The 144179-nt window shown below is 39.7% G+C and overlaps 1 protein-coding gene across 6 annotated transcripts; it reads right to left on the bottom strand.

Moving 5' to 3' along the window:
- Positions 1-63884: 63884 nt before the first annotated feature.
- MACC1 (MET transcriptional regulator MACC1) lies at positions 63885-123153 on the bottom strand. 6 transcript variants are annotated; one of them, XM_036010533.1, is made up of 6 exons: positions 123030-123148; positions 90733-90855; positions 87025-89063; positions 84759-84947; positions 70154-70375; positions 63885-64224 (listed from the first exon to the last, which is right to left on the bottom strand). In XM_036010533.1, exons 2-5 carry the CDS (start codon positions 90845-90847, stop codon positions 70163-70165), a joined length of 2556 nt encoding a protein of 851 aa, XP_035866426.1. In that variant the 5' UTR covers positions 90848-90855; positions 123030-123148; the 3' UTR covers positions 63885-64224; positions 70154-70162. The 6 variants fall into 6 exon arrangements, with proteins under 6 accessions (XP_035866426.1, XP_035866425.1, XP_035866424.1 ...); XM_036010532.1 differs by lacking the exon at positions 63885-64224 and adding an exon at positions 65312-65565; XM_036010531.1 differs by lacking the exons at positions 63885-64224; positions 123030-123148 and adding exons at positions 66528-69956; positions 98996-99071.
- Positions 123154-144179: the final 21026 nt, after the last annotated feature.

Genomic DNA, 144179 nt, shown 5'->3' with positions numbered 1-144179 from the left:
CTGATCAATAAAAAGAAGGCAAAGAGAAATAAGAGGACGAAGAATAGGTTATTAGAGCACAAATAGCAAAGTGACTTATTTAAGCCCAACTATATTAATAATAAATATTAAATATAAATTGACTAATTGAATTAAAAGACGAAAATAATTTGACTAATAAATCCAATTCTCTTACATTTACTGGAGACACATGTTAGTAGTATGTCCATCCCCTAATACTGTATTAGTTTCCTATTGGTGCTATAACACATTACTATAAATTTAGTGGCATATAACAATACAAATTTATTATTTCACAATTTTCAAGCTCAGAAGCCAAAACTGGTTTTCCAAGGCTAAAATCAAGGTGCCAGCAGTACTATATTCCTTCTGGGACTCTAGGTGACAATTCATTTCTTTGTCTTTTACAGCTTCCAAAGGCTATCTGGATTCCTTGTGACCTACAGTGCTTAGAAATTTATATACCTCACAAAGTGATCACCCCAATAAGTCTAGTACCCATCTAGCACCATACATAGTTGTTATAATATTATCGACTATGTTCATTGCAGCACTATTTACAAGAGCCAAGATATGGAAGCAAACTAAGTGCCCTTTGATGGATGTTAGGATAAAGAAGTTGGTGCATATATACAATGGAATATTATTTGGTCATTAAAAAGTATGAAATCTTACCACTTGTGAGAGCATGGATGGACCCAGAGGATATTATGCTATGTGAAATAAGTCAGACAGAGACCAATACCATACAATTTCACTTCTATGTGGAATCCAAAATGCAAAGTCATATGTCTTTCTAATTCTGACTCCCCTGCCTCCCTCTTTCACTTATAAGGAGCTGGTGTGATTATACTGTGTACAGCCAAATAATCCAGGATGCTTGTCCCCCATCAAGCTCCTTAATTAGACACCTCTGAAAAGCCCCTTTTGCCATGTACAGTAACATACTCATAAGTTCCCAGTTTTGCTGGAGTATAGCTGCCCTGAAAATTAATTTAAATCAACAAAATACTACATGAATAATAAATACTTTTTACTGTGTTAACTGACTGAGGTTTCAAGGATGTTTACCAGAGCATCGTCTAGTTCTCCTAATTCACCTAGAACAGCGGTATAAGGCCCAGGAATTCCATTACTTGTCAATATACCATAGATTTCTATGTACCAGCAAAAATAGACAGCAAAAACATCAGGTCCTTATAATGTCATATGCTGGAGTCATAAGCATATATTTTAAAACTATATTTAATGCTAAAACACCAATTCAAAAGAACCTATGCATCCCAATGTTCATAGCAGCACAATTTACAATAGCTAGGTGCTGGAAGCAACCTAGATGCCCATCAGCAAATGAATGGATCAAAAAACTATGGTACATTTACACAATGGAATTCTATGCAGCAGAAAGAAAGAAGGAGCTCCTACCCTTTGCAACAGCATGGATGGAGCTGGAAAGCATTATGCTAAGCGAAACAAGCCAGGCAGTGAAAGACAAATACCACATGAAATCACCTTTAACAGGAATCTAAACAACAAAACAGACAAAAAAAAACTAACAAAATATAACCAAAGACACTGAAATAGGGTTTCTGACAGTGACCAGAGGGGAGAGAAGAGGGAATTTCAGGGGAGAATGGGTAGGGTTTACAGGAACAAATTCGGAGGACACATGGACAAAAACTAGGGGTGGGGAGTAATGGGGGGGAAGGAGGGACGGTTGGGTGAGTGGGCTGGAATGGGAGTAGGGGGGAGAAAATTGTACTTGAACAATGATTAAAATTAAAAAAAAAACTATATTGAATGCATTTAATGATATAAGTGTTAGCATTTAAGCATGTATTTTAAAACTATATTTAACACATTTAATGATATAATTGTTAGCATTTAAGCACACATTTTAAAACTATATTTAACACATCTAATGATATAATTGTTAGCATTTAATCATATATTTTAAAACTATATTTAACACATTTAATGATATAAATGTTACCTTTATATCATTAAGTGTGAACTCTGTTGACTTGAAAATATCTGCAGGGATCAAGAAATTATAAAACAGCCCTGGCTGGCGTAGCTTAGTGGATTGAACGTGGGCTGTGAACCAAAGTGTCACAGGTTCGATTCCCAGCCAGGGTACATGCCTGGGTTGTAGGCCACAACCCCCAGCAACTGCACATTGATGTTTCTCTCTCTCTCTCTCTCTCCCTCCCTCCCTCCCTGTCTTCTCTCTCTAAAAATAAATAAATAAAATCTTAAAAAAAAGAAATTATAAAACATGACATAGCAGATTTAAAGAACTATCAAGCAGATGTTCTAGAAATAAATATGCAACAACCAAAATAACGATGATTATAGAGATATTTAACAGCAGTGTGGAAACAAAAGAAAGAAATTTATGACCTGGCAGATAGAAAAGCAGAAATGACTCATAACAAACAAAAGAACAGTAGGATGGAAGGAGAATGAGTGAAAGACATGCAGAACAACCACAGATAGAAATGTTACAATGAAACTTCCAAATACCAAGAGAGAGGGAAAATATTAAATATCTAGAAAATGACACATTACCTTCAAAACAGCACCATATCCAATCTCTTACAAGCACAACAGGAGCCAGGGTCAAATAAATTATATCTTCAATAGGTTGAAATAAAATAATACTCAACCTAGATTTCTACTAAAGATTCTTTCAAGAATATGGCAAAATTAAGATTTTTCAGATGCTAAATGTCAGAGTGCCCATCAGCAGTCCTTACTGATGAAAATTCTAAAGGGTATGCTCTAAATAGAAAAGAAATGATTCCAAATAAAAATCTCCCAACTGCAAGCAGCAATTAAGAGCAAGAAAAGTAGTTTAAAATGTGTGGAAAGTAAGAAAATAGTAATTATATTAAACAAAAATAATAATGGGGAGGGTTAGTAAAGGGTAAAAGGGGTTAAATATGTGGTAACTAAAGGAGATTTGACTTTGGGTGGTAAGCACACAATGTAATATACAGAGGATGTATTACAGAACTATACATTTGAAACTTCCATACTTTAATTAACCCATGTCACCCCAATAAATTTAATTTAAAAAGAATGGCTATTAAAAAATAATGGCCCCTGCTGGTGTGGCTCATTTGGATCATCATGCCATACACCCAAAGGTTGGAGGTGCTGGTCAGGGCACACACCTGGGTTGTAGGTTCAATCCCTGGTTGGGGAGTGTATGGGAGGCAGCAAATTGATGCTTCTCTCTAACATAGATGGAAGCTTCTCTCTCACATATGTTTACCCTAATAAACATATTTTTAAATTAAAATAAATAAGTAATGTAAAGTGGAGTCTCAACATTGTTATAGCTATTTAAATCTTACAGAACACATTTTGTACCACAATGGAATTACACTGAATGCATATTCAAGGCATTAAAACTAAGTTGAAAATTGTAAAATACACTTCTAAATGACACATTAGGCACAGAAGAAATTATAATGGAAACCAGGAGGTAGAATGTCCCAAACTCAATAACAATGAAAATCTACAGCATGAAAAATTGCTAGAGGTGATTGAATACTTAGAAGTAAAGTCATAGCTATAATGCATATTTTTTAAAACTAAGAAAGATTGATATTTTAAAAACTGAGTACTTATTGAAAGATATTAGTGAAATGACAGTAGAAAAGCCCAAAATGATCATAGAAATGGCAAGGCCATTAATAAAAGCAGCAAAGAAATAAGTGAAAAATAATGTAATGAATATAGAGGTCAATCAAACTAAAAGTTGCTGCTATGAGAAGATTAAAAATTGGCAAAACTGCAATGAGAGTAAGTCAAGGAAAGAGAAAGGCACAAATAGCCAATATCAGGATGGGGTGGTTAGTAAATAGATAAAAAGGAGTTATTAACTATATATATATAATTTTTCAAATTTCTAGAAAAATAAGATATAATAAATTTGCATATCTCTACTAGCTCTAAAGGAAAAGAATGAATAATTTAACATCTTTCCACAAGAAAGAACTCACTGACAAGTTCTAACATCACAGAATAATTCCAACCCTGCATAAACCCTTTTAGAGAAGAAAAAAATAAATGACACATTCCAATTCATTTTATGAGGCTAGCAGAACCTTGACATTATAGAAGAAAAACAGAGTAAAAAAAAAAAAGACAGAAAAAAGAAAATGAGAGGCTAACATCACCTTTGAATATAGTTGTAAAACTCATAAGCCAAGGATTCAGTAATATTGTAGAAAGGATAATATGTCACAAAAAAAGTTTGGTTTAACCCAACCGAGTATTACTTGAACATTAGAAAGGATGAGATCAATATTAGACTAGACTCCACTATAAAATGTATCTTGCCACAAAAACAAGTTAAGAGTAAAAAAATCATAGGGTTGTCTTGATAGATGCTGAAAAATCCTTCGATAACGTTGACCTTCGAGTTAACAATTCTTAGAAACTAACGGAGGGGAGGAAATTTTCCTTATCTGATAAAGAATATCTACCCTATGATTTACAGCAGCCCTTACACTTGTTGAGACATGGGAGGGGAGGCCTTCCCTGTACGGCATAGATCCAGACAAGAATGTCCACTGTTTCCTGTGCGACATCACACTGGAGGTGCTAGGCAAAGGAGGCAATAGCTCAAATACACAATGAAAAACATAAAAATTGGAAACAAAATAAAACCGTCATTATTTGTAGGTAACAATGTTGGAGTCAAAAATGAAAGGAAATCAACTAACATACAAATACCAGTAACAAAAAATTAGAAAATAAATTTTGAAAATATAACATTTGCAATAGTATCAAAAATATACTAAGAAAATAGGTGAGATCTCATTTGAGAAAAATTATAAAACATTAAGAAAAGTTACAGAAAATTTACATAAATGGAAAATCTATAAATTGATAGACTGGAAAATATATTACTGTAAAAATGGCAGTTTTTCTTAGGTTGTTTTTTAGACTTAATTCTCTCAAAATTTCAATTGGAATTTTTATGAAACTTGATGAACTAATTACAAAAGGTATATTGGAATGCAAAGGGTCAATTTTATACATGACCCTATTGAAGAAGAATAATTATAGCCCTGGCTGGCGTAGCTCAGTGGATTGAACGCAGGCTGCGAACCAAAGTATCATAGGTTCGATTCCCAGCCAGGGTACATGCCTGGGTTGCAGGCCATGGCCCCCAGCAACTGCACATTGATGTTTCTCTCTCTCTCTTTCTCCCTCTCTTCCCTCTCTAAGAAAAATAAATAAATAAATCTTAAAAATAAAGAAGAATTATGTATGAAGACAGGCTTTAGTAGATAAATCTTTAAGGCTATTAAAAAATAAATTCATCATGCTATTGCTTCATATAGACAGGAACACCTGGGAAAAAGGAAATTAATTAAGATAAAGTTTAATTTAATTTTAAAAGGCTAGAAACAAAGCCACTGCTTAAATACAGACAATTGACTTATGAGAATAACATGAAAAATACAAATTTTCAGAAAATGATGTTGGGTTATGAATAAATATTATTTAAATATATAAATGTAGTTGTATATACATTTATATGTTATACACAAATAGATAAATATTTTAATATATAAATATGACTCATGTCACACTTTGCACAGAATTAATTAAGTCTAGGTAGATTAAAACTTAAAGGTGAAAAGTAAGCTTAATAGCTTTAGAAAAGTATATAAGCACATAACTTCATGATCTTATTAAGAGGAATATTTCTTTAAAAGTGCACAAAAACTTGGCTGGTGTGACTCAGTGGACTGAGTGCCAACCTGAGCTAAAGTGTCACTGATTCAATTCCCAGTCATGGCACATGCCTGGGTTGTGGACCAGGTCCCCAGTAGGGGGCACATGAGAGGCAACCACACACTGATGTTTCTTCCCTTCTCTTCCTCCCTCCCTCCCCCTCTCTCTAAAAATGAATACATAAAATACAAATGTTATCTTTAATAAAAACTGTAAAACATCTTTAAAAGTGCACAAAAAATGTTAATTAAAAGAGGCAAATGAACACATTTGACAATACTAAAACTAAGAATTTCTATTCCTTAAAACAATACCCTAAGAATTAGAAGACAAGTTATAAAATCAAAGACATAAAACTCATATCAAACAAGCATTAATATCAAAAGCACTATATGTAAAAACACAAATCAATTTGAAAAACAGTGTAATTCAATTGTAAAAAAGAGTATACTTCAAATATAAAAAGAAGATTTAAGCAGGTACTTCAACATAGAATTGATGTGTTATTGCCCAGGACAATCCTAATGTACACCACTTATCATAGTTAATAGTTAATAAGGTACCCTTTACTCTCACAAGTGTCCTAATACGTTCCACAAATAACACGTTCATCATATCTTTTAATCTTCCTTTTCTGAAACCTATCCTTGACCTTTAACTTCTGAGACACCTGAAGCATTTATTCTGAGAGCCCACTGCAGTGATGAGGAATGAATCTTCTTGCTTCTACTAGGCTATTCCATCTGCACATTTCAGCTTTCTGTTATTGAGTTTTCCATTCTACAAAATGTTATCATCTGTTTCCTTTTCTCTTGGCCTTTGTGAGATTATAAATACTTTATTCCTTTACTGTCTTCTCAAGAAGGATGGAGAAGAATCCAACATGATGATACCACAGTGCCATACTTTACCCAAAGTGCTCCTCCGCTGCTACCAGTTCATCATTGAAATGCCTGATTGATTCGCGTCCACTTTAGAAATCGTTCACAACGTAATAGGAGATGGTGACATCTTGAGAAACAAGTGTTTGTTCTTCACCTTGATAAATGCACTTTTCTTTTTGCATATTTCATCCCATGTATCACTTGACTTTACTGCGTTACTGTTTTTGAATATTTTTTCAGAATTATATTAATCCATTGAGTCTACGTGTGACATTTACACACTGAATGGGAGTGAGTGCCCGTAAAATAGAAACCTGTACGGCATTAACAAAACTGTTGGGGTTTTGTTTAGGAGCCTGGCCTATAAACTGAGGTCTCCTCCTTTTGTTGCAGTCTCTATAGTCAGATAGGTCTGAGGCTCACAAAAATACGCTGCTTACAGTCATTCCTTTCTCCTCCTGATTTCTATTCACAATAGCATTAAAGACAGAAACCTAATTAATATCTTAAAAGCTACTTCTTTAAGGACATCAGTCCAGATGCCAGGGATACAATATAATAAATAGTGGAAATTACTTTGAATGTTAACTGACAGGACAGGAACCATGTTTTACTCTTTGTCCATACCTCTGGCACCAAAGGAGGGCTCCATAGATACATGTGTTTGAATACTTAAAGTGACTCTTTTCAGTTCTCACATTGAGTAGAAATAAAATGCCATTTCAACTGACAGTGATGTAAAAACACTACTCTATTTTCCTCACTTTAAGTTTTTATCACCTTGGTAATAAATGCAAGCACATATGATGACTTCCCTGAAGAAAAAGGGTGTGGTACCAACGTCTCACTGAAGTTTGAGCAGTGTACCTGAGTCCCGGGAAAAAATTTTTTGTGAGCTCAAAGCTTCTTTAGAAGATGAGACTTTCAAAATAGATTCTTTCGCTTGAGGAAAAAAAGGTAGAAACAATTTCTGGACAGTTCATTTCTATTTTTACTTCCATAGTAAAAGGACTACTGGAAAGTGTCAACATGAGGAAAATGGTTAATTGCTTTGTATACCCCTAGATTGCGTGCTGAGGTTCCAGTACAGTCCGGAACCTTAAACTGCAGTACCTGGGTCTACAAGATGAAACTAAATCTGTCTCTAAGAGTTTCACAGCAGTCTGTGTCCATGAGAAAATTTTCTCACAGAAAATGAGAGGCCAGAAGAGCATCTTTACTTGAAATTGCTGAAACTGAGCACGTGAAATAACACGACTGAAACGGTTTCACCCTTCGTGGGTCTGAAATTAGAACATAGATCTATTTCAATGTTGGACTACCCCCACAGGGCCTGGGAGGAATCCAAGTGCAGTGACTGAAAATAGCTCTTGTCAAGTTCACAGTACCTCCAGCTTCCAGGTGTGCAAAGGACCCAGCCCTTCACTATGCTCCCTGGCGAGGATGCAGGAGTTGGAGAGCACAATTGCCACTTTTCCTTTGGTAATTTCTACCCCTAAAAAGTCAATGAATGACAGTGACCAATACGGACCCAAGTGGTGAGGGAAAAGGAACAGAAGATGAGAACACTGGGTTAGCCTGTATCCAAACGGAAGTGATGAGAGATGTACAGAAGAGGAATCTAGCCAAACACCCCAAATCTTATACTGCCCACAAACATTTAAAATAAAATAGTAAGGGACATTCATTACACTTGAAAGTTTACAAATTACTTTTTACATTTGGATTTACAAATGAATGACATCCATTTGATATAATCTTCAAAGCATTCCTATGTGGCAAGTATTGACATTTCTAATTCTATAAATGAATAAACGGACTCAGAGAAGTCATGTTGCTCATGATCATCCAGCCACTGGGTAGTAAAGAAAGTAGGAGGAATAGTCTCAGCAGAGGCCTTAGGTTTGCACCTCCCTTTTCTTTCTGCAACAGGGAAGGGCGATAGGAGAGTACTGGTGGTCACTGCGGTTTACAGCAATGTGGGTAACTTCAAACAAAACATGGTAGTCCCAATACATTGTCAGTGCTAAGAAGGAACTGTGCTTAGTATCATGATAAGTTAGGAGTCACCATTTAAAACAATGTAATAGAAAATATAACCCCTCCTTTGGATGATTTGTAGTCAAATAAGAGAGTCTAGAAAACTCAGTGTCCTGCAGACCCACGCAGACAGACGCTAGATTCTTCCAGGATGTGCATGCAGCTAATCCTTGAACAACGAGGGTTTGAACTGCATGGGTTCACTTATACATGGATTTCCTTCAAAAAATACCATTGGCCTTCTGTATCTCCGGACTTCACATATGCAGATTCAACCAACTATGGATCCAAAACAGTGTCTTTCACCCTTATTCGGGAACCCCAATATGAAGGGCTGCTTGCTTGCGTTGTTCTACACCATTTTACATAGGGGACCCAGCACCTGCTGATTTCAGTGTACTCAGGGAACCTGGGCCAATGCCCCACAGATCCCAAGGGGTGATTGTACTTGGAAACATTTTCATTACCGATTCCTCCAATGACTTCCAAGTGTGGGAGCTTCATCTAAAACTTTCTTAGTAATTACTTCATCTTTGAGACTTCACACTCCTTAATTCTGTGATGTGCTTTTGTGTGTGCCAATTAATTTATTTTTAATTGAATGTATTGGGGTGCCATTGTTTAATAAAATTATACGGGATTCAGATAGACAATTGTATAACACATCATCTGTATATTGTATTGTATGTTCGTCATTCCAAGTCAAGTCTCCATCAGTAGGTGAGTGAATTAAAAAGCTGTGGTACATTTACACAATGTGACGTGCTGTTTAAATGATGAAGATAAAGACTTCAAAGGAGAGAAACTCGTGTGAGCACGTGAGAGAACAGGGTTGTCGTAAATGCAGCACAGCCTTCTGGGTAAACACCAAAGCCTCCTACACAGGCATAGAAATCACTCCAGCAAGCAGAGAACCGTCCAAACTGCCAAGGAAGCAACTGAAATAAATCCTACAAGTGGCTCTTTGATGAACACTGACCTACCAATAAATAAATATTTACCTCACAGAGGCATCATATCTGTGAGCTAAAGTTTGAGGATTAATTCTTGAATTACTATCTGCCATTTTTGTAGGGCAAAATCTGTTGACTAAACAAATCTGGGTCATATAGATTTTTTTCCAGAAAAGATAACATTCATTTATATAGCAATTTTCTTCTGAAGTTAAGACATTTAACATATGTTGCTTTATAGATTTTCCAGGGCAGCCATACAGCATTCTTATAATTGATCACATTTTACAAATGTTAAAATTACTCTTTCATCTTTTTTTATGTCAGGAAAACAACCTGCCTCCTATGGCATATCAGAGCAACAGCGATGCCTCCCTTACACATAGATTTCACACAGAGATCTTAAAGTATTGAAGGGTTTTTTTTGCAATTTCTAACTCCTATTCTCAAACTTTGTGAATGTCTGCTGTTTCTAACCCTTGTGACATAGTAATTTTTCTCTAGTGTTTGTTCTGTCATAATAATGATAACTATTGCAATTTTAAGCTCTGGTGATTTTACTGGGTAGTTTTAGACAATTTTTCACTTAATTATCACACTAATCTGGCAAGTTATTATTCTCATTTCACAGAAAAGAACTCTGAATCTCAAAAAGTTTAATTAACTTGCTCCATGTAACAGAGCGGTGAAAAGTAGATCTAGGATTTCAATCCAGAATCGCAGTCTTTGAAGGTGAGGCAGACAGCACCTTTCGGGTGTGTTCCATATGAGTAGTTCCGACGTCAGTATGTGTACTGAAATCACCTGAAAATCTGAGAAACACAGTTCCCACTTTTTACCCTCTGGAGATTCTAATTCAGTTGTCCAGGATGGAACATCAATCTCCATTTCTAACAAATCTCTTCATTTGATTCTTTTATTTTATTTTATTTATTTTTAGACAGAGAGGATGGGAGGGAGAAAGAGAGGGAGACAAACATCAATGTGTGGTTGCCTCTTACATACCCCCAAATGGGGATTTGGCCTGTAACCCAGGCATGTGCTCTGACTGGGAACTGAACCAGTGACCCCTTGGTTTGCAGGACGGCACTCAATCCACTGAGCCACACCAGCCAGGGCTCCTTCCCTTGATTCTTATACAGCCAGTTGAAAGATGTGCTATTCATATAGTAGGGAATAAGTTTTTACTTTTAAATTTTGAAAGTAATTTCCAGATAGCAAGCTGATGCTTCTTTGTGTTTTATAAAATGTAAAGAGTGTTTCCCACCCCCCTGGAATTTTTTTATTGTTGTTCACATATAGTTTTCTGCCTATTTCCCCCTACTCCCCCCACTACCCCAGCCCTCCCCACTTCCTTCCCATCTCCACTCCCCCTCGTTATTATCCATGTGTCCTTTATAATTGTTCCTATAAACCCTTCACCCTTTCCCGCCATTATCCCCTCACCTCTCCCCTCTGGTCACTGTCAGCCTTTCTCAATTTGAGATGCAACAGGCTGGCACAAGGACAGATAAAAGGGAGAACTCTTTGTTGCCCCAGAAGAGAGAGAAGGCCACACCAGGGGTTGTACGAGAAAGGATAAGAGCAAACTGGAACTATAGGGGCAGCTTCCATGTGACAAGTGGGGTAGGTGGACTTGCTAGGTTTCCAGGGCTCCCTGCGGATTGGTTATTTGAATAACTGTACAGAGCCTGGGGCATAGGGGCTGTGCCCAGTTGTGTGGCAGCTGACCACTGGGTGATTAGGGAGAGGGCACAGTAACCTGGAATGTGAGAACCTGCCAAGGAAAGTGGTTGGAAAGTGTTGGGGGGCACAGGCTGAATGGGCTGCTCAGAAAGGGGAACAGACCTGCCTGTGGCTAGGGCCTCAAAACTGGGTTAAGACAGCACAATAAACACACACAGAACAACTACAACAACTATTCCATACTTTGTGCTTTAGGTTCAAAGCTCCAGTTCACAATGTACAGCTAGTTTAATCCTCACCAATATACCTCTGGTTTTCAAATACAAGGGATTAAGGAGGCGAATTATGCCTGGCCATTCCTGGCTCCCAATTTTTCCTCCCCATGCTAACTTTTGAATCTATTATCATCTGTTTTGGAGTTAACTGCAGCACTGTGCCTTGTTTTGCACAGTTAAGAAAAATCACAAACACATCCAGACATAACATACAAAAGCACGATTGTGTGTCTAGCACACTTTAACGAAGGCTTAGAGTTTAAAGTGAAAACAAAAAGTTTGAATCACTGCAGTAATAACATTTTAATGAATAATCATTCGACATTACCGCTTTCAAATCTCTTGGGCAACATCACACTGTTCCTTGGGCTTTGGTTCTTTTTTCCCGAGTTCGTGCATTTTTAAATATCTCTTTTCGTTTCCTGCTTTCCTCCTAACCTTCTTCTCATGGTCTCGTATTCCATTCTGTGCAACTTATCCGGGTATTTCCCTCAAGAGAAAATGCCTCCCCTGGTGCCAGCTATTAATATTAATATTTATGTTCACTCTGCTACTGAAGACACTTGCCTTCCCATGGGAAATCTTCATTTCATTAAAAAATGTCATGTAAGGTCTTTTCCTTAAGTGATCCCCCTAAGTAGGTTTTAATTATATTGTTTTCCATAATTATAACATAATTACCTTGATTTCGACTCAATACCCTCTGGGAATCAAATGGGCTGGTCAGAGTATGACCGTTGTCCTACTACTTACACCAGCATAGTCCTGTACGCCGGAGAATATACTGGCCTAAAATGGATTTCACTGAATCCTATTTCACAATTACAGAGCCAGAAGTACATCATGACTCAACAAAATCAAAGTATATAATTAGAAGTTCTAGTTCGAATGAAATAACTGGTGAAGTAGGGCTGCGGGGAAAAAAAATTAAGCAACACACGATGCTGTTTCATTTTCCTAGAAGAAGAAGAAAACCAGAATTTCTTCCTTAAGCTTCTCTTCTTCGGAACCTCATATTGTTGAAATATGTTAGACACAACCCATTAGGTCACTGTGCTTTATTCTCTCTATACTGCCTCCCAAGATGACCTCATCTCAACCTCCAGGCTGATGTTTCCTGAAGAATCTCAGCCCCATTCCTCCCCTGAACTCTCTTCACCCCATCTCTGCCCGCGGGCGCCTAAGAAGCACTTCCAGCAAACAAGGCCAGGGCAGACTCTAGGTTTTCCCTTCCAGCTCTCCAGCCTCCCCCAAATCAGTGTGCTGCTGCTGTTTGCTAGACCAGCAGTTTTCAACCTTCTTCATCTCATGGCACACATACACTAAGTACTAACATTCCACAACACACCAAAAATACATTATAATTTTTGCTGATTTGACAAAAAAAAGGGGTATAATTTTAATTCATTCACATCGGACAGCTGTTGTTGTGTTGGTTGTTGTCATTTCTTTTTTATTTGACAGTCTAAGAAAAAAGAGGTAGCACCCCTGACGAGATAGGTATTGAATGTTTTAAAAAATTCTGGTGGCACCCCGGTTGAAAACTGCCACCCTAGGGAATCTAGTTCCTTGCTTTTGCTTCATTCTTCCAACCCATCTGCAATTGTATCGGCTCTGCTTTCACCCTGAATTCTGTCATGTCTCACTCTACCTGCCGCTAGCCCAGGTTGCCAACACCTCTTGCCTCAGCTATTGCAGTGAATGATGGTCTATAGGCCTTTTCCTTTCCTGCCCCTCCACTGTCTTTCACTCAGCTGGCAGAGTGAGTGTTTTTAAAATGTCAGATCAAGACATTTCCCTGTTCAGAACCCTCTACTACCTTCCTTTTCACATTTTGAATAATGCAGAAGTGTTTTATCAGGGCCCATAGCTCTATATAATCTAGCCCTTGATTCCCTTTTTGACCTCACCTTTGACCTTTCATCTGCCTTGCTTAGCTCCAGCTTCACTGTCTTTTAATTCATTGAATATTCTAACTTTGTCCTACTTGAGAGTTTATGATCTTGAACCCTTGACCTACCATAAACTTCCCAAGTCCTTCCTTCCTTCCTTCCTTCCTTCCTTCCTTCCTTCCTTCCTTCCTTCCTTCCTTCCCTTTCCAGTCTTCCTCTCCCTCTCCCTCCCTTCATCCCTCCATCCTTCAATGAAATTTACTGTATTTATTCCACTGAGCTGCACACATCAGGATGATATGGACTTTGTGTATATTCTGACATTAGAAACCCAGTGTCCAGAAAAATTCCTAGCACATATTAAATGTTGAATAAATAATTGTTAAGTGAACACATGGACAAATAAGTCCATTTTTACAAATCTGAAATTGTAGAGAAAATTAAATATGTCAAGGAATAATTGTATAGATAATTAATCCCTAAGCAGCAATTCTATGCTGAAAGTTGCTATAATGTAACCACAACATGCAATATTTACTGAGTATTTAATATACCTTGGGGCATGGAACTGAGTATTTCATGGACATTATCTCATTTGTTTCTCAAGACAACCCTATGATGAAGTACTCTGAGGTTTTCTGTGTTATAAATGAGCACCCTAAGGTTCATGGAGGTTCAGTGACTCATTTCCCAGTCATACAACTTTTAAGTGATGAACTTGGGTCTTGAACTGATTCATACTCCATAGACCATGCTTGTAATAATTGTATCATACAAAAACTAATGTGGTAATGTTGTAAACTAGACTATCTGAACTCATACCTATGTCAACTTGAAGGTACGGAAAACACATAATTCTGCAAAAGCACCTACAGAATGATGTGTAAATGTACTGTGAACAGTATAAGGAAAGGCAATGCGGTAGTGAGATTACTGGGTTACAGGTCAGAATAACGGGGTTCCAGTTTTATGCAGGCCACTAGACAGTTTTATTAACTGGACCTCAGTCTTTTTTGTAAAAGAGGGAAATTGGACTAAAATTAAAAGTTTGAAACTAATTAGTTTTTAAACAAATTCAGTTCCCAGAAATGTTTTCTTAAGTTCTCACTAACTTTTAAAAAATCTCCTATGGTAGGAAATTTAGGGATTTTGCTTACTCCCAGACTGTCCCAAGGAGTTCCTTCTGTCTCTCATCCACCCACTTAACTCATTTATTCCTCCCCTGGTCCTCAAGGATGTTTGGTTTTGAGACCTCTGAGCTAGAATTCACGGGTTGCATCACTGTTCAAGCCAAAGCATACAGTCAAGGGGGGTTACCCATGGAACAAATACTCAAAGGTATTTAATTGTCAATCCAGGCATAATCTAATGCTGTTCATATCATGCACAGCTGTGAAAGCACAAATGCATACTGGCCGCCCTGGCCAGGTGATCAGAGCGTTGCCCTGTACAGCACTAAGATTTGCGGGTTTGATCTCCAGTCGGGGCAAGTACAGAAGGCAGCCCACCAACTGATGTTTCTCTCTCTCTCCTTATCCCTTCCTCTCTCTTTAAAACCAATAAATACATCCTCAGATAGGGATTTTTAAAAAGCATACTAAATATACACTTATAATGCAGCTCTTCAAATATATACTTTCAAACATTGTTTGATCTGTGGCTTGACAGATACATGGAAGATATATCATTAGTTTCATTGCTGTCATTTTAAAATGGACTCTATTTTAAAGAATCATGACAAGAAATGAACATTTCATATAAACAGCCAAGAGAATATGTCTGTGGTGGTAATACATCCAGATGTGAAGTGAAAGATTCAGTCCTGTGACAGTTTCTTCACAGAATGCCAAACAGCTGGAGGCTTCAGAGAACTTCACAGTTACCTAAATATTTCATTTCTATCAGAATGTTTATTTTCTTGCAGCTTCGGTCTAATGTGGCACATTGTGAATAAGGGCCAGAGCAGGGTGAGCGTTATATTCTAAAAAAAAAAAAAAGAAAGTATTTTCCCAAAGAACTATTTAAGACATTTTTATTTCTTTAAAGAAATTTGGTCTGATCAAAAAAAAAATTTCTTGTTTGTATTTCACATAGGAAATTCCTAAATTATGAACCTTCAGTTTTGCCTTTAAATGTATATTTACTTTTACATTTCCATTTATACATTTATATACAATTAAGAAAGTGCAAATACAACTACATAGCTGTAATTGCATAATGAATCTTTTCTTGTTAAACTTGCATTAATTCATCATTACTCCAGTTACAATGGTGTATGCAGAATATGTACATTAAAAATACTGGGAGGAAATAAACTAAATGTAACTTGTTATTAGAATATTTAGGACTTGGGAGGTTTTCTTTATTATTATCCCAATTTTCTATAATAGATTAATTTTTAAGAAGTTAATTTTGTCTGCTAGCTGACTGCAAACATTTATTAATTTATTTCCTACTAAAAAAGCCCTCATCTTTTCAACATCACAGTCCTGCTAGGATACCTTAACAATGTGGTTTCTGCTAAGAATATCCATGCGTCTGGGAGTCTGGGCAAGTGGGAGCCACTTAATACTTAGAGTGCACTGATTGATATTTTACCAGGTAAACAGCATATAGTTATTTACATCTTTGGGAGCATCAGATGCTCAAAATACTACATGGACAAGTTACCCACAGCTTTTATGGTAGAAGACATCTTTAAGAAAACTAAAGAATTGCCATGAGTATCTCCAGTGGTGCAATCAGCACGTGATCCTTAAGAGAACTTTCATGAGACCAGCCTTGATTGTTATCTCTCTCATAAAAATGAATTGTGGCCCTGGACAGTGTGTCTCCATTGGTTGGAGTGTTGTCCTGTAAACCGGAAGGTCACGAGTTCAATTCCCAGTCAAGGAACATGCCTAGGATGGAGGTTCCATCTCTGGTTGGGGTGGGGACAAGAGGCAACCAATTGATATTTCTCTCCCTCTCTCTCTCCCTCTCTTCCTCTCTTTCTAAAATTAATTAAGTATGTCCTTGGGTGAGGATAAAGAATGAATTGTGGTTCTAAATGAGAAATTTAAAAAATGGAAAAATATTAGAGACATCTGAAGAAGGCCTGCCAGAAATTCAGATACCTAAGTACTCAATCAAACCATGTTAATAAACATTGAAGGAATTTTCTATCTTCCTTTACCAAGTTCTTTGTAAGCCAAAAGCTATTAACCATACATTATACAAAGTAATTTCTTAGCAAAATAATGTCTAACTTCATAAGGGGGTTAATATTTTCATACTCTAAGATGTCATTTAATAACTGCTTAATATGTTGGAGCTTGATGATTCTGTGGTAATCATAGTAATACATCCACTAATAAACCAATGAGAAAACACCAGGATTGCAGTGAGAACAGGTTACCTACCAATAAATTCTAAATCAGCTAGAGTAATAAGCAAATTCACTGCAGCAAATTAAGCAACTATACAACAAAGGAAGCCATTTGAAATATTATTATATTTGACTTGCATATTGGTATACTCAGGTTTCCCTATCAAAAGACTTAAAAACAGATGGCTTAAAAAACAAAAACTTATTTTCTCACAATTCTGGAGGCAGGAAGACTGAGATCTTGCCTCCAGCAGGGTTGGGTCCTGGTGAGGGCTCTCTTCTTGGCTTGCAGGCAACCACCTTCTAGCTGTGTGCTCACACACATTTACTCAGTGTGTGTACTTGAAAGAGAGAGAGAGAGAGAGATATCTTCCTTTTTCTATAAGGCCACATCTGTCTTATTGGATTAGGGCCTACCCTTATGGCCTCATTTAATCTTCATTATCTCCAAAGGCCTCTATCTCCAAATATAGACATATTGGGAACTAAATCTTCAATATATGAATGGATATGTCATAATTTAGTCTATGAAATCTTGTTTGGAGTGTGTTTGTGTGTGTGTGTTGGGGAAAGTAGTTTTGACATAGTATTTAAAGGCCCAATATTGCTAAAATGTTTATAGTATGGCAATCTGGAATAGGTGAAAATGCTAAGATTTTACTAGGATGTTTACAATAATAGATGGTAACGTTTTCCATCAGTTAGTGGACTCATGAACCCCATTACTCAGTGTATAAATAGTATGGTTTGAGCCATCTGTGTGTCAGTAGCAATCTTAGGTCTAAAGCCAAAGCATGAGTCGTTTTGTAAAAGCTTTCTTTCTTTTCACAGAAATTCCCTTCACCCCTGACCTTAGGTTTTCTAAAAAACACTTAAGAACATTTAAAACATTTCCTTCACCATCAACTTCAATGAGTAAAAATATAAATGAATAAATTCAACAATGATTCATGGATTGTCTCAAAGACAGTGGGACTCTTTTGTATTTTTCCTTTGCAATGTATATTTTTAAAATATTAGGACATTACAAATGACAACCCAGACACTGTCATCAGGTTCTCCAGTGCTTCAGAAAAAGAATGTGCTTTGTCAAGCAGGTAGAACTTACATTAGACCAGCAATGAACAATAAGAAGTAGAAACTTTAAAATACCACTTACAAAAGTATCAAAAATATAAAGTAATTAGGAATGCTCTTATAAAAGATGTATAAAACGGAAACACTGAAAACTATAAAAATTTGCTGAAATTAATTAAAGATTTAAACAAATGGATAAACGTACTGAATATATAGATCAGAAGACTCGATATTTTTAAGATGTGTATTTTCCCCAGAATTGATCTACATATTGATTGTATTCCAAATCAAAATCCCAAGAGGCATTTTTTTTAGAAATTAAAAAGCTGATGCTAAAATTTACATGTATTAATAAGTCAAAGGGACCTCAAACAGTCAAAACAACATTGTTGAAGGAGGTACACTTACCTGATTTCAAGAATTATTATAAAACTATAGTAACTATGACAATGTTGTGTTAGTGTAAAGTTTGACAAATAGATCAATGGAATGAAATAGAAAGTCCAGAAATAAACCCACACACATGTGATCATTTGATTTTTGACCCAGACGCCAAGGCATTTCAATGAGAGAAACAAGTTTTTTCAACAAATTCTAGTAGCACAATTGGATAGATTCATAGCAAAAATAAATAAACAAAACAACTGAACTCTACCTGACCATAAACAAAAATTAGTCAAAATCTTATCATAAACCCTAAATAATACATTGAAGTTAAAACCATTTGTTCTTCAGAAGACAATGTTAAGAAGTGAAAAGTCTATCCATAGATTGGGAGAAAGTATTTGCAAAACTTATTTCCAACGAAGAGCTTATATCCAAAATACAAAAAGAACTTTTAAGTCACAATACTAAAATGAACAACCCAATTAAAAAGGGAAAAATGTTTGAACAGACATTTCACCAAAGATGTAGGGATGGCAAATAAAGATACGAATAAGATGTTGTTAAGGGAATGCAAATTAAAATCCCCTATAGAGTATCACTACATACTCCCCAAAATGGCAAAAATTATAAATTGATCATATAAAGCGTTGATGAGGGTATGGAACAACTAACTGGAAGTCTACATATTACTGGTGGAAATATAAACTGTTACATTCACTTTAAAAATATGTTGGCAGTTTCCTAAAAAGTTTAACATACATTGACCATGTGACCCAGCTGTGTTACTCCTAGGTATTTATAAAAGAGTAATGAAAATATATGTCTGTACAAAAACTTGTTTATAAATGTTCATAGAAGCTTTACTTGTAAGGCCTCCAAACTAAAAACAATCTAAATGCCCATCAATAGGTGAATGGATAACCAAATTATGATGCAACCATACAATGGAATACTACTCAGCAATAAATAAGGAACAAACCACTAATGCACAAAACAAAATGAAAGGGTTTCAAAACAGTTATGGTGAGTGATATAAGCCAGACAACCTCAAGAAGAACAGACATACATGTATGATTCCATTTATATGAAATTTCAGAAGATGCAAACTAATCTATCGTGACAGAAAGCAGACCAGTAGTTGCTTGGGGATGGAGAGTTGCAAAGGTCGGAAGACAAATTTTAGAAATGGTGGGTGTACTCATTATCTTGACTGTAACATATGTCAAAACTCATCAAAAATACACTTGAAATGTGTGCAGTTTAATTGATGTCAATTATATTACAAGAAACTGTAAAGAAAAAAACATGGAGAGAGGTCGGGGTGAGCGGGTCCCCAGGGTGGGCGAGGGTCGTCACTGGAAGGGGAGAGGCTCCCAGCTTCCAGCAACGCTCCACGTTTTGATCCGGACGTGATGGCGGGTGTTTGCTTGCAGAAATTAATTCTGCTGACACGTGGGATATGTCTATTTTTCTAGATGTATGTTTTTCGTCTTTAAACATTTTACATTAAAGTAAATATATAAACTTAAATGTATAAAACTTTGCCTTCTTGGTGTAGACAGGACTGAAACATGCCAAGTAAACATTTAAAAACACAAGATGAATTACAGATGGAAACAGAGGTAGAGAGAAATAAAAAAGCAAAGTCAGCCAATATTTAAATCATGCTTTTCTGAAATGTAACACCAAAACTTTTCTCAAATCCATGACTTTATAGGAACCTTTAACTCATTTTATCACAAGAATCTTTTTCAGGAACATCATTTTTTTGTTATAATGTTTCAGTTTAAGACGTTACTTCTCAGAGTGGATTTTTCAGAAGTCGTTTTTTAAGCAGCATGTTAAGGAATTATGCAGTGAAAAGTATTCTTTACAAGGGCAGAACATTCGGGAAAGTTGTGTTTTACCAAATTAAATTGTTTTCCTTCCTGGTAACAACCATGTGGTTGTTGTGGAAATAAAGTGACTGAACACGTGTAAAGTGTTTATTAGAACAGGGCCTCGTAATAGCAAGTGTTGAAAGAGTTAACTAGCAATAATATTTTTCAAGGTTGAATGAGCAAGAACCACAAGGTAGAGATCATGTTCCATCCCTGCTCTGACTAAAACTTCAAGTTCATCTTCCTGCTCATCGGTCCACCAAAAATCAGGCAATAGAATTACGTGAGATATAAATATTCTCTCAATAACAACAAAAACGAAATGGATAACATGTGTGGTGAATGACATGCTAACTAACCTTATGATAGTAATTATTTCTCAATATATGTGTGCATCAAATCATTATACCCTATACTTTAAACTTATGTACTGTTACGTGTGAATTATATCTCAATGAAGCTGGAGGGGAGAAACAGTTCCCATCTTATACACTCATCATGAACACTGAATGGCTGAGTATAAATACAGTGTCTAGTGTCAGACCTCTTTTTAAACAAGAATAACATGAGATGCTGTGCTTGTAACCACAGCCAGCATGCATGGCCAGATGATAAATTCCTAGAGGGCAGAGACCACATCTGTCCGTCATCCTTCCTGGTGAGGGGTAGAGTTGAGTGCAGTCAGGCTAAGCATCCTACATTGGAGCTGTGGGATACACGGTGGTCTAATCAGCATGAGGGGGTCTGGGCACTTGGGAGTAATTATGTAGGGAACCTGAGCCAAGATGATCAGCTCCCTGGATCAACAAGACAACTATGTGTCTGCAAAAGATGTCTGAAAACTGTTTTCAACAGGACTTGACTTGGATGTGCTTAAATTGGAATTTCACTCTGGACCTTCACATTAGACGACAGTTAAAAAATACTAAACAGGCTAAGGAGACCAGAGATATTAAAATCACAGTAAAACCAAGGACTGGAGTCAAATGCTTCTCTAGATGCAGTTTTAATGCCTGATTTTCCTGAGGCCTATGTGATAAGCAACTAAGAATGACATGATTATCCCCCATAAGGCCTAGTGCACATTTGCACATAGTAGGTATTACTGAATGTTTTGTTTTCAGCACAGGATGTGATGACAAGTGTAGTGACCCTTGTAGAACTGCCACTCCCATTCTCCCATTCCAGCTGAGGGAGAAGGAGAAAACAGACAAGTAAATAAGAAACAGTAAATAAATAAAAACAGAGAAAGGAAGAATTTTCCATTAGGCAAAAACAGAGTTTATTCACAGGAAATGTGCTCCCTGACGGACGGACTGAGCCACGAGAAAGAAGAAGGTAGCATGTGGCTCCCAGGACTTCTTTAAGAGTTCATTCGCGTGGGGGAAGTGCTCTGAAACCAAGGGTATGAAAACCGCTTAAATGTTAAGTCTCACCCTGGCTGCAGGCGGTATTCATTGTGTAGCTGCTATTTTTAGCCACATTCATGCTGCCTGGGGTCAGGGTTGGGAGGGGAAGGGCATCTGTGGAGAGATTGGAATGAATTCCTTGCAGCAATACAAGTTTTGATGAATAATTATTTGTGTTGTAATGTGAAGTCCGGGCCAGCTCCAACCCAGAGACTGAAAACTAAGACTTCCAGGAAGTAATCATGGGCAGGCCCAGGGTGGCTGCTTACTGCTTCCAGCACTAATGGTACTTGGCAGCGAGGCCTGTGTGACCAGGAACAAATTGATTTGTAGTGAACTCCTTAAAGGTTAGCAACGAGGCTGATGTTTTACAATGCAGCTACATTTGCAAAGCACTTCACCATCATTCATTATTTTTTGTCCCAGTGTTCTAGGGAAATGTCAGAAGTCCTTTTTCTTGTAATTCTGTTATATTTTCTATTTTTAATTTCTAAACCCTAGACTTTCTACTAAGTACAAAGGCTCTTTCACAAATTTGATGTTTCCAGAGTAAAGTAAAAAATTCCCCTGTTTTTATTTACTTATAACTGTTCTTGAAAGCAGATACCAGGTTTCTTTCTTTTCCTAACTTTCCTCTAACCCAGCATGGCCCTGCCCAGCCCAGCCCTAACCATTGTCTATCGGAATGTCCTAACATTAGGTTAAGTCATTAGACACTTAACCTCTGAATCAGGGTCCAGTTTCAGGGAAGTCAGAGTCACAATTTCTATTTTTTTAATATGATTTATTAATTCAGTGATTTTCCACTGGTGTGCCAGAAGAATGTTCAAAACACACAATAGCTGACTATTTAGTCAGGTCACTGACCTTTCTCTTAGGTGGTCAGATTAAAAAAATGACAACAGCCAATTCAACAACAACTGTCCAGTGTGTATAGATCAGAGTTATGCCCGTTTTTTTTTTTTTTTTTTTGTCAGATTGGCAAAAAATACATTTTCGGTGTGTTGCAGAATTTCAGTAGCTTATGTGTTCCATGAGGTAAAAAAGGTTGAACATCACTGCATTAAATAAATACATTAAATGAGGTTCCAACAAATGCTAGAAATTATATATAATATTTGTTGACTTTTTCATTGTAAATTATGTATTTCTTGCAAAACAGAAAAAATATAGCCATTCAACATTTGGATATATACCCTTCCTCTTTTTCAGTGCATATCTATTTATATCATGCCAGATCTCCTGAACCTGATTTCTTATTAGACACTTTGTGAGCTTTTCTACATATATTCAAACATTGTCAGAAAACACGATTTTAATGCCTCTTAATTATTTCAACTACAGATAATTGAGATTTACTTAACTGATCTCTTATTGTTGAACATCTAGATTTCTTATTTTTCTTTCTAATCTGTTTAGTATGCATTCATATCCCCACAGAAATACATTTAATATATTTCTGACCTTTCCTTAACATGCATTTCAAAGAGTGAAGTTCTTGTGGCAAAGTTATAGCCTTTTTTATCTCTGATACATACTGTTGAATTTGTTAAGATCATTTCCCACTTTTATTTAAATCTAATTATATTCTCATATATGGTTCAAATGATTTCAGTTTCTTACTTGTCTTTAGCTTTATTTATGGTGAGAGGGGTTGATAAAATGAGGCTCTAAATATTTTGTATAGTGAAGCCTACAAGTGTTTTTCATAGTAATTTCTTTTGTGCTTCCATACTTCTATTCTTCTCTCTCTACTTTGGGCCTGGAAGCTGGGTGCTACACAGCCAAAACTTAAAATGCATACCATTGATTCTGGGACCAGACATGGTAGAGGCTGTTAGTGAAAGCTTGAAGTGCAATGAATAAATTATTATTAGAGGCTGGAGAAAGGGAGACCTAAGTTACTCAGGCAGAACAATTAGTGAGTGTCACGTGCAATACCGTGGAAGATAGAAAGTTCCCTTAATAAACTAATAATTTCAGCTAAAATGTTTGCAGTCAGAGAGTTAAAAGGGCTTCTTCTAGATGCTTATGATAAAATAGGGGAGGGACAAAATAAGTTTTACAACAGCGGGAAGGGACCATACAACATTCCAGAAGAATCTAGAGAAAATACCAAGTATCTAGGACTAGCCGTGTTCATAAACAAAACTGTTTTTAAGACAGCTCAGAGTAAGAGATGCCTTCATGGCCAAGGTCAAGCAAGAACATGTCATTCGAACCAGGCCTCAGTATGAAGTTCATATTGGGAGACTCTGTTGAGACCTCAGGAATACTTATGGTGCCTCATAAACCTTCACAACTAGTCAATAGAGCTTCTAAAAATCTTGAGGGTGCTCTTCCACAATACCTTTAGTTTTAGCCAAAGGTAGAGGAGGTCTCTGTCAAAGAATTTGGTGTGTCTTTGGTCTTATGGATTTAAAACCCCAGTGAGATTCATAGGAAACACACAAACTTTAGACAAGTGATAACATGACTAGAAGCAGTCTGGCTGTGGACCAAAAGGAATAGACACAGTTCAAAATGAAAGCATGTCCACTCAACCTTATGGGGTAGGACACAGCTGCCCTATGTCACTGCAAGTAGGTACCATTTATGTGGAAAAGGGAGAACGACTCAGAGAGTGTTACCTTGACAGCATAGTTAGTAGCTGCAGAGAGTCATTACCAAGGAGGAGGACTGGATCTTAAAAAAGAGCCTGGCAACTGGGGCCAACCTGTACCTCAGAAGTTCTGTGGAACACTGACTGCTGTGTATGCAGATATCTATAAAGATCTCTAGATGATAGCTGGGTGCATGCATACATATATACATGCATGCATGCATACATAAGATATATAATATCTGAATCATCAGCAAATCAAGTTATCAGCATTGGCAAATTAATTAACCTCTCAATTTCACTTACTGATCTGTAAAGTGAGAAATTTCTCTGCCTTCATGAAAAGCAAGCGCAAGTCCATTACACACAGGTTACATATGCATTACTCAGCAATATGACCTTGAATCTCATTTCGGGATGAAAGATTAGAAAGCTAACTCCATGTTGCCACTTCTCAAAAGTGTCTAGAAATTAACATTTTACTGACTAAGACATGACAAGTCTGCACAGGCTGTACTTCTATAAATTAATTCTATAAATTAAATAGTGTAAGAAAATAAAGCCTTCATAACCATCTCCCTGCTACCATGGAACTCAATCAAACAGTTTTCATTTGGGAAACCTCACATAATTAAAAAATTAAAACCTACTCATTTAATTCATGATGATCTGACCAGTTTCAACTTGCCTTCGTTCTGCTACAGGAATGGCGATTCACAACACCCCTGTGACCCCCTTTTCTCTCCCGTATCTATGGCAGATTTCAGCAACTGACTAAGAGTCCAAATCTGGTCTCATGATCCTTTTCAACACAGTTTCGGTCAGTTTTTTGCCTGCCAGACTGAGTTATCACACAGATTGACCTTCACTTATTATTGTTTGTCTGCGATGGGTGTGTTCTCTGATGTCTGTGATTTGCAGGTAGAGGATGAGCTATGAACAAACTCTGAAACCTCAGCTCCAGTGTCAAGAGAGATAGCAAGGCAGAGCTTCTGTGCTCATGGTCCCTAGGGCAGACGGGTTGGGTTTTTGTCATAATTCTGCCACTTAGTAGCTGTGTGACCTTGGGCAGTTCCTCAGCCTCTTCCTACTTCAGGTTCCTCATCTATAAAACAGGATATTAACATTTTCCATCTCAGAGATTATTTATAATTATTCAGAAAAATATGTGATGAACATCAATAAAATATATAAAGTACCTTAAAATTGTGACTGGTACCAAGTCATGCTCAAATATGTTAGTGATTATTCTGTCCTCATTATTTTCACTATTGTTATTATGACTCCTATCTCCGTAAGTCTGGCAAATCACATAACCTTGTTCTATGTTCGTGGGTTAGAAAGTATTAGCCTAGCATATATGTGAACATTTAACTAACTAGAAACGTGCAATTTAACACTCAACATGCTAGAGTTTCAAAGTAATTTATTGAACTAGAATGTCTAGGTAAATCTAAGTATGATTCATATTTCCTTGTCTTGTGAACAGTGTACGCCCAGCATTATTTCAACCTTTCTTCACATGTCAAGGTTAGCTATTATTGTGCTATACCCTGTGTTCCTCTCAAGGGCGGGCAAGGTGTACAGAACCATTCATTCCGTTCTACAGCCCAGTGCTGCGCGTTCCTTATCTCCCTCTTCCAAGCAGCTTTCTTCTCACCGGTACCAGTTTTCTCACTGAGTTTAATCTCCCACGTTTTTCCTCCTGGGGATCCTCCCAGGATCCTCCCAGGATCCCCACGTTTTTCCTCTATTTAACTTCCTGAACTCCCTCGCTCCACCTCTTCCACGCGTTGCCATCCAGCTCAGCGTCGCTCCTTCCCATCAGGTCAGATTCTCTAATCAGGCAGAGGGAAGAGTGCGGTTTGTCTATTTTCCACACCCCTCACCCACTGCCCACTCTGCACTTGTGTGCCCCTCTTGATTCATTCCCAATCGTTGATCTTGCCAAAAATGTCATCTCCCAACAAAGTGGTCATGTGATTTACAACACAGAACGTATGTTACAACTAAAGAAAAAACTTAGGTGAAGCTTTTTTTAAAAAGATGTAATGCTGTTTACTACCAAGAGAAACTCATACAAGGAATTTCCACGTTAGACTCTATTCAAAAGTGCTTATTATGGAGATGTTGATGTAAGTCCCTCTTTCTTGTACTAAATAAATGGCAAATTATTAATTGAAAATAAAAGGGATTTCTATTTTTGATCACGACAGTATTCAAGTCTGCTTTTCAAAGCGCTCTCTCTGTGGCAGCAGATCTCTTAGAAAGCAAAATAGTGACAAAAAGCCCCTGTGTCTTCTTCCATAGATGAAATGATTCTTTCTTCCTTTAATTTTTAATTTTGGGGACATTTTAGATTTTACAAAAGTAGCAATAATAGTAAAGGAATTATTATATACCCTTCACCCCAATTCCCCGAATGTCAGGTGGCAAATAATTAACCCAGTGAAACCACAACATAAGCAAAGTGAACAGCGTTGAACAAGCACTGCGAAGCATTAAGTGCTGCCCCCTAAAGGCGTGAACCACTATTACTTTGTACCGTATACCACGTAATCTCCAGCAGCGGCCTCCTGGATCCGGGGCATTTTCTTCTCCCCAAAGGCAGCACAGCACAGAGCGCGACATAGAATATACTTCCGCTGGCAACACACAGGTACAGGCGGTAACCACCTACTCTCACTCTTCTCTGTGCATTTCTATTAAATATTAATTGGGATTGCATCTATGTTTTATTTCACAATCACAAACACCTATAGGAGTAGAATAACCACTCTGAGTTCAGAACCCGAAGCATGTTAAAATAGAAGCGTTCTCCCCAAGAGTCTTTCATGAGATGTGCGATAGTAGCAATAATTTAGGCTTAGAGTCAGATAGACCAGATTATTGCAGGCCCACCGACCAGCAGGGAGACTTTGAAGACTTTTCTAACTTTAGAAACTTGGCTGAAAAGTGGGTATCATTCATGCATCACTGATGTGCTGAGACAATCTGTGTACGGCACCTAATAAAATGTGCAGGATATTGTGGAAGTTATTGTAATATGGAACGTTATTGTTTTATTATTTTATTATTATTGTATCTCAGGATATTGAGGCAAATATTAAACCAATAAAAATATTTATATCGCTAAAATAGTCACCTATACTTAGTGCTATAAAACTCTTGCTTTGAAGTATGGACAAAAGGAGCACCATTTTAGGATTAGAATACCTAAGAAAAAGATTTTATGGATTTGATCATCCTGAAGTAGTTCATGTAAATAGAACGGATTTTCAAAAGACTACCATTCTTTAGAAGTTAAAAGTTAAGGAGAATCGAGCATGATGTAATAAGGTTAAGGGGCTTAAATTCTGGCTGTAGGTCCATCCATTTTTGTCTAGCAAAAGCCTGGAATCACTAGTCAGCTTTCAGAAATGGGTTTTGAATTTCTCTTATTTTACATAGTTCATGAAGCCAAGGCATTAGTTATGGGTCTTATGTCTTAACTCTTCTTACCTGCTGAATAATTCTGAGACATTAGTAAGGGTACTGAATCTTTGTGGGCCTTATTCCCTCACTTCTGCCAAGAAACGAGTAACGGTAACTACTTGTCTAACGGTTGTGACGGAGAAACGGAGTAACGTCTGTCCAGCGCCAGCTCACAGTGGAGGCTGAGAAATGTGAGTGTGGGCCCCTTCGGCTCAGTGCAGAGAAATCGAATGTTTGTGAGCTCAGGAGGCCAGGAAAGCCTGACTTTTGAATTCTGAGAATCAATGAGTATCTTGTTTTTACCAAAACAGTCCCATATGATTGTGTAGAAGGGATAGGAAAGGAAGTATTTGTTATAATCATTAAATACTATTTCTTAAGTAGAATTTTGGATGGGAATGGGGATAGGGCTATAAACTAACGTATACAACTCATGGTCCAACATTCACACAAAACTATGAAAAGACAACGTGCTTCCTTTTAGCAATTTTCAGCAGTCTTATGAAGGACACATAGTTGAAACTTATAAACAAACAATCTGCCCTTTTTTAAATTATGGATAATGATATCTGTTTTTAAGAGCCATCCCTCGCATTAGAGAAGTCCTTCATTTCTGACTCTGTGTTGGATGAAGCTATTAACAGCAAAAGAGGGAGATGTCCCCGGCTGGCGTAGCTCAGTGGATGGAGCTCGGGCTGGGAACCAAAGTGTCCCAGGTTCGATTCCCAGCCAGGGTACATGCCGGGGTTGCAGGCTATAACCCCCAGCAACCGCACATTGAAGCTTCTCTGTCTCTCTCTCTCTCTATCTCCCTCCCTTCTCTTTCTAAAAATAAATAAATAAAATCTTTAAAAAAAAAAAGTCCATCTTCTTAAAAAAAAAAAAAAGAGAGAGAGAGGGAGATGTCTTCCCTTGCCTGCAGTTCTACTGCAGACTTCTGATGCCACTAAGTGTTCATTTTCATTTTGCCCTCCGTTTTCAGGGGTACGTTAGCATGCCTAGGACTCGGCTAACCGACAAAGGCAACCTGACATTGGTCCAAGCGCCTGAGGACTAACACGCATTTTCCAGTGTTTCGGGGTGTGGGGAAAAGGGGTTCTCCTGAGTACTCTGTCTGATATGTGGACATCACAAAGCTGTTTATGAATTTTGGCAACATGTTTTAATCTGGCAGGAAATGAACCCTATCTAACTAAAAACACTTGAAATGCTGGACAACAAATACCAATAATAAAGTTAAATGACTATCTGAACTGGAAAGCAGAGAAAAAGATACACCTGTGTGCCGGGAGTGTGTTGGGCACTGACGTGAGAGAGGCGGGTGGAATTTGGCATCACAACATCCCTTCAATGAGCTCAACTGTGTGGGCGCATCTTACAGAGGTGGGGGCCATGGTTGTAAGCCCCTGAAGGTGAAACGGGACTCAGGTGATACCGAGTGCTAGCAACCTTACCAAGTCTTCCAGCAAAGAGAAAGATTATATACTCTTTTCTATCACATGTGGAATATTTATAAAAGCTTGCCTGGTACTGGGGCACAAAGCAATTCTGGCCAAGTGGCAACAATGTATCTCCCACTCAATATGAAACAGCAACATGGACGCCCACTGAAACCTGAAAATTACAAAAGCAACAAAATTTCCGTCATAAAACAAATGTCTTCTCTCTGTCCCAACACAGTCTATTGTAAATCTAGCTTCCAAAAAATATCCAAAACACTCAATATATCACTCATTCAGGGAAGAATTATTCATTATTCAGTAGGTACTATTTGCCAGGTTCCTGGCTCAGAGCTGGAGAGATTGAATTAAAAAAGAAAAAAAGAATTTTCCTAAACTAACAAAAATTGAGTAAGAGAAAGTATGTAAATGTATGCCCCATAAGATCAAACTTAATGCCATCAAGTCTGTAAAGTTTGGTGAAGTGACTCTTGAGCTGGGACTTCGGGGTGGATAAAATTTAACACATACAGATGGGCAGAGTATCCGGATGGAGGGATTGGTAAGGGCGAACGTACGGAATCAGGGAACTGTACATTTCTAGAGAAACAGCAAGTCATGAACACAGACCTTAGTGGACGGGTATAAGGAACTGCAAAGGGTCTTAACAAAATCGATGCAAATCTCAACCGTACTTCAGAAAATTGTATTTGGGCGAAGATGTCCCTGCGCTCAGAGCAGGCCACGGAGTCCGTGAGACACAGATGGGCCCCCGAGCACTCAGGGGGGCCAGGCAGGATGTCTGCCTGGTTTGTGCGGGTTGTGCGAGGGAGCGGGTCGCTGCAGAGAGGGGCACGCCTAGTGTCACTCATGGGGTATGGGCACAGGCAGTGGTCCCCAGACACCAAATCATTCTTTAGCTTCCAAAATAAAAAAGAACTGTGCTAGCCCTGGCTGGCGTAGCTCAGTGGATTGAGCGTGGGCTGGGAACCAAAGTGTCCCAGGTTCGATTCCCAGCCAGGGTACATTCCTGGGTTGCAGGCCATAACCCCCAGCAACTGCACATTGATGCCTCTCTCTCTCCCTCTCTCTCTCTCCCTCCCTCCCTCTCTCTCTCTCTCTCTCTCCCTCTCTCCCTCTCTCTCTCTCTCTTCCCTCCCTAAAAATAAATAAAATCTTTAAAAAAATTTAAAAAAAAGAACTGTGCTTTGTATAGGTCTAATGTCTAAAACACATTCTTAGATTCTGTAAAAAAAAAAAAAAATCCGTGTTATGCATTCCTGCCCTCAGCTCTGTGGCAAAGAGAAGAAAACTGCAGAGTCCCTTGTGACTTTGCTAATTTCCAACCCATTAGCAAAGCGAGAGTGTGAGAACTCTTAGCTTTAGAGCAAATAGCTCCTGGCTTCCATCACTGAGAATAAAGAAATCTCTGTTTTCACCTCTGAGCGGGAGGTCACTCCGTGAGAGGAATAATGTTCTGCAATTACTGAGCCATGCAGGATATGCTGAGTAATATATTTGTGGACAACTTGCATAACTTCTTAATTAGTTTTAAATCTCAAACTCATCCTCGCTGACGTCTAAGCTTTAATATTATCCAGCTCAAGCCAAGTGTGTGGTTTTGAGTTTGCTCTGCAAATGGTATGTTCTTCAGTGTTGCTTATGCAGCAGTATCCTGGTCTCCGATGCCACACGGTCTGCCTTCAGGATGTTGACGAGACAACTCTATGTAGCCGCAAAGGTAGAATACAAATCCCTGAACAGAGCTGGTGAGATAATGATTCCAGAACAGGACACTTATCTACCTATAAAAGTTGCTAACTATCTTTCCCAGGTTAGGATAAAAGATCAAATAAATATATGTAACTTCGCTTTTTCCAGAAAAATAAAACCACTCATTTAAAGCTTTTGCCAAGGGAATTTTTTTTTTAATAAAAAATGAAAGCCCACAAAGGTGAGGTGAACAGCAGATGGGCCTGCGGTGAGCACCACCGCTGTGCATGGTGGAGGCTGGGAGGAGGGTCAGGGGGTAGGCCGTCCAGCTCTTCACCTTGCGGTCACCCAGGTCACCCAGCAAGACCCGTGTCTAGTCAGGAGGGAACGCTTTTCCTTAATTCACATGGGTAACCGGCTCAGCACGCCCGCCCGAGGAGGCCCAAGTGAACACTGGCGGCAGGGAAACAAAGAACCGACACAGCCTGTATTTCAAGGAGCTCAGGACCCACGGCACTAAGTGGGAAAGTGGGTGCTGAGTCCAGAGACCAGCAGGAACGCAATTTGAGAAGCTGACTTTCTCTCGCACACTGGGCCTCAGGGGAACTGACCCCACCCCCAGCAGAATCTGCAGGCTTAGCCTTTGAGCAGGTGCAAAGAATGTGTCTCTGCTCTCTGCTCGGGGCGGCCCACAGCAGCCTCAGAGGCACGTTTCTGAAACTGGGGGTTAAGTGACCGCTGCCCGTTCCCCAGCCCAGCTCCTCCAGCGGCCTCCTGGAGCTCAGGAGCTGAGCACCCTAAACAACAGCCCTGTTTCGAGAGGCTGACCCTCGAGTGTCCTCAGAAACAGCCCACTCGGATAAACCTAGAGGTCAACTTAAACCACAGGCACAGGGGTTCCAGGCCGCCTCTTGTGTCCGCGCTGAGGCAGAAGCGCAGGGCCGAGTCACAACCGACCCTGCAGAGAAGGCGAGTCTTGAACGTGGAATACTCAGTCAGGTATAAAGATTCTTTGCCTACTGAAACCTCGAAATTACAAAGGCAACAAAATTTCCCTTACAAAACAAATGCCTTCTCTCTGTCCAAACACAATCTATTATAAATCGAGCTTCCAAAAAATATCCTAAACACTCAGGATATCGCTCATTCAGGGAAGAATTATTCATTGTTTAGTAGGTACTATTTGCCAGGTTCCTGGCTCAGAGCTGGAGAGATTTTTTTTTTTAAAAAGAATTTTTCTAAATAAGCAAAAATTAAGAGAAATTACATAAATACCACACACGATCAACTTTAATGCTGTAAAGTTTGGTAAGAAGTGACTCTTGAGTTGGGACTTTAGGGGTGGGTAAAATTTAGCACACACAGATGGGGAAGAAGAAGGGAGAGTGTCCAGATGGAGAGATTGGTAAGGGCAACTGTATGGAATCAGGGCACTGTACGTTTCTAGAGAAACAGCAAGTCGTGAAACAGACCTTAGTGGACCGGAACAAGGACTGAATACTCCGTGGTGGCTCCATAAGATAATCATGGAGCTGAAAAATTCCTGTCATCCTGTGAAAAATTCCTATGAAGACATAGCTGACATAATGTCATAGCACTGCTGGCAGGGACCTGTAGTGTGGCTGCCAGGCACCCAGCGCCTCCTGCCTGGCTGCCATTAAGACTCACCTCTCCCTCCTTTCTTCTCTCCCTCCTCCTCCTCCCTACATTCCTTCTCCAGCTGTTCTCGCTGCACCAGGGCTCACTCCAGGAGGAGCCTGGAGCCCAAAGGCTGGAAGGCACGCCCCAGGGCCTCGGACACCTTTTTGGAACCCTGTCACAGTAGTGCAATGCAGTCATTACTCACGCGTTTGTGGTGATGCCGGAGTAAACCAACCAACTGCACTGCCAGTGGTACACAGGTATTATATACTTAGAGTGGTGTTACAATTGCCTGCAGTATTCAATGCAGTAACACGCTATAGAGGCTTGTAGCCCAGGAGCAACAGGCTGTACCATATAGCACGGGTGTGCAGTGGGCTATGCCATCTAGGCTTGTGTAAGTGCACTCTGTGATGTCCCCACCCTGACGAATTGCCTAAGGATACACTTCTCAGTACACATCCCTGTCATTAAACCAGGCATGCCTGCAGTGATGTAAGCCATCAAAAAGGGGTCAAAAACAAATGGAAAGAAACAGAGGCTATGAGGGACAGGGAAGCATTGCTATCATGCATATATGCAGAGCTAGGAGAGGATATTGCTCACATTACTCTAGGTCGATCAGACAAGACATGCAAATAAGTATTCTAAGGAATTAAAACATAATAAAAATGAAAAATTTAAAGGAAGGTGGAGAGTTGGAAGAGGTCATTGAGGAAATGATCCCAAAAAGCACAGCGAAAAGACAAAGAAATGATAAATAAGAAAAAAATAAGAAATTAGATGAGCAGACCAGGCAATCCAACAACTGACAACCTCTTTATATCCTCTTTCCTGTCTCTGTAACTCTTTTACTGCTAACATGAAATATTCTTTTCTGAAGAATCTTTGAATGGCATATGTTATTTTGTGTAGCAATAACCCAAGTTTGGAAGATCGTCAGCCTAATGAGTTACTCGTTAGGGCCAATGCTGTTCTTCTCTATAACCCTAAGTTGTTACACACGGCACATCTACTTACAGATGCAACACCATCCATACAGCAAACCACCACCTAAGTCACATCCAATGAAGCTCTCTCCTTCATACCCGGCTAATCTGAGAGCCCAAAGAGCAGGGGCCTTACCTCTCTGATCCACTGCCGTCCCCGTGTATAAGCTAGTATCTATTGGCATATAGTGAATAACTACTAAATTCTGAGTAAACATTGAGTGAATTTCCATAAACCTCTGTCTAGTAAAGGGATTTGTTTTTCTCTGATGTATGTATAGAAATTGAAGGTGACTCAACTTCAGCAGCTGCAGTTAATTCAATAATTACTGTTCCCTTCACTGAATGCCTCTGGTGAGGTCATGGTAATTTAGTCACAAAAATAAACAAATAAACACTAATCAGCTCTGCAGAATTTTATGCTACCAGTTCTGTAGCTGTCCAGATGGTCTACAATGAATGCATTCAGTGTCGAAGAACATGGAAATGCCAGACTGGCCAGAGACTGGCCAGGGCGCTGATGAGGCCGGGAAGTCCTTTGGGTTACTCAGTCACCACGTATTAAAATGATCAAAGGAATCCTGTGGTCCTCCAAGACCTCTTACATTGACACCAAGGATAAACTATTATTGCAACATGGTAGCCAAAAAGGAACAGTAGTTAATTCCTCCTCAATGGAGATGACATTTGCTCTAGATGTAACTTTTCTTTCCCCGCTTCTGCCTGCCACCGTCCACATGAGAAGCTGGCAGAACACTCTATTCACTAGTATGGCTTCCCACATGTCGCTGCCTCAGACAAAGGCACCCATTTATAGTAAAGATGTTGCAAACCTGGGCACATGACCAAAGATTCCATTAGTGTTTTATTCCACCAATTTCTAAATAGTCAACTCCAAGCAAGTGCAACTTGATGGCATCTCACCTCAGCTGCCCACAGGTGGCTCACTTTCTGCCCCCCTGCTGGTCGGCTACCTCCATGCAGGGTGCACTCAGGGACTTGCTCCACCATTCTGACACATCTGTAAGTCAGAAAAGGCAAGGTACCTTGTCGGGTACCTTGTTGATACCCGACAAGGTAACACTTGACTGATAGTGGGTGGAAGCTGGTGGATAAATAGTTGTTTAGGCAGGCAACTTTCAAGTGCATTAAATACAGGTCCGTAAAAGGCCTACAGCGTGATGGAGTTTGTCCACAGTTGTGATCAGCCCAGTAGCATGCTCTTGGAATGGCTTTTCCTTCTTCCCTTTTTCACTCTTTCCAGTCACCCTCTCCAGTTCCTTGGACTCTTTTAGCAAAACAGTCTCCACTTATGCAAGCCTTTTTCTCCCGCTGTGCTTTTTTCGGGGACATAAAGTAAGACATGGGACTCCTCGACATCAGTAACACCTAAAACCTCCATATCTCCAGAGAATCCTAAAACCTCCATATCTCCAGAGAATCATAGTGCTTTAAAAAGAAAATAAATATTCTCTGTAGAAATAATAAACTTAAAATAAACAGAGGTTATTACCTGATTTTTTAAATTAATGGTACTACAGATGAATTTTTAGAAAAGCAATGAATTGATATATTTTGAAGGTAAATTATTAACAGATGATGGCTTCTAGCATTTCTTGGGATGATTTGCTATATTAATAATATACATTTCTAACCTATTTTAACCACTTTTTATTTCAATACTAATTCCATCCATTTCTCTGATAGTATTATAAATGCTAATTCTAGAAAAGCATTATTGTTAAAAGAAGTACCTAAAATTTAACAAGTAATCTACTCTAAACAGAAATTAAAAAAACAGTGTTGCAATAATTGAGAATGCTAAAAATAAAAATAATTAAAATATACACTAGTCATCCAATAGAAGAGTGTCTTTGTTTTTCTAGGAGTCTAAATATACAATTTTAAACTTTTACATCATACATGCAGAGGCCCTTTTTACATTCAAAAAATAAATGGCAATAATTTTGCTGCTCTTAAATATCTACAATGAAGACAACTAATAATTAATAATAGTAATAACCTTTGATAAAATTTTTCCATCTAAATTGTATATGGACTAGGCTTTAAAACTGTGTCTTTGTACATGGTATAAGAAAAGGAAAAATCTATTTTCAATTGTGAATGGTTAAAATGATAGGTGAAAAAAGTACAGCGTCATTACATCATGCATCTTCAATTTCATCTTTCCCTATGATATGACTGTCACTTGCCACAAAAACAATAGGAATATGATGTTTCATCTAAATCTGTTTGTGGTAGGCAGAGTTCTGAGATGACACCCAACACCACCGCCCCCTGGTGTACACTCTCTGTATAACCTCTCCTTCCCTTGAGCGAGGCAGGCACTGGGAAGACAATCGAACCCACGTCCATGCTTGTCAGTTTATATAACAAATGGATCATGCTACACGATAAAGATGAAGGGATTTTTTTAGACCAAGTAAGACCCCAAATCAGTTAAGTGAGGTAAGCAAAAGGGAGACTACCTTAGGTGGGCCTGGCCTAATCAGATAAGCCTTTATAAGAGAGCCGGTCCTTTCTGAAGGAAGGGATTCAAAGGGTGAGGCAGTTGTGCTCGTTGGCCTCAAAGAAGCCACCTTTCCTGCGGAGAGAGGATGAGACCATGCGGCAGGACCTGACGGCGATCGCCGGTTGCTGAGGCCTGTCAATATCTAGCAAGAAAGAGCGGATTCCAACATATATGTGCAAGGCAATGAAACCTGCCAGTAATAGGAATGAGCTTGGACTAGCACTCAAAGCTCCAGGTGAGAAGGCAGCCTGGAGCTGATGATGCCGCGATTGTGATTTTCTGAGACTGTAGCAGAGAACTCAGCTACTTTGTGCCCAGACTTGATATTCCAAACCCGGCATGATAAGTGGATGCTGTTTTTAAGCCACTAAATCTCTAGTACTTTGCTACATAGCAATAAAAACTAATATATTGATAAATTGAAATGGAATATACCCATTTATTTGCAGTTAAATTTCAGCAATGTAGGCTCCAAGTATAATAAGCACACTGTCTCAAGAGTCTAAAAAACCCTAAACTTCTATTTTCACAGTCTCTGTCAAGTATTCTCCTGAAACCAAACAATCTAAAATAAGTCCATATAAATTATTTTATGGATGTGGGAGGCAAGATGAAAAATGTTGCAATGTCAGTTTTAAAATTTGCTTAAAATTAAATATATGGTATGATGTGGGATAACGAGTTTATTTTCCTTATTTCAGGGATAACTTCTGTTGTGCATGATTTTGATTTTGAAAACGCTACCACTGTGTTAGCCTTGGGTGTTAGGCATTACTGCTAAGGGAAAGATGAGTATGCTAAGTATTTAATGCAATTGGTTAAAGAATAGTAATTCTGAATATAACCAAGCAGAAATAGAAAACTAACAACTTTAAGGCCTCAATATATGTTTGCCACTGTGCCACTTGCTTTATATATGTTATGTACTGCGTTGCCTATAAAAATTCTGAAAATAGATATTTTAGAGATTCAAGACCTTGAAACTCAACGATTCAAGTAATTTGTCTCATCATACAGCTAGCAAGAGTCAGAGCTAAAATTCTAACAGTTGTCAATCTGAAGAGAAAGGATCCTCTCACACTTAGTTTAAATTCAAGGGTTTTTTTTTATGCATTCACAAAGTTCAAGTCATCACATACGGACTGTAGCATACAGATATACAGTGTGATATGGGACAACTAGCGGGCAAAGGCAACATTTTGAAAGTTACAGAAGCAAAGAACATGGAGGCAGAGAGATGCTCACTGACCTGAGAGCCCTTTGTGGAGTGCAGATAGTGCAGAAATCTCTGAAGCGACCCATTGCCCTGACTCATTAGTAAGTACCTGAGAGAATTCTCAAAATATGTTGAAGTTTGAAGATAGTCTCAGAGCTTGAGAAATATGCTGTCTAATAAACACAATACACATCCCATCTGTAAATCGTCATTGCTTTTTACAAAACAAAAGTCAGCACAAACCACGCTCTCTGTGTTGGGTTGCTGCGTCCCAAGTGTACTCTGCAAGCTGGGACCTCCGTGGGCTCCTTCCCAGAAGGTGAAGTCTCTTCTGACTCCCGTGTCACTGACCCTACTCAGTGATCTTTTCCCCCACGAAGACCTCATTCGATGTTAGTGTACACAGGGACAATCAGAGGGTGAAAAGGGACCTCATTAGTAATTATACTAGGATTAGCTCAGGCAATCTGTGTAAAATAAGTCTTTCATTGTATGCTCTCGGCCTGATTGAATGTTCTCCATCACCCTTGAGTGCTCCAGCTCCTTGTCTTTTTCTACCTTCCTAGCTCTTCATTTCTTGTCTGTTTTGCCTGCACCCCCATGACCAAAGACATCAACTATTATTTTATCAATACCCTATGACCTTTTAGCTTCTTTACCCACCCACCCTGCCAATTCCAAACCTGAGATAACCTACAATTTGTCGTTTCGTATTATGTTCAAAATTCTTAGTCCAAAGTTACTGCTTACTAATGAACAAAAGACATTCATATGAGACTTATTAAAAGTGCATCCTGTTTCTTTTTGCCTTAGTCCTTGCCCCTTGAAAATCAGTTTAGTAATTTTAGTTAATTCCATACTGGAAATCCCACAGCTGCTATTCCAGAGTTTCCCCATTCTGCTCGCACTCAGAATCCCACCTCTTCACCTTCATATTCAGCAGCGGTCCTTCTGCCTCCTTGGAGGAGAAGGTGGGTAACAGGTGATTTCCCTCAACTACTCCCCCAGAGTTTGTGGAAATGCGGTACTGTACTGATTTTTTAGAAGTTATTCATAAGGATATAAGACATGCTATTTGTATCAAAATAAAACTTCTCAGATGCAGCCTCTTGTTTACTGTACTATAATGTCTTTCCGTTCTGGAGTGTAGGGAGCTCACTCTGGCTTGAATTAGCAAGGAGAAACCTTTCGTGTTGTGGCCTGTGGTCTCACAGTTTACGCATCTCATCAGCTCACAGTCCCGTTCTAGCCATGTGATTTAACTGGCATTCACCAGCACAGCTGCAGTTCATAAATCCCCAACTTACAGATGGATTTACAAGAAACAGCCCAGACAGATCGGGTATGTTTGTTAAAAGCATTGCTACATCAGTGAAGAGGAGCTACTAAATTTCACCAGTCAATATTTGCAAGAAGGTGTGTGGCTGGCTTTCAAAGAAAAACTGTCTCCAGCGTTGCCAAGGTGGAAAGAATGTTACGGGCCCACCGTTCACATCTTCCTTCGCCGCACCTGGTCAAACAGAGAAAGTAAACCTACCCCAGTGGTGAGGGCCCCAGAGGGAAGGGGCATCCTGCAATGAAGGGGAGAACTGGCAAGTCAAGGAAGTCAGGGGTTTGTGTGAAAAGGTGGTGTTTGAACTGAGACTTGGAGGTGACCCGGGGAGAGAGAGAATTCTCCAGGCAAAGGAAATAGCGTGAGGGCTGAAACTGGACTGTTGAGAAGCAACACAGACAATGGGGCAAACGCTGTTTCTGAGAGATCTTCAGGGCACAATCCAGGGGCCCAGCACAAGCAAACAGAAACATTGCACTTGTTTTTATATAAATAGGTGGTTCCTTGAGAAATTAATCACAAAGAAAGGAATCGCTACGAGCGTAGGAAAGAGTAGGAGTGTTTTCCCAAACACTTGTCAAAGCCGTGCTGTTCCTCAGTTCTCCATCCTTAGCCGGCGTGTGATAGCTGTGTGATCTTGGGCACGCTGCTACTCAACATGCGCTTGCTTATTCGGTAAACTTTCATCTATTCGTCTTTAAAATATAATTAATAATAGCTGCCCTATCCACATTAAATAAAACAGTGTGTAAAGGTACTTGGAAAACTGTAGTTTTATATTTATGTATGGTAATTATATATAAATAATTATAAAGTGATATTATACCTCTACCATTAAATAGAAGTATTAAATCCCAGCCATGGCCCAGAAGAAGCTGAAGGAATGAGCAACACGTGGGCCTGCAGGACACACAGAGAAGGGTAAATTCGCAGCGGGAAATCTGCATGAGGCTAAGTTAGGTGAAGTTAAGGCTGTTTATGTTTTGGGAGGTTTTACTGGAAGTTCACACGCAGGAACACTCAGCTTTCAAGCACATAACAATCATCATGGGATTATCTTGCCAAGAATAATGTCGTAGTGGAGGGGACTTCCAAGCTTTTCTTACTTTCCCAATTGTAGCCTTCTTCTTCTTCTTGTTTTTCTTGAAGGTGTGAGGTCTGGAACGGTACACGGTTTCCTGTAAACTGTGCAGAGCAAGTGTGGGATCACCATTTTTCCCTCCAATTCTAATCTCCTGGATATTCCCATTGAGGCTGCAGGATTAAAGACATCAACAGCTAATCCTGGGAGCCTTTGAGGATGTGAGGGAAAGAAAGGTGGGTGTGTCATGAATGTGCGATGTGGTCATCGAGAAAGAGTGCGGGAAGGGGGCTTAAGGCATGTCCATTCAATCATTTCTGAAATGCATTACTTTTCAGTTCTAATATTTATGAACTTGGGATGTAGCTTACGAGTATATTTAGTGCAGTATTTGTTGTACTTACACACACCCCCACCAATAAAACCTTCAGTTGTTAAATTGTCTTCATTTGGTATTAAAAACATATATATATATTTAATATGTTAAATATTAAATCATATACATATTTAATATATTGAATATATTAACTTAGAGTGACCACAATATTTACTGATCTTGCCAATAACAGACAAAACAACAAATGATTCTTTTGCAAAATTTATATGCTTTGAGTGGATTATCCATCTTCTCTCATTCATTCAAAACACTTCATTAAATTCCTACTGTTAGAAACATGCAAGAGAGAGGCGGGAGGAGCCAGGTGATCTGATCCAAGTGCCTTTATTCCATACTCACTCACAGGCAGGCTGAGTCTGGACTGACTGTAGCCCTGGCGCGGAGGAAAGAAGGCAGTTTTTAAAAGAAAAAGCACAGGGTCTGTGGTGGGGTAGGGGAGGGGTTAGTCTCCTGTTCTTCCAGGTGGTGCCTCAGGGTTTCAGGATGCGAGCTGAGACAATGGGTTAGGTAAAGGGCTGGGCTGTTCCCAGGTACAGGAGGGGCAGTCTGACCACCGGCCATTATGGCTGGTGTCAGATGTCTATCGTGAGAGATGGGAGAGAGTTTTGATTAGGCTGTGGGCTACCAAGCGAGTTGCAATAACTGAATCATAAGCAGTCCAGCAGGTGGGAAAACTGGCCTGACCCTTTCACCTGTTATGTGCTGGCCATATTGAAGAAAATAAATTCTGTCGGCTCTTAGAGGAGGAGGTGAGGAAGACATGTTATGCAGAAAGGCCGATGCCCCCAGGCAGCCCTGGATCACCTCTGCTGTATACCAAGGAGCTCACCCACGCAGCACTTCTTTGCATTGCCTCTCACTTTCTGCTCCAGGCCTTTGAATCTCCATGTGCGGTTTATTCTAAAACCATGGAATCTCTTGGGGGATGCTCTTGACCCCTTTTTGCCTAGGTTAAGGTGGAGGTCATTGATTCTGACCCTCTACTCAGGAATCATGACTTACTGGCTTCTTTAGGAATAACAATATGCTTTCCAGAAGATCCCCAAACAATTTTTCTAGTTATTGGTTCACCCCAATGTGGTTCAGTATGAAATGTTCAAGAATGGAATACCCAAAAGTTACCTCAGATGTGAGGAATAAATGTGGTTCCCTTCTGTAGAGAAGACTCTAAGAACTTAGTGTGAGGCAACAATCTCAACTCTTCCTCCTACTTATTTACTATATAAATCCATCCACTCCAGTCAAACTCATTTAATGTCTCGTTATTTGCTTGTTACTGCCTAAGGCCTTTAATCATTATATCCTTCTATTTTAAAAACAGAGGAATAAGGTAAATATTTTTCAATGTACAAACCACTCATTTTTTGCCTAATATATGTAAATGCATATACTCACTGCCCATACCAAGGTAAAAGGTATTTTTAACACCTTATAAGACTATTTCATCTGCCTTTCCAGTTATCAGCATCCTGAGAAATAATTATTTTCTTCTGCGTATTACCATAGATTAGTTTTCTATAACATACATAGTTTGACTTAATTATCTAACAAGAATGGAGCAATGAAAAAGAAGGGTACATGGAAAGAAAGATACATATTAGTTCTTTATGATGGGTTTGCTCTTTCACTAGCCATTCTACTACATATCAAGAACCATGAGTTGAACCTGGATTACCATGTAGCTATAGAAATATCCCAAATTGATACATACAAATCCACAGTTTTGCTGTTACCTCCGTCTCTTCAATTATTTTCTCAATCATGTCTGTGAAACAGGCTAAACAACAGGTGACCCAGGAGAAGGAAGAAGTTCACTCTGACTTAAAGAAAAAGTGTCTTATACAATGATTCCTTTTTTTTCCACATGAAATTAGGAAGATATAAAAGTGTGTTTGTGGTGATAATTTGTGTTTTTTTATTTTAATGGTGTATTACTGAGTGCTTTTAAATGATGATACAAACAAGCCTCTAGAATACTGTTCTAATTTGTGTAACTCCAATAGAGAAGTCCCAGAAGGGCCTTCCAACATGCTCCCTCACAGAACAGCCTCCACTGAGCCATTAATCAAGAGCTAAAGAGAGGATGTGGAGAAAAGGGAACCCTAGTAGACTGTTGGTAGAAATGCAAACTGGTGCAGTCACTGTGGAACATAGTACAGAGATTCCTCAGAAAGCTATCAACGGAACTGCCTTATGACATAGTGATTCCACTTCTGAGAATAAGAGATCTGTCCAGAAATAGTTCGGCCATTGTTACTATAAGTAGAACAGTTTGTGCAACATCGTTGTAAACTGGCAGCCAAGGAGGGTGGACTGGAATGCACATGGGTGAACAATGATGACTTCACCGTACTACTCAAGTGGGGGCAGTAACACTGTTGAGTGAGCATATAATGTGTGGCTTTTGCATTCAAAATGACTGAGCAAGTAGAGCAATGAATCTGCATCAAATGTTGTGGTAAGATTGAACATTCTTCCATGGAAACTATTTGGATAATTCATAAGGCTGCAGTTCTGGGCAACTGGTGATTGGAAGCTCCATTACAACATGCCTGCTCACATATCATGTCTTGTGTAGGAGTTTTTTGGTGAAACATCAAATCACCCAGGTGACTCAGCCCCACAATAGCCCAGATTTGGTGCCCTGCAACTTCTGGCTTTTCCCAAAACTAAAATCATTTTTGAAAGGGAAGAGATTTCAGACCATCAATGAGATGCAAGAAAATATGATGGGGCAGCTGATGGTGACTGGGAGAACTGTGTAAGGTCCCAAGGTGCCTAGTTTGAAGGGGACTGAGGCATCCTATGTACAATATTCCTTGTATCTTGTATGTTCTTCAATAAATGTCTCTATTTTCTAACCCTAACCCTTCTGAACAGACCTTGTATATCCTAAGAATCCTGGCACACCAATACAAAAAAAAATGTATGCACCCCTATGTTCATAACAGCACTGTTTACAATAGCCAAGATTTGGAAATAGCCTAAATGCCCATCAGTAGATGAGTAGATAAAAAAGCTTTAGTATATTTACACAAAGGAATATTATTTCACCATAAAAATAAATGAACTCTTACCTGTTGCAACAGCATGGATGGGCCTGGAGAATATGGTAAATGAAATAAGCCAGGCAGTGAAAGACAAATATCCCATGATCTCACTTATATGTGGAATCTAATAAACATAATAAACCAAGAAAAAATAGAGAAAACAAAAGCATAAATGCATAAAACAGTCTGACAGCTGCCAGACGGGAGGCGGGGGTGGGGGGCTGGATGAAAAATCATGAAGGGATTAAACAAAGAACATTTCTGTGTGACTCATGGACACAGACAATGATATGGGGATTGATGGAGGGAGCAGCAGAGGGTGGGGCTGGGCGGAGGCAGGAAGGGAGAATAAAAGCAGAAATGACTGTAATAGCATAGACAATAAACAATAAAAAAGAATCTACAAAAACCCCACAAAGTCAATTATATTCCTCCGTAGGGAAGATAAAAGTATGAAAATGTCTAGTGCCTAGAGTCATATCAGGATGGAGACCCGTGTCTCCGCCAAGAAAGACTGCAAGTGCAGGGGGTGGGAGTTCAGGGCAATCCTGCCGGCAGCTGGCACCGCAGAAAAGATGATTTAAGGTTGTAAGCGGGAACATGAGAGGTAGAACAGGGCCACTTCAGCAAAGGGAACAGGGGCCTACAGGGACCCCTCAAAACCAAATACCTAGAACTGAAAGGTGCCCAAACCCATCGAGCCCCTTCTGCCTCTCCCGCCAATGCTATTATTGCTGAAGCCCAGAAAAAAACAAAACAAAAAACAAAACCCAAGAGGAGACAACAGCCACACAAATGCTGTCAGAGCCCTGCATGGAAATACAAGGAGTCTGATCCCTATGGCCGCCAGGCACCGCCGGAAATAATTGTCCAAACGACACAAATCCCCCTTTCCCTTTGGTTGACAGGAAGAAACTCAGAAGTCATCCAATGTCAGTTATGTCAAATCGATCACTATTAATAGAAAAGTGCAACTCAGCACTGTGTTTCATTGGCCTGAAAAATGATGCTTGGAACAATTGGCTGGTCGTAGAGTTCCGCTTCTTTGCTTGTCTCTAACTCAAACAACCGTCTTGTGATATCAAGCAAAATTATGATTAAAGCACTGAAGAGCCTAACCCATATCCACTTCTGATATTTTAAATGCTCGTTTAAATGCTCATTTAAAATGTACTTTATAAGTATTTTTCAAAGAAACCTGTATACACATCTAGTTCCTTACACATTTCCTTTCATCTATTGCATGATAGAACATTTGATATCTGTTCAGGCATTTTGCTGTACAGATAATTTTTTAAAATTATTTTATTGTTGTTCAAGTACAGTTGTCTGCATTTGCACCCCTTCACTGTCCCCCTACCCCAGCCATCCACACCCCCCTCCCCTGGTTTTACCCATGTGTCCTTAACTCATAATGGAAAGGAGAAAAAAAGACTTGTTAGTTTTCTTTGCAACCTCTCTTTTTATATATCTTGCAGAGTTAATATATACACATTCCCAAATGGTTCAGCAAAAGAAAGTGTTATTTGCTCTTTTTTTCTGTCAGCTGCTCGTGTGTTTTTCATGTCTGAGCCAGTGATTTCAGTCTCACTCAATGGAGTGGGTCTCTCTCGCCTTCACTGTTGAGTCCATGCAGCAGTGCTTCTTGAGGAAATGTTTATGTTTGCCCATGACCCCTGAGCCTAACTGTATTTAAAAGGGTGATCTTCCTTCCATATAAAAACTGATAGTTTGCTATTTCCCAAAAGCATTCTGTATGCATTTTGAGCCACTCTTAGTGCTAGAAGGTTGCCTTTATGAAGCTCAAACCATTGATCCTAGTGTGCATCTGAAAAAAAAAAATTGTTGGTCCTGGTCAGAAATCTGGAACGAAGCAGAATCAGTCTCAGGCCCGTTCCTTCGGTAAATATATAATCCCTCAAGGGCTCTAAGTAAGATGCTTACTTTGTTTGTTGTTGGTCTTTGTTTTGTTTTGATAATGGAAATGTTTTATCTTTGTAGAGACAGAGTGCTGATTCTCTTCTGGCTTTCCATCGAATTATTGTTTTTGACTCTCATTTCCCATGTGAGAAATGAGGATATCTACTTCCTCCCCACTCTAGTCTTCACAAATGAATACAAGGTAAGATTTTAAAAGATCAATTTAGTTCACCAATTCTTTAACACTAACCGTAGTTTTTATAAAGGATATTGGAAATATCTGCCAATCAGGAAGTAAGGATGAGTGGTTACACAGGATTCTTGAACATTTTGTAAGAATGAAGGGAAAAGACACTTTTTCTTAAATACCTTGAACTCCACCTCCTCTGTGAAGTGTCCCCTCCCCTGGCTCCCTTCGACCTTCACAAATTCGGGCTATGACTATTAACCATGAAAAGTATGAAAGGTCATAGCCCAAATTTCTATTTTGGTTTGATGTATACAAGTCTGTCTCCTAGCTAGACAGTGAGCTACTGAGGGACAAGAAAGGTAAACATTTATTGTATCCCTAGAGCCAGGAACATTGTGAGAGATCCGCAGATATTAATTGACTTGAATTAAAAGTAGAATTAACTCCATTCCCCAAAGATAAGCTGAATAGAGTCTATCGATTTGCTCCAAGGTCACAATGTTGATGGTTTAGAATAAAGCTGATTCAGCTTTCCTAAGTCTCAACTAGACAAGTGACTCAATACACACCATTCATGCATTTGATGAAACTATATTCTTAAGAAAATCTACTAAGCCTTTATATTTACAATAAGCATATTGGTATGTTATAACTCATAAGATGGATCACACTGCATCTTGGATAAGGGAATTATTTTCTATCAAAACAGTTCCCAGATGCATACCATGGATGGCCACACATTTTCTCTAGTCATTTTCAGCAGAATCCTATAAACACCTACCCGTTTATACAATTTTTAGAAAAGTCATACTTTTTAATTATCAGAACATTTTCTTGGAATTTTTCCTGGTTAAGCATAGACACTATAAGCTCACTGAAAAAAAGCAAGCTAATTCTATTGTACTAGAATAGTTTAAGAGTGAGTCAAAAAGAGAGCTCTCATTCTGGTTTGAAAATATGCAAACTAATCAAAAATACATCCAAAGGGCAAAAACAGGTATTTCTGTGTCAGATTACTGACGTCAACCTCACAAAATCTAAGCCTAAGACATGGCCACAAGACACTAGCCCTTTGGCACGGGGTGATCAAACTTGCATGGCACTTGGCTGGATTTAATGATACCCAGCAAAATGCTGAAGTCACCTAAAGAAATGTGAGCAAGGAGATACAAGAAACAAACCTGCAGGCCCTGGGTGTTGTCCCTTAGCCTTTCCGCCCCTCTGGGGAGTTGGTTAGCGGAAGTGTACGTTGTCTGCCTTGCTGAGAAGACGTGACGTGTGCTTACCTCGGGGTGTCCACATGCTGCCGAATAGAACCTGGGCACCAGCCAACCCAGGAACAGACTTCAGGGGTGTTAAACCCCTTCTGTCTTATTCCCCTTCACTATCCCTAGTGATTTAGGGATGGAGCCCCAAAGGGCCAGTTGGTTTAAGGGACATTCTATGCATGAAAAACATGTACTGGATTCTGAAGTGTGCGAAGAAAAATGCTTTGAAACTGTATCCAACTAAGTGGCCTTTTACCTCTTTCAGTTGTTTCCTAATCAGTAAATTAAAGATTTTATCTAGCTCCTTAAATAGTAAGTAGATTAGAATCAACTTTATATATTTAGCTCCTCCTATGCTTTATTTTTAAAGGATTTTTCCACATAGGAAAACAAAGAGACACAACTACTGGTCAGAAAACTAGATAATCATCATTCTTATCATCACGATCATCACCACCACCACTGTCATCATCTTCATCACCATCATCACATTGTCACTGTGATAATGTAATTGTTATTGTCATGTTCATGACAACGCAGCAAGAAAAATATTTCTCAGAGTTCCATTCTCAGTTTCCTACAGCAGGCAATGTGGTACACCTGGGTGTTATGGTCTCTGAGCAGCACGAAAGAAAAAAAACTCCCCATTTAAGTGAAAATGCTTTGTGTATTTATTCTTGCTGTGTATTTCGTAAGCAAGCCACCGACCTTCTCGACACCTCTTTTATCACTAAAGTTTAAGGGAATGGTTAATATGAGGGGAGACCCCCCAGAAAAATGAAATTATCTTCTGGTAGCTGGACCCCTTGCAGTACAGGCTTCCCCCACTAGGTGAGTGTTCTAGGGACCCATCTGTGTCAGTGTACCAGCTGGTGTTGTTGTGAGAGGCTGTGTTCAGCTTCAGTGAATTTTTTTGCAGACTCTTTCAACTTGTTTGCCCATTTCCTGATGGGTCATTTACGAGTGCACCTGCCCATTCCATGCCCAGCATTCAGCACTTTATAACCAAAAAATGACATCACCCCATGCCTGACCCCACCCCATTCACCCGGTTCACCCTGAGTGACATTGTTCCCCAGGATGAAAAAGTCGTCAAAGGGAAACGTTTTGCTGATGTGGAGGAGGTGAAACAAAAAACATCAGAACTGAAAGGCTTCAAAATCAATGAGTTCAAAAACTGTTTTGAGCAGTGGGAAAGAAGTCTCAGTAGGTGGATTGCATCAAATGGGGAGGATTCTGAAGGTGACTGAAGCTTAAACATGTAAGAATACACAATTTTTATAAGCAAATTCTGTGGGTGTTGGGCCCCCCCCCCATGTATGTATGTTGATAGTGATAAATGAAAACTTAACAATTGATGATTGGCATTTCTTGACATTTTAACTCAACCTTCTAAATACACCGTCTCTCACGTTTGCCTTCTTTCTCAACAGGAATGTTTTCAGGGGTTCTGACCCACATGTGGCCCAGGATGGCTGGGACTGTGGCCCCACACAGAATCGTAAGTTTACGTAAAACATTATGAGTTTTTTTGTGATTACATTGTGCAATGCACTTAATGTGTGTCTCAAGACAACTCTTCCTCTGCCAGGGTGGCCCAGGGACACCGAGGGCCGGACAGCCCTGCGACAGGAAGGAGAGCACCTGGACCCGGGTCCAGGCTTCACCGGGGTCCGAGCACACCGCAGAGGCTTCCGGGACGCTCGGACGTGGTTCCTTTCTCCCTGTTCCCTGTGGCCGGAGTCCACCTGTTATTGTCACACTTGAGCCTTAGCTCCAGTTTGTATGGCTCTTTGTAAGGTTTGAGGTGTGAATAAGGGCAGTCATACTATAAAGAAGGGTCAAAAACAACCCCCGTCCATACTCCAGTTACCGAATCAAATGCCGTTACTAAGGGAATACATGCCATCAACATGACGTCGTCGGTCATTTACAGCACCACTGTCACAATGACATGAAAGTTACATTTCTGAAGTGCGAATCGTTTCAGTCCCAGGGTGTGACGTACTTTTCAGTATGACTTATTTATCGTGACTTATTTTTCAGTGCGACTTATTGATCACGACGTATTTTCCAGTCCCGGGGCATGACATTTTTCAGTGCAACTTGTTTTTCAATGTGACTTGCTTCCCACCACTTATTTTCCAGTGTTATTTTTCAGCCCCGTGTCGAGAGCTCGGGGCTCGGAGAGCTCGGGGCTGTGCGGCATCAGGGGCTCCGTGTCTGGGTCTAAACTTCTAAGTGACAACCGCCGTCCACACGGACACAAAGTGTCTGCCTTTTCATTTTTAGCATAAGGTTCTTCTGTCACAAGGACTTCACAAGAATGATCTTTTTCTTTTTTCTTTTTTTTTAAAGATTTTATTTATTTATTTTTAGAGAGGGGAGGGAGGGAGGGAGAGAGAGATAGATAGAGAGAGAGAAACATCAATGTGCGGTTGCTGGGAGCCGTGGTCTGCAACCCAGGCATGTACACTGACTGGGAATTGAACCTGGGACACTTTGGTTCCCAGCCCACGCTCAATCCACTGAGCTATGCCAGCCAGGGCTAAGAATGATCTTTTTCTAAATAAATACTAATAATCTTTCTTGTGAAATAATGACGACTAAAAGGCAAATCAGATCACAGTGCTCTCATCTAAAACACCTCCGTGGCATCTTGGAGATCTTGTCTTGCTGTTGAAGATAAAACCCCTTGGCATGAACTACAAGAGCCTTCATCGCTTTGCCTCTGCTCACTGCTCCCTTCTGTGCCCCTTATTCTCGCAACCCACACCCCTTCTCCATATCTTACAGTTGAGGCTGCAGCCTTGGTCAGCACCTGCAGGTCCCAAAGACACCACACTCGCAACACCCACAGGCGGGCGGGCTGGCTGCCTGGGGACCACCCTCCACCTCTCCTCCCCCCGCCCCCCCAAGTCACGGGTCTGGACGGGTCAGTCATCCGGGCACTGGCCAATCTGAGATGAGATTAGCACAGGCTCCCAAATAAGATGAAATTGATGGTACAAAGACCAAAGAGTGACTAATTCAGGGCCTGTTAACTCTAACTTTAGACAAGAACTATTATCTAGTTCTATTTTTATGACAGATTAAAAATAGCTGGTTTGAACAAAGACATGGGCTGAGAGAAAGGCCTGGTTATCGGCAAGAGCTGAAATGGGAAAAGATGGAAAACATCCAAGGAAGAGGTCAGAGAAATTTAAAAACTTTTATTAAAAAGTTGCAATACAGGGCAACCTGCATTATTCAGAAATAGCTAAATCATGTTTAGAGTATACTTTATTTATATTATTATGCATTGGTAGAAACTTTTATAAGACATTTTACAAAGACTGTGATAAAATGTTTACTAACATGAAAGGGAGGGAAATAAAGAATAGGACTTTATTATCTAAAGAGATTAAACTTGTGTGGAATAATTACACAGTTCTTGATAAGTGTAATACCATTTTGTTTGGAAGTTTTGACACATAAGAATAAAGTTGTTCTATATTAGGAAAGATTCTAAACAAACAATGACCATGTGTTTCTTTCTTAATTGTATTGACTCTTGACAATACTTTTTCAAAGCAAAAAGAAATATTTATGTGTCATTCAGAGGTTTTTATCCTCAGTTACACCAGTTCTTGATATTTGTATTTAAAGGGAGTTGTAAGCACTGCTTTCCATGTGGGATAGCAGTTTCAGTTCGAGGTATAATTCCAATGTCTTAGCATTGAGGTTTGATGGTATAAATGCCTACAGGGCCATGGAGATAAGAAAGTCGAGAAAAAGGGGCTTCCTGGGTGACCTGGTAGATGCTGGAGGCCATGCAGTTATAAGGATAAATGATAACCTGGTAAAGGGAATGTTAAACCAGAAGAACATTCTCTGCCCCAGCATAGTTCCCACACAAAATTTGGGAAAAGGGACATTTATTTTCATTAATGCACATTTCTGTAAAAAAAAAAACCCACATGGTATTTTAGATTGTGTCACAAGAAAAGGAGAAAATAATCTCAATGAGGTAGGGTAATGAGGTATTTCCTTATGGGCTGAATGGTATCACTACTCATTTCCTTCTGGGCTGTAACTAGAAAAAAACTTTCATTTCACTGCCTATTACTAAGCAGAAGTGAAAAATGAGATTCCTCTAAGCATTTCTGATTCACATTCCCCTTTGCCATTTCTCCACTGTGACCTGCTTAGTGCATTCCACATTTCTGTGATTTAAGGTTCTTCTTGTAGTTCTTTTTTTAGCATCCCCCCAATACCATTGTTTCTGACTTTTTGTAAGTGCATGATGTAATATGTGCACTGAAAAAGAGTGAAAATACTTGCTACTTCTCTTCCTAAAAGAATAAATCTTTTAAAAAATTGGGCATTCAGATAGCAAATATATCTAGTACATGCCTGGGAAATTTATAATAAATTCAGAAAATAATCTTCTTATAGCAGGCCCTCAGTGCATAGCATGACATCTCACACCTTTACTAATGAACCACAGAGCCATCTGGTGTGGAAAGACAATGACTTGGGAGACATACTGCGTGGGAGAAACACCGAGGTAACTGTCGCCAAGGCAAGGCCATTCAAAACGAACCCTGAATCTGGACTGGCAGTTGCCTTTTGAAAACTATCTTATTCACACAATCCGAATGGCATCTGAGAGCAATAGCATCCTAGAGCAAATTACAGCCTTTTTTTTTTTTTTGAACACCCCCCAAATATGGTTCTGCTGGAGTCAGAGTCCAAAGACTCAAGTTTGATTCTAGGGACTATCGCTTAACCTTACAAGCTGTGTGACCATGAGCTATTTCCTCAACATCCCTGTGTTTCAGCGTCCTCATCAGGAAAGCCACATATAACAGCACCTACCACTCATAGGTAGTTCCTAGGCACATTAAGGCACTTAAATGCCCAGCATACAGCTAATGCTTGGTAAACTTCCGTTATTTCTCTCACAAAGGTAAGTAATTATGTAGAAAAAAAAGGCACTTGATAAAATTAAAAAGCCCTTGTGGAATCCCTTTCCAGTACCTTTAGCTGATGACATCAGAGAGGGCACTGTTATTTCCTTGCTTTCCCGAGCCATATATGGTTTCATCAGGGTCACTGCAGGAAGTGGTCCAGAAATCTGGGGTTGTTTTAAGCCAAGTAAGGATAATGAAAGAAAATACCTCAGCTCCAGTCATGCTCTCATGAGAGGAAGGTGCCGGGGGCCACTCACTGAGGAGCTGCTCTGTGGCCATTGCTCCTGAGACCGGGGCCTCATTAAGGAAACACAGAGACCGCGGTGTCAAAGCAGCAGTCAGTGACCCTTCTGTGCAGCTCCCGTCCCAACACACAGGGCCCTCTGCCTGTCCTCCCTTGCGGCGGGCAGCGCCAAAACGGGGGTGGGAGGGTTTCAAAGAGTTGATTAGCTTTGTGAGCTAACGAACCAACTGAAGTGAATAAAATGATTAATATGGGACACAGAAGAACACATTCACTCAGGTTGCATCCTAAATCAGCTCTCTGATCATCTTACTCAGTGCAGTGAAAAACCTCTTTGTTCAGAAAGCTTGACATCAAATAACATGAGAAATTCAAATAACTCCAAACAAAGCAAAACAAAAACTTAGATGTTTCATGGTCACGGCTACACACAAAGGAAAGCTGTAATCCTCGGAGAAACAGACCATCAGTAGCCGTGCCCCACAGAGCATGCACTGGGGAGACCGCACCGTCCTCCTCTACGTGCTGGGATGGTGTAAGCAAAGTGCCTGGCTCTATTCTGTTCACATCTGCCTTCTCTCTTTTAACTAACTGAAGTCTTGCGTTCTTATTTCAATTACTTGAGGTTCAAATTTCCTCTTAACATTTTTCTAGAAAATAAAAAGAAATCATTAAATATCATTATTCTAAAATGCTGTGGCTTACTTTACTGAAAGAGAGAGAAGGGAAAGGGGAGGGGAATCATTATGGGTATTTTAAATTGTGTGTGCCATGCAAATAGAGAACTTCAATTAGTTCATTTTTCTAAGTATTTTACATGAATTATCCTGTTCCTTCTCACAATAATCCAATTTTTTCCTGTCTTACAAATAAGGAAACAGCCTCAGAGAAGCTGAGTAATTTGCCAAAATAATCGCAGTAGGTTGTAGAAAGTAAAAGCCAACCCAGTTCCATCTGCCTCTGGACCTTTGCGTACTGCCGTTCGCCACGCTGTAGTCAGCCCCAGAGAAAATCTCCCAGAGCCTGATTCCTACAAGGAACTGATAGCGGGGAGGAAAGGCATTGCCCGTTCTAGAAAACAGTGGTGGGCAGTAAGTCTCTGCTCAAGGCTTACTTCCCTCTTTTGTGGTGGCTGAGTTATTCTCTGGGTTCAACCTAAGAAGCATAAAACCAAACACATTGCCTCACTGAGCAGGATATCAGTAATGAGCATGCAGACGAATTCCTGGCAGAGAGGACTGAAAAAGTAAATAGCTTGCTTGGAAAGAGTATTTGAGCTTTAGAATGGAATGGAATTAATTCTTTTAAGTGGAGGAAAGTAAATGTTGGCACATAGTTTCTTGCTTAAGAAAGAAAGAAGTTATCAATCCATGCCCTGAGTTGTAAATAATTAAGCCAGCTTCTTCCCAGAACCCACAGCCCTCCTTGCCAGTGATGAGAGCACTCAGGACTTTGTTATTCCATTTTATTAATCAGCACTGACAGTGGTTGGGAAGAGACTAAGATAACAAAGGACCCTGGGACTTAGCTGGGTTCCCATGTAATTCAATGAATTATTCTTTTGTTCCAGTTCAGGCTCCAGCACTGGTGTGTCTTATCCCGTATCTCCTCCTCTAGATGGGCTGTAACCCTCACTACCCAGCTCTTCACCTCCAGAGCCTTATATGGGTTTGCAATTCTCTCATATGCTTTACTTGTTATATCTCAACGGCATCGTTAACTCCTCAAGGCCCAGGACAGGCCATATATGTCACTGCAATCCCAGGATGCAACAAATAGTGTGAATATATATATTTTACTTGCAATCAACCAAGATAAAACATTCAGCATCATAAACTTCCACAGGCCTAGCATGGTTCTCCATGTAGAGAATCACAGCAGTAAAAAGAGGTGAGTCCTTTTATATTTGCTGGAAACTGCACACGTACACTAGTTATGTCAAACAGCAAGTCTGATATGGTGCTAACAGCCATGCTGGTGTGATTTTTATTTAATCCCTACAAGCAGCCTGTCAGGAAGGGGTGACAGTCCTCCCCAGGCTCCCCTTTGAACCCATGTCCTTAACACTCTGCTACTTTGCCACCTCCTGAGAGGACCCACAGTCAGAAGGAATTTCAGATCTTGAGTTTACAGCGCAAGAACGAAAGACAGAGAGGGTGACTGGCCCCCCTGTGGCTAAACTACTGTTAATGGCAGAACTGAGCTGGACCCCAGTGTCTGGTCCTGAGCTCGGGGTTCCTTCACTGCAGCATGCCTCCGTGTTTGGGAGACAGTCCATATATGTCATTCATGTGTGGCTTTAATGTTTTAGAGGAAAACTGGAGTAATATAAAGGTTCTCAGTCCTCTGCCTACTCAGTTCATGGCACCGAGTGATCCTTACAACACGGTCAGACATAATAACTGGTTGTTCTAAAGGTAGCATCCTGAACCACTTAGTGTTGGATGAAAGTATATTTCTTTACTACAAAGTGGGGAGGTTGGCTAAGAGTCCTCAGCAATTTGAGATTTGGCTTGATGAAAATTTTCAGGCAAAATTATGCTTGATGAGTAATTCTGCTAGGATTTTTCCTAGTAGAAAAACATGGGCTTAGGCTTTTGTTTGTTTATCTTTTTAATTTATTTTTGGCTACCAAGTATTTCCAACATGAAAGGAGAGACTATACTGTTCATACAAGTATCTATAGGTAAGAGGAGCTAGGGTAAATGTATGCTAATATTTTGCTGCATATAGGTCCAAACTCCAATTAGAAGAAAACAAAAATGTAATTAAAACAGCTAATGACCCACTGCTTAATTGCTTCTTTCTCTTTAAATATGATCACTTTACTTGCCATGCATCTCCCCATGCATGTCTTTTATACGTTTAGTACACATAAGTGCATGTGATCCCAGATAACACAGAACTGATATACCTAAAACGTATACAAAAGGTCCATTTCTCCATCAGGGAGGATGTTAGTGTTGAGGGCACTATAACTGCCATGTTTCCAGTGCTTTGACAAAACCTCACGTGCGTGGCTTTCTGGCCATGCATCTGTGATTTTATATTGTTGGAGACAACCTCATATCCCTGGAGGTGCAGCTTTCTGTGAGTTTGCTGGGGCCGAACCAAGAAAGAAGGCTTAAGCAGACTTCTAAAGAAATGACTCATTAAAACATGCTGTAGAGATGAGGAAGGCTGTTATCTTTCAGAGTGCAAAATGACCTTGGAGTGTCAAGAACTACACGCACAGCCCATGGACATGAACTAAGGTGGGAGAAATTGCTGAAGGCTAGGGCGGGGGTGGGGGGGACTTGGTGGACAGGGGAAAAGGAGGATAATATTGGGACAACTGTAATAGCATAATTAATAAACATACTAAAAAAAAACACAACCCAACAACAACAACAAAAGGAATTTCTTTGGGTTGAATTCCATGAAAGTTTGCCACTGACCTGTGTTCATGAACCATGCAACAAGAATATGACTTCAGGAATAGCTTCTCTTGATAAATAAACAATTAAGAAATACTGTGGACAGGATTTGCTCAGTTATTCTTAATTATATAATCCTGAACATTTACAGAATTGTTTAGGAATTTTAACTGTTTATGAACCTTACAAAGATGACTTAATTCCAGTATTAAAAGTGTTATTATTTCAGAAAAAATGTATATGAAGTGTTACATAGTACATGGATCCTTTTTCTCCTTACTTTCTTTACTCAGCATTATGTTTTTGTTTTAAATTTCAGTTAGAAAGTGTTGTCATTAGGTATATAAATTACAATTAGGTGTTAAGGTATATGACAAGTATGAGCATAAGATATGATTGTGAAGAAGAAACATGTTTAAATAGCAGATCTCATTAAGGCAAGGGATATTGTTTATCTTAAATTATGCATCTTGTAGTCTTTAATGTAGGTAGTATGTACTTCTTAAAGCTGAAAAACTGACATAATAAAGTGTGGAGCTATAACAATACCAAGGATCACACGCAGAGAACCAAGCTGTCAAACATCATAAGAAAATCCAGGATGAGGGAGACCCATCGGAGAAGGGTGGAGGATTCCAAACGCTCTCGTATCCCAGGCTGCTCAGCCCATTCACGGCCTTCCCAATGCTCTGTCCCCACCGCTGTCATCTCCTGGGCTTACAAAGACTCCCTGTCCTCTGTCCACCCAGTTCTGAGTTTTATAGCCCTGGCGGGAAATGCCAGTGGAAACTCATCTTCTTCCTTTCCCTTGAAAATGTGCCACCCAGCAAAATCCTCCAGCAAGCAACCCACCTGCCCTGGAGCTCTCCTGCAAATGTCCTCCCTTCGACAAATTGTTTTGCATTTCTTACTTGCTGCATTATTCATGCTTTTAGTCTGAGAAAACTCCTCAAGGCATTTTATTCCTTTTGACACAAATTTTTCATTCCTCACATCTGTTATTGTGTGAGTAAAGCATGCACATTTGTAAGTAACTTTAATAACTCAGTGCCTTCTCGGGTGATATTTCTCCAGGACTCTCCTGTCATAGCACATGAAGTGGATGGTCCTGACTTTGTAAATGGCTAAAGAGATGAATGAGACTGGTCTCTAACTGACCTCCAAATTAGATAAATGCCAGAATCACCAGCACAGGGACCAAATAACCTAGATCATTAGATTTGCTTGTGTAGAAGTCACTTAATAGTTTTACAAATCACTCGCATTTGTACTACCTTATTTGATGTTCACAACAGTGAGATCTTAAAAAAAAAGTGTCATTTAAAGCTGCAGACTACTGTCCCTTCTAATTTGCCTCTGTCTTCACATACGTATCATACACTACAGAGTACAGAGACAAGGAAAGTTGGATATGGGCTTGTCTTTTGGAATCCAAATCAAAGAGGTAAACACATAAAACACCTGAGAAAAATGAGCATTTTGAAGACAGCATTCTCCAGAGGCAGGGGCCTGCTCACCCTCTGACGAGGCCCACTTGGCTGTGGACATTTTCATGAAGAACTGAGATCAGGGCTAACTAACCTATGTTTCTGGGATCGTGTCTGGAAAGGGGTGCCCTTCTGAATTGCATTAAGATGATAAAAGATTAGGTGAGAGCGCTGTAATCTGCACTCGGGACTGGCAGGTCTGTGTGGGTGCTGTAACCCCAGCCCCACATCCCCAGGAGAGGAGTGCAGCACGGTGCGGCCCACAATCAAGGTCGTGTCTTAGCCACATGCACGCTGCCACCAGCGAGTGTTCTCTCCCTCCACACAAAGTCTGGCGGTGCCTGCAATGTGAATATGTCTTCTCTAGTCTGTTTAACCTGTCTCTTGAAGACTGTACACATTGCAATGTTATAGGCTGAATTGTGCCCCCCCCAAATTTACATGTTAAAGGTCCCCCGTCCATACTTTACAATGTAACTGTATTTAGAAATTGGGTTTTAAAGAGGTAATTAAGTTAAAATGAGTTAGGGTGGTGTCCTTAAAGAAGAGGAACAAGGGGTATCAGAGGAATGGCCACGTAAAGAGGCAACCAGAGGGCGTCCAGCCACCAGCTAAGGAGACAGACTTCAGGAGAAACCAGCCCTGCTGGCGCATGCACTTGGATTTCCAGAGCTATGAAAAAATAAACTCCTGTTGTTTAAGCCATCAAGTCTACGGTATTTTCTTACGGTAGTCCCAGCTAACTAATGTAATAATTAGTTCCAAACACATCACCTGCACAAAACAGACTACTCTGCAATTTAAAAACGGCATCACTTGGGGTTTTGAGCTCTCAGACACATTCATCCACAGACCCTCAGTCTTACAACACCCTGCCCCTTCTTTCCTCTGGCTTTGAACGTGGCTCGTTAGTCATCCTTTATACCAGCGATTTTCAACCCATGTGCCACAAGAATTTTTAAAACATGCAATATTTGACTATTTAATTGGGGGCACTGACCTCTTTTCCTTTAGATTGTCAAATATGTAAATGACGAAAACCCAACAATAGCTGTCCAGTATGAATGAATCAAAATTATACCTATTTTTTGACAGACTGGCAAAAGATGTATATATTTTTTGGTGTGCCACAGAATTTTAGTACTTAGTTATGTGTGCCATGAGAAAAAAGGTTGAAAATTGTTTTAAAATAAAAAAAATAAATAAAAAAATAAAAAGGAGAAAACTGTATTTGAACAATGATTAAAATTTAAAAAAAAAGAAAAAAAAAAAGAAAATCGCTGCCTTATACCATGGGTTCTTGTGATTGGTAGGCACCCAGCAGCTTTAGACCCTGAGTTTTCCCACGAAAAGCCACACTCTGTCATCAGATCTTCTACGTGTCACAGAGCAGAACATGCCTATCAACTTCTTCACTGTGGTTTCCACTGATAAAACCACCCCTCTTCGTTATTTAAACTTTGATATACAGCACATTCCCAGAAGTTCCTTGAACTGGTTTTGGAGAGCTTTAGGAAATTCGTCTTACCCCACTCGCAGTACTATATGGTTAAACTGGGCATTTAAATCTACCCTTGCGACTGCTTAGATCTGGTTTCTGAAATTACTTTGTAGTTTCCAGTTTCTTTTTCTTGAGGCAGTAGTGATAACCAGCCACCGAGGTAAGTCTCTATTGTCATCCTACCTGAATCCCTCTTCATCTACTTCTGTTTTCCACGCTGCTCTCCTGTTTTCTCCTTGAGAACTGTCACTTGTTTGTATCTGGATCCTTACTTCTCAGTCTCTGCATATACAGTTCCCAGAAAAGAATGCAAGAACGACACTTTGCAAAATATGTTGATAATAGCTTTGATTATGTAAAACCTTGGTGGGCTATGTATTCATTGCCCTGGAAGGGCTACCTGCCTGTTTTCTCGGCTCAGTCACACCGCTCCCCGACCTGAGCACCTACCTGTGCCTTTCTCTCCACCATGCTGGGAGGACTGGAGGCTCACTGTAAACCTCTCATGGGAAGAGCCCTTTCCAAGTGGTGCCTGAGCTGAACTCACAGCAGCAGGGTGCTATTGACAATATGTAATAACAAGTAAGGCACAGGCAGAGAGGAATCAATATGGATGTCTAATGTTATGTAGCAATAATGAGTCATCTTCAAAACGTCTGTAAGAAAGGCCCAAAGGAACATTGAAGTGCATCAGTGATCTTCTGTAGGACCAGGCTTTGCTAGGGGCAGAATGCCGTGACACTTGCTTGTCACTTAAGAGGCACAGACTCACATGAGGGGAATGACAGCTTCCCTGTCCCTCACTGGACTGCCACCCTTTGTGGTCATCCTGACGCTGTGGCCATCATTTGTCCATCACAGACATACAGCTTCCTGAGGCTGCAAGAAACCCGGGTCTTGTTCCTCCCTGTTTATGCAAATGAACCTGAAGGTACTGAGACGCAGGGTTAGTTAACTAGGTCCCCACCTCATTCAGTCACTCATTCCACTAAAGTTAGTGGAATTCCAAATACAGAGCCGGCACTGAATTCATTGAAAAATTTAGTAAATGAATAAAATGAATAGGTATGTGGATGAATGACTAAAGCCACTTTGTTCACAAATTCTCCTTGTAGTGCAAGTCCCAGGTATACTCAAAATACAAAGCCTTAACACCAAGCACAGAGTGGGCAGGAAACCTTTCTTTTGCGGGGAAGTAGGAGACCAAAGCAGAGACACTTACACTCAAGGTATCACTAATAAGACTGTCACTACTTGGGAGGAAGGAAAGGAAACAAAAACATGTTACTAATTCAAAGTGGTGGCAACATGTAAGGCTACCTATAGCTCTATCATAAATATTTCTACATACTCCTGTTTTCAAATCAATAATGGTTAGAAATCTACAGGTTTGTTATGACTTACCACAACCTTAGAGAGGCTTATGTCACAAAGATTCCATTTTACATATTAAAATTTGATCACTTCATAATTTATGTTATTTCTCAGGTCTTCAGTTGCAGCCAGGGTGAAATATCAAATTATTTTTTAAAATAGATAAATAAGCCCTGGCTGGTATAGCTGAGTGGATTAAGTGCCAGCCTGCGAACCAAAGGATGGCCGGTTTGATTCCCAGTAAGGGCACATGCCTGGGTTACAGGCCAGGTCCGCAGTGTGGGCCATGTGAGAAGAAACCACACATTGATGTTTCTCTCCCTCTCTCTCTTCCCCTCTCTCTCAAAATGAATAAATAAAATCTTGGAAAAAATTTAAATTAAAATAGATAAATAAAAACATCAAAAATCTATTGCATTATATATTTTGTATTTAAAAATTGCTGCAGTATGTTTACTGATTGGAATGGGCCATATACATAATCCTATATAATATATAATTTTAGATAATCCTTTTATGCATGGCTCTGATAGTCTACAACTTTATTTGTTAGAGTGTTTTAGGAGATATATCAATTCCCTTGCTCCAGGGGTTCCAATTACCTTATTCAATATCCAGAAAGTATTTAATCTTTGTATCCCAATCATTAAAATGTTTACCTTTCCCCCCCAAAAAAGAGAAACAACTGTCAAAGTCACATCTTCACAGTTAATTATAACGGGGCCTCTCTCAAAGTCTTTTCCTGTATGAAGGACTTAGTCAAACAGAATTATTTCTTCTTCAGCATTGTTTAGTCAGGGTTGTAGTTTTTCTAAGACTTTTTTAAACACTGGAATGTTTTGGAAATACAATCTCCTTTATTAATGTAAGAGCCTTGCCCGTAAACTTGAGTTAATTCTGTTGAGTCAGGACTTACTGATAGATTCCTGAATTTACTCAGAGCTTTAAATGTTTTGTTCCAAGTGCCCTTTGCCCCCAAGGAATCAAGGAGTGCATTTAATGGAGTTGTCACTGTAATATTTAATAAGGAACCTTGTGTAAGTTTTTAGAAACTTTCCATTTGAAGGTGTTTTTTTGCTCCTAAATAATACAGAGCCTATCAATATACAAACGGGCTGAGAAGGCAGGATGGCGGTTTGATTATGCTTACCCTGCATCCCCGGGACATGGGCAAATGGAATTTGAGAAGCTGGTAGTTCAGAGAGAAGAGAAGTCTTCGAGTCCACTGCTTTTACTATGTGCACAGTTGAAATGAACTGTTAAATGAGCTTTGAGTGTAGCTAAATGTGAATTTAAAAAATTAGACTCTTGGTTAACACAAGCGTGTCCGTTGTTTTGCCACAAAACCACAGGGGCAGCATCGGGGAGGAGTCGCAGTGATGGTGACAACCGCTCTCACGATTTTTCATGTTTAATAGGTTTTGTAAATCCTTCCAGACAGTGAGCTTTCATTCAAGGCCTGTCTACATGTAAACTGAACTTTTGATGGGTTATTTTTGTCTGCCTTCTCTGTAATTATATATTTGCATGCCTAGCTCCTCCAATTAGAAAGGAAATGAAGTAAGAATGGAAAGACTTTTTTATTTATGTCTCATGCTGTGCATAGTGCTTTAGATGTAATGGACAATGAACAGTTTTCTCAGAAGCAGTTACTTCATATATTGTTCTGAATATAATAGATCTACGTCTATTCTTCTTGCCAATGCATAAAAAGAAGACGAGGAAACAGAGGACGGGGGAGACCAGGTGAGGAGGAAGAGGAAGGGGAAAAAAGAAGAGACTAACAGTGACTGGACTATCATAATTAAAACAATGACTTTCCATTGAAATTTATTTGGATCATTGCTCACACATCATAGGGTGCTTGACTTGGCATAATTTCGTGTTCCTTAAATACTAGTAGTTAAGTCACTATCATGTTCTAGGGAATCCTGAGGATTTTTCCAAGGATGCTTTTCAAAGATCACAAAGTTAGACACTGCAAATATTTTCACACCTTCTCCACGTTTTAAATTGAATGTGCAGGTGAATATTTGTAACACTGTTCTTTGTAAACCAAATTAATATTTGACAAATATTTTTTCCGTAAGTGGCCAGTAAAGTTGCAAATTGATTTGACAACTGGGTTATTTTTTTTTTTACTGAATTAAGTTAATAATTCAGTGTTTTGTAATTGAGTAACAAACTCACAAATATCTGTGCAAAGACTGTCCAAAGAGCAGTGTGAGCTTTATCAGGTTTGGTCCTCGGCCAAAATTTTAATTAGTGAGGTTTGTTCTTAGTATCTCTCCCTATCAATTGTTGCACTTTGTATTCACTTTAAGTTTTGCCCTTTTCTCAAAACACTCTGTCTCCAAGTCAGTGACACATTCTTGGTACTTTTCAGGACTCCCTTCACCTATAAAAATATCCCATGTCCCTTTGCTAACACTGGTTTAACGAATGTGATTATTTGGGCTCCGGGGCAGAAAGCCTGTTGACGATTTACAGTGTGATCCTTCCCAGAGGCCACTTTTATTGTTAACAGTGGCTTTCAGTGTTTGGTACCTGGGATGACTGACTGTCTCAGTGTGCCTGGGACTTTCCTGGTTTCAGCAATGAAATTTCCAAGTCTCAGGAAACCCCTAAGTCCAGGCAAATTGGGAAATGTTGCTTACCCTAATTGCACTGAAGAAACTCTAAAAAATGACAGTCTGGGAAGGCTTGTTCAGCTTCCCTCTCAAATTGCAGTTCCCAGTTGGAGATTTTTCTGCCTCTCCTCTCACATCCCTGTTCTGGATAACTTGCGCCACCCTCCGAGTCCAGGGCGCCCTGTTTGTGTTCCCCACCCACCACAGCCTGCAGGGCAAATTCCCTAGATTTGCTCCGTGTGCCTGCTGGGTGATCTAGGCCGCCCATTATTTAGGTTTTCTCAGCAGCAGACGATAATCCCGGTCATCTCATTGTTCACTAAAACATAAACAAATGAATAAAGGGATTCGGATTTATGTCATAGCCCTCACCCAGGGCACCCAGGCTGTTCTTAGACTGTCTTTATTGGCAGCACTGAGATTCCATAGTGACAACAAAGAAAACCCTAGGGAAATTATCTACAAGCATGTATTATCCACACCAATAGTTTTCATTAGTTCCAGGAAGCAAAGTTTGATGACATACGTTGCCTGAGGTAAAAGGACAGCGATGCGAAAGAGTCGCAGCTCTCTAGGTGTGCCACCCCCCACAGCTCTGCTCATTCTGTGGGGCTGGAAGGCCTATCCCTTCTCAGGCATCTGTGATTTGCCTGTGATAGAAAAGGAAGGCAAACTTAAAAAGGCTCATTGCAGGATTGCCCAAAAGGCATCTAAACAAAGTAGTTGGTTTGAGTAAATAAAAGGAAACAAAACTTGACCAAATCGTTTTTGTTAGGGGCTGAATTATGCTCTCCTCGCCCTGGCTGGCACATTTTAGTCTTGGCCCCAGGTACTAGGAATGCCACTGTCTTTGGAGACAGCGTCTTTCAAGAGGTAACGGAGCTCAAATGAGGTCAGGAGGATGGGCCTCAATCCAGTCACTGGTGTCCTTCAGGGGAGACGAAACTGGGACAGAGATTCACACACAGGGGCAAAACCATGTGAAGACACAGGAGACAATAACAAGCTACAAGCCAGGAGTGAGGCCTGGGACAGATCCTTCCTTTGTGGCCCTCCGGAGAAACCAACCATGACAAGACTTTGACCTTGGGCTTGCATGAAAATGAATTTCTGCTGGTTAAGCCACCCAGTCTATGGTGCTCTGCTGTGGCAGCCCTAGCAAACGAATGCACTTTTCTAGTAGATAAACACAGAATGCACCAAGTGGTTAACATAGAGCTCCCTTTAAGGACAGAGTTGCAACCTTGCTCAGAGGGGGAACCCAAAACTGGTGGCGTCACTCCTCGCAGCTGGGTTGCCGCACTCACATCAGAATTTGGACTCTTTTTCCCTAAGCACACAGTCATCTCCTCAGCAACCAAAATGGGGAAAAACAATACAAATCCAAAGGTTCTCTGAGAGTGTGAAAGGAGGAATTACGATTTTTTTTTTCCTGAACTATCAGTCAAACCTCTCGAAAATAGCTTTAGGAATGTAACATCAAGTGCTCTCTCCTCATCTTCTCGCGAATACCCTTGATCACTAATCTTTCGTTTTGCGGCAACCCCCAGCATTCCCCACAACCCTGAGCATGTAACAATATGATATTCTCTCCGGAGTGGCATTTCTCCAGAGTAAATGGTAAATGTGACTGAACATACAATAAACACGAATTGTGTTTTCAGAAAGAAAGTTAATGTGTTCTTTTAAAAAATGGGCAGGGTGACTTGCACATGTGAATTATTTCTCAATAAAGCATATGTATACAAAGCAAACACACACGCCATCTTTCTAGGTCCCTTTCATTTTGCCGTACTTTTCCCTTAGAATCATCTAAAGGACCACTGATTAGAATCATCTAATTCACTTAGCTCACATTGCTGTTTCACTTTCCCCTTGGACAGTATTTAGAGGTTATTACTAATTCAAAAGGGGAGATAAAAGTCTCCAATGAAAAGTCGCATAGCTGAGAAAGATGGAAATACCACTGACCTTAGACTTGCTTTTGTCATTTCATTCAGAGAAGGTCCATAGAGTGTCCCGGGCTGTTTTTCACTGGCAGGTCAGCCATGGGAGCCTAACTACAGTTTTCTCAGCCAGTCACTCTGGAGCCTCCTTCTCTAGACCCGTCTCCCAGCTTCTCCCTGGCAGCAGGTGGGGTACAACTATCAGGTTATAGGTCCTGCTGCAGAGGGAGCAGTTAAAGGGGATCTGACCCTGGGCCTCCGCACCAGGTGAACCTGTAGTCTTGATGGGGTTTTAAATGGTTCTGTCATGTCATCAGCAATTTATTGATGGTCTGTGGAGGGTAGATACTGCTGGTGAAGTCTCATTTACTTAGCATTTGATTTACTGCCGAAGTTTACAGAAGCAGGCCCATTGCCCAGTCTCACAAGGACTTATATGACTAGCTTCTTCAATTACACTTGAAGGATAGAGGTTTCCTGATACAGAAAATAGAGCTGAGGTTAATCTCACTCACATTTTTAGTGGAAAATTGCTTTTGGCTTCTCCAACAACCACCTCTTCCCAATTGCCAGGAACGGATTTTTATTTCCCCAGGCGTAATCAATGACTCTCGAACCTGGTGGCCTGGATGGAGTGGCACAGACAGAGCACGTGACCCAGGCCTGCCCAATCAAAGGACCACTGATTACAGTCCTCAGTGATTGGCTGAGGGATAAGCACAAACCCTAAATTGGTCCAATCAGAGGGGCTCTTTTTGTGGCATTATCAAGAACTATTCTCTTGCCCTACCTGTCAATCAGGATTCACTCAGAAAAGCTGCACCACCAGCATGAGATACCACAAGGACTTATTACAGTGGCTTGATGAGACACCTTTGTGAGAGCTGGTCCGAGTCCTACCTTTTTTTGTTTCATCTCTGGCGCTAAGGCAAAAGTTGTAGGTCAGGTTGAGTGAAAGAAAAGGGGGACATGGCCTGGGGGAGAGGAGGGACAGCTAGACTCTGCATTTGTCTCAGGTCCCTCCCTGGCCAAGCCTGCAGCCCTGTTGCTGTGGAGAGCCCTCAGGAGAAGTGGCACCCTCACTGCAGACCCACACGCACACCTGGCCAGGATTTGGGGGAGAGAAGGGTGGGGGCTGGAGGGAGACTGCCCTGCAGACCAGCAGCGGCCTCCCCCACTAACGAGCAGAGTCAGGGGCGGTGTCCGGGCCTGGCCTACGTCTACCTTCCAAAAGTCCCAGCGGCCACTGGGCGGCTTTGAGGAGCCCAAAGAAGAGAACGGAAGAGGGGAAAAAAAACACACACACACACACACACACACACAAGCAATTTGATCACACCTTCAAGGCCTGAATCCTGGAATGTCTGAATGTATCCCTGGAGTTTTCAGTTGTGAGGGACAATAAATTCTTTGTGCTTAAGCCAGTTTGAGACTGGTTTCCTGACACCAGCTCCTGAAGACTGCCAAAGGACAGTTGGACTCAGGGCTGGGAGTTCGCTCTAGCTGAAGTTTCTCAGGAGCCCTAAAGAGCAGCCTTAGATTGCGTTAAATCAGTCCTGGGGAAAACAAAGCAACGGTTAATTTGTATCTTATTATTGATTAAATAAGGAGAAAGAATAAAATACATATTCCATTTTGAAGAAGACCAGCACAAGGAGGAGAAGACAATGTTCCCATTGTCCCTGCATAGTCTTCTGTCATTAGACCGCCACAGATTCTTTCCCGGGGCCTCCCTCACCTTACCCTTACTTTTCACCAGGATGTGAGGGGACTCCCTGAGCACTGAGCACATATTTCCCGGGAGTCAAATCCCACAGAATGGGTTTGTCTGCTGTGCCAAGGTGTATAGTAGTAATGGTAATTGTATTACCATTAAACCTTACATGTATAAGCTCAAGGTTACACCAAACTTGCCAATTCCAAATGCTTTTAGAAGACTGTCCTAGGTAGAATCAGTTTAAGTAAAACCAGTAGCTTCATCATGACTACGTTTTGATTTTCAACTTAGCCATATATATATGATTATAAATGTCTCAGTTAAATCTGCTTCTTCGGAATAAAAGCGCAGTCTCGCATATCTCTAAGAACAGAAAGAATGAAGTCACAGATCCTCCTACTCACCCACCGAGGAATGACTAAAAGGAGAACTATAGCAGAAAATGAGATGTGACACATGAATGTCAAAGTGAGGTCATTCTGCTGATCGCCTCTTCTCAGAGTCACCGTCCCTTTAAATGCAGAACTGCTCACGGAAGGGAGAACACCTGGCGATCTCTTCCACAAGTACCTATAATCACTGCGTGCACTTTCTACAATGAAAGTAAGGCATGTAGATAGTTTAACTGATCATGTTGGCTATAAACATATTTTTCAGTGGGGAAAAATTAATTCAACCAGACGTTTAACAAGTGTCAAATCAATAAAAACAAGACTTTCGCCAAAGATGTTTTAGAGTGACAAGAGCATCATCGCATATACTTGTAAAAGCTCAACACATTGCACAGGTGTCTCAAATTCCTAATCTATTTTCATTCAAACATCATTACATTTGGAAAGAGAGGCAGATCCTAGTTATTTTAACTAGTTTTATAATCAAAATTACTATTTTTCAGGGTCTTACTTCATTTTGAAAAAGTTCCCTTTATATAAATAAATGTGATTTGGGTTTGTTTGTTTTCTTTTACAATTTAAAAATTATTTCTCTAATGAAATGACAGAATTTTATGTATCTAAAAGTTAGTTTTTGTAGTTTATCAGAGATTCTTCTGTTTCCATAGGAATGAAGGAAATTAATGCAGTGCTTCTCAAGTTGGGGTCCCTGGACCAGCAGCATCTGCACCACCTGGGGACTTGTCAGAAATGCAAATGCTCAGGCACCGCTTGAGACCCGCTGAGTCAGAAATTCTGGGGTGGGTCCCAGCAGTCTGAGTTCCAGCAAACTCTCCAGGTGACTATTTTATTCTTAAAAATGTCTTCAGATTAACCCCACCTAGTGTAATGGCAACATATGACTCCTGGATCGTCGCTCACTCAGCTATATAGCAACACATGGAGGAGACACTTCATAGAGAAGAACAGGGAAGAGTTTCTATGTATAAGAAGAAAAAAGATCTATTTTAATTAGAAAAGCCTCCAACAGCATAATTTTTCATTATTCTCTTTTTCTTTTGAATCGTTTCAAATATTCCTTAGGCGTTACAAAAATTACAGAAAGTATAAGTTACAGTAGCACAGTATGAAAACTCAACTTTTGGAATTTCTAGTTATAGTATTGTATGATTTCCAGCATATTTTCTCTCTTGTACTTGCATATCACATATTCAAAGCTGTTTACTAGCCACGATATTTCTTAGACCAACACCATCCATTAATGTAGTGCATTCTGCTCCTTCCAAAAAACTAGTCGTCCCCAAGTTCAAAACTTCCTGTACTATTTTCTGCATTGCCGGACATGCGATGTGCTGCATCCATTACTGATACCCACTACTGCACGCACCTCCTTCACTGGCCTTCCTACTAAGACCTGAACAGGAGGAGGTAGAGGGGTGAGGCTCACTCGGGAAAGCTGGCACGCTGCAAGCTGAACACTGAACTGAAATCTCATCCCAAGGCATCATTACAAACAAAGCCTGAGGAAATGAGAGAACTCTCTATGCTTTTTCACTTCCAAAATGCTTAAAGACGTTTTAGATTAATCATTTTTGATGTTTTTAATGATGTCAAGGATGGGATTTAAGTGCCTTATTAATTCCCTTGATTTGCTGCCAAAAATGAAAGGCAATTCATGATTACTGAGTTAATCTTCCCTGATTGTGAAAATCCATTATGGAAAAAAAACTATAAAACTCAGAAAACTAGAAATGATTTATAAAATAGTAGAATATATAAGAAGAGTATGTTCGGTCATGGGTTTAAAATTTGTCTGAAATGATTTATTACAAGATTATAAAATATCTTTGTGTATATTAACATATAAACCATTGCTTCTTTCTTACATTGCAAAGATCACATTTTTCATTTTTAAACTCTTTTTAAACTTCCCAGCCACATTCACAACATAGGATACAATGTACATCTGAAGTGATTTGTTTAATCTTACTATCCTAATCAGCTAACGAGATCTCTGTCTTCTCAGATCTCAGAGCCTGGGGAAACCCAGTTATTAATTCCTTACTGTTCCTTCCCCATGTTCTCTGGTTTGCTGACATCTTAATAAGATTCCAAGAATGTTCTAAAGAAAACAAAATACTACTAAAATACTGGTGCCCTGAACTTCAAGTCATTTTTTATTTTCCTCTCCTAGAATTTATTTTAAACTAAAATGAATTCCGTCCTTGAATGCATGTCTATAACTCCTTGGGAAGGCTTTGTTCTCTTATCATCACATATAAATATTGAAAGCCACAAAGATAGTTCTTAAACCCTAATTCAGGTTTCTTTTGCCATCATACCAAATACCCTAGGGTGGATGTATTAAAAGCTCTAAAATGATTCTGCTTTTCACTTTTCAGCCAAATGGGCATGTTTTATTCAGGATCCCAAAACAAAATCCTTACTTGGCTTGTGCTCAAAACCTCTGAAGGTGTGTCCTTCCTTCTTTCTCTGTTTCACCCTTTGCCCCACCCAGCCCCTGCCTGCCGGAGCTCCCCTCCTGCCTGCGGGCTTCAGTGCACTGAGGAGCTCCAGCTCCCTCCATCCCCAGACTGGAAGCAAAGCCTGATCCTCCTCTTTCAGGCTCATCATTTCTTTCCCAGGGAAAACTTACATGATCCCTCCAATTCAGGACGTGGCCCCATCTTACACCTCTTGGCATCCCAGCCTCTCCACTGTAGCTGTTATTACAGATGCCATTTACATTGAACTGTATAAGTGTTCATTATTATCCGTATCCATCACTCAGCAATACTGAAGTCGAGGATGGTGCTGGTTTTATTTTCCCGTCACTGACCTAAGCATCTACGTGCCTGCCACAAGTAGGAACACTCATTCCCTCCATCGATTGAATGACAATAAATGAATGATTGGCCAAAGCACATGAATGCTGGCAGGTAGCCAGAGGACTGACATATGCATAAGCACAAACCATATCTTTGTGAACTCTCTGCCAGGAGATACTCTGTATCCTGGCCCAAATTCCTATTTTATCTTTGCCTTCCAAAACCATTATGAAACGCGCTGGTGCACACCCACATTCACGTGAGCATGTGCACATCCACATATACAGATATCAGTGTTTTTGCTGGTTAAGACTATGGTATTCAAGAGTGATAAGTCAAATTTATTTTTTTATATCACCCTTAGTACTAAAAATCCCTGAGAGTTGACGAACTATATTCTACATTATAATCCTGAAGAAAGTCCCAGGGTTAGCTAGGCCCTGAGATGCCAGAGGAGGGTGGTGAAAACTCCAGTTCATATTTGAAGCAACAGATTTCCGATAAGTCACATATTCCATCTGGCTGTCTTTCAAGAGATGGTGGACAAGAGCAGTGAGTTTCAGTTAAGTTTTAATATGCATTTTTTATTTTTTTTTACTATTTTACTATGCACTCTGGATTTTAAAAAAAATAGAACCAGGTTTTGCAGAGAAAAAACCTACTTCACACTAGCTATTATAACCCTGAGCATCATCTCCAATTCTTAGTTTCTTCACACGGAAAATGGGAATAATGGCCGCACTCGCCACAGAGAGAGAAGAGAGGAGAGGCAGGAGCCCTGCAGACTGGTGCCGGTTGGTCCACAAAGCTTGCGTTGGCTTCTCCTCTGTCCCTGCCTGCCTCCTGGTAAAACTTCATTGTTCACGTCGCCAGCTTCTAGTTTATCTGGGTATCTGCATGATGTAATTATGCTAACGGCCCTTTGTTTTTGCTTAAGTTAAAAGTAGCTTTGAAAGGGAGAGAAGGTTTTTCTTTCCTTCCTCAACAACAAAGCGGCCTGACGTTTGCATCTGAAATAAACACAAAAATACACGTTTGATGATAAAACCCACTCCTGGATTTTGTGTGCTGCTGTGCTTTCACATGGAGACTATTTTTCAAACATAAATAAAAAATAAGTAATATGTTTCTGAGCACTTTCTCTTTTGCACGCACGCACGCACACACACGTTTCCCTCTACCCTTCTCTGCCTCCAAAAAAACATACCCTTCATTTCTATACTTCCTCAGAAGTGGAGAATGCAGTTGCTCTTAAAAGCTCTAAAGAATGCACTAGTATTAAAGCTCCGGTTAAGTCTCGCCATTGTTTGGTCACAGGGTTTTTCATTCTGTCCAACGCCGACTGAAGGTCTTGTAACACGTCCCTGCAGCTGATTCCGCAGTGAGCTCCCCAAGCGTAGAGAAAATCGTAGGCCGGCTTCCACATCATCTACAAGGAAAAAAAAAATTAAGCTGGAGTAGTGTGGAAGTAAAACAGAGAGAAAACCAGATGCTTAAAAAAAGGTTTAAAAGCCTCTGAAGACATAAAAAATAAGAAATATTAATTATACATGGACTTATTTAATATGATAGAAAACATTTTAATAACTCATTGAGAGACTTTTAATGTTAAAGTAATAATGCTATTATTGTTATACGCATCTGTGTCGAGCTGTAAGATACCACATATCATAATGGGATGTATAGTATGTTGAACACATTAGTCATTTCATTCAAGCAAGTCTATAAACAAGGAAAAACATAGCTTCATAATCAAGTCATAGGGAAAGCAAAAATGTAGTCCTCTAATTTAAAAAGTAATTTAATGATACATTTTATAGCCAAAAGATCAATATTCAACCTTTCATTATGCTATCCCTAAGCACCCACCCATACCAATGGAGTCATTGTTTCCATAGAAATAAATGTACGTCAAAGAAAATTCTCATGTACAAGAAGAGTGTATGTGATGGTAACCAAGGCAACCAGGCTGGGAGAGAATAGAGACAAAGGCCAACCAAATAAGACAAATTGAATAATACACACACACAGCTTAAAATGAATTTTCTCTAGGAAAACAACAAAAGGAACCATGAAGTTATTATTGGAATATTTTGGAATATAAACTTTATTACTTGCTACTCGGGCTCACTAAACTAATTCACTTGTAATTTTATCACTTGCAAAATGCAGGAACACAGACTGAGCTAAATGTTATGCAGAGTTGCCTTCTTAAAACAGGGCTTCCATTAACAGTAATATCAGATGAAGTAGGGCATTGGGATACAATTTTACAATTTTCACTCTCTTCTGATATTCCCAATATATGCTATAGTTTAAGTTAAAAGAATGAAAGACCTGAATAAAGAGTATCATTATGTTTCAATTCAATCTACATAAAAGGCTAGACATCAGGCTCAAAAGATAATTTGGTGTTATTTGTCCAAAATGGCCTTCCTTGAGGACTATGGATGCCTGTATCTTTCTACCTCTCTGACAAAGTTTGATTCTGCAAGCGAGAGAAGGGAAGACAATTATGCAAATTATAGCGTATCAGTGTGGCCTTGATAGAACAACAGAAATCACCCCAAATTTTTGTATTCTCTGAGTTTCACCCTCACCAACCTACTACTCTGATAGAATGTAAATGAGGTCTTTCATCTATTTTTCTATTTTTCTGAGTAGTCATTGAAATCAAACCTCCTAAAAGTGCAGGTCACCACTAATAGCTCAGTAGTAGGAAATGAATTGGACATATTAATAGAGCCTTTTCACCCGATTCAATCTTACTTGTCCCTCCTCAGATACAAAGCAGCACTAAGAAAGTAGATTATTCTTTAGTTGATAACCCTCTGTAAAAGCTTTGAGAACTGAATTCTATGTTGCATTCACTTAATTGTCCCTGATGCTCAACTAATGGGTATATTATTTTTCAATTTGCCATATATTGTTTAACAGAATGGTGTTTTCAGGCAAAGGCATCTAAAAATTTAATCTAAGTCCTTTAGTGATCGAGCCTGATGAAAGATGTATTCGAGGATATTTTATGACAAACAGCAACTGAGAGCATTTCAGTACCGAGGTACTGATAGCATAGTATCGCAGAAAACGAAAGTTTCTTAAGAATCACAAGCAGGTCTTTTTGGCTTGTTCACTATAGAGTCAAAGTCACTTCATAGACAGAGGCAGCGCAAACAGCCCCACTGATTTCTTGGGTAGAAAAGCTCTGCATCACATAGCTTGCTGCAGCACATGATTACTGTGTGTGGAAGAGCCTGGGGCATAATCATGAGGCAGCCCCTCAGTGCCGTCGGCAGTAGGAGATACACCAAGTGATGCAGGAGTTGGAAACTTCAAATTCAGAAGCCCAGTGATACGTCCACTTAAGCAGACAGAGGGCAAGCTAACCCTTTCGCATTTGGCAATTGGTACCCAGAGCAGAACAGCGTGGCTGGTTCTTGAATTCAGAGAAATCTGGATAGATTGCTGAGTCCTGGACCCCAGTTAAGACTTCTGAAAGTATAAAAAGACTTCCCAGAAGACCTCAATTACTCTGAAATGCAATGAGGGATATAGCTCTAAACTTATTCCTTAGAGTCTAAGCCATAAGCTGCCTAGAAATGGATGCTATAGCAATGGGCTGAAAACACTAGGATAATGGTAACCATCATGATTTGTACTAAACTATGAGCATCTTTCATGTCCTGTTTTTCTCCTGGGTATTTCTTCAGTGCAAAATTTGATTTTCTGTATATCACAACATCGGTTGCTCACAACACAGATGACAGAAAAGCATGATTGTAGCACAAATGTAATAGAAATATTTGAAATATATCACTGTTCATTAAATAATTATTTCACTTATTAAACCAAGAGAGTACCTACAACTATAAGGAACTTTGTCACATAAAGGGATAAAATTATCACTAGAGCATGGCTCTTAATTTTAGAAGTTTATAACATACGAGGGAGATACACTTGCACAAGTGGCCCAGAGTATGAATACACAGGACTTGGTAATAATAACAACCAATAAATATGCAAAACTTACTTGCATATTTTAACTCAGTGTAAGTAAAAAGGATAGTTCTACTATCTAGAAGCACTACAGGGTAATAGAAAGAAAGATGGGTTTTGGTATCATAGTACCAAAACCTGTCTTCACAACAGCATTCTCTTGCCTATTGAATGGGTCAATTTGGGTAAGTTAATCAAATAATCTTAACTTTGGATTTCTTTAGTCTATAAAATATGGGTACTAACTTCCAAGTCTTGTGTCCAAGGCACCTCAATGAGGTGTTTGGCGTATAGTAGGAAATGAGTCCTTTGGGGGCAAGATCAGAAGTCTGGTTTTAGCTCCATGAGTGTGAGGTAAAGGAGGGGCTGTCTGATATGAAATTGAATGGGGAGCATGCAAGGGTTAGCATCACTTATACTAAATAAAGTAATGATGAAAAGCATGTGAGTAGAAGAAAATGCCAAGGAAAAGAATGAAGAGATAAAAAATTTAACTCTCAACTAAGTCTGTAGTTAGGGGCGACAGTAAGAAATAAAAGCAAAAAAGACATGGAGGGACACTGGAGTCAGGGTGACAGAAAATGAAACGGGGTGCTTCGTATTGCAAAAGCCAAGGGTCACTAGCACTCCAGAAAAGACCTGCAGGGGTTTGCTGGAGCCACTTCACCAGAGCTCCCCCGAGCGTGCTGTTCACACGGCCCCGCAACTCCACGTTCAGTGACATCACTTTGGGGGCTTTAAAGCATCCTTGTTGGGAGTACTTACACCATGGAATTTGGCAAAAGCTATTATTGAAGAGCTGGTTGTTAAACACCTACCAATACGCCACTCACTGAGGACATCCCGTTTTTGTTACCTTCTCTACTTCCTCTAACATCAAGTAACGTGGAAACATGAAGGAAAGGTGGAAAAAGCAAGGATTCTGGCGATCAGTAGGCCTTTGGAAACCTTGGAGAAGGCAGTTTAAAGAGAGTGGTGGAGGGCAATCTGCAGGAGTGAGCAGGTGTCAAGGAAATTCAAGCCACAGAACAAATGGGTCACATTTGGAATTTGAAAGTTAAAGAAAGAGACAAAGCTAGAAGGAGCAGCAGTGGAAAAGAAAAGTATTTTTAAAATAAAAAATATGTAAAAAGTAATATTCTACAATGGAGAGTTTGTTTTGAATCCTAATTTCACTAGATGGAGAATTTAGGGTTATTGAGAAGTAAAGAGGTAGCATATATAAAATACTCAAGAAAAAGAGTTGGATTCCCCTAGGTAGAAAACATAAACCACAGGCAGATATTAAAATTATTATGGAGTAGGGCTATGTAGTTAGGGGGCAAGTATCAAGAAAAAATTGAAAAACAATGGGATCAAAAGTAAATGTTATAGTTTTGTACCTTGATATGATGAAGAAAAATACTAATTTGGGGCAACTATGTTTTCCTTTAGTAAGCAAACCTCTGCCAGATACGATAAATAGAACTTTTTCTTTATTGAGATTTGCTGTAACAACACCTGACAAAAATCCAGTGTTCATCAGCGCAATAAATAGTCTCATCAGTTGTTTGCTGTCCCTTGTGTACAGCTATATGGCGTCTGAACTCCAATCCTTCAATTTTACACTTTCACTTCTTTGGGCGTTTCTTATTATCTTATGTCATTCTAGTTTTCTTACTCAGCAAGTGAACATATATTATTAAAGGCAGAGACACCAGAGGCAACACTAACTAACTACAGACTTTATAAAATTATGTTACAAACTACATACATTAAGCCACAAAGGATTCTAAACTGCATGGTAAATTAATAAGAAAATTAAGTCGTGTTCTCTGGAAACGTTTGAATAAAATGAGTAGAGTAAACAAGATCCTTTCCAAGATAACCTAAGTTAAGTGCTCCAAAAGCTGGAAATGAGTGGTGAACTGCCAAGATCTCTCCCAGGTTTATGTTGTATCTATTCAGTGGTTTTAAAATAGTTCTTCCACTGTTGCTCAATGTTATGATTTAAGAGTAAAATATGCAGAAACTCTGCCCTAATGCTTTGACAAATCAAAAGGAAAGCATGCTCCCAAGGGTTTGTTTTTGTTTAATTATCCCTAACCACAGAATAATTCTCTCAGCCTTCTCATCTCTATTGCAAATGTTGGACGCATAGGCATCATTCTTATCCCTCTACTCTTAGATATGTTTTAATGGTAACTTCACGGTGTTACCAATTTATCTTTGAATGGGCAGCATGATGCTGATCAAAATGTGGAGCTGTTTATTTCTCTTCTATATGCTTTGATCTCTTTATAGAAAGGGTGGCAGCCTCAGTAAGCATTTAATCTATCAGAGTTGAGTGGTTTTCCAAAGTCCTAGCATTTGCGTGGAAGGAATATGTCTTGTTTTAGTTTACCTTCTAGGTACCAGAGAACAAAACATAGGAGCAAAGAAAAAGAAATCAGTGAAATGCTAAAATAAAAGAAACAGGGGTAGAGATTAAAAAAAATAAAGTTTTGCAAGTTTAGAGTACTTATTCCCAGAAGCCAATAAGATGTTAGATAATAGACTTGATAATGAAATTCAACATGAATAAAAGCAATTCAGATTGGACCATAGTAGCTCTGTCTTTTTTTTTAGCTTGTAAAATATGAATAGCATAAAGAATACCATTGGTTTTAACTACCTTTAAATAATTACACTTTGCCACATTAAAAGACTAATCATCCGCCTACTTCCTCATAAAACCATAGAAGCAAGGTTTCATTTTAAGTACAATTAGTTGCAGAAATATTAAGACAAATTTGCCTTAGGAATGATTATTACATATATTTATCATTTACAATTTTCAGGAGGGCCTTCCATCACCTGTAATTGGTAAGGACATAAATATTGTTGAAGAGGAAGTTGCTGTTATGTTTAGAAGAGAACATACTAAGCTCCCGTTTCCTCAGAAGGGAGGTGATACTTGGTTAAAACTTGACATAAGATTCTCTTGGAAAAGACTCTAAGACAGCCAAGCTTTGCTTGTTCGAGGAATAAACAACCACTTGGAATGTCAGGGGTTCAGAATGAGCCAGAGGAATATAGAGGACTCATTCCTTATTAGTACATCTGTGCAAAACAGTCTAATATCAGAAGAAAACCTGCTCGTCAAACCATTCTCACAAATTTCTAACTAGGAAGGTTCCGGGCTGCCCCCTTGCCATCCATCCCTCAAACCCACCGCAAGTGTGTATCAGCAGAAACATCTGAACATCAGAGTTTAAAGACACTGGGCTTTTCCAATCCAGTCTTTCCATATGGAAGTAAATGAGGAAATATACAGGGTGTGGCAAAAACAAGTTGACAGTTACAAGAAGGGGACACAGTTTATTCTTGTATTGTTATTTATTAATTATTGTGTTGTTTTCCATATGAACGACTCTAAACCTACTTTTGCCCCAGTCTGGATAGCGGTAGGAGCTCTGCATTTAGAGAACCGCACTGTGGGTTTGAATCTAGACTCCTGACTTAGTAGCTACAGGGTCTTAGGTAAGTTACACAACTTCTCTGCACCGTGTTTTCTCCTGTAAAATAGGGGGCGGATGGGAAGTGTACCCAATGCCATAGAAGCATTGCCAAGTATACAAGGTAAACAGGTATGAAAGGTTCTGGCGCATGCTAGCTGCTTGATTAATGCTAATTAGAGCTTGTACTTGAAAAGAACAGAATCCAGGAAAAGAATCCAGGTCACCTAACCATAAATATAAGGCCATTTCACTAAGTTATTCCCACAAATCTATCACAATGTTAAACAGTTTCAGTAAGTGCTGATTTATGTCTTATACTTAGGTAGACTTTGGTTTTCTAAAACTCCTTCTTGGTTTGTGATCCTTAATAATAAACCTTGATAAAGAAAATCTAAATCAAATATTAGTGTCTTAAAATCCATTTTAAAGTATTTTTATAATATTTAACCTAATATAATTATTATTTCTATTTTATTTTCAGAGTGGTGATGAGACATACAGAATTAAATCAAAGATCATAGGAATACAATGCACTACCCCTTACTGTGATGTCTTTTTTCTTTATCCCATCATTTCAAAAAAAGGGAGCACTTTTGGAACTGAGGACTATAGCAACAAGCCCTAAACTATTGCAAAAACTAGACAATGGTGATCTAATACTATATCACTATGCCAACTCTTTAGTGCAAACAACAAAGATTTGAGAAATTATTATATACACCTTACCACTGTTAGGTACATTTCCATATAATCCTGTTCCCTTTTCAAAGACGCCACAAATGTATTTCTTACTGAAAAAGAACAGCGACCTACAGATGTAAGAACCGAGGCTAGAACCGAGTGCGTTCCAGGGACAGCAGCAGACATGCTCGTCTCTGTGAGCAGAATTCAGGAGGGGCCTCGTGAGCCAGAAAACAGTGGGAACCCAGGACATCCTTTTTACCTTTTGCAAGAGACATTTTCCAAGGAAAATGAAATGCTGTTAAGCCAGGAAGAACAAGCTGATCAGCCAAGACGTTTTCTCATTTTTTCCCATGTTTTACCGTCCTGCCAGTTTCTCGGGAGAAGCCTTGAAATCACTGCTGACTCTTCCCTTACCAGCATTGTTTCTAGTGTTACTCTCAGCCGTTTTACTAAAAATTACTCTATGGTACACTACCCTCTTTCCAAAATCGCTCACTGACACACAGTTGCCAAACTCTCCTCTCTTAGTCAAAATAACAGATAATATGTATTAAGTTATTACAATGTGCAAAGCTTCATCCTAAATATTTCACATGTATTATGTCTTTTAACTCTCCAAACATTCAATGAGTAGGAGAGGATAATTCACCTCAATTAAAAAAAATTGATTCCTAGAAAAGTCAAGTACATTTCCCAAGGTTCTAGAGCTAATAAATGGCAGAGCTGGAACTTGAATCCAGACAAGATATCCTAACCTCTGTGATCTGGCAATCATTAGAGTTCCTCCATCTATCTGTCTATCTATCTATCTATCTATCTACCTATCTATCTATCCAGAAAAAGTCCAGCCATTTTTAATATAATGAAAATGGTTTACGTGACATCAGTGTAACCTGGTAGCCAAGGAGAGTGGACTGGAATGTGCATGCGTGAACAATGACAACTTCACTGTACTAGTCAGTGGGGGCGGTAGACACCATTGAGTGAGCATGTGTGCTGTGTGGCCCTCACATTCAAAATGACTGAGCGAGTAGAGCAACGAATCTGCATCCATTTTGCATTAAGCTTGAACATTCCTCCACAGGAACTATTCAGATGATTCAGAAGGCTGCAACTATGGGCAACTGGTGATTGGCAGTTTCATCAAGACAAAGTGCCCGCTCATGCATCACATCTTGTGCAAAGTTTTTGGCAAAATATCAAATCACCTAGGTGACTCAGCCCCACTACAGCCCAGATTTGGTGCCCTGCAACTCCTGGTTTTTCCCAAAACTAAAATCACCTTTGAAAGGGAAGAGACTTCAGACCATTAGTGAGATTCAGAAAAATACTACAGGGCAGCTGATGGCAATTGGGAAAACTGTGTGAGGCCCCCAGGTGCCTATTTTGAAGGAGATTGAGGTGTCATTGTCCTATGTACAATGTTTCTTGTATTTTCTTCAATAAATGTCTTTACTTTTTTATATTACATGGCTGGATATGTTCTGGACAGACTACAGACACACACACCCACAAACACACACAAACATATCCATGTACACCAATAATTATTAAGATAAACTCTACCCTCAGGTCCACACGTCCTCCTCAGTGGTTTCTAGCAGTCACTGGTGTCCAAAAGCACTGAAATCCCCTTCTAGTCTTCTCCAGTTATTCAAAGGTTTCCCACCCTTCAGGGCTGGGCTCTGTCCCCCGAATGGTTCCTCCCAACTTTTTCAATTCAGTTAATTTTACAAGGACTTATCACCAGTAGAGCACAGTGGTTAGGACTGTGAATGAAATACCCGAATTTGAATCCTAATTCTGTCACTTCATAGCCATGTTACTCTGAATAATTCATACAAATTAATTCACTTTTAGTTTGCATTCCTATAAAAAGCAGATGGTATAATGTCTTCCTTACAAGGTTTATTGAAATAAATGAGATATGTGAAGAAAATGTTGATATCATTAGCTGACAACTCAGTTTGCTCACAATACATTACACAACTATTACATTCTCATTTTTAGTTATTTTCATGTTTTTAGCATCTAATCACATACTTCTTTAAAATATAACAATTCAAATATTGAGTTTATCCCAATTCTAAGAGCAAATAAAATTTGGCTTTAGGGAGGAAAAAAAAAATTCATTCTGTCTGTTTTTTTGTAGCCCCTAAAGCTCCAGTGCTGAGAATGAAATCCCTGAAAATGTGTTAAGTACGAATGAATTAATTACTGAGAGCAAATATACAGAGGAAAAAAGTACTAAACAAGCAGGAAAATTCCATACAGAAGTTTCATTTCCTTATGAAACAAAAAAGTAGTTGTGTGAGGATCACCTACTCTGCCATTTTTTTACCCAGACTTCAAATAAAGTGCTCTGAACACTACAGCAGCCAGTCAAAAATGAGGAAGGCCAGAAGATGACACAGAGAGGTAGATCCTCACTATTTAAGCGTTGACTACAAAAAGACACAAACATACCTTGCCAGTTCTAACTCTCTATAGGTGAGTGGTTTCTGAGAAAGAAAAAGAAGTTACAATGAGAAATATTGACTTTGTTGGGCTTCCGTAGGAAGGGTGGCAGGTCAATAAGAAATCAGCCTCAACAGGCCTACTCACTGAGCCTAGGGGTGAGGAGAGCTTTGGTAAAAGGTATTTTAAAGGGGGAAGTGAACCTTGAGTGTCCTTGGTGAATGTGTCCATACTGAATAAGATGGAAAAACCATGATCTTTATTGTTAGGTAGGGGGCCAATGGGAGACTGTTGCTAGGGAATTTATTGCCATAAAAGGTCATCATCCCCAGAGGGCTAAGTGAAGAGCTCCTAATTTAGGTCTGTGTCTCTTATCCCCAAAACCCCCAGCATAGCCCCTTTCGAAGCCCAACTGTTATAAAAATGGGCTATTTTCTAATATTTTATTGATTCCTATTTTATTTAAAGATATAAATATCCTCAGAAAAAGTCCAATTTTTACTAACTTTCACAGGAAGACCCTAACAACAATTAAACATCTGTATAGCATAACTGTTTTTTTTTTTGAAAGAAATACTCTGAGAAACAGAAGGACATAATCATATTTCAAGTTTTATAGTTTTGTTTTTATGTAGGAATTGCAATGTCATTAGAAAAATTGAGTAACATTTCTTAAAATTTAATTTAGGGAGATGGTTAATTTAAAAAGTAATGTTCTCAGAAGTCTCCAGAGAGAGGCTTTTATTCATCTTATAAAAGAATAAGAAATGGCTAAAGTACTCAATGAAAATCTGACAGACACACTATTAATAATCTCCATTATTTAATTGGCTTGAGTCTTAATGAATATGTTGAGGCCAATTTTAGTAGTATCATCACTTTAAAAAGGCGGGTGGAGGGAAGATGCAATGCTTAAACCCCCATCCTAACCACATCTACCAGCTCTTCCCCTGAGCCACCACATTGGACTTGGGGTGGGTGGGCAGAGTATAAAGCACAAGGACCCCAAAGTCAAAGCCTGTGCTCCTCACCTGGTTCCACGCCTTTGTAGCGATGCGTGTTTAAGCAAGTAGCATAGCCTCCTTCCATTTTAGATAATATTAGTGCCTGACCCACAAGCTTTTTTGTTGAAAGGATTAAGTCAATTTTTGAAACATTACCAGAACAGTGCCTGCCACAGAGTAAGTGCCAGACAAATGTGAGCTACAATAAAAAGAGGACAAAGGGAACGAGAGAGGTTGAAAAGAAAGAGGGAGAAAGGGCCTGTCGGCACTGGCAGACAGAGAAGGACATTTTGGGAGTGTGGACCCTCTGAGGCAGTGAGATAACGAAATAAAAGCAGCCTGGGGTGCAGCAGGCCTGGTTACCTTCCTGCCACAACCGCGGTTCCTTTCCTCTGCATCCCCTACCCCGAACCAGTATCAGTGTGTTTTGAAATCGACTACTTGACTTGCAAATTGGTCATATTTAAGAATCATCTCCTTCCTGAGAGAATAAATTATACAGCTACTTTTTTTTTTCAGGGGGATGGAAATCAAGATACTTTGTAGTTTAAGTGGCCTAACGGGTAGTAGTTCCCACAGACTGTCTGGGATGGCTTAGGCCAATACCGTGGATTATTTTTAAGAATTTAGCAACAGGGATCGGGGTGATGACTGTGAGCATGAATCACAATAAGTTAAACATTAGGCCCTAGAAAGACACCTAGGGACTTTCCTTTCCTGCTTCTGAGTATTTATTAGCCTCTGGCACGGACTCAGTCATTTGTGATCTGGACAGTACAAAAGTAAATAATGGAAAAGTAGGCTGCTTGGCCTCCACCAAGATTTGGGAGAAGACAAACTGTAAACAACCATAATTAGAGAGAAGTCAGATACTTAACAATGCTGAGAGAATAAATAATTCTTTGATAAATCACTTTCAACAAAGCCTTTTTGAAAACAGAGACTTACTATGAAAAAAAAAGCCCTGCTTTCAATTATACAAATTTAAAAAGATTGTTTAAAGAGACATTTGAGGTCCACAGAACAGTTGAGAGGAAGGTATAGAGATTTTTCCGTGTACCTCCTACCCCCTCATATGCATAGCATCCCTATTATCAACTGCTCCAACCAGAGTGCTCTATTTGTTACAATTGGTGTACCTTTTCTACAATGTCATATTATTTGAAATCATACAGTATGGAGCATTTTCTGACTGACATATTTTGCTTAGTAATATGCATTTAAGGCTCCTCCATGTCTCTTCATGAATTAATAACTTGTTTCTTTTTAGCACTAAGTAATATTCCATCGTCTAGATGCACATAAGTTCATTTATCCATTCACCTACTGAAGGCATCTTGGTTGCTTCCAAGTTTTGGTCATTATAAATAAACTTCCTATAAATATCCATGTGCCATTTTTGTGTAGACATATGTTTTCAGTTCCTTTGGGTAAATACCAAGGAGCACAACTGATGGAGTATATGCCAAGTATGGAGTATGTTTCATTTGTAGGAAACAGCCGAAGTCCCTTCCCAAGTGACTATACCATTTTGCATTCCCACCAGCAATGAGTGAGGATTCCTGTTGCTCCACATCCTGACCAGCATTTGGTGTTAGCAGTGTTCTGGATTTGCCAGTCTGAGTAGGTGTGTAGTGGTGTCTCAGTTAGACAACTTTTTAATCTGTTAACTGAAATATCAGAGCAGCATATCCCCCACAGTATTGTTGCTGTCTTCTTTCTTATAAATTTCTCATCCTTTAGCCCATTTGGTAGAAAGCGATTTGTAGGTGGTGGTGCACTGCTTAGGGTACGGAGATAAATGCAGTCCATGGGGAGAAAACCTGTCCTCAGCCTCTGGCTGCTCTGGGCTGGAAAGTCTGTGTGAAGTAGTCTTGCTGGAGAGCGGGGCTCTAGGTACCCAGCAGTGGGTCTGCTGTGACTTCCACTGCACCTGCTGGGATTCAACGGACTTGGTTTGACTCTTGTCCCTTCATGAAAATTTGTTTTGTCCTGCACACCCAACTGGCATAGTAAGAAAACCTTCTTCATGGCTAAAGAAAACATCAGCAAAATGAAAAGGTAAGCAATTATATAGGAAAATGTATTTGCCAATGATACCTCAGACAAGGGTCTGGTCTCCAAAATATGTAAAGAACTCAAATGACTCCACACCAGGAAAACAAATAATTCAATTGAAAAATGGGCAGAGGACCTGAACAGACACTTCTCCAGGGAGGACATATGCAGGGCCCAGAGACATATAAAAGGATGTTCAGCATCGCTAGCCATCAGAGAGATGAAAGTTAAAACCAAAATGAGATACCACTTCACACCAGTCAGAATGGCCATCATTTACAAATTACCAAATAAGTGTTGGAGAGGATGTGGAGAAAACCAAACCCTTGTACATTGCTGGTGAGAATGCAGACTGTTGCAGCCACTGTGGAAAACAGTATGGAATTTCCTCAAAAAAACTAAAAATGAAGCTGCCTTTTGACCTGGGAATTCCACTACTTGGAGTATACCCTAAGAATCCTGAAAAACCAATTCAAAAGAACTTATGCACGCCAATGTTCATAGCAGAACAATTTATAATGGCCAAGTGCTGGAAGCAGCCTAAGTGCCCATCAGTAAATGAGTGGATCAAAAAACTGTGGTACATTTACACAATGAAATACTACACAGCAGAAAGAAAGAAGGAGCTCCATCCTTTGCAACAGCATGGATGGAACTGGAGAGCATTATGCTAAGTGAAATAAGCCAGGAGATGAAAGACAAATACCATATGATCTCACCTATAAGTGGACCCTAATCAACAAAATAAACAAGCAAGCAAAATATAACCAGAGACATTGAAATAAAGAACAACCTGACCCTGGCTGGCGTAGCTCAGTGGATTGAGTGCGGGCTGCGAACCAAAGTGTCACAGGTTCGATTCCCAGTCAGGGTACATGCCTGGGTTGCAGGCTATGACCCCCAGCAAGCACACATTGATGTTTCTCTCTTTCTCTCTTTCTCCCTCCCTTCCCTTTCTAAAAATAAATAAATAAAATCTTTTAAAAAATTATATTAAAAAAAAAGAACAATCTGACAGTAACCAGAGTGGGAAGGGGGGTAAGGGGGAAAGAAGGGGAAGGGTCATCAAGAAACATGTATAAAGCACCCATGGACAAAGCCAATGGGGCATAGGATTGAGTATGAGAAGTGGGGGTGGGTAGAGCGGGGGAGAGTGGTGGGAGGAAATGGGGACAACTGTAGTTGAACAACAATTTTTTTAAAAAGAAGTATCAGTAAAAAAGGGAAAAAAAGGGAAAAAAAAGGAAAAAAAGGGCAGCTCTATGCCCCCAAAGGAAGTGGATGACATAGCTTCTGCCTCCCACCAAGTCACCACCTAATCAGAGAGATAATCTTTCCTCAACTGAAATGGCTCAAAAATGCTTACACTCATGCGAGAGAAAGATACAGAACATTTTCTATGTGCTCATCACTGGAATATTTTAATTTAACTCATAAAAATTGACTCACATTTTATGGTGAATAGAGAAAATATGTATCTAACTTATACTTAACAGTATACGTTTGTTTAAATATTAATAAAAATTAAATTTTATTTAATTTAATATTTGCAATGTGAATATTTACTTTGCTCTATGTGCTGCCACTCTGTATTTGATGCCTATAGTTCTTACTGCACACAAACTTGTCAAAGAAACAGTGAAGCTCTAGAAATCTTTTCTCATTACCATCCACACTCTTAATGCTATTATCACCAAATATTATTTATTACAAATGACTAAGTCTATGCCTCAGACTGGTAAATATTATTATTATGTTTAAAATTTCCCCATGCCCTTGGCTGGGCCCCATCACATTTATGTGTTATCTGCCTCAAGATTTTCTAGCCCTGCCTACTAACTGGTTAGCTATCCAGTTTGGTCAATTTATTTGATCAAAAGCCATATTAACATGCAATCCAATAGGAGAAACATCAATATATTTTAAAGACTCTTGATACATATTTTAAAGGCCTTTAAAAAGTGGTATGTGTATATTTCAGATACCATTGATGATTATAGAGGCAATGACTTCAGTTAGTAGATCTTTGAGAACTCTCCCTAAATTAACCCATGTAAGTGCTTCAGGCTTGATTACATTTGACTTACTTGGTCTGCATTTTTTCACTGTTGAATTAAACAAACAGAAATATTACCTCAACAGCGACATGCCCAGCTTTTCCTCGGTGAGGAACTTCATATGCTTCCATTTGTTTCTTTGTGAGTCGTGCTAATTTTGGAGCTAGTTCCCTCCAGCCCTTGCCCAGCTTGACAGCTGAAGTCAGGATAGTGGCCTCTTGGATGATGTGAGCCACCAACCCCTGGCGATCCATCTTCAGCAGAGCCTGCAGCAATGATTATATGTCATAATCAAAAGCCAGTAATTTGGGTTTTTTCCTAGAAATTTAATTTTTCATTACATATTTTAGAAACTGGCATCCCATTTCTCACCACACATATATATGAATTTCTTAAAATGGAAAAAGTTGATTTACTCTCAAGCACATCCAGTTAGCAAAGTACAGCAGACACAACTGGACCAAAATTAGAGGAGATGGAAGGCTAACTCCATGGCTAATTATAGGGCCTTGGGTTAACCACTCATCTGCTTCTTAATATCTTTAATTGCAAAAGAGGATGTTGAACTAGACACTTCTAAAGACACCCTAAAGTTCTAGCAGCCTATAATTTATCAACCCAGGATGATAATTTACTCTTCGAAAACTAATTTCTTTCCTTACCAGGCGACTGGCTACAGGATTTCTCTAAGGAGTGAGCATACTAGTGCTGGTAAATATGGTAAACACTATTCTACTTTTCATCAAAATGTGATTAAAACTTTCCAGAATCATGCCATTGCATGACAATGAGATGCTCCTACAACTTTAAACAATGCTATTGATAATTATGAGTTTTGAAAAATTAACTCTCTCTTCTTCACCAATGGAATTGTGCCTAATATATATGAGGGCTTTCAAAATTGAACCTCTCTCAGTATCACTATAGAACCATAAAAATAATTGAAGGAGAAGAAATATTTTATATATACTTATTTATTATATAAATTATTGTTAATGTCATTGAATAAATTTACCTCCACATTTTGCACTTTGATTAACACTCTGATCCTATTACTTTGGCTGGTGTAGCTCAGTGGATTGAGTGTCGGCCTGTGAACCAAAGGGTCGCAGGTTTGATTCCCAGTCAGGGCACATGCCTGGGTTGCTAGCCAGATCCCCAACAAGGGGCATATGAGAGGCAACCACATATGGATGTCTCTCTCCCTCTCTTTCTCCCTCCCTTCCCCTCTGTCTAAAAATAAATAGATAAAATCTTTTAAAAAAACACTCTGCTCCTCTAACATGAACCTGCCTCATCTACATGGACCACGCCTCTCCTAAGGGCACCAGCCTTGCACAATTATAATGGCATTTACTAAACATGCCAACACACACACTTAAATGTTTCTACACACAGACAACTTTGTTTCAGAAAGGTGTAGTGGTTTTAGACCTGACTTTGGAACCAAAAGCTTTCAAATCTCATCTTCAATACTAACAACTGTGGAACCCAACCTCCTAAGACTCAGTTTCCTCTATTTGTAAGATGAAGACTGGCTATACTTCCCCCATGGAGTTGTTTATAATGGTTAAATTACACAGTGTGGATAGAGTGTTCAGCATAGTGCCAAACACATAAAGAACTTCAGAGGAGTGCTAGCTATCATTATTACTTACAAATTTTAGAAAATTTTAAAAATATGCTCTTGAATTTTTTACTTTTATAAAATCCTGAATTTCCACTTTAAAAGCAAAATTATTCTTCATCTTTTTAATAATTCTCCATGGAGTCTTACAGTGGGGTGAATGTTATCTTTTAAAAAATGATCCTTGGAGTACTGTTAAAACATGAGGCTTAAGAAAAGATTAAATAATATTATTTTAAGGTTTTGATGAATTACATACAGAAGAAGAATAAATTTCTAAAGTAAAAGACATTGATTGTATGTTTTTAAAAAACACAAAAATGTGGACCTATTGCAAAGGCCAAGTTAATTAGTTCTATTTCAGTTTTCTCTTACTCACGTTACTGGAGTTTGTCTGATATTTTAAGAGCTATCTAAATATTTGAGAGAGGAAGAGAATCTCTTAACTGTTACACTCTAGCACAAACAGAAACTTTAATCTTCCTTCAAAAGATGATCCTTGTGGGCCTAGTTTCTGGGAAAACCGCAACTGAATCTAAGAAACCATTTATATGACCTTGTAGGAAAAGCTACATGTTTGCTGTAAAGTGACTTCCACTTAATTCAAGACTGCTGAGAATGTTTTAGCTTCTTCTCTCACATGTTCGGTTATAAATATTACCAAGTTAATAACATGTTCTGTAGTAAATAAATTACCGTGATCAAGCAATACTCACCACAACAAGCTCATAAAGAAACCTTCTGGCATTCCTGTCTGCATGGCAATCTTCCTTCAACTTCTTTAAAATGTAAGACACTTTTTCTGATTCTTTGTCTGCTTGTGTTCGATCAAAATCTTCCAGTGCCATATGTGAGTAACCCAGGACATCAGCTAAAGCTTTCCAATCATTAACTTTTTCTGACACCAAGGTCAATACAACTGAGTAGATATAAGTCAGTTTCTTAAAGGGCAGGACAATTTGTTCAAGGAGGCTCTTTGTAGTGAAGACACTATCTGTCACTGGCATTACTTGTTCCTTTGCAATCACCTTGACATTTCTGCAATGTACAAGTCCAATCTTACCTCTCAAGACTGCCACATACCATTCTTTCACTTTGGACTGTCCAATGGCTTTGACCTTGCCTTCTCCAAGGAGAGCTATTGTGTCTCCTTTGAAATATTCAAGTAAATAGTCAATCTTCTTTTTTCTTAGCACCGTCTTCAGAGTTACTCCATAATTGGTAAAGTTCAACTTTTTGTCTTGAAAGGTGGGATATTTAACATGCAGTGTTGGTAATGAAGGAGCAGACCTGATTTCCTTCCCCTTCTGCAAACCACCTGGCAGATTTGAGCGTCTCTTTAGGTTTGGAGCTGGGTCAGGCGTAGTGACACAGAACTGTGCAACCGGCCTGCCATCGGCAGGCTCCAGCTGAACACGGAAAACAAACAAGTGCATTTCCCTGGAGTCAACCAAAGAAAATAAAAATTGGTGATGAACTACTTGACTTGCTTGCAACTGCTTTTGTTTAATTCCTTTTTCTCCACCTGCCTTTACTTCAAAATCAGGATCACATGAAAAAACAGAAATATTTAAATCTTGTGGCTTGTCAAGTAAGAATGAATGCTTCCCCCAGAGCTGAAACACAACTGGAGATGTGTTTTTTCTACCCTTCCTAATATCAGAGATTGTCAGCTTTCCTGGCAAATAACTGTGTCCGCAAACTGTGAAAACAGTAGTGAAACGGGGATGGATATGTTTGGGCCCATAAATTCCAACCGAGGTGGTTTTGTGGATATAATCCCAAATGGTGACAGCTGGTGACTGAGTAGCTTTAGCTTGTGCAGCAACCACCAGATACATCACCTGACTCAAATCTATTAGCTTGACTTGGATGGTGTCTTTATAAATGTAGCAGCTGTTCAGCACTTTGAAAGGGCCTTCTTTACTCAGGCTGTGTAAACACACCATTTCTGTCATGACTTGGCTGAAAGGATCCTTTCTCACTTCAGCGCCGATTTTCATCTCCAGCAAAATGGCTTCCATTGTGTTAAGGTTGCCTAACATGATTTCCAACAGTGGGCTTACAGTGCATGAGTGATCATGATTAAGCATTTGTGGAGGATCAAGAAAAACCCTTAGGGATACTTCCTGGAATTCTCCCACAGCTACATGACCGTGGGGCACGTGAACAGTGATATCTGATTCAGGTAACTGTACTGACCCTCCCTGGTGGTTTAATTGACAAACGATGACAGTCTCTGCCACTTGCGTTTGTGCCCATCCGGGGCTCTGACTGATTGTGTTCAAATCCAGGCAGGAGCGGGCCAGCTGGCGTTGACTTAACCAAGCCATTTTATAAGCCTCTCGATCATTCTGAAGCCATTCCAAATCTTGTTCTAGGATCTGGTCAGAGTTCTGTATATTCCGACGGGAGTGCACTGTGTCATCTAAAATGTCCAAAAGTTCTGAAACACTTTTAGATCTCGCTGACTTCCTCGAGGAAGACTGCCTAAGCAATCGGTGCACATCAAGTTCATTGCCAGAGGAATCTACAGAATTTCCAGATTCTATTTCTCTAAAAAAAAGAAAAGGATCTTCCTTCAAGATGGAAACTTTACCTTTCTTCTGGTTATTTCTTAGCTGAGTTATATCATCCAAAAATGGGTTAGAGGCAGACAGTTCATTCCAGAATGGATTTGTAGCTTTGGAAACATTATTGCCATGAAGTGTGAAAGCATCTGGCCAGCTGAGAAGCAAGCTTGGGTCTGGACATTCTTGTTGTTTAAACAAAAACAAAGCAAAACAAAGGTGAGTGTCATTCTATGATACAACCAAGATTCATTTTCATTATAGCTTAAAAATTCAAGACTTTTTATTTTGCTTTTTGATCTCCAGGCTAATAGGTGACTATTTGGTCAAATTTGGTCAAATTTTCATGCTGTGAGAAAAAGAACTTACTCTACCAGTTTACTGTGACCATATATGATAAGACAATGATTTAAAAATAAGTGAATGGTTAATAATTTAGATAATAGTCAACATAATACATTTCCTTCAAAATGACCCACACTATATGATCTTATACCTTATAGTTTTGTGTTTTATTTTCACAAAAGAAAATCTCTGAACAAATAGACTAATTCAGCCAATTATCCAGATTTTTTCTAAACATTGAATAGTTGGTCTCAATATATCTATATTATTCATCATTTTTATTTTCTAATAATATATAATACATAAAAAATATCAAATACATCTGTTAGTAGGCAAAATAATTGTTTAAAAAAACAGGCCACCCAGCTGGTGTGGCTCAGTTGGTTGGAGCATTGTTCCACAAACTAAAAGGTTGCCAGTTCGATTCCTGATCAGGGCAGATGCCAGAATTACAGGTTTGGTCCCCAGTTGGGGTGAACATGGAAGGCAGGCAATCAATGTATCTCAGTCACATCGATGTTTGTCTCCCTCTTTCTCCCTCCCTTCCCCTCTTTCTAAAATAAAAAAATAAAAGTAAATAAATTAATAAATGCAATAGGCCAAATAGACAATGCATTTTTCAGATTATTTTTTGATGACTTTGTATTGATAAATTTTAACATTATAATTTTTTCATATACAATAAACATCAGATTTACTACTTGCAAGAATTCATTGGGTTTTTTCAATTCAAAGTGTCAAGAAAACAGGTTTTCCACTATGAAATGAAAACATGTTATTACTTTGAAACATGAATAATTTAAGAATCAGCAACGCATTAAAATATTAACATATCAGCTCTAAGGAATTTCGCATATGTCAAAGTACTGAAGTCTTTTTTTGCATTCAGAGCTACTCATACTTGGTCATTTCTCAATAATATTGGTCATGACTCTGTGGACTTCATGAAGCTGGTTCTACTTCAGAGAAAAATGAAAGCCAAGAGGCCAGCCAAAAGAGAAAGATGAATTTGAGTAAACTGTCGGAATTTTTTTTGTTTGATGTGTACAGAACTATTATCTTGACTGAAGTACATTTTCAGTGGCAGATATTAAAAATAGAAGACGCATTTTGGAAAAGAAAAGTTGTGTTTCTCCCAGTTCCAGACTTTCATCAAACAAGTTCTATCTAACTCTCAAAACTACTTTTCCTCTAAGATTCAATTTAATTCTTTTATGCTCCATACATATTTCGTAGCCCACTCCAACCTCTAGAGATGTCTTTAACCCCGGAATTCATTATATATGTACTGCATATACCACTCATTTAATGAGTTTTTGCCTTCTTTTAGTATTATAATCTGTTGCATCTGCTATTTTATTCCTCTTTTTAATGATAGTGTATGTGTGTCCATGATACTATTGGGATTTTTATAATTCTTTTAATCTTTTGTAAGACTTTTCAGAGCTAGACCTTCAATAGTTGCTGGTGACAGATGAAAGAAGTTACAACAGTTTTACCTTCCCATACCTGCGATATTGCACTTTTTGGAGGGTTTTGGGGCTTCCATGTCAATCAAATTTCCTGCAGACCTACTTCGTGGAGCACCTCCTGACCAAAAATGGGCTCTTTCACTGGTTAACATTTTTCCACCTACAAAGGGAAAAATACAACTACATGTATGTAAGCATATTTAAGTTGGCAGAGAAACCAAATTCAAGGTAATCGCTCCCATTTAAATAGAAAAATGCATATAAAAATATTCTTCATAAATCCTCGCCTTCTGGTAGGATGCTGGGTTAAATGTGTGTTAGCACTCCATAAGGAAAAAAAAAAATCAGAGCCTGGATTAATATAAACAAGAAAACCTAAGAAGAGGGGGAAATGGGACAACTGTAATAGCATAATCAATAAAATATATTAAAATAAATAAATAAATACGCCTTGAAAAAAAAGAAAACCTATAAATGCATTTGTAATCCTACAAAAAAGTAATAATGAGAATCTCAAGTATAATAAAAAGAATATTAAGTTGAAACTTCAATAAATAGACATTGTCTGTTTGGTGACTAGAAGACTAAAATCACAAAACTGGAATTCTTGCCCAAATCCTTCTATACATTCAATTCACTTCAGAGAAAAATCACGTTATGTATATATAACATATGCCATATATATCCATGTTTGTAAGTCCTTAAGCTATTTTAAAACATATATATATATATATTATACATTGAGAATACTATGCTAAGTGGAATAAGTCAGTCAGAAAAAGCTGAGAACCATGTAATTTCACTCAGATGTGGGACATAAAACTGAAACTCATAGACACAGACAATAGTATGGTGGTTATTAGAGAGAAGGGGTGGGGGAATAGTAAAGGGTAAAGGGGACCAAATATATGGTGATGGAAGATGATTTGACTTTGGATGATGGTAACACAATACAATACATAGATGATACCAGCATATCATACAAATGTACGCTTGAAACCTATATGATCTTATTGCCCAATACATGCAATAAAAATAAAAATTTAAAAATAATCACAAAAAAAGAAAAAGGAAAACTAAAGGTTAATATTCAAGATAACCCAGTAAAAGATCATGAAAGTAATCTGCATCAGCAGACACCGATAATTATTATAAGTAAGTGCTGAGGAGACGACGTGAACTTGGAACAGAAATAGACTAAGGACACAGAACACCCCTAGAAGCAGACCCACCCCACAAGGCAAACACTGGGAGAAGACATATCTATTACATACGACTAAAAGAGAAAAAAGGAGTGAATTCCAAAATATATAAAAGATTTCTACACATCACTAAGCAAAATAAAAACATTATAGAAAATTTGAGGGAAAAGATCTGAACAAGTATTTCTCACAAAAAAAGTAATAAATACAAATGACCTCTAATATATTAAAATACGTTCTATTTATTGGTTATAACAGAAATGCTAAATGAAACCATGAGATACAATTACTACCCATCAAATGTGCAAAATTTTCAAAACTAGCAGCACCAATTACTGGCAAACACATTTGGGGAAGGGCAATCCTATGCGCTCCTAGCAGAAGCATCAGCAGGTACAACCACCTGGAAATCAATCTGGCATCATCTAGGAAAGATAATTACAACCTAATACCCAGCAAGTCCCATCCCAGTTATTTGTTCCAGCAAAACCATGCATATGTTCATCAGAAGAGACATACATAAATGTTCATTATATTAACAAAAATGTGAAATCAACCAAAATATCCTTTGCCATATGAATAGATAAATAAATTGTGTTTTAATACAATGCGGAACCATGTAACTATGAACACAGGTGAATTACAACTAAAAGTATCAAAATGTACTAGATTAGGTACCCCATTGCTGAAACTTAGCTGAGGTATTTTATTCTTTTTAATGCAAAAAAAATGGGATTATTTTCTTAATTTCTCTTTCTGGTTGTTCAGTATTAGTGTATAGGAATGCAACAAATTTCTGTATATTAATTTTGTATCCAGCTAAAAAGCCATTTTAAATCAGACTTTACAGAGTACAAAAATGAATAGCAGCAATGAGACGTAAGCAACCTACAAGGTCAAACAGCTGGTGAGTGATTTACTCAGAAATAATTATTCATATACATTACTGCCACCCCATAGAGCCATAACTCAGGGTACTGTAAACCCCTTCTCAGGCTCAAGGTTCCTAACAGAATATTCTGAAACATCCCACCTTCCAGTTCAAATTTCCAGCATGCTAATCCCTACTTCTTGTTCTTTTTGTGTTAATACAAGTCCTTGAACTTTGACTCTTCTGTTTTGTCATATTACTCCTCCAAGGTCTTGACATTTTATTTCAGAGAAGTTTATTTCATTTTTAAAAGAAACCAAAAAACTTTTCTGGTATAAAGAACAAATTAAATGAAGAAGGAAAAAGAAGGAAAGGACGGAGACCAGCATATTTTCCAAGCATGATGAATAAACAAATGCAAAAATTATCTCATAAGGTGCCATACTTCAAAACATCAAATGGTGCAATAGCAGTTTTTTCCTCTGACAGTTGAAACTACATGGAAAGATCGGACGAAAAGCTGAATTATGCAATATGCAATTCGTGCTGAAACCTCAAGTTTCCTGGCAGATCTTTAAAATTCTGTGGTTGATTTTACCAAATACCATGTCCAAAACTAAAAGTCCTTAGCACACCATAGGTAGCTAAAGCTTTGAGATAGGAAAACTAAGTTCATTTCTCTCAACAAAATTAAGAAAATCAAAATAAAATAAGATAAAAAATTTTAGACGAAAAAGTGTTTTTCAAAAAGATAAAGCACATTTTAAATTGGAAACCAGTTTAGACAGATCTACCTAAACTCTAATTTCTTATGGAGAAAAAAGCAGTAAGAAACAATTTATACCCAGGATTCCTTTGAAGCAAACACTTGATGGAAAAAGTAGTTATAACCCCGTCAAATACAGTTAGAAGTTCTCACCCACATAAGAACCAAGAATGGTGCCTATGCAGCTCTGATCCTGGAGAACCATAATATATCTCAGAAACAGAGGCACAAGTTGGTGATTAGCTAAAATTCTTTCTGGAGTAGCCCTCTTCTGGTCACCAAGCAGACCTTCACTGTCCTTTAAGCCAGTAGTTCTAAATCTCAGCTGTACCAAAATCACCTGGAGGGTCTGATCAAATGCTATTGGCTGGATCCACTCCAGTGTTTCCAAGCTGGCACCCAAGAACTTGCATTTGTAACAAAGTGACCAAGTGATGTGAGGCTGCAGTCCTGTGGTCCTGGGACAGTGTGTTCTGAGAACCACATTCTCAAAACCACCATGTTAATTTCTTCCCCTGGCCAAACGATTTCTCCCTGTTCTGTGGTTGCTCCCATAAACCCCCAACAAATCCTCCTTCTTCTCCCAATCTTTTTTATGTGTGCATGCACACACACACACACACACACACATCACAGGACTTCATCCTAAATCTGGATTTTTTCTCCTTATGAATACAGGGAAAGGCTGTATCAGAGCAAAGGCTTGCTGGAAGGCCGGTGATGCTGACCTGTGGAGGGCAGTGCTTGTTTACACAGGTGCAAGGAGCCAGCCACATTTGTCATTACCCTGCCCTTTCTTCCAGTCCAACTTCACACTCAGTGCAAGTGCTATCCTAAATAGGAATTTTTAAAACTTTGTCTAAAGAAGCGTGAGTCAGTCTTTATTGGAATGAGTAAGTGGGAAAAGAGCAGTTTACCACCCAGTTAATTGGGGACACATTGTTGTCACTATGCCTTTAACAACACACTTATCTGAATCCACATGATTCATTATGTTTTTCCTTAAAAAGTCAATGAATAATGTTTTGCTCTTAGTTTACTGTTTAACCGAGGCGTTAAGTAGCTGGGAACATTTACTAACTGTACAACTTAGCAAAAGACTTCAGATTTTTAAGGGTCAAGTGAGTTTACTAACAAATAACCAGGGGAAGCAATACCATTTAAAACAAGCATTCCTTTTAAATGTGTTCTTTTGTAGTCATTATGTTTATGGTTGTCATTTTATGGTGAAAATTGCTATTTTTAGCCATCTAATAGGCTCAAAGTCTTTTCCAGCTAGTCCTTGAATACCTCAGACCTCCTTCATATTTCTATGGCCTGCACTGCTTTTAACTCTTAACCTATGTGCTAGTGAAAGTACTTCCATGCAGGCTATCACTCCCAGAGGCGACAGCAAATGCGAAAATGTCAGAAGAGCAATTATTGAGCAGGTGGACTTCTTCGTCCCTCAAAGGCCAAATCTAACCAAATAACTTTGCGTTCCTGAGAGTATGTAACTGGTACAAAATGCCTGAATGGACCACAGAGGAACTATAACCATCAGATGACACTCGTCCCGTGTGATTTCACTGGACATCATCCTGGTGTGATGGTCTTATTGAATGCTACCCCAGGGCATCTTCTGATGGGCTAGCGGGGCTCTCTGATCGATAGTGTATATGCCCTATCACCAATTATTAAATAGTTTGAATGTTATCTTTAGTCATAATGACTAAATATTTAAAAGATCTGACAGGGAAAATGACAGAAGTCACTTTTCTTAAGAAATATGGCTTTATAAGAATCTCTAGGGATGCCGGTGCATTAAGCAGTATTAGTAATGCACAATAATTTCAATGATGCCTTCAATCCTGGTAACTCAAAACATTCCATCAGTATGTCATCTTGGTGACAGCAGCATGTCAAACCATCTATCAGTTCCTTTGTACATTGGCCTTTCCATCACTGGCAGAACTGAAGTTTGGGGAAATTATAATAATTTTTCAAGATAACATCATATTAGTGAGCAAGAATCAGAAACAGAGGAACAGTAGATCAGAAATTGTTTTATGTTCAGCTCGATGGCATAGTGCAGAACCTACCCAGAAGCCTCACTCAGGAGGGGAAAGTGTGAGGACTCTCACCAGGTACACAACTGTAAAATCATTTAAAAATATCTATCATAACAGCTATTATTTATTGAGTGTTTGCTACATTCCAAGTGCCATGCATTAATTTTCTCATTTATAACTTGTAGTAATTCTAGAAAACTGGTTCTATCATTATTCACATTTTAAAGGTAACAAAATCATGTTTAAGGGATTTATTTGCTCAAGATTGTATAGGCATGAAGCAGCACAGCCATTCTTCCCATTTAGAAATACCAGACTTTTGAGAACATGGTTTTGAACTCTACACTATGCTTCCTACCCATGGGGTCAGACCTTCCCTTCCAAAGGAAGTAAGACTGGGGACTACGCCGTGGGCTCGTTGCCAGAGAGCGTCAAGCCTCATTCTTGATCCCAGGAGACCTCCACCAAGTTCACAGCAGGGCCCAGCACATGAACGTGTGACCTCTGCGGACAGTCACACAGGGTCCCATTCTCAGAGACGCTTTATGCTTGACATAATGCTCTGCTGTTACCACCTTGAAATGCTTAATATGTTTTGAACAAGAAGTCCCATATTTTCATTTTGCTCTGAGCAGTGCAAATTATGTAGCCAGTCCCGGTTCATGAAATTGGAAACCCTTGGCCTTCAGGCCCAAGGGAAGTGACTGCAAGTGATCGTGAAGAAAAGAGAAAAGCATTATCATAAAGATGAAGAATGCTCATTTTTCAGATGATAAAAGTGAGCGGCAGGAAGGTTCAATGAATTGCCCAAGGTAGCACATTCAGAAATCAAGCTGTCCTCTCCTGATTTGAACCCCTTAAGAAGGCGGGTACAAGTTAAGTGGTTCTACCCATCCCATGAATTCTATAAAATAGGAGATCCTTTAAAAAGTCTCATGCTATCTCATGTCACAAGCAATAATAGCTTAGATTTTAAGAGCTTGAAGTAAAAATAATAAAAAATTAACTCACTAGGAGTGAAACAAAGCAGTCTCCAACCCCATCCATACTCCCCTGCAATCATACCTCTTACCAAACCAGGGCTGTTCCCTCTTCGTCAGTCTTCCCCGGACATTCTAGCAGCTGTTTGCATTATTCCTGCCAAAAAGAGTGCTGGGCTCACGGCAACAGAGGCCTGAAGGTGCAGCAGGAAGAATGCGGGCTTTGGAATTAGACAGACGTGGGTTCAAAGCAGAGCTTACAAATGAAGTCTCTGGTCTGAGAATCACTTTTCTCATCACCAGAGCATAAAATATCTAATATTTATAGTTGTTGCAGTGGTATGTGAATCACATTTCAAGGAAGCTGTTTTTATTCTTTAAAAAAGTTGCTGTAAAGATTAATTTAAATACCACAAATCCCCAGCTAACACCAAATAGCTGCTTAAAATGGTAGTCCTTGTCTGTTTCATTTTTCCCATCTGTGCCAATTCTGTTGGTTTCAGCAAGAGTAATGAGTGGCTACTGACAAAGATGCTTAAGGAATATTGTAAAAGAGGAAGAAGAAAAATCACTGTGGAATTTTAATTGCCATCTTAGCTTAGTTGATTGTTCATACTGAAAATGTTTTTTTTGCCTCCTTAAAGAGAATAATTGAAAAATTACTATATTATTTCATAACTGGGTTTTATCAGTCCTTTTGCAATAAAATCCAACTTTTTCAGCCAATACTTGTCCCACTATTACTGGATACATTAATTATAAGATCCCCAATATTCTTTGCCAAGAGAATAAAAAACCTACCAAATATTTTGTGTACACCCACAGTTTTCCTTGGGTTTGAACTTAGAACACTGGTGTGAATGAATCATTTACATATCATCTGGCAGATTTACCTTCTTGACAGAGAGTAAATATGAATGTTGAGTCGCTGTTAAATGAGAACAGAGTGTTCATGAGATAATAATTACTGTGGGAAGGAGCACATGGGAAAAGTTTGGTGGGACTGATAATATTAAGGAAAGAAATGCATTAATGCCACATCATCCAATGTGTAAAGCAGGATTTTCCCTTAAATTCTCAACAATTTATCATGCCTAAGTTTTAACATTTCAGGGAATCACAGTGGTTTTTTGTGTGTTTTTTTGTCAGTTTTGTAAATGAGAATCATGTGCAAAGTATGAAATGTTTTTCAAAACACAAACTTGAGAAATACTATATGCATTCATATATGAATAAATATTCAAATTGATAGGTAGATAAATGTAGTCATAAATGAATATACATATATAATGTAGCTAAACAAGAATATTTTATTAGTAGTAATGCTTCGGTGTTCTGGAACTGGAGAACTGGAAGATCATTTCCTTTCAGAAAGATAATTAAGTCTTCAAAAGTTTGCTTATTTTAATACAATATCAAGTATTGATGAAATGCAAAAGAAGTCTTAAGAAAGAAATGGAGAGAGACCAAACTTGTCCTGTTTAAGAAAGAAAACCTGCCCTGGCTGGCGCAGCTCAGTGGATTGAGCGCGGGCTGGGAACCAAAGTGTCCCAGGTTCAATTCCCAGCCAGGGTACATTCCTGGGTTGCAGGCCATAACCCCCAGCAATCACACATTGATGTTTCTCTCTCTCTCTCTCTGTCTCTCTCTCTCTCTGTCTCTCTCTCTCTCTCTCTCCCTCCCTAAAAATAAATAAATAAAATCTTTAAAAAAAAAGAAAGAAAGAAAACCTACTGAGGATCTTGGGGGCTCGAGCTGTGGGTTATTTTAGCCTAAAGGGTAAAAAGAAGACATAACTAATGAACGTGTTCTCAGTGGAACACGGGGTGGGGGTGGGGGTATACCTGGTCAACCCTATCATCTCCTTTCCCATACAATCTTCCAAAATATTCATATTACTTACTGATGCAAAAAACCATAGTGAATAACAAGAGGCTGAGTCCTACTCAAAGGCATGAGTAACAGGAAAACAGTTGTTCAAGTGAACAGTTACATAACAAGTAGAGGGACCATCCATCAATGTGGGTTTGCCCAGGACAACCCCATTCGGAAACTAAAATCTCTCAGCCCAGGGAAAACCGGGAAAACTGGTTACTGTAATTACACATATTAGGGTATAAATACATGGTCCCAGACTGAGGATGTGAAAGTGTGAAATACTCAATGTAAATTCCTTCTATTGGAACACATTTTAAAAAATTTAGAACCATTAGGAGTATATATATATATATATACTCATTTATATATATATATATATTCATTCTATTTGTCATTCTGTTCAGGTGTTAAATTCTAATAAAAATGGCAAATTAAATACAAAGAAAACCACCCGGAATGGAATAAATAAGTGTCTATCACTGTCCTTTGTACTTTGTTAACCTTCTGAAAAATTAAAACATTTTCCATCAGTCAAAAACTGAACCTGCTCACCTAGCGGCCCAAAGGAACTTCCAAGCTGTCCAGCAGGAGCTCTTCCTGTCCCTTCCCGTCCATCTCCCCTTTTCCTTGAAAGCAGGTGAAATATTCAGGTTGGGTGTGTGTCCCTCTGCTGAAGCCACACTGCTCTGTGGGAGCTGGCGGGTTCCTTGCGTCCAGCTGGAAAAACCTGAGGAGGCTAGGAGTTGTGCCCCCAGCACCACCTGCTACAGGTTGGGACCTCCCAGACTGCTGTTCCCGAACTTTGTGATGGCCTTGCTTCCAGCCTCCTAACTGGTTCTAAGAAGGTTAGTGTAAAATAATGCTTCTCATCTATTCCTCTGCATCGAAATCAGCTAAGGAACTTAAAAATACAGATGTCCAGTCTCGCCCAAGATCCAGGTGTGGAACCTAGATATCATTATATTTATAAAAATTCCCAGGAGGTTCTGATGCATAGTGAAGGCAGAGCATCACCAAGTTGCAATTATAAAGTGATTAGAATATGTTGGTTGCATTTTGCTTGGTTTTAGACAAACATATTACTAGACATAATAAAATACATGACAGCTCAAGAGGCCATCCCTACACGTCAACCCTTCCAGGGGCAAACATCTTTGGGACCTAGTGCTAGACATGGGGTGTCAGGGTGATAAAGGAAATCCTCTTCCTGTTCTAGGGAAAAGGAAAAAGGATAAAGGGAATTCCCTTGGGTGCTGTGGCCCTCCCTGGGACAGCCTAGGGATCACATCTAAGCCGAGTTCTACTCTGCGGTTTAGGGACAAATACTGTCTCCCTCAGTATGTTTGGTTGGAGTTCATCATCTCCTTGTCTTTTCTTTCTCTTAGAAAGATGTAGATGAAGACACTTTTGGATATTAAGATAATATAAAAACCTGCTTTTAGCATAAGCCTTGGTTCTGAATGTAGCTCAGGCAACAGGAGTTCTCTTTTGCTCCATGTGGCACTTTCCAGCTCACCAGGTATATGCGTATATCTGAAGGTCTTCATGGTTAATATTTCCCTAATAAAGGTCTCTTAGTTTTTAATGCACAAACTTTATATGGCATAAGAATCTCTGATTATGACCTGTTGGTCAATGTGTCTCTAGGCAAAATATATATTTATTTTCCCTAAACTCAAAAGAACATTTTCAGCTAAATAATATTCAAGAAAACTGAAAGTTCCATTTCAAATCCAACCAGTAGAATATTAGAATTATAATTAGTCATTTCAAAATCAAAATAGTATAAATAAATGAAATACGAATTTTGAAGCTACTGAAACTAAGCAATATATTTTCTTTTACAACTATATTAACTGTATGGCATTTAGTATGTATGTGAGGGTTTTGGGTGATATATAGTACATTTTCATTTTTCTCATAAAAATAAGAATCTAAAATTAAAGAATGAGTTATTAACTATGCGCATGAAATTCCTGAGTCCCTTTGTATCTATTAGGTGAAGTTTTTAAATTACATTGTTCAAGGATATTCTATAATCATTTTACACATTTGGTTATAAGTTTCTGCTGAAGGTGTAATAAAATTTCTAACCATGATTTTAAAATTGTAAAATCAACCTTTCTTGTAATTTGGTCTATTTTTACTTCATCGGGTTCAGGGCCTTGTTGCTAAGACCATATAAATATGTAAAGGTTATGTCTTCTTACTGGATTTTCTCTTTATTTTCTGTAGTGTTTCTCTTTATTCCCATATATGTTGTCTGACCTAAATTATATATTTATATTAATATTGCCATTCCAACTTCCTTTTTATCATTGTATTTTACAATTTAAAACACATTTTTACACAGTTTAATATCTCCAAAAGAAAGATGCATTATGCAATTGGTGTCAGAATTTAGATGTTTCTTTTTTGGTATTTCATAAAGTAAGCGTATCTTAAAATGGATCGTGTCTTCAATTCAAAGAAATATATGTTTAAAAATTCACACTGATCATTAATCTATCTTTAAATAGTCGAGCTCTACCATTTTACATTTATTTTAAAACTCATGACTTTTACTCTCTACTGCATTATGTGGTGTGTTACTTGCTTTTATTGTTCTGTTCCTTCTCTTGGATTGATAATTTTTCAATATTCCCTTTTGTTCCCTATTTCAGATTTCTAAACATACATCACATTTCTCTTCAACCTCCTGGTGAGACTACAAAGGATAATCAGGACCAGTCCTCTCTAAAAGGTAGGAAAAATTAATCTGAATCACCAAGAAATTGTTATTTGTGCAGAGGCCTAAAATTTGCAAGTGTAAGGACTAAGAAGAGATAAATTGCTCTTTAAAATTCTATCAATAACCCAGACACTTATTTATCATGACTATATTAAAACATTTTTCCAAAATATATCTTCAAACAATATTCAAACAGTAACCAAAATGAGCATCTAATTAAATTCAACCAACATATCATAAACAGTGGAAGTGACATGTAATAATCGAAGAAAGATAAGAAATAAGAAAGTCTCTTAGGACTGAGTTGGATATCCAAGGTAAAAATGAGATGACACTTACAAAACCTGTAGGAGGAAATAAAAACATTCCTTTAAACTAATTTTAATCTACAACAAAATTTTAAAAACAGAAAAGTAAGCCTGTTTAGTTACAAAGGCAAGAGGATGAAAATAGAGAACAATGTGAAAAAATTATTTTTAATATTTTAAAGTCATTGTGACTAAAATAAGATAACGGAAAACAAAGAGAGAAAACAAGAGAAATCTGGTAGAAGTAGGAAAGGCATTGTCTAATGCTGGTTCACTGAGATTTGCAGGAACTAATAATAGCTAACAATTACTGGGCACAATCTGTGCCAGGCAGAGTTCTGGGTCCTTTGTCCTTCCCCTCTGTTATCTCTTCTCACCAGCACAACAGCGCCCTGGGGTAAATGACATTATTGTCTCCCTTTTCCAGTTAAGGAAACTGACATACATAGATATTAACGAAGTTACCCCAAATCATGCAGTTGGAAGTAAGAGCCAGAAGCCCAGGCTCAAGAATCTTACCCTGATGTCAACACTGCCAGCAACTACGTACAGAACATTCTGTGAGCAATGTCCCTGGAGACGCTGATGTGGGCCTGGAGTAGCTCTTCTGAGGAAACAGCTACAAGAATTACCACCACCCATCATGGGCTTCCAATTCATTAAAGCCTCACTCCTTGGTCACTCAGGTTGCCCTTCCTGACTTCCACACGTTGCCTCTCCATGCCCCATGCAATCTAAAGGCAGCTCAAAGGCACCTGCTAACTGGGATGTTTTTTGAGTTTTTCAATATAAATAACATCCTAAATGGTTCTGAAAACTTTCAAAAGGAAAAACTGGACTGTAAATATAAAATATTTACTCACTGAACTAAGTACTTAAAAATAAATTTTCTTAATCAAGACAGCAATAAGTATCCTGAGTGAACTTGTGGCTGTGGTCATGACGGAGCACCATTAAAAATGTAGCAACATATTGAAAAATGGGTAAAATAATAAATAAACTGGAGCCTGACATGCTAATCACATAAGATCTCTGTTATGTTAAAATATTGTGAAAATAATGAAAATGCTATGTGGAAACTTTGAGAGGACTCACATAAAGAAAACAAAAATGTGTAAGAATTGGTTTGCAGAATTTGCATTATTCTGTTGGAAATAGGGAAGAATAAACCTATAAAGATTCCTTAGGAAAGCTAAATAATGATTGTTTAAATTATGAACAAAGACATTCATTACCATACAGTTTTAATGCCAAAGTAAATTACTATAAATATCCTGTAATGTAAACAAAATTAAATAATGTATTAAACATCCCTGTATTGGGATATTATGCAGTCATTAAAGATAATCTTGAGGAAAGTGTGTAACAGCATCATTATACTTATGAGACTATGGTAAGATAAAAAAATTTAAACATGATACAAAATTAAATGCATAGAATTATTACTATTGTGCTTTATCAATTTAGACAAAGAGAAACAAGGTCGAAGTTTAGGATGGCAGTCATAAATTGCCAGTACATGTTTAAGTAGTAAGAGTCTTGATACAAATTTTCACTTTCTTTTTCTATATTTTCTAATTTTTAATAAGCAGATATTATTCAATTATAAAAATAATCATTTTACATAGAGAGGGAAATAGTGATTAAATCACAGCTCATTTATGAAGGACAGGTTTAGAAAAAAACAGGATAAATAGGAAAGCACAATGGGAACAAAGGAAAATTCTTAAAATTGAGATAACTCTAATATAAATTAATATTTCATGGCAATCCTTTGATTTCAATAATCCTTTTACCCTGTAAGGCTAGCCACCTACTGATCCCACTACCTTTTCACTGCCCCATACCTTACCTGCCTCCCCAAAACCTTCTCTTCCTCTATTCATACCTTAAATGAAAAGGGGTCTTAATGGCCTTCCTGTGTGCCCCCCTAATTCTCTTAGTACCACACAACTTTCTCCTACTGACTAGCGGAACCACACCTTGGTGAAATGCAACACTCCATCCACTTGTCCTAATCCAGAAAGCTGCTTATAGCTGATGAAAAACCAAGCTAACCCCAGGTTGGTTCTTAAGGCTAATGAGCAGTTTTACTCAATGTCTGTGGCATGTACACCCCCTCTCCTTCCCTGTCAAATCTCTAATGACCTTCTCTGGTTTCATTTTTCCCTGATGATCCTGCTTCATATTTTATTAAGGATTTTCACAAGAAGCAATCAGAGAGAATGTCCACCTGTTCCTACCAACACTTCCCTTGAACTGCTTGGACCCATATATTTGGATTTCTCTCCTATTACTGTGCATGAGCTGTCGGCACTGCCGGCCAAGTCTCTCCTCCACATGTGTGGCTGGTCCCATTCCTGCTGGCCCACTCAGAGGAAATGCATCAGAAACTCTCATCCATCGTCCCTGCATTACAAGTGTATTCCCTGTATTGCATCTTTCCCATCAGCATAAAAACATGCTGATACTTCTGATGTCTTCAACAAAAAGTCAACCAAATGTGTCATGACCTTGTTTTGCCCCATTGTACACTTCCCTTTGCAGCCAAAACAGGCACTCAAAAAAAAAGCCTTCTCTCCTTATCCACAAATACTTTCTTCCCCTCTCTCACACCATGGGGTCATCCCCTTCTTCACCAGAAATGCTCTTGTCAAGGTCACCTATGACCTCCTATTGCCAAATTCAATGGAATCTTACCCAATCTTACTTGACCTATCAACACCACACAATACAGTTTGTCACTTTCTTCCCTGGAAAACTATCAGATCATACCACTCAGGTCATAGAGTTTTGTCCATGTTCAAAACTATGCAGTGGCTTATCGACCAAGCAAAAGCCAAACTCATATGGCCCACATGGCCCCGTACTCTGGTGTCAGGCCCCATTGCCTGTCTGAGGTCTCTCTCCTTCCACATATGACTCCAGCTAAACTGGTTACTTGCTGTTCCTTGCAAACACAGGGCATACTCCTTCTGGGCTTTTATACTCGTTTTCCCTCTCCCTGGCTATCTAGGGTGACTTCCTCAGCATCTCAGATATTTTCTAAATATCACTTTATTGATGAGGATTTCCCTCCTCATTAAAATTAATAATACACATTCATTATTGAATTTCTGTCTGTTTTTCTCCATACCACTTACAGCAGCTAAATATGCTATATGTATAACTAATTCATTTTGTTATGCCCCATTTCCCCACACTAGAATGTAATCTCCATAAAAGCAAAGATGTATTTCTTTGTCTGTTTCATTCACTTTTATATCCCCAGAACCTAGAACAGTTTTTAGGGTATAGTAGGTGGTCAATAAATACAGAGTACATAGTAAATGAATTGTATTTTCCCTTGAAAAGTGAGAAAGAACTAACTGGGTTAACAGACCAAAATTAATGTGCAACCAGTCAACAGAAGTCTGTGAAGGTGCTCTAGGTAGTCTGCCAATCTACTGCAAATCTGCCACATAGGTAGTTTACATGAGTGGCTGGCTGGAGAGCATTACACTAAGTGAACTAAAGCAGGCAGTGACAGACAAATACCACATGATCTCATCTATAAGTGGAACCTAATCAACAAAACAAACAAGCAAGTAAATAGAACCAGAGACATTGAAATAAAAAACAAACTGACAGTAACCAGAGGAGATGGGGGAGGGGATAATGGGGAAAAGAAGGGGAAGGGTCCTCAAGGAACAGGTATAAAGGACACATGGACAAAGCCGAAGGGGGTAGGATCGAGGGTGGGAGGCAGGGTGGGCAGGGAGTGGGGGGAGTGGTGGAGAAAACTGGAGACAACTGTACTTGAACAACAGTTAAAAAAAAAAAAAGGAAGAAATGCCAGCCACAGTGAAAAAGCTCTGGAAAGACTAACCAAGAAGGGACACATTTAATTTCCACTGTCTATCAGCTGTAGGCCAAAGTGAGGAGGCTGCCTGTAAACAGAAAGTGGAAGGAAAGGAACCGAGATGATAGACGGAGATCCTCGACCGTAAATGAGATTCTGATTATCTATCCTTTTACCTCCTCATCTGTATTATACTCAATGCTCTATTAAAGGACTAAAGTGGCTCATTGTAAGTAAGTAAACCAAACAATCACAAGTATTTTCACTTTTCTAAATTATCTTCAGAGTCATACATTTGAGAGCTAGCTAATGTCTCGATTCTTCAGTCTCCATTCAGCCTAAGACCTCATTCTGTGAATATTTGAATAGCTCACTCCTGACCTAGGGTGGTTATGAATTTCAACCATTGATTTGTTTTTTTCCAAGCCCACAGAGACAGTCACGTCAAGTGATCTTCTAAAGAAGCCCCAGTTGGCTTTAACAAATAAACTCTTAGTGCAATTGAAGCCAGTCATTCGTATCGCAAAGTTATTTAATAATCAAAGAACATCTAGGATATGGACTGACCATAAATAAGGGGTAGTCTAAAGATAGAAAAAGAAGTACCCCACTGACCAGGTTTCCTGTGCTAAAAATAAATCAGGGCCATTTTACATGTTTGTTCAAATACACGTATACCATATCATTTTTGTCTGCTTAATATCAAAGATTATTACAGTGATGCCAAACTAAATGTCTAATTTTAAAGTTTTCCTCCTAGCTACCTTTATTCAAAACATTTTAATACTAATATTTTAATCTTTATTTAGCATTTGTATACTTAAAGCCAAAAATGAATTAACACATTGTTACTGAGTTGTAAGATTAAATAAAAGTTTTTTCTTAGCACAGATTTTGCAGAGGTGACGAATGAAGAGCCAAGGCACAGCAAATAAACATTCCTCTTTGTTGATTCCTCTGTTCAAAAAGAAATTGGCTATGCCTTTTTCCACTCCCACAGCCTGTACACATAATTCTAAAGCATAAAAATTTTGGAGAAGTTCATGGCTTCAAAACATCGGCAAAGCCAAAAACTGTTAGTTCTTTTAAACCAAGAGAGATGAAAGGGTTTTTATCACAAGCCCTTTTCCTAACAACAACCAGTTTTTCTTTTTTTGAGAGTGTGTCTGCAAACTGTTAATGACAGAATGATCAGTAGACCTATTCCTAGGGCTTAGGCTGTTACAAAATTCAATTTGGCGCTGACAAAAATACAAAACAAGTATTACTCCCAGTAATGTTTGCTTTCTGTTTTATGTAAATACAGTCTTTCCTTGAGAAGCACAACTGGGACTATGTACACAAAGCCTGCAAACAAGGGGGAGCACTAAAAACCCAGAAAACAGAAAGAACCAATACTTCATGAATGGCCTGCTCACCTTTCTGTCACACCAGCTCCACTAATCCGAACATTCTTCTTCCTTAGTGGACATTTTATCCAACTCTGCAAATGACTAGCAGCAACATGGCACCTACTGTACCACTCAGGATGCAGTAAGAAAAAATAGAAACCATACAAGGTCTTCCTATCAGGGGCAAGTGGAAGGCTGAAAGAACAGAAAGTGAATGTGAATTAGCCTAGACATGGATACCTGCAGGAAGCAGCTACTACCCCCATGGCCAGGAAAACAAAAGGCAGGATGTGGTGGTAGGACCCAGAGGTCTACTAGCCACTGCATCGTCAGGATGCCTTGGGAAGTACTGGGAACACCAACCATGGGGCCCGTCAGTCAGACGTGGACCATGATGGGGTGCCATTCAGTAGACGCTTGCACAGCTGGGACAAGATGTGTTGCACACACTAGTTGGGAGATACAACTGGGACCTACAAAACTGGTGCTGGGACTGCTGACATACTGCTCAGCTGGAGCTGAGGCTACCCAGGAGCCGTGCTGCCAAGTGCTGGTATAACCCAGGGGAGCGCCACCTGGCAGGTGCTGGGCACCTGAGGAGGCGTTGGTGCTGGCTCCAAAGGCAGAATTCTGTCTATGGTTCTTGGAACAGGCAGAAGATGCTGGAGTTCACAGCTTTTTGCTGCTGAGGATAGAGGCCCAGAAGCTAAAAACAGGAAGTGAGTCACTTTCCCCATTCCGTCATTTCTCAGTCTCTTACCAGGACCTCTCAATCCGCAAGACCAAACTGGAATCTTGCTGACAATAAAAAACATGGAACGGTAATCTGTGGGGTATGGAAAACCTACAATACACAGAGGAGCACTAACTTGTAGGAATGCACACTGAGGGCAAACAGGCCAATGGCTGGCATATCTCCTATCCTCCATGCCAGTTTTTCTGTAGGCTTTAACATTAACACCTAAATATGTTAATAAGAATTTGGCATCTCATTTTATCCATTTTACTAAAGGAATAAAATAGTAAGTAAATAAGAGGTAAATAGAAGAAAATATAATATAATAGATATAATATATAATAGACATAATATGTAACTATAAGCTAATGTACTTATTTAAGCCTACTATTAAAGAAATTATATTTTCAACTTTAATAATGGAGCATTTAGTAATTGTATGCAAGTTACTAAATGACATCTTATCTTTCTCTGACTGTCATAAAGCCATGTTCATGTTCTACTTAAACCTTTATAGTTCTGTTCAAATTTCAGAAGATAATGTTGTTGAGCAGATCGTTTATGCACGAAGTATACGAGCAAGAAGTGCGTATTGGCCTGTGGTATGTTAGAGATGACCTATGATTCAGTTCTTAGCTATCCTCGCATTGAGATTCCCCGGGAATCGAGGCGGGCTCTAGTGATTTGCTTGACATATAGAAAGCAGGAAAAGCAATGTGCTGGGATTTCCAAGTCTATTCTAAATGACCTTGTAGCCTCTGCCTAGGTCTCTTGGAAAACTTCCTCTAGGTGAAACCAGCTGCTGTCTGAGAATTCCTACAGCCCTCGGGTCACCATGCTGTACAGACAACCCGTAAGTGCTCCAGTTGACAGTCCCAACTGAGCCCCGACTTCTAGTCATCCTGCAAAATGCCAAGTATGAGTGGAAGCCATCTTGAACCCTCCGGGCCAGCCCATCTGCAAGCCCAGAGCCACGGTGCACCCTATGACCGGCAGAACACCACACAGCCAATTCCTACCTAAATCTGTCAGCTACCAGGTGTGAGATATAACAAAATGCTTGTTTTGAGTCACTATTTTGGGGTAGTTTGCAATGGAGTAAGAGATAACACACTATTGTCTTTCTAAGAAGCAAAGAAACACACACTAACGCAAATTTTCCATGGAAAATGTGATGTGGTTATGTCAGCTACATCAGCGAAAAGTAACCAAATCACAAACCACAGTACTCATGAAGCTTCAGGGATAAAGTATACTTATGTATGTATTACTAATGAAACTGCAAATGATTGCTAGGTTCCGACACACCGCTCAGTAGTGAGAGAGGCAGGGAATCCAGCTTTGCTTTTCTTCAAACCCCCCAAAAGGCACAACATAGTTGTAGCCCCCTTCCATCTTCTTTCTTTTTAGTTTCTACTAGAGAGAAACACAGGGAGAAACATTTTAACCCAGCCCCATAGCGGAGGCATGAAGAGCCTCCTAAGTAGGCCCCGCCCCTTTTACTATACCCCAAACCTTACACCTGACCTACTCAGGTGCTGCCCAAGAGCCTGCACAACCTCTGGGCTCCTCTGGCCAAGCGCCAGCGGGCATCTAGAAAAGCGAGAGCATGTCAGGAACTTTATTTCTACACAAAACTTTGTTGTGCTGCATTTAAGAACAGTAGGGAAAGTCTCCCTTCGGATATGTCCTCAGAATGTGAAGCTAAAATGGCCTACCATGTAGTTTCCATTAAAAGTCACGCTGATACAAAAAGGGGATATGTGACCCCTTCACAGCATACAGGTTTTCTAGTCTTATCCCCAAATTGATTTGAACCAAAAGGCTACTTTAAGCTTATACTGTTGGTTAGTTTATTTTGCTCATTAGGTTCCTCATGTAAGTGAAATCATATGGTATTTGCCTTTCTCTGACTGTCTCAATTTCACTTAGCATAATACCCTCCCGGTCCATCCATCTGGTGCAAAAGGTAAGATTTCCTCCTTTTTTATGCCTGAGTAGTGTTCCATCCTGTAAATGCACCACAGCTTTTTTACCCACTTATCTACTGGTGGGCAGTTGGGCTGTTTCCAAATCTTAGCGATTGTAAATAACACTGCAGTGAACATAGGGGTGCATATATTCTTTCAAATTCATGTTTCAGGGTTTTTTGGGATATAGTCCCAGAAGTGGAATTGCTGGGTCATAAGGCAGATCCATTTTTAATTTTTTGAGGTACCTTCATACAGCTTTCCACAGTGGCCGCACCAGTCTGTGTTCCCACCAACAGTGGAGGTCCAGGTGAAAACGGTGAAGGGATTAAGCAAAAACCAACCAAACAAACAAACAAACAACAACAACAAAAACCCTCATTGACACCGACAGCAGTATGGTGATGACCAGATGAAAAGGGGGTGTGGGCAGGTGGAAGAGGGTAAAGGGGCGATACATGGTGATGAATAGAGACTTGACTTGGGGTGGTGAGCGTGTAACGCAATGTACAGATGATGGGCTGCAGAACTGTACACCTAAAACTTAAAAAACTTTATTAATCAATGTCATCCAAATAAATTCGATGAAAAATGTAGGGAACATTGAAAAAAAAAAAAGTAAAACACATTACTCCAGCCTCCTACCAAAGTGGCCTTTACAGAGTGATGGCTTCGCACTACCTCCTCGGTGTTTCCTCACGATAAAGACGAACTGTAGCTGTACGTGAAATTTCTCTATATTTTTGTAAAACTGTAAGGAGAGGGGTTTTCCATTATGTTATCACACAAAGCCATGTATGGCACATTATTCTGAGTTTGGGGATGGGAAGTTTCTTCTTCCTAATTTTAATGTTTTCTCTTTTAAAAGACTCATACCCTCCTCACGTTTCGGGGTTTACCTTGACTACTAAAGAAGCTTAGGCTGGGTTTTTGTACATTTTCACTAACTTCCCATATCCCCCGTTGTTTGCTTGTTTATTTAATATTTGATCTCCTCCCCAACTCACCATACCTTGCCATTATTGGGAGTTAGCTTTTATTGTTAAGGGCTTTCAATATTCTTGCATGTGTATTTTTATGATTGGGTGCATGAAGTTATACTGGGGAAAGGTAATATAGGAATATATAACAATGTGTATCAATATGTGTCCACACATGTTCTATGCAGTACATATTATCATTAATGGTTACAGAAAACATACCTTTCAAACTGACAAGACTTTAGCAATAATTTAATTGAATGGTTGCAAACATAATTCTCTCATGCATGAGAACCTATTTCTTCAAATCTTACAGAAATACAGTTGGCAAATAAATAAGTAGATGCCAAGTCCATCTGGTTGAAAGGCAAAGAGAAAATAGCTGACGCCCCTCACATTTTAGCCACCGCTTTCACTGCAAAAATGGGGTCCGGAGTCACCGCACAGAAGTCAGAGTTTCCCGCAGTACACATGTGAATGCTGTTGCTCGACCTCAGTCGTCTCCTCTTGTAAACATGGATGGACGGCGGAGGCGTGAATCTCCTAAAGCACTTACCTGGTGGGTGACACATCGACACCAGACCTCAGGGTCCCTGATGGCCAGATGTTTTTTTTGGTCACACAACAGAGAGGTCATTCCCCATATTGATTTCAAGTTAAAATTATGGTGTTTGGAACGAGTTAAATGATTTGGGATTTTGTTAAAAATTAAAGACAGTCTAAGATTCTTTTTAACTCAACAAGAATGCAAACATTTTCTCTTTCTTTCTCCTTCCAAATTTATCCAGTTGAGGGGCTGTCCTCTCTTCTTCTCAGGTTTGCTTTCAACTGGTTCTGACCCTTACCTATTCCCTATGCAAAACTAACGTATCTAAAGTTATGACCCTCTCAGTAAAGAAGCATGTGGTCCTGCATTTTTATATTTAATAAGCATAGCTAAGATAAAGATTCTGTGGAATTTTAGTGAAAAAAATTGTTTCTGTTTCTTGGCCATCTTAAAATATTGACCTGACTTTAATTTTCTAACAGCATACATATCAAATCTTTTGTTTGTTAGTAAAGGCTGCACATGTCCTTGTGTACCCACTATCAACACACTGAGGGCTGAATAGGGCTGGGAGCATGGCTTAATTTACAAATGTCTCCAGACAAAAATTTAAAAAGTAGAAGGTAGTTCTACGATGCACTAAGATTTCAGACAAACATTGGATATACCATATAAAGATTTTTAAAGCCACATTTGAGCTGCCAATTTCAAAGTCACAATTCTTCACAATCAATTTTTGCAGACGGAACAGAAAACTACATAAAAGTTCGAATAGAATTTTGCAGGCTTAGCATCATGGCTTTTAGGAGAAATGCTTCCGAAGCTACTATTTATTGTTTGTTTTCACTTTTACATCTTACAATACACAGGGTCATTTTGTCCACTAGGATGTGGACAGGTGCTTTCATTTATAGAAATAGTTCTTTAATAAAAACCATGTTGACGTTAAACACTTCCAGGACCATATGAAAAACACTGCGTTTGTGGTGGAACCCTGAAAGAGCAAAGTCTTCAAAGCAGACTCTTCCAGTTACCACCGTAACTCACCCAGGTAGAGCAGGGGATAGCAGGATGGCCTGAAGTCTGGGCATTCACAAAGAAACCGCAAGAAGACCACATACATCTGGGCGTGCCTGAGAGCGCAGGATACCTGGGGCACGGAGGAGAGTGGTGGGAAAAGAAGCAAACCATTGCCAAGAAGATACTGATCAAAGCCCTGCCTGATCCCCTTTCACGAGTGCTGGGAAAAACCTGGCACTAATTAAACCAGTGCCTGGGTAAAGTCCCAGGGACTTTTCTGAACCAGAATTAGGCATTGGATGGGAGATCAAGAGGGATAAAGAGCCCAAGCGTATCATATTAGTTCAGGATATAAACAATGAACAAAGCAAGATGGCCCAGGACTCAAATGTATTGGCTAGCAGTCTCCTAGTGGGCAAGAGGGGATGAAAGGGGATGCAACAGGCAAGGTAAACACTTAAGGCTTATCCAGACAAGAAAATACCCTGTCTGGGCTCCACCCTTTGATTACGCAATCATGGCTTGATAAGCTCCTGAAGTCTGCCCCTGGTCCTCCCTCTCTTCTGGAGCTCTCCATTCTGACCTCAGCCTCAGTTTTAAGCTCTGCAGTTCCCTTTAATGAAGCAAGATATTTATAAGGATCACCAACTGATAAGTCAAATTACATATAGATTATCCAATTAATTTAATCGGAAGAATAAATCCCATGCACCCCAAGGAGGCTTGACGTAGAACAAATCCTTTTAATGAGACACAAAATAAGATTAAAAAAATAATAATCTGAACAGGCAAATCAACAAATAGTTCATGAAAAAGAGTGATCTACAGAGAACTTTCAGTGAATCTTTTGTCCATAGAAGTATGATGCTGAGACTACGCAGAGAGAGGCTTTTCTGAATTATGAAGTATTATAAAATACTTTAAAATGCAAAGCCCCCTATAAACACTGGATCCCATGTGAGTCATTATTCTGCTGGCAGTCAAAAAGGGAGGATGGTAATAACAGCAATCTAAATTTACGGAGGCCCTATCATCTCAGACACTTGTGCTTTTGAATGCCAGTTTATTAATTCTCAGGCCTACTCATGGGAAAAGTAGCCAATGTTACCAGTTCCTTTTGCAGATAAGGAATTGAGACACAGACGGATTATGTAGCTTACACAAGGTTTGCACAAGGAAACGGGGAGTAGAAGGAAAAATCATTAGCTATGAAGGTGGGAATGTGGTCCACAGATAAAGAGTTGGCACCTTTGACCTTCTCCCGTTCAGATGCATGCAAATGTAGGCGGTATTCCAGCTGAAGACATCTGAGGCGCAAGGCGGTCGAAGGCAGCCGCTCAGTGTAGGAGGTACCACTGACGTACAGAGGTGAACGCCTGGGCCTGCCCCGCTCAGCGTAATGGACATTCTGGCATGTTCTTGGCCTGCAGCTAACCCCTTGCTTTCCCACCACACCTCCCAACAACACCAGGGGGATCATCACATAATCATCAGAAAGCAATGACTTCAGAATCATGTTCTGAAGTATGAATTCAAAGGAGGGATATGAGAAATTGCTCCAGTCAAATAGGAATCACGCAGAAAGAATGGAGCACTTATTAACGTGAGAATTAAACGGCACAGTGAATGAAGAGGACCCCACACAGTCAAGTCAAGAGTATGGAAAATGTCATTCAAAACCAATACTATGGGAACCACTTTCAATCCTTACCATCTTCTTTGAATGATAAAACGGACCTCATTTTAAAATAATTCTTATTTTACAGCACTGTTTAAAAATATTAGGATTAAATAACACTAAATGCACTGGAAAATGAATCAGTAAGAAAGTTGCGAATTATACATATTTTCATAAAGGAAAAAGGCCTTTCAAACAGAATTTTATAATGCAGTTCTGATTTAACCACATCCTGTACAATCATTAGCAAGATAGAGACTGAAGGAAAAGCAAGTCACTATACCATTTTGCACACTCACACTCATTTACACACACACTTAAAAGATTACTAGAAATGATCTACAGATAAACAAAAATATCTCTCTCATTGACAAGCACTAAGTTATATTTCAAAATAATAATAATAACTAAATTTAAAAAACCACGATGATATCCAAGAAAAAAGGAGGTTACTGAGAAACCTCTGGTATCAACATTCTCAATCAATTTACTGACAATAACAACCAATTCTGGAACAGTAAACTGTTCTCAAATTGCAACAGGCATAAGTACATAGGTTAATTACAGGGAATTTCAACTTTAGGAAATGGCCAAATTCAACTCAAGACATGAAGAGATCAAGCAGTTACATAAGAGGCAGGGTGAAGCAATGCACTCAACAATCTGAACCTAATTTCCTTTTTGCTTGAGCCAGGAGAAATTCCCATTGATGCACAATTAAAAGACATCCCTCGCCCTGCCTGTCCAGAAACATGGGTCAATGCAATGTTCCCACACCTATCCCCTGCTTCCAGACAGAGTGGATATTAGGTGAGAATACTGGGTACCATCTAATGGCCAATACCCTTCCTGACAGGTCATGGCTGTGCTATAACCATTTTTGAATATTTGTAGTATCACTCTGCATCCAGTCAAGTATCAGCCTAAGTTGTTCATGTCTCTTTTTTAAAAGTCTTAAAGATGACTGGGAATTATTTATGAGGATGGATTTCTATTATTATGTTTCCGTATTAAAAATATATATTCTAATGGGAGAGAAGTGACACTATGTCATCTGAACTGGCAAGTCAAATACAAAGATGACTTGAATGGGTGCTGGTCAGACACACAGGAAGGTGGACACAACCTGCAGTTATGAAAAAGGGAGGGATGAGAGAGGCAGATGGGGCTGTGAGGTACAAGAGGCTGGGAGAGGCCCTTTAGCCAGTCTGTTCTATGGTGTCGCATAGCATTTACGAAATGGGCTGTGGAGGTTGAGCTGTCTGGGTTCAAATGCCACCTCTACACTAAAGGGTTTGTAGGGAGAAAGGTAAAGAGTGCTTCAAGTAAAAGGAATGTTATATACAGATCAGGGACACAGGGGTGAACGTGGCTCATTCTGGAAACAGGAAGTAGTTGAGGAAGGCTGGGTCACAGCAGTGGGGCAGGCACAGAGGTAGGAGGTCTGGGGAAGTGGCAAGAGGTAGGAGGTCTGGGGAAAGGACACAAAGGCCAGCAGGGACTGGCCTTGAATGGCCTTATGAGACCTCCCCAGGAGCTTGAACTTTAGCCTACGAGAAAGAAGACGCAGATGAGTTTAAAGTCAGGGAATAACATGACCCAATCTATGATTCACACTTTAGAAAATGGAAAGCAAAAGGTGAAGCAGACCTGGAAACAAGGAGAGGGGGCGGCAGCCTGAACTAGGGAGGCAGAGGTGAGAGTGGAGAGAAGGGGCCGAGCCCAGGTCGTTCCTTGCCCTCCACTCCCGAGCTCCCTCAGGACTGCAAGTCAGCCCTTGAGGCCTTGCACTCAAGGCCCCCTTGGACTGCATTTTTGAGCTCCAGCCTCTAGGGACACACAACTCGGAGGTAACACCTTGGTCCGTGCACCAGCTGAACCGCTTTGGCCTCCTGTAAAGGAATGGGGGTGTGCATAACCCAGTGACTGCCAACTATCTTTACCTCTTTTCAGTTGCTCCTGTGTTTTCTCTCTCTAGTAAATCAGTTATCCCCACACACTACCAGATACTTAGGGTGAGGTGATAGTTTTATTATGAGTTTCATTTATCTTCATTTGTAAAAGACAACAGAAAATAAATCTGGTCTCAAAACAATCTATGTATAGCCAAGTCAGTGATTACTTTCTTAGAGAACCATATACCAAAGTGAAGGGCTAAATAGGTAAACGCTATTATTTAGTATTTCTCTATTGCTACTAAAATCTTTTGTATTCACCAAAAGTCTTTTAGTTGAGTCTACATCTGGGAATAAATTGTATGGGTTATAAAATAGGGGTATTAGAAAGTGGACATGAGACTGTGTTTCCCACCAATCCAGTAATGATACAGAGATGAGTAAAGCCTCCTTCCCTTAGGGATTTCTAGATTTTAGAATATTCCACAGTGTATTTTGAAAGTAGAGTGAGGGTAGTTTTATATTTTATACTTGCTTTGAGCGTCAACCGATGTGGTTTAGAGGAAAGACCACGTTTCTTGATCAAATTTCCAAACCTCTCTGAACTTTGATTCTTACATCTGTTATGTGGGAACAATAATTATATACCTTTTCCACCATGTTTTGGGAGATTTAAGTGGTTTAATGTCTCTGACGAAGACCAAAAGTTCTGTGGTTTGGAGAATGTTCCACATCTGCCTTGTCAAATCAGGTAATCAGTAGCTACACTTAGCTTTTGAACACTTGAAATATGGACAGTGCAACTGAGAGACTCAATTTTTTATTGGACAGTTTAAATGTTAAAAGACACATGTAGCCAGTAATTACCGAATTGAAAATGTAGCTCTAGAGAGCATGGTTTGAGTTTCAGTGATTCCGACTGCAAGTTAATTAACACTCTGCTGCTCTGGAAATCCTTATATTAGTATACTGTCCTTGCTTCAGAACGAATTTTTCCCTTACATGTAGGCAAAGATAGGTAGGTAACCCCTTCAAACACAATTTGTGAGATGAATCAGAATGCAATTATATTCTGTCCACTGCTTTTCTCTTAAAAATGTACTCACTGGAGGGAGTTTTTCCAACACCACTGACAAAAATTCCCCAGTTGGCCCCGTGTATCTTCTGGTCACTCTTAGATTGAAAGAAAATCTTGTGGTTAATTTAAGTCGCAAAATGCAGTTTTGATTCATAAATTAGAATACCCCATCTAATATTTCCATCAGCATGGGAGTCTTCCAGTGTATGACAGATTCCATTGTCCACGTGCCCTGTAAGTCTACAGCCTTCTGAGGGCAGTACAGGGCACATCTCTTTCTCTTCCTCACCTCCTCCGTCACCCAATTTGCCAGCTCCTGTTACTGAAGCCTCCTCTAAAGTTGGGGGATGAGGAAGTAAAGGGATAAATAAAAACAGAACATTTTTAATCTATAGCTCTTATTGTAAGGTGGCTTTGCTGATGTGATGTCCATTACTAATACTGTATGTGTGTGGGAGAGGTGTGCACATGCGTGTGTGTGCGTATGCCTATGTACGTGAGCGAGCTCTGGGTGCCCTCAGAGCTTACAACTGCCTGTGGATTGAGCAATGCATCTAATTCCTCTGTCAGCTATGCCTCCCTCGGCTCTGGGTATCTGACAGAAAGCACGCCTAGCTTTCCAGGAGTGTGCAAGAAAGCTGGCTCCTCTAGTTTGAGGTAAAAAAGGACCATCCTTCATTTCTACCTCCCTATATCCAGGTAGTTGTCAAAATCATTCTCACAAAATCCTCACAGTGTTTTTCCTCCTTTTTTTTATAACCTGGAAGCAAGTGAGGACATCAGGGATTGTGAAAATATTCCCAGTTGGGGTTTTAGTCAGATACATTTGTTTGGTATCTGAAATCTCTTGTCTCAGAATCATAAGCCAAAGTTTCCAATTTAACATCTTTTGTCACTGCAGCTGTGTTAACAGCAGCTAAGGACCAGAAATCACATTTAAAAATCATCCATATGAGACCAATAAATAAGCTCGGGCACATCCATAACCCTGTGGTAAGAAATAATGTGGTATCTTCATATGCAATGATACAGGTCGATCACCAAAATAAGAAAATAAAGGCACCAGACATTCCATATGCTTGGGATATTCATCACTGGGAGCACTCCACAGAAACTGAACGCTTCCACACTGCACTTCCTAGGAGGGGACTCGCAGCCAGAAATCCGAAACCTGGCATTTCAGCTTACTTTTCATTCTTCATGCTTTTATATTATTTGAATTTTTAAATTATATGTAAGAATGACCTTAAGTTTTTTATTGAATATCTTTGTGAATATATTTAGGTCCATATTAAGACCTCTAGGCATAGTTCAATATTTTTTTTAATATTATTTTCAAGTCTTTTTAGGTGGTACAGTCCCCAACATTTTTTTCAGCTCTAATATCCTGAAACGGTTGTGTCTAAATCCTAGTCCAAGTGAAATGCACTTTCCAAGTCATTGACTAGCTCATTTGTGACATCAACCTCTGGGAAGTTGAATAAAACACCAGAGACAGTATAATTGTCTAAATTTTTCAGTAAGTAGGTGAGCTGTAACAAACATGCTTTCTTTTCCCAGGAGAATAAAGAAAAATAGGCTGGATTACAGACATAACATAAAACTATATTCCAACACTTTACATCTGCAAAATGATGCCTGATTCTTGACAGTCAAGAACAAGCAGTATTTTTTTCTGTTACTGAACTTTCAGTTTGTCAAAATCCTTCACAAAGAGAATGCCTGTGAGCAGAGACTGCTTACTTTGCTGGAGACTTGCTATTTTATTATTATTATTATTTTTTGTTAGCAAAGGGTAAAGAGGCTCCTCCTAGTGCCTTAGTCTGAAGGTTTAGAATTAAGTTCACACAGGTTTTTGTCTTTCTCTGACAGGCTAATTTCACTTAGCATAATGTTCTCCAAAATTTTTCTTCTTTTTTTTTACAGCTGAGTAGTATTCCATTGTGTAAATGTCTCATAGTTGTTTTACCCACTCATCTACAGGTGGACATGGGCTGCTTCCATATCTTGGCGATTGTGAAAGACTTATAGGCAGGGACAACAGTGTGGTGATTGCAGTGGAAAGGCTAAACAAAAATAAAAACAGATCAAAGAATAAAAGCACACAATGGAGAGAACATCTACAAGGAGAGGATCGCAGTAACCACTGAAGTGAAAGGGGGGGAATAGAATCGGGGGGGCCCTTCATTTAAATAAATTTCTAGAAAAAAATGAAGACAAAAATGTTAATACCATAAACAATTTAAAAATTTTTTAAATTTGTATATTTTACTTGTTAAGCTGGAAGGTAGCACACTAGTCTTTGTGGTATTTGTCTATCTTTAAATATCTATCTACTGTGAATTGTATTGTTTGGGAAAACATTTAGATTCAGTGCTTTTCCCAATGGAAATAGAAGACGCAAATTCCCCTCTATCATTCCTGGAAATTCTGTCTGGTGGCTATTCTCCTGGATAGAAATGAAAACGTTTTTGCTTAATCTGAGGAAGGACTCTGTAAAGATGTGTTGTCACTGAGTAAGGTGGAAGCTACAGCAACGAAGAGAGAACTCCCCAAAGGAAAAGTAAAATCTTGGGAGGAAATAATCAACCTGCTCGTCCTTGCCCTTCCTATCCCTAGATCCTGAAGACTCTCTTTCGTCAGCATTCCTCCTAGAATGGGCAGAAGGAAGAGCAGAACTAAGCTGCCCTTTAATGAGGTGCTTATTGCCTGCATTTCTCTCGCTAACTCCAACCCCACGTGATTAACAGTGCAGTTTCTGCTTCCACTGGAAGGTCTGCCCATCAGGCCACTTCGAGTTGCCTGAAGTAAAAGGAACATCTGCCCCCACAAGAACTAGCTGTCTCTCTTTAGCTTCAGTGTCACCATCACTCTCTCAGGCCACGAAGCTTAAAAATTCAAGAGCATCTTGCCTGTCATTTTTATCATCGTTATCATCATTATCATCATCATCATCATCATATTTTCTTTTTTATTGAATATCTTCCTCATCTCTCTCTCGAATTTTCATTCCCAGCTCCTGTTACTTATTCATGATCAGATTATTAAAACCTATTTCCAAAGTGCCCTCTCCACATTCACACTCCTTGAGCTCCAACCCACCTGTAGGCCAATCCGTGGATGATCTTCCTAAAGCACAACTTCCCACATGTTGTCCCAGGACAGAAACCCATTTGAAACCGCACCATGGGGAAGGTGAAGTCAGAATCCCTTTAAACTCCCATTGCCTTAACCTTACCCTAGCATCATCATCCAAAGCCCCCAGGAATTCCTCCACAGGACACCAACGTCCCTCCTTTCCAGCCATATATAAAGACAGCCTGTTCAGTTTCACTTCCTCGTTTCTGGACTTGACATTGCCTCTACCTCAGTGGTTCCCAAACTTCAGGCCTTCTGGTAGCTCTTCATGATATTTCCACGACCAAGTACCAGACTAATTTGTACTTACTAGTTTCTGTAAATCCACTCGCATTTTAGCTCAGAGAAGTCTTTTAATAGAAAATTTCTATCAGTAACATAAATGGGAAAAACCAGTATCTATTACAGTAAATAGGCAACGGCTATAAAAACAAATGTTTTTCAAAAAGTTATTAAGTTACAACTAAATAAGTTTTGCCTGCTAAAATCATTGAGCTTGTTACAACTCTATTGTTACAAAGGAGGATTAAACAAGTGTTAGAAAATTTTTAAAAGTCATATAAACAATACATCTATGTCCTTGGAAAATTAAAAGTAGAAGGAAAAGTATAATAACTTTCTCACTGTGCAAATCAGTTATTGATTTTATTGATATTGCCTAGAATCATTTCATCTGTAAAAATTTTGGGAAGCATGGCTCCAGAGGAGATATTTTCTCTATTGTTTTCTCTTGATTTCAACTCCGCACATCTTTCCAGGCCTGGCTACATCTCCATCATTTCCCAGAGTGTCTTCTGGGTATTTACACACCATGACCTCCCCTTCCTCTGAAATGCTGGGTACATGTTTCTTCCATGTTTGGGGGAGTTACTTCACTCTGCTTTTGAGTGACTCATACGCAAGTTTTCAAATTTAGCTTTTTCTGGTCTCCAATGGTTACAGTTCAAGCAAAGATTTACGGAGGCTTGTTTTAATCCCATGATATTGAGCATGTCTTCTGCAGGGTGGGAATTAACCAACAGTAACGCCAGGAAAGGCATGAGTGATGCACGGATTAGTACTTCCTCCCTTTAGGTTTTTTATGAGTACATATCTTTTCTAGAGGACCAGGATACCCTTAAGGACTACGTGTGCCTCAGTCACTCTTTAACCCCAAGTCCAGTGGAAGAACATTGTAGGACTGCTGAAGGAAACTGTTAAATGAATAAATGACACTTCCTAGAGAGTGTACACCATATAGGGCATTCAAGAGCAAGCCCAGGGCTGCCCTCTCAGGCACAGAACCACATTGATCGAGTGCTTCTGCAGCTTTCCTTCTCCTGTGTGTTCGTTCTCATGCTTCCCTGGACTTGTTGACATAGCTCCTCAGAGGGTTTTCCTTTAAATATGTTCATTTAAATAGATCGCATGCAAAACTTTGAACACTCATCATGAACCCTGGTTTCTGTAGCCAAATACCATAAAGGATACTTAGTTTTAATAGACAGCCAGGCATATGAGTGGTTTTTTAAGAAAAGATTTTCTGGAAAGTCAATAATGACATGCTTTCATGTTTAAAATAAATAAAACCCTAAATTGTCTTTTGTCTTCCAGATTACCTAATACATTTTAAGGTAAGATGGTGTTTAATAGGTCCTGTCTTAATACTCTTTATTATTTTGAAATCACAGACACAAAAGTGATCTGTTTATAAATAAGCTAAAGGACCCTGGCTGAGGTAGCTCAGTGGATTGAGCATGGGCCTGCAAACCAAAGGGTCACCAGTTCAATTCCCAGTCAGGGCACATGCCTGGGTTGCAGGCCAGGTCTCCAGTAGGGGGTGCACAGGAGGCAACCACACACTGATGCTTCTCTCCCTCTCTTTCTCCTTCCCTTCCCCTCTCTCTAAAAATAAATACATAAAATCTTTAAAAATAAATAAGCTACAGAGAATATGAGAAAACCAGAATAAATCATATATTTGGTCATATCTAAACTTTTCAAGTTTTAACTAATAATCAGGACTTCAAAATTGCTATACCTTTACAGTACCCATGAAATCATGTTAAAAATAACTATTATAAATTAGTAATCACATAATTAAGTTAAGGAAAGTATAAAAAGGATTACCACAAAGACTAAGACTATATTCTTAGTCTTGACCAGTCATTCAAGGTCAAGACTAAGAATAAACCAGAAATACATCATAATCATAACTAATTATTGTTATGTTAAAACTACACGTGAACATAGATAATCCAATTCCAGTCTGAAATTAGGTCTACTGAAAATGGACTTGGGCAATTTTTAAGGAGTCAGAGATACCTTAATAAATGGGAGGTGCCAGAATTTCCACTATGTTTTCTTTGTCTTCTTTTAAAAAATTGTAGTGAAAAATACATAATATAAAACTTACCATCTTAACTATTTACAACTGTACAATTTAATGGTGTTAAGTGTGCTTACAATGTTGTGCAACCAATCTCCAGAATGTTTTCAAATTGCAAAACTGAAACTCTGTAGTCATTAAACATCTCTTATTTTCTCCCTTCCCCCACTCACGGGCAACCACCATTTCATTTCTACTTTGCGTTCCTATGAATTTGACTACTTTAGCTATCTCACGTAGTGGAATCATACAATATTTTTGTCTCTTTCATCTCTTTCTGAAATTCAACTGAAACTTACTTAGGAAGAAGCCAAGTTTGTCCTCCATCAGTTATTTCCTAACCGTCTACTTGATGCAATGCACTGTGCTAATTTCACTCTAGTAACCCAGTGAAGTAGGTTTTATGCCAATTTTACAAATGAGGAATCTGAGGTTGGACCAGGTAGAACATCTTTTCGAAGGTCACCTACTTAAAGTGGCGGGGCCACTGAATCTGAACTCCTCTGACTTCAGTGCCCACAGGCTTTTCAACACCCTTGGCTGTCTTTCAAAATATTTAAAATTTTCAGAGGATTTCAATCATTCACATATTTGAAGCAAATCAAAGTGTTTTTTCTTACTACATTTGATTTTGAATGTCACATGTCTTCCTCCTCTTTTTATAAATCAGCTTATTTTATAACATGTTTCAAGTATTAATCTATCCCATGTGTCCAAGTTTATTTTAAACCATGTCCCACCAACGCCGAATATCAATAACCTTCCTTTTTTTCCTTTCCAAGCAGGGCTTGGGGAGAAAGGAAGAAGCATTTAGTTTCTTTAATTATTCTGGAAATGACACAATGTCCTATGTGTACCATATATCAGTAGTGAAGAAAATATTAATTTTTAAAAACAACACTTACAATTGTGGAAATGAACTCAAGCCTCTTCAGTTCAGGAACATTATGTCAGTGAATGGAAGTCACTCTAGGAAAACCAAGGACTCTCTCCAAACGTGTCCTGCTCTGTCTGCGGCACCCAAGCTGCAGCTCACCAAGCCACCTGGGACTAGAAGTCCTCCCAGTGCAGCTCCAGGCTGCCCAACCAGAAACCCTCCCAGGCACAAGAACTACAACACCCACAATTCATACTCCTTTCCTGAAACCAAGAGAAGAGGGTGGATGGCTACAGTTTCACCCTAGCAAGAAAGAGTAAGTACATGGAAAAGCAAAGCAATTAGTAATTACATCTGTATAGCAGGTGGGTATGTCTAAGAACAATCGACAAATAGGGACCTCTTTCTATAAAAGGAAACAGAAGTGGTTTGATGTTTGCAAAGAAGTAAAAAGGCACCTTCAGTGTTGACAAGAACTAAAAAATCTTCATGCCTGCAAATCCTTGTACAGCTGTGGAACCGGCTCTACCAGATTCTGCCGCAGTGATTCAGAGCAGAGGATGCCTGCCAGCCCCGGGCAGGTGAATGAGGCCTTCCCAGGCGAGGACTAAGCACCTCCCACATCACCTGCACTGTTACCGCCATTCAGAGGAGCTGCGGACATAATGCAGACCTTTTACCCTTCATCTTCCAAAAGGCCCTGGATTTTCTTAAAATGTGCTTTCGAAAAATGTGAGCACTACCGAACGCCTGTCGGCGTTTCCTTCCATTTTCCTTGACATGTCTTCATTTTGTATTTTCCTTCTTTATAATCCGAGATTGTTTCTGATGGCTCAAAATTTAAGAAAAATAAATTTGGAGGGGAAAACGGGAAAAAATAAATTTTAAACCATGCATAAAATGAAAGGTGCAATCATGGTTTCACTTCTTTGCAACATCAAGAACACAGAGTGCTTAAAACAAAGAAACAAAAACTAAGAAAAGTGTTTCTTCCATTTCGTCCTACCAGATCTGTCTCTAGCCTTTCATTTGCTGTTAGACGCAGCCCAAATGATGCAGGCAGACAACGTCTTGGCTTGGGACGGGCCGAAAAATGTAATGGGAGGATTCGGCTCCAGTAAGGAGGCACCAGGATAATGAGAAAGGAGAAATTTCTTTCCCTCTTGTGTACATTCTCTCCTCCCTCCCTACTTGCCACCTCCCAATGGTAGGCTGAGGCTTCCTGTTGCCCAACCTTCATGATCCACCCAGAGCTCCAGTCACGGGATGGCCCCCTTGGGTCATCTGCCTGTCCAAACAGCACCACCCCATTCTCCTTTGTCACAGGACCCTCAGTCTCCTTAAGAGAACCTAATAATGCTCTCTTACATCATTGGTATTCCTTTCAAAAACAAATGGTTCTCCATTTCTACAAACCCTACAGATGTTTGTTCTCCATGCTGTTTCTTCTCCCTGAAGGTTCTTGGTTTTTTTTTATTTGACCCATCTTTAAGTGTTCAGATTTTTCATGTCTTTCAATGCTTAATGAAAAAACACTCTTCTCTAAGAAGCCTTCCTCAGTCTGGCCCTAATCTGAATTATTCTCTCCCTCCTAATAAATTCTGTAATATTTTACCCAGTCCTCTTATAACAGATTTCATGCCTTGGACACTGTTGTGTGTATACGTGTGTTCACACGGCAACGTTGCCTTCCTATTTGAAGGCAAGACCTTATTTTATTCCCAACTCACTAACTCAGTAATTTACACATAGAGGTGTCTGGTAACCAACGGAGGCAACAATGGAGATATTAACTCTAAGCTGGATTTTAATACCTAATGCAACCTTTATCTGTCTCAGAAAACATTTGCACTTTAAAGACTCTTGGGATACTGTTACCACAATCCCCCTGTGGTGTAGTGTGATAAGGCCCCCACAACCTTTATTTGCAGAAAAGTAAAGTATTAAATCTACTAGTAGAACCCGACAGCATCTGAAATGAAGGCTCTCAGGGATCAGTACGAATTGTTTCACCAGCTCTGCCTCCCAGTGAGTGGCCCTCCGTACCTCAGCTGCATCTTAGGGAACTGGCCTTGCCCTTGTCTATGATTTTTTGATCACCAGCTCCAGCATTTCTGGGTTCCTTCCCCTTTTATCTAGCCTCCTGGCTCTGATGTCAAAACTCTGCCCTTTACACTCCTTTAAATAGTTTAATCACTGATCTTCCCCCACCAACCCCTCCGGCACTCCCCACCCCTACACCCTGCCAGCGATGGGAATTCTCTCCGAAGTTGGTTCCTCAAACCTCGGCTTCTCCCGGCTTCTCCTGGCCTCACTCACTCAGCTGTGTCTTCAAGCCACCAGCCACTGGAAGAAGCAACCTTCTAGATATTGCTGACACAAAACAAGGTTCCTGTGGACCCTCGGACTTGAAGACAGGCTGGTATAAATGGCCACTGTCCGGACAGTCCCCCCAACTCTTCTCTGTTACATCATGAGGACTCCTAGCCCCTAGCCAGCCTCTGTGAGTATAATCTAAACTATCTAAACTGGGGCATGGGTTCATCCTCAACATGCGGTGCAGGGTTGCTTCCTTAAGGAAGTCTTTTTTGACCCTTTCCTTGCCCGTTACACGTTTCTTGCACTGATTTATACAGTTGTCTGGCCAGGTTGACACTTGGTTCATTTCTCCGCTGAAATCGTGATCATTTGCAACCACGAGATTCATTGTACCTCGACAATAACTAAAACAGGGACATCGGTTAATTCCCGACAGATGTGAAAGGGGCACAGAAAGCCGGTCCCTCCCACCCCAGTATGTGAGGAGAGGAATGCTCAAGGATAAAGGGAGCTCTTGGGAGGTTCAGCAGAAGCGCACTGCAGGTTCTGAAGAGTGAGATATGTGGGGAGCAGGGCCTCTGTGTTTGGCCGCTCGGACTTCACCGTGGCACTCTTTGCCCAGCCGGAGACCCCCACACCCATCGGTGTGGGAGTGTGAAGGTGCCGAGAGGGCCAGTGGACCTGCCAGCGCTAAGGGTCAGGGCAAAGAAGCTACACTGTGCTCCATAAAAAATGATGGGAATCATCCACAATGGATGGCACTTGTGCACGATGTTCCAGAAAGGCACACTGGTCCGGCACCAGAATCAAACCAGACTCCTCCACAGCAGGGGACCAGCCGGGACCATACTGCCATATGACTGTTATCCCACCACACACTCGGATACCAATGTGGAGAGAAACCAGGCAAGGAGGGGGAGAAAATGAAAGACTGAGAATTAAAAAGGACTCACCCAAAAGATCGTTTAAGCTAAAAGAGACTGTGGTGTACTAGGTTGTGAGTTTAAAATCTGCTTCACCCAGCTGCACTCCAATGGCGGCAATCAGCATGGAAGCTGATGTGCCAGAGACGCACTGTCAGGCCAGCCTGGGAGATAAGGGAGAAGCAGAGCACTTAGAATGGCTAATCAGACACCACTCTCGGGGACCTGGAATTAGGAACTGGCGACACAAAGAAGCCGAGACAGAGAGAGCCCTGTCCCCAGGTGGACAGAGGCAGCTGTGCAAACAACGTCCTGCTCTGGATGTGGCAGTCGCGGCCGTGGAGAGTCCAGTCCCAGGCTTAGGGTGACAGTCACACAAACGGGTGGTTTCTAGAGCTTAGCAGAAACAACTAATTTATCCAGGAGCTTTACTGTATTTGGGCAGCTGCTCTGGCTTCACAAGCTTTGTGCCTAATTCTCCAGCCTTCCCAGCAATTGTGGAACTGCAGCTGGATGTATTGTTTTTTGATTTATATTAGCCAAAATCATTTACTATTGCTTGGAGCTAAAAACTGACACACCTGACATAGCCTTTACCTCCTTGTAACAGGTAGCACCTCTGCCCGCCCCCCTATATTTAGATTCCCTCAGATCAAGGACTGGACCTTACTTCATCCCTATCCAAAAGCTCCACAGGGCCTGGCCAGGGTACATATGCATTGGTCTAAATTGGAATGGCCAGTAAAATAAAGAAGTCTTGCTTAAACTTCCTTCTAACTTAAAAATTATCTGACCACACAGAAGCTCTCAGCTGCTTATTAATGCAGAGGCAATTTTTTTCTCTTAATGCCACAGCTCATTGAAAATTTAGACTTTACCCCCCTATCTTTATCCAGTAGGGAGCAAAGCAAGTGACCATTTGCACCCAAAGGGGGAAATCAAACACACAAACAGTGGTTTAAATATGCCCAGGGAGTTACATAATAATAAAAAGGGGATTTTCCTGGTATCCTTCAATGACCTATGTTAAATGTCATTCATGTTCAGTGCCTGCAGTACAAATATACCAGAAAGAGCAATAGGAAACAGCCACACCCCCCGCGTGCTCAGATTTTTTTCCAGTGTGAGGTTATCTTGAAAAGAGAAAGGCCACACTTGCAACCTTAAAAGAAAGTTCCCCTTGGAGTTTTTCTCTGTCCTGTTTCAGTATGTATCGGCTCTCAGACCCCTGGGCTATCTGCCTATGACATCCGTTTTCTGGTTCACTTTGTCCCTGAGTCATGATCACACGGTGACTTTCTAAAAATAGTTAATAGCTGTGCCATTTACCAGTTAATTTCAGTGAATAGCTCAAATTATAGTGAAATGTTAGGGCCCAAGTTAATTCAGGTCAGAGTGATCTTGTTTTCCTGGATTAAGAAAGTGAGCCAAGTTGTTCTCACAATTTCATATTTTCCTTCATTACATCTTTCTGGCTCTTGACTGAACCATAGGATGAATCATCCATAAATTGACCCCCGGTTTAGAAGTTCATTGGTGTTCTCTTTCATTCGTTGCTTTCAGTCTAACACAAGGAATTACATGCCCATTCTGCATGACCAGAGATGTTTCCATGCTGCCCTTTTGCTATACGGAGGGACAACAGAGAACCCTCTGTGCAGCTTTTGCTAGACCACCCACATCTCCAGCTCCCCAGCGTGGACCCCCTTCCCCCAGCGACAGCAGCAGGTCGAGGCCCCTCAAGTCGCATCTTTCTGATCCTGTCCTCATATCAGTCCTCTTCCCCTCTTTCTCTCTTGCCTCTTTCCTTCTTTCCTCCCTTTTTAACAACAGTGAAAAGAACTATGCAAAGGGCTCACTGATTACATTGGGGCCCCTAGTAACCCAGGACACTACCGGCCCCTCTTAAAGTACAGACCTTTAATCCCATCTGCAAAGTCCCTTTTGCCATGCCGGGTAACATATTCACACGTCCCAGGAATTAGGATGTGGACATCTTTGAGGGGCCTTTATTTTGGCCACTGCACTGCGTTTCTACCTCAGGAAATTCTCTATATGGTATTTTAGGGGTGGAGTTAGGTCCTGTACAAACTTCCCATTAGAGTTGAGATATAATATTTTTATGTGCACACAGAACCAGTATTAGGAGAATATATATAATCAAAGAGGCATTAAAAAGTCCCTGTGTCCTCCAAACATCACCTGCCTCTGCTCTGTCACCATTATTTCCTAAGAGACCCATGAATCATTTCTAAACGTGAGGTGCTCTCAAGAGCAATTCCATTAAGTTAAGTAAGATGATATTAAAACCAAAATACACCTTAGAAGGGTTCCCAGTGCAAGGACTCATCAACCAACATTTTAGTGGGGGTTAGTTTATGAAACGGGCAGAGTGGGAGAAGGAGAAAGGCAACATTGCATTGTGGAGGAATTTGCCTGTATCAGAAAGACTGTGAGAAGTGCCTCTCACACCCACATGAAAAAGGAGTGTCTTCCCATCTCATGAAAGACTCTAGCGACAGACATACAAGTAATTTCTCATGCCTGTAACAGGACTCTACTGTCTTGACTGACCACTGATGATTAATCGTAGGTGACTGGATTGAAAATTCAAGTCCAAACCAAGCTGGCCAAATGCAGGCTCGACCAGGATTTTTCAAACCATATGTTAGACCTGACTTTTGGTCATGAATCAATTCGTCATCATTTCTGCGTGAAAATGGAATATGTGGAAATGGAACAGAACAGAAGGGGTAAAATGGAGTGAATAGAATAAAAATATGTTAGAACAGATTTGAAGGCATTTGACTAACAAGGGTCAGTGTTGCTTCATGAGTGTTTCAGTGTGTGTGTGTGTGTGTGTGCGCGTGCGCATATGTTTGTGTATCTGTTTGAGTCCTGGGTCAAACACAAAATGTTTTCAGCTCTGTGGGCAAATCCAAAAGCTACAGAGCTAAATGGGGGTCTTATTAAGTATTCTGGCACAGGAGCTATGCACTGTCAGGGTTTTGTGTTTTTTTAATATCGGATAGTAACTAACTCACCAATCAAGTCATGTCTTTTATGACCTGCAAATGAAAACCTTCAAACAGACGCACAGGCTGTGGAGTGCTGCAACACCAGATAAACTCTTGACAAGACGGAAAATGGAAACCACAAAGTAGTCAAAAACCTGAGTAATATGTAGAGACCGTGGGAGGAGTGCGCAGCAGAGTGGAGGGCTGGTGATTGGTGGTGACTGCAGAAAGACTGACTGAAAAGAAGCAGAATAAGAGAAAGGCTAGTCACAGGAATGGCAGAACCACAGAGTTCAGAAGCATTCATAAATTTATAAGGGCAAGGCGTGATGAGTTGTTAGTCATTCTCACATTCCGCAAATACTTACTGAATGCTTACTAGGTGCCGGAGATGGTTCTAAGAGCTGGCTGCGCTGCAGTAAAGGAAACAGACTCAAATCCACGCCTTCAGGGGGTCTACATTCTACCCTAAACTATGTTTGACTTCTTTCTGACTATACAAATGTCACAGTGACTTCCTGTGCTCCCCTACTTTGTTCTCTGTCCTTTCAACATCCTCATCATTGTATTTCTTGCGACATGAAAGAGCTTAATTAATGTGACCCACATTAAAAGATGATGACTTAGAGTTTTGCCAAAGGCTGCTTCTAAATGTAAAAAAAAAATCTCATTTGGAAGGGGACAAAGTAAGAGCACATCCTTTACTTCAGATACACAGCTTTGGAACAAAAAAAGACTGACGTAAGTTAAATATGATGAAGGTTTCATCACTGTTTCCAGTTTACTTATTTACTTATTTCTTTATTTAGTGAGTTACATTTTAAATTAACTTATTTGTTTTTGTCCCAACAAAGGATTCTCTTTTTAAAGAACCAAGAATTACCTTTTAGTCAAAATTGGCCTAGTTCTGTCTGTAGTCCTCACTGCAGAGCACTTCTGCCTTTTCAGGGAGCATGCAACATCGATCATCATTTGCTTTCTTTTGTATTTTCTTTTCTGTTCTATCCTTTTCTCTCATTGGAATCCCTCCTTACTCACACATCCCTCAAGTCCCCCCCATTTTATAACAATGACAACCCTTTATATCATTCTCCAGCAACCATGACAACCTTTGCTCCCCATCATTGATAAGCTCTTGACAGAATCTCTCTCTGTACACTTGGTGTCAGTTTCCTTATCTTCTCACTCCTCAGCCCTCCCTTTCTACTCTGACTTCTGTTTCCATCCAGTTCTCCTTACGGTCAATGGATTTTTTCCAGGCTTCACCTTTCTTGATCTCTCAGCACATTTTAACACTTAAGCCAGTCAGAATGACCTAGATTATGCTGCAGAACAGAAACAACTCTACAACCTCAGACTTACCATGACAGAAGTTTCTTTCTTGCTCACTCTGCCTGAGGACCTGTAGGAGGGCTTGCAGAAGGGCTTTGTTTATCTTAGTCACTCAGGGCTTTGAACCTTCAGAGAGGCCTCTGTCTGGAACATTGCCCATTGTCCTGGGAGAGGGAGAGCCTGATAAATGTCATATAGGTGAGTACAGAGTGTGCCCAGAATCAACACACATTCTTTTTGCACGGAAGTCTTCAGCCCAAACTAAACACAGGGCCACCTGCACCCATGGTCAGCTAGGAAGTCGTGTTACCATCAGTCCCTGTCAGGTTTGCCTCCTAAATGTAACTAATCCCATCGTCTTCTGTCCACACTCACTGACTGTCACTGCCCTGCTCCAAACTACACACATCCCTCGCTGGGAATTAAACAATATGCTAACTGGCCTCTCCTTACCTGATCTTAATGTTCTTAAATCCATTCTTTGTGTTGAATATGGATTTTTTTCCCAAAATGTAAATATAATGCCCCACCTTAAAATTTTTAAGTAGCTTTCCCCTGCTGTCAGGATAACACTAAAATTCCTATTTGGCCAGTAAGGCCCTCCATGGTCTCTTAACCCCTTTCCTGTCTGTCCACTCACAATAATCTGCTCCTCTCCAAAGGAAACTTCTTGTAGTTCCTGCCATTTTCCAAGTTTTCTTCTTCTGCCAAAGAGTCTGCACACTTCCTCTAAGTGGAATAATCTCTCTGCTCTTTCCCTTTATATCTTGCCCCTCCACAGGAAAGCCTTCCTTTGGGCATTTATACAAAGTTTTCAATTCCATGATGATTTTTGTGAATGATCCATATGTGTTGTTCAGGTGAGCTCCACAAGGCGGAGCCTATGGCTGCGTGTCTTCATCATTATTTTCCCAGCTGCCAGCACGGTGTCTGGGATACGGCAGATGTGTGTCAAACACAGTGTAGGTGTATGAATGGAAAATCTCCTACTTCTTTGTGTATTCAATTTTAATGGAATCAATATTCATATCTTTGTTCAAAGTTTCTCAAGAAGCAAAAGAAAGAAGGAGGGAGTCAGGTCCTTATCACTAGAAAATACATCAATAAATATTTTTTCAGGAATAGGTGAGAATTTTGCTAAAATGTACTTGCTTTGAGACTATTAGTGATGACCTCCCTCATAAAGGAGGCACAGTTGCTCATCTCTCTACAGTTACATCTCATGCGCCGGCTCCTAAGGTGACACTTAAGGTAGAAACTAGACACAATTCCAGACAACCATTTCTATTTTAAAAATTTAACTAGAATACTGTTGCAGTGGTTTCTTCCCCTCATAGTTCAGAAGAAATTTGTGAATTTCTAAAATAAGAGTTTTAAGTCATGAATGCCATACTGAATACAGGCCTATGGATTTCACTGAATGTCTGGGAAATGGAATTAAGTAACCCTTTGCACAAGTGATTAAAATAATGTGTCACCCTCCATTTCAAGCTGATAATTGAAGGTAGTCATCCTAAGAATTAAAGCTGCCAGTATAAAGGAAATAATTTATCTCAATTTGGACATATATTAACTCTTTTAAGTTATTAAGGTTTCTCTGGTGGAATTTTAAATGCTGTCCTACATATATGTTTCTTCATACTTAAAGGGGATAATTTTCATGTGAAATTGAGTAATTACATTTTCAATAATGGGCAAGGTGGAAATTTTACATTTTTCAGATGCAAATCCATGTTTAAGGTCTATGCATGATCAATAAAGCATTTTAAAGTGGACATGGCAAAGAGAATTTCAATATATCTAAGGAGACAAAATATCAAATACGTTTCAGACTAAATTCAGAGAGGTATTACATTAATTATTCTGTGTAATTAAATTACTCTGTACTTTCTTTTGCACTTTAAAACATTAACTTCTTGGAGATACCTTAGTGAATTCTGGTGCTATTATGAAAACATTTTTGCTCTATTATTTTTGCCTATAAAATAGATGTCAAAATGTATTAAATAGATTTGTTCCTATTCCATTCATTTTTGCAGACGACTAAATCATTTCCTCATTATCTAGGCAAGGCCTTAATGAACAACATTTTAGTGAAACACTCCTAGGTATCATGAAAGTTATTAGAAAGGTGCTAAGGTACAGTCTGAAGAGAGATTCTTACCATCAAGAGGTTACTTAGAATTTCTCAGGTTAAGACTACCTTCATTTTGCAAATCTGTATGTATGTATTTATGTAACACACAACAGTGCTGCAGGCACTGCAACCAAATGAGACTCAAAGGATTTAGTGGGTGAACCAGGCTGGACCCTGGGTCTTGGGCTTTTAATTCACTGTTTTTTCTACTTTACCATAATGCTATTTCATATAATCTTATTTCTGGAATATCAATGTTCCAACACTCTGGACAATATAATACAACTTGTCTTTAAATAAATGTTTTGTATAAGTAGTTAGAGGGAACCATTTAGTAAAAAGGAAAAACATCATTTTCAAAAAAAGCATGTGAGGATCAAAAACATTTTAGGGAAATGCTTTAGGATTCCAAAGAAGAAATTCAGCAGAGAAAAGTCCCTTTCACATTCACTGGCGGGCAGATGAAAGTAAAAGTTCCGAAATCTCAGAGAGCTCTGGAGCTTATTTGGGTACATTTGCCTGTAAACCACATAACATACAAGAATATTTCTGGACAATTTAATGGTCTTCGGAGAAAAGTCTGTGGTGTCACCACACAATTTCCTTTTATATTCATGCTGCTAATATTGATTTGCCTATTTGTCTCTCTCCTGACCAACTTTCCCAACACCACTGAGAATGTGGGTGTATCAGAGAAATACCAGATTTGCAAGTGATTTTCAAAGATTCTTTTCACACATAATCTATTTGGGCACACTGTGGAGTGGCGTTGGGGGATGAACAGATCCTTGTCTGAATAGACCGTCATGCCATATTTTAACAACTGGAAACTGTAGAGAACATGACTATTGTCACAGAAAAATCATCTCTGTTCATGCTGTTATGACATTTTCCAGGAGATGAAAATGCAGTCTTTCCCTAACTAACAGAAGACAAGACCTGCTGGATGACAGGGCGATTCTCCTCCACAGTCACCCTCCACCTTTCCTTTCCCAGCTGGGCACTGACCCCGGGACTCTCAGATTGCCCTAGACAGAATCTCCTGACATGGATCTGGAGTAACTAGCAAATCACCAGTGTCTAGTGGCTTCCATTAACATTGTATTTCCAAGCTCCTGAATGTTAAGGAGACTTTTGTGGGGTGGTCTAAGAACCTAACCACTATTTCGAATATTATTTCTTTGAGAGGTTGCATTCCCAGTTCCAAAAAAAATGGCTTATGCAGTTCATAAGGATTTTTTAAGATTTTATTTACTTATTTTTAAAGAGGGAAGGGAGGGAGAAAGAGAGAGAGAGAAAAACATCAATGTGCGGTTGCTGGGGGCCGTGGCCTGCAACCCAGGCATGTGCCCTTACTGGGAATTGAACCTGCGACACTTTGGTTCGCAGCCCGCGCTCAATCCTCTGAGCTACGCCAGCCAGGGCTAGTTCATAAGGATTTTTAAAAATATACATGGTTTAAGCTTGAGGGATATGTGAATAATAGCAATAAAGGTGTGAAAGTGGTTTGAAGGAGTAGATGGCATTTCTGACCATTCTTCAAATACTTGTGGAATTTGACAATTTTGCTATAGTAGATAAAACACTGGCATAGAAATTCAATCACCTGGATTCACATCCCAGCTCTTCCACTTACTGCATAATATGACCTTGACTCAAGCTAGTGAATCTGAGGCACAACGGTCTCAGCAGGAAATGGGTATGATTCCCATCCTACCACGTCCCAGGCTGTGAGGCAGCAGAGGACAGTTACAAGACCTTGACTTCATACAGAGACACATGGAGGTTTGCATTTTACCTCCCCCATTTACCACGTTAGAGAACGAGTCTGAGTTTCAGTTCCTTCCCTTTCGGGATTTGGGGGAGGATTCGAAATATTACGTGCCGAACATGTTCTGGGCCAAGAAATAATTGCAATGATCACAAGAGATGTGGAAGGTGCTTTAAAATGGTAGAGTGGTAGTGAATGCAAAGTGTTATGTAGTTAAACATATGACTATGTACAGCCATAATGCAATTTAGATCACAGCCTGAAATCACAATGTATACCGAACTTGATGCTTGTTTGCTATCCGTGTGCCTGACTACAATTATTGGATTTAGGCCATACGAAGTCAGGGTTTTTGTCCGCCTTGATTATGGCTTTATTTCCAGTCCCTGCAGCAGTGTCTGGTGCTCAGTAATATAATAATGCTTGCATAGCACGCCCATGCCATGCATCTCATCTACATAACGACCTATGAGCTAGGTGCTGTGATCAGCCTCAATTTACAGTTAAGGAAACTGTGGCGTCGATCGATCTCCCAGCCAGCAAAGAGCAGAGTCAGGATTTGAACTCAGGCTGGCTCCAGAGTCCATTTTCCTAAAGGCTACAATTTACTGACCATACATATTTGTTGAATAAATGAATGAACCACTATCTTCTTCTATAATTGTCTGTCAATAACTAAACCATAAAAACATTAAGGGTACGATGTCAGTTAAGCTCATTTTATGAAGAAGGGTCATCGATTCCTTTTGCGTTCATACAAAGAGACCAAGAAAACCTCCTTGGAGCATTAAAGAGAAAATGGGCCCATTTTCTAAACATGCCTGAGGCCAGGTTGCACAGGGCAGTGAGGGGCAAAGAGGTTGCCCACCAAGTCTTAGCAAGTCTCAGCTTTGGGTAAAACAACTGGGGCGCTTTCTCCTCCAGTTCAACCCCACAGGACACATTCATCTTCTGCCTCTGGTAAGCTGTGGGGTAAACCATGTTCAATGGATGAATCTGGCCTGTGGGGTTCTATCCCCCAGGGAACAGACCTCAAGGATGCTGCTGAAACTCATTTCAAATCTAGGAAGTAAAAATCACACTTCCTCGATTGTATTCTTGCAGTATCGTTCTGCAGGCTCACGCACCTTTGGCCTTTTCATCTTCTCTAGTGAGAAAGAAGTAAGCACTCTCAAGCCTTGACAGTGCTTGCCTGCAAGGTCAGCTGTGAAAAAGCTGTGCAGCCTTACAGAAGACAAACTTCTCAGCCTCGGTTTCCTTAATAATAACTGTATTTTATGAGTTGGAGGCCTGCTCTGTGTCAATGTGAAATCATGCATCAGTAACTATAAATTGCTAGACAAACGTAAATAAGAGCGGTGCTTTCTTAGATATCGAGGGAGGTGAAATGACGTAATGGGTAAAGGCGGGGGGCAGGCCCAGCACTGCCTGTTCCAAACCTGGCTCATAGTCCACGTGATCTCGGACCCTCCTGTGACTAAACATGATGGCAATAATACTTTATCATTAGAAGGTTGCAAATGCAAAGAGAGTTAACACATGGAATGTTCCTTCAACGGTGTCTGGCATGTTATGACAATGTCTTAATAGATGTTAATTGCTGTTTATAAAATTGACACACATTACTTAAATATAAATGTTTATGAGGTTTCCTTCCATGCCTAATAAATATTTTCATTCTGTAAACTCTTCCTGGTTTATTTTGCCTTCATTCATCATCTGAATATGAATGTCTTTTACATTTATAAATAACTCTTAATCATCTCAATTTTGAATATTCATAAAGGACCCTTAAGTTCTCAAAAACATAATAATTTGTTCTTTTTTTGAGGCCTGTATCTGGCTCCTGTGTTCTATGAAGGACCCAGATGCTCAGATGAGAGTGAACCTAATGACTTAGAGAATTTACATCTCAATCATACAATTCATCATCCTTATTCAAGCTTATTAGAGCTTTCTGTTGCAGTTTAATGCATTGGCTAGGAGGGTGGGGCAAATGGAGGCTTGGATAACATGCTAAATTGATATTTACAATTTGATTATTCTAAAAAGCCTTGGAATCTATTACCAGTGAATGTCTGTGGTCAACTTTATCTGTAGATTAGCAACATTCTTTAGGTCTGAATTTGTATGTCCAACTATTTCTAGGAACTAGTACCTAGATGGTCATTAGGAAACTTAACTGTGTTTTCATAAAATTAGCTTCTTTTCCAAAATTGCGTGTCCCTTCTGGCCTCCATCTTGGTAATGGTACCATCATTCATTCTGTTATGTGGCTACCATCTGAGCATCGTCGACTCCTCTCTCTCACTCCACAAGTCCTCTTGATACTGCCGCCAAATATTTCTGGTGTTTATCCTTCACTTTCTAGTCCCTCCCCTTTTGTAGACTAGATGGCTATCTGTGGGCTGGAGTAAGTGGCACCTACGTAGGCTACTTGCCTTCAATATCTTATGTTAGTTTTTTAAAATATTTCATTATTTTCTTAAGCACAGATAAAATAGTATTACAGAGTAAAATCAGCTATATTTTTTGAACCTAGGAATATTTTATGATTTCTGTCTTGGACCCTGGAGAAAAATTTCCGTAATACTTTATGTCAACAATAACTTAACATTCTGATCATATCACCTCCCTGCTCAAAGGTTTCGAAAGCTCCCTTTTGCACAGAGTGTAATGCTGAAGTTCCTCCTCAGTGTGGCATCCAGGACACTTCGCAGGCTGAATCAGCACACACTTCCTGCTCATGGGAGCCGTTCGGCCCACACGCCCTCTACTCTTGTCATACGGGACCCCTCAGTCCTTGTATGCAAGTTTGCATTTGTTCATACGACTTTGTCCTTGCTCGATTTGTTCTTTCTGTCTTTCTTTCCCATCTTTGTTCATGCTTCAAAAACTATTCATTCTTCTGAAGAGTCTCCTTCTCAGGGAAATCTCCCTGACATTTCCTTCCTTTTGGAGGGATACATTTCTGTGTTGTCATGGCAATAGAATAGCCATTACCACATTATTTTAAAATTATTGTTAAAGTGTTCACGTTTATTAAGCTACATTATCAGCTTATTATAGAAAAAAAAGGTGTTTCTTGCCTCTGGGCCCTCGATTCTCAGATGCAGTGCCTGAGGCAAAGGGAACCTACAAACATTTAATTGGGAAGCATAGTCTCAAGGAAGCTATAGTGAAGGAGAAAGTAAAATGATTGTAGAAAAAGAGTGAAGCAAATACCATATGATTTGTTACTGAATCAGACCAGGCCACCTCAAAAAAAGAAAGGTGAATAATGAATCTATTTATTCCCCTCTTCTCTCTTTCATGAGTCAAGTTGCCCCACAGCCATTAACTCTCATACCTCCAAAATGTGTTGCCTGGATGCTTTGGGCAGCCACTGGGCGAGCCCGAGCCTCCATGGGTGCAGCCAGACTCAACCAGGAGCTGGGGGTGACCTGAAGTCTCCCATCAGTCCTGGCCTCAGCTCCTGCCAGGGGAGGCAGAGACAACTGCTGTTGCTCAAAAATCAGGGAGTGACTTGATGGCCTTGATGACTAGAGGAAAAGTGCAAGCCATAAGAAGACAGGTGAGGCCCTGGCAGCGTGGGCTGCAAACCAAAGTGTCGCAGGTTCGATTCCCAGTCAGGGTACATGCCTGGGTTGCAGGCCACGTCCCCCAGCATCCACACATTGATGTTTATCTCTCTCTCTTTCTCCCTCCCTTCCCACTCTAAAAATAAATAAATAAAATCTTTAAAAAAAAGAAGAAGACAGGTGATGCCAAACATATCTCGGTGGTGGGGACACATGAACTGGGCCCAACCCCCTTCTCCTCGCGCGCTGGTGCATAACACAGTCAATGTGTAGTAAGTGCTCACTGCATGGGGAACGGCATGGTCATGGTCTTCACCACTGTCAGATGTCTCCCGAGGCAAAGCCAGCTTCCTGACATTTTACATGGGAGTACAACTGCAGGGAAGTAATGTGTGTTGGGTATCACTCAGGGCTAAATACCCTATGAAGCCCTTTTTCTTCTGCATGTGACTCTTTTATTCTGATCTTCCCAATATTATATAACAAGTATTCCTGACACCTTCATTTTATAGCTGAAGAAACGGAGGTAGTAAATTTCTCATCCAAGGTCACATAGCTATTAAGTCAGAGAGTCAAGATTCCAATCCAGGTGGCCTAACTCGAGTCCCCACTTCCCCAAACATGCTCTCCAGCCCCACAACACATTCCCCGACACCCACACGCAACTCCACTGAAGGAGGTCAGCACTGAGGTCAGCGGTGATCACAGCTGGCAGCATTCCTCATACAGAAAAGACACAATGACTCAGCGACCTCCTCTCCGAAGCCTGCAGCAACACACAGCCTCACAACCCTCCTCAAATCCAGCATGGGGCCCTGACATTCAGTCATAAGAATTCCTCCCTAGGGAGCCAACGCTCTCTAGTAGGGAATTAACCTTTTTAATTCCCAGGTTAAAATAGGACAAACAACTGATCCAAGCTGCTTCTTCAGAAACCTAGTCTGGCAGTGTCTGTGGACCGACTGCAGTTGAGTCACAGGGGTCTGTTTACCCTCTTCCTGAGGCGGGCGTGGGATGCGCTCTGCCTGTGGGTGGGTTTCTCCCGTGTAAGTGAATTTCTCTGGCCATGGGACATTGCCTGCCTTTGCCCGCCCAGGATGGCGGCTGGGCCGCCCCCCACCTAAGCCCTGTCCCGACTGCAGGCGAGGAAACGGTGCAGTGATTTCATTGCTCACTAAGCACCTCATCAGCCCAGGGGTCTGATCCCTGTCACAGTTCCGTACAGCTCGCCAGGAGAAGCAGATTTAATCTCAGAAACGTTGACTAAAAGAAGCCATTCATTGTTCCTGAAGACTGATTATAGCTTTGTTTGATGTGCAAAATGTGCCTCTCTTAATAGCCTCCATGAATCCCGTATTTCCACCTCTATGTTACAGAGCGAAAATTTTACCAAGCCGCTACCTGAGTCCTATTCTTGCCCTTTCCAATAGTAGACATGTCTCAATATGCGCAAGAAACACAAAAGAGTTGTGGCTGGATTCAGAAAGAATTTATGTGTGTGTGTGTGTGTGTGTGCGTGCATGAGTGTGTGTTGTATATATATATCAGCTTGTTTATGTGACCAAACAAGATAGTAAAAGGCTGGGTACAAATCCCAACTACTACAGGGCTGCAGGAATTTCAGACCTGCTACATTCCTAGCTTTACTTGAAACAATCTGCAGAATGACAAATTGAGGAGGTACAGACTTATCGTGAAGTGTTTAATGTTTAAGCCACATCCTGTGTACCCCCATTACACCCTACATAACACAGATGCGGGTCAGAGCCCAGGTTCCCACACTGCTGCTAGCTGACTGCAAATTCCCAGCCCCTCGAACCCTCATTTGCCCCACCTGAAAACTGGAAATAACAAAGGTACCTACTTTCTAAGGCCATTGTACAGGTTAAATAACTGTATTTATAAAGCACTTAGCATGTCTAACTCAAAAGTAGTTGACAATTATCACATATGTAGGTAGACACCAGGGATTCCTTAAAAATATATACTGACTTAGATTTTTTTGTCCGCTGCCTTTGTCAATAATGTTTAAGATCTTAAGGACAAGTAAGGAAACAAGGAACTGAAAGTCAACTGAATTAATGTGAATAAAGAATTTTTAAAGGGAACATTAGCATCTTATTGAAAACAAAAATTTTTTAATGAACAGACACAGAAGTGGTTGAAGTTCTGGAAATTCAAGGGGTCTGAACTAGAAAGCTGTGAATAAATCTTCAACCCTAGAGAATCCTAGAGACGAGATGGGGAGAAAAATAGAAAAAGCCCATGACAGAGAATATTAAGGAAGTTACAGGATATGTGAAAAGAATTAGCACAATCCCCATTGGCATGGGGATTTAAATAGATGAAAGAGTTTCAAAAGAACATTTCCTTCATCTATTTGAATAAATATACATTGCATGTTTAGTATACGCAAGGCTCTAGAGAAAACAGGGTGATGCAACATGTTCTCTGCCTTTAAGAGAATTTCAATACCATAACAGGGTTATTATAGCGGAAATCCACGCAAGGAAAGGGGAGGGAGCACCTCTACCTGCTTGGCAAGGGGCTGGCAAGGTCAGTAGTAACTGGCTTGGTAGAATGAAAGGCAGGGCATCCCTGGCAGACAGACCTGTGTGCACAAAGCCACAGAGGCTTGTAATAGCCTGGCACGCTTAAGGAACTGCAAGTGTGAGGCTGAGCTGAGGTACACAGTGTGAACCAAAGAGTGGGCAGTAGTTCTTCCTTTAGGGCCTTTGCATGCTCTGTGCGCTCCATTCCGAAGGCTCACTCAGCTGCGCTGCATGCACGGGTTCTAGCCCTTCACGTCTCACCTTAAACGTCACATCCCTAGAGAAGGTTCTCAAACCATGCAGCTCAATTGAGCCACCCTGTCACTCTCTAGCAAACCACCCCACTTTCATTCTGTGAATAGACTTTATTAACATTTTTTAAAATTTTCCCTTATTGGCTACTCTTTGTTTACCAACAGTTTGCCCTTAGTAGTGCTTCCAAAGCAGGCACCTGTCTTGTTCACCGCAGCATCCTCGCTGCCTATAATCCCGCCTACCACAAAGTAGACAACAAACATGGGGTTCATTAATGAAGTAGTCTGGACATGTAATCTAAGGACAGAGTCTGAGGGATTTGTAATCCCTCAGTCAGCAAAAGACTGTGTGCATTCCATAGGTGAAGAGGAAAGACTGATGATTAATGAGTAGAAAAATGTATATACTTGATTTCCTGTTAGAAGTTCACTTTTTGGGTTATGTAGAAAATGCACTTCAGACTAGCTTGAAATCTAGTGAAGTAACCCAGGACATTTACAGTGAGGGACCAAAGAAATTGCTGATTAAAAACAATTTAGAACTGAATGGTCCCGAGGGCAAGGAGACCTGAGGGCGTGGGGAGAATCTAGGGTGGCTCTCAGGTTCACTCCATTGAGAACTGGGGTTTCTAAGTTTTAGGGAAGTCAGTAGTGCCCCAAGAACATGCAAACAGAGGAAAAGTCTGTGTGGCAACGTAAAGTCACTGGTGACATTCCAGAGCACATTTGGGGGGGTGGGGGGAGTCTCATCTGCTACCAACAGTGAACGAACAGTGATGGCTGTTAGCGGCTGCTTCTGTTTTCACCTCAGCTCTGCCTTGCCATGAGGGGATTCTCACAGGCATGTGTGAACACACAGGCAACAGGAGCATGCTCTGTCCACACCAGCTTCCTGTAGTTGCCCCTCAGGCCAATAAGTACACACGACAGCAGCAGCAAGAAGTACTTCAGGAGCAGCCCAAGAAGTGCAGGAAGAAAGCATGTGGTCAACTGGACAGAGAATTCCAGAGTCCTGGGTCCTTGGTTAAGTGGGTGTCATGGGCTCTGCCTGGTCCATGCCCATGGCCTTGAAGATGCCTTGACCAATGGGAAGAACACACAGCAGGAGGAGGACAAGAGCAAGGGGTCCAGGGCAGAGGTCACTTCTAGCTGGGTCTAAAAAGGATGGATTGAAGAAGAAACTCCAGAACTTATCTCCTGTCATCCTGAAACCCCACAAAAGTAAAAGTAAAAAGTCTCCCTCCCCAGAAGTCCCAAACAAGTCTGGTCACAAGCCCATCCTGTTGCAGGCACCAATCACTTTGGCCGGGAGGAATGTGATCAACTATTTGACCTAACCAGGGTCCTCTGCTCCCTGGGGGAGGGGTGTGAACCCCATGCTCTGAGAAGGGGGAGGTGGTGGGTGCTAGGTGGAATGAGGTGAAAGGACAATGAATGCATGACTTTCATGCATGCATTGCAGGTGGACATGAAGCCAGACTCCAGGGTGTTATGGAGTGGAAAGCAGAAAGGAATTGCAATGTATGAAGCAGCATGAAGTGGCCATGAAAAGAAAGGAAAAACATAATTACAGCAAAAAAAAAAAAAACCAGGGGTAAGGTCTGATGATAGTTTTGCAAGTTAGGGGAACTCTGTGCATGTTTGAGTGTAGAGGAGAGCTTAAAACTGGAAAGTACATATAACACTTGTGGTTAAAAAGGGGGAAAGGATGGTTGAGAAAATGGGAAGAGACTAGTCAAAGAATATGTATGAATGACCCGTGGACACGGACAACAGCGTGGGGATTGACTGCGGGGGTGGGGGCTGAGCAAAGGAGGACAAAGAGGGGGAAACTGGGACAACATTTAGAATAAACAAGAACTTTTAGAAAGCTAGATTCTGATTCAGCAGGTCTGGGGGTGGAGCTTGCATTTTGCATTTCAAACAAGCTCCAAGGTGACCCTGCTGCTTCAGAGACCTCACCCTGAGAAGCAAGGATATAGAGAATTAAGTATCAGAGAAAGAATTGTATTGAGGAGAGACAAAAACCATAGATTCACAAACAGTGCTCCCCTCTGGCCCCTTATAGGAGCCATTTCCCCAGCAGACAGGCACAAGGCAGTATTGTGGGGTAATTTGGGCACATTCCAATGTTCTTTGAAGAATATTCTGACTAGAGGCTCACCTACTATAAGCATAAAACAGAAAGGTTGATCCTGTTACTCTCTTGTCTTTCCTATGTCCACACTCAATAAAAACATGGCTTTCGTGTGTGTGTGTGTGTGTGTGTACACGTGTGTGTCCTTAGGGCATGTGTGCATGTGTGTGTGTATATATTGAATTCTTTTGACAACGTAGAGGCTGACCATATTTTCAATCACATTGTTAGTGGTTCCTCACGAGTTAATTTTCAATCAGTCATATAAAGAATGAAACTGAGTTAGAGATTCATAAAGCCTCCATTCTATACCTCAGAGGTCTGAAAAGCATATAAATTTGCCAAGTAATGAGGTGTCAGCATCTTGGGGTGACAATACTAAAAAGTACCTCGTTAAAATAAGGAAGTAATAATTAGTGAAAATCTATTTCTGTCATTTTTGAACTGAAACAAAAATTACATCATTTTTCCACAGATATTGACCTCAGCAATGACTTCACTGAAACACTAAGTGGGGTATTGTCATGACAAACATTTTCAATAAAGCCTTTTAATTGAAGTTTCAAAGTGCTAGTTTATAATAACTTTCCCATCCCCAGTGTCTCAATTTACTGTTGGAAAATAACATTCTTGCAAGTATAAAATGTGTAGCCTACGATTTTACCTTGATATATTAGTCTTCGGAGAGTATTCTGGAAATACAATTTGTCCCTTAGTATCTTGACTACCTGGTAAAATTTGAGAATTTTTTTCCTCTTGCCTCCTCCTGGATCTTCAGTTCATTTAATGCTCATCTCATTGTCTTGAAAACAAGAAAGTATAACAAATCATAGGAATAGGTCTTTGAAACCTGTTGTTTTGTCTCTGCAACTAAATTTTTCTAAATCTACCTAAAGCTACTTAATCCCCCTCCCCCTGTATCTCCTGCCTCCCACGTAAAGTCTTTCATTTCCTTTGTCTGGACTTCTTTTTTTTCCTAGCTTCATCTGTGCCCTTTTATTTACTTAGGTTTTCTTATTTTGAAAGAAACTTAATCCCACAGAATAGTTGCAAGTACATGCGAAAATCTCCCCCCAACCCCACCACTGAACAACTGGAGGGTAATTTACTAACATCACGCCCCGTCACCCCTGAACACGCTAGCGCATCTTCCCT

The sequence above is a fragment of the Phyllostomus discolor genome, chromosome 10, assembly GCF_004126475.2.
Source record: "Phyllostomus discolor isolate MPI-MPIP mPhyDis1 chromosome 10, mPhyDis1.pri.v3, whole genome shotgun sequence".
Taxonomy (NCBI): domain Eukaryota; kingdom Metazoa; phylum Chordata; class Mammalia; order Chiroptera; family Phyllostomidae; genus Phyllostomus; species Phyllostomus discolor.
This window is presented reverse-complemented; position numbering and strand designations above follow the sequence as displayed.

Bases quoted from the DNA above. Each gene is read 5' to 3' on its own strand.
- MACC1 (XM_036010533.1), bottom strand. From the start codon at position 90,847: ATGTTAACCAGTGAAAGAGCCCATTTTTGGTCAGGAGGTGCTCCACGA. The intron at 84,948-87,024 runs GTGAGTATTGCT...TCATTGCTGCAG, and splicing joins TTCTTTATGAGCTTGTTGTG to GCTCTGCTGAAGATGGATCG. The intron at 70,376-84,758 runs GTAATATTTCTG...TTTTCCTTGTAG, and splicing joins CTGGGCATGTCGCTGTTGAG to ATGATGTGGAAGCCGGCCTA.